This window comes from Brachycentrus maculatus, unplaced genomic scaffold (assembly GCF_059751285.1).
Source record: "Brachycentrus maculatus isolate JH-2025_06_01 unplaced genomic scaffold, ASM5975128v1 h1tg000478l, whole genome shotgun sequence".
Classification (NCBI taxonomy): domain Eukaryota; kingdom Metazoa; phylum Arthropoda; class Insecta; order Trichoptera; family Brachycentridae; genus Brachycentrus; species Brachycentrus maculatus.
In genome coordinates this window covers 322501-452500 of record NW_028281225.1, presented here as the reverse complement: position 1 = coordinate 452500, position 130000 = coordinate 322501, and the positions used below count along the sequence as shown (strand labels likewise).

Here is a 130000-nt window from a genome sequence, read left to right as displayed (position 1 = left end):
TATATTAAATATATAAAATCTTGAAATGCTCACATATAATATGTAGTATTTTCCTCTCTAAAACACTGTTCCCTTTGTAAGATTCATGCTAATATACGAGTAGTGCTGGAACCGGAAAGGCCTGTGAAAGGATAAAGACTTTTCCGGTTCGTCAAATTTTCCATTATTAGGGGTTGAATCAACCCATGAGCTATTTATAATTAAAATAACCCCTTTGTAATAAATTAATCCGATGATTTTTTTCCTAAGTAATCCTAAGTGAAGAAATTTCTCCATGTCCACTTCCGTGGTCGGCAAGCTCGGCTACCATATTGGGGGTTCCAGGTTAGATTCCCAGGAGGAGGTCAAATAAATACAAGTAATTTTTCAATGATTAAAGAAAACAGTTGTTTTTAACAACTTGAGTTTTATTATAGACTACATGTTTCAGAAGTTAAACTTCCATCATTCAGGTCTGTATAATAACTAAAATATAAAATATAAAATTGTTCTATAAATAAGGAGAGGGGAAAGTAAAGGGAAAGGGTTAGTCAAAGGGTGGAGTTTGAAAACAAAGGAAAAATAGAAAGCAACGGTGAAGAATTTTGAAACAATATTTTATTTAGTAAATTATTATTAGAATTTAGGTTTTTTTGGATTTCTAAATTTTCAAGATAATTCATAATTTGGCCTTTATATGGAACAAGGTGTAATAATTTTAATTTATGAGAGTGAAATGAGTGATTAGTATCTATTATGTGATTTGCAAATTCCGAAAAATAATTACTAACAAGACCGCTATGAAGTGTTTTCTTTAATCATTGTAACATGTCTTACCACAAAGTTAATGCCGAAACAATAAATAAAATAAAAGTAATTTTTCCATTCTAATATTTATTCAATATTACCCTGGTACCATGAAACGGAGAGTTGATCACTTTTCCTTCATGTGTTAACGATCAAGATAACACTGCGTTTATATGACACAGTGCCCTATGCACCATTGGGGTGCGGATAAGGGTTTGAAGAAGAAAAATAAGAAGAACATATTTTTTATAATTTAAAAGAAAAATTCTTTGCCTGAAGATATCGTCACAGAAAATATTTGAATTGTAATTTAAATAGATTTTCTAAGCTTATTACGATTAATCAGAGTTGAATTAAATTTAGAGGTTAATTTGAAAAGAAAATAAAGGATTTAGAATTTTTTTAAACTCAGGATTCAATCGGTCTCGGGATGTTGGTATAGGGAGGAAAATGGTGTACATAAAAGTAATGTCCCAACATTTCTTTCTCTCAACAAAGATTATTTGTTTGGCTCACATAACTTCCAGCTTAAAGCAGAGAGCTACCATTTGTCTACCACTATCGTCGCTTAATCTACAGGGTGGGATCAATAAAAATAAATCTTTGTGAATCAAGTAAGCTTTGAAATTTTGACACATTTAAATTCGCTTGTGTGTTTATCTTTGTATTTAAAACTGACAAGCAAGTAAACCATTACTTTGTGATGATGAATTTGTATTTAATTAATTGCAGAACTCACAAAATGTCATTGCTATTCCCATTTACAAAATTTTGTTAATTTTTAATACTCCTTTCATCATTGTTGGTTTTTCTCTAAAGTTTTTAATCATTTGCTTTAAAATTTGACATTCAAATACACACGTATTTTTATTAATGTGTATCAATCAAACCGTAAATATTAGTTTGTTTATTATTTCTAATTTCCTTAAGATATTTTGAAGAAAATTTTCCAAGAAATTGCTTAAATTTATTGACACAATGATCTACTCTGATATACCTACTCGTATGTGGATTTACTTTTTATGTTTAAAGTTACTATAATTCATGAGTTTCAAATGCCTGTGATGGGTGTTTTGACAATTTGATAATAAACATGTTTGTTTAACAGTTTTTTACCTCAATGGCAGCACCATCTGTTGTATGAAATAACTTGAAAAAAAGAAAAAAAAGAAGGAGTTTAGCGCTCTATCCTCTGTGCCTAGGGATACAGGTAAGAGTGGTAACGGGTATTTTTACGTCGGACAAAAAAACGTTTTTTTAACAGTTTTTTTTACCTCAATGGCAGGGCCATCTGTTGTATAAAGCAGCAATGAAAAAATAAAAAAATAAACTTGGATGCGTTTGGCATTTTACCTTCAGTGCCTAGCGCTATAGGGAAGGATGGTGTTGAATAGTTAAAAAGCTAACCAAATAAATAAAAACATATCGTATTCGTATCTAACATACTTTTCTTGAATGTTTTTCGCAGATCAAAGTATCTAACATACATTCATAAAAGTTTCCAAAAAAAAACAACTACTATTATGTCCCCGGCGAAGTAGCATATCGTAGTCGTACAGGAGAAAGTGACCAACTAACAAAACGTAAAATGTTCAGGAGGGGCATTTAAGTCACTTTTGCTTGGCAAGAAAATAAACATCAATGCAGTTAGTCGTTTTTAACAAATTAATATATTTTACTTCCAAGTTTAAAATCCTTTGGGATTTTTTTCAGGGCAATATTAAGCTAGTAAGATATCAAATAGTCAATGATCACGTTTTTGTAAAAAAAAACACTTGGTCACTTTCTCCTGTATGACTACGATATTTGAGAAAATGAGTCAAAATGGGTCGTCAGATTGACCCCGTATGCAAATATTCCTTGAAGGTTACAGTACAGATTTAACACGCAATCTCCCTGAGCCGACACTGTTCGAGATGTTCCCTCTTGGGAGCGAATCTAAAGGCTATATGAGCTTCGCAGCAGCATGGCTGTGTCGGGCAATTTGGGTCTAAATACCTATTTTGTGTATGCATTACGCCCAGCAATTTACGTTTTATCTGAAAAATAATCATGTCGGGCTGTTTGCGGACGTGAAAGAGTCCTATCTGGGGATTAATGAACTTTAAATAATTAAATGCGGCGTGCAAATGTCGGTTTTCAGGAAAACCTGAAATAAGACGAGACTGGTCGTCTTCATTCAGTCACGCGATGTTGTAGCGTCACTAATTTTAAGATTTCAATAAAAATATATCGTGGTTTGAAAAGATAAAATAGTTTTTTCAATAAAAACCTTCTTTTCTTCTCACCAATAGATGTCTCTAGTGAAGATCTAGTGATTCAAGACGTTTCTAAATTTGTCACCCAGACTTCCATATTCTTCTTCGTCTTTGATGAGATGTCAAAAAGTAATATGAAAAATATTTCGGTAAATGGAGTTTGGCATTTAAAAAAATTAAAAAATAATTACTAAAAAGAAAATGCTTAAAAAGATGGTCTGACGACGGAAATGCTGTAGAGGGTAGAAACTGGCTGCAAACAGCAAAGTTTAATGTTTTTTTTTAATAAAAAAAAAACTTAATTATACTTCTAGTCCGCTTTTAAAAATATTCCCATTGTGATTCGTTTGTCTTCTTTCTCTCTTTCAAATTTTTATTTTTTAAAAATGTCAGACCATAACAATTTCATTTTAATGACCTGATGATGGAATAATGGCTAAGAAACCGGTAATAACAAATTAGGTTTTTCTCAAGCGGTATTACACAAAGTGAGAAATTGATGATAAGGAGAGTGTTATGTAACCATACCACAATACTTTTAATACACAAAATATATATTTTTATTTTATTTAAATATAATTTAAGTTAGCCCACAAGTTGTCATTAGGAGTTGGCATATTCAACGTTAACGCAAAACAACATATTAGGAGTATTTTAAATCATATTTTTTAATCATATTTTCATAGTACGTGGAAGTTTTTGGTAAGGGAAGGGTAATTAACTATGAGTATTTCAATGTTTTAGAATTTAGTTCATAAACCCTGATGATGAAAAGGTTCTTGTCGAAACCGGTTGGATAAAGTGTACCAATAAAAAGTGGTTAAAACAAAGTTGTTTTATTTTATAAAGTTTATAAAATGTGTAACAATATATCTGCGAAAAACATTAAAGAAATAATTTAATTTCTCTGAATCATTATTGTTATTTTCTATTGTTATGATGTTATTTTATTTATTTACCTCAAGGTTTGGAATAAATAAAAATAATATAAAATATACATAAATTAAAATCCAGACGAACTGGATTATTAAAACGTGGGGTGGTATCATACATGATTAAAATGGTGAAGGACATTAGTCACATAAACCAAAGTAGGACATAAAATGCCGAACCTTCTAGAGGAACGGAAGGCCTGTTGACGACAGTCAATAGTCCGCCTTCTCCTGAGGAGTACAACGTGGTTTCCTCCCAGTAATGAGCAAATGCTGAAATGTTCCTGATTGGCCCACACTAGATTATCCCTCCTGTTCCCAACACAGATTCAAATAAAAACATATTTAATTAGTTAGAAGAAACAAAAATCCACTAAATGATCTATATACCTTGTACATAATAAGCAAGGTAAATAATTAATGCAATTCTCATCAACAAAAAAACAATTGTTTAAACGTAAATTTCCATGTGAAATAAATTTCCAAGTAATAGCTTAATAAAACGTATCCACATACCACTTTTTCAGCTCGCATATTAACGAAGCCTGATAAATGTTTTTTTTTTTGTAATTCACACAGCAATTGTGATAATAGTAGCGAGAATCGGACGCAGTAAGTAATGGAAAAATGCATTTAGAGAGAATACATTTTAACTTACACTGAATTTATGCAATGCAGCAGGTGCAGTTTTTACTAAGCTGAAAATGATTGCACGTTTAAAACGGCTATTTAAAGATTGTGTGAGGCTTATCTGTTTTAGAACTGATGCGTTAATGCTAAAAGCAAAATTAAAATAGTATGATAAAACAGTCTAATTAAGCGCGAAAAATTCACAAAAAACTTTTTTGATTGTATGTTATTTTTTGACATCTCAACAAAGATAAAGAATACTATGGAAGTTTGAGCATTTACGGGGCTCACGACCGTTAAAGGCTGGTAAGCGATCACTTTACACACGTGTAACATTCAACAAATCTACCCATGATTGACAACCACACTACTCAAATTCTTGGAAGTTCTATATATATGATCCAATTTTCGAAACATTGTACAAGAATAACTAGAAGTTGCACTTGTAACATCTGTTGGTGAGGCAAAGAAGCTTTTTTTATTGAGCAGAAACTCTTTTATTTGTATCTGAGGTCCTTAGTATTTTGGACACCGTTAAAATGTTCTTCATTAAACACTTTTTGAGGTTTATTTCATTACACACGACTAGTTTTGAAAACTACAGTTAAACAAGACTTTTTTTTTAATTATCAACATTTCATACCATAAACTTAATGCTGAATCAAAAAATAATACAGACATTTTTAAAGCAAAAAATTAAATAAAATAAAGGTTACCTTGATTATTGATTTCAATAGAATGTGCGGATCAATAGCGATTTTTGAATGGAAAAATAAGGAGGAATATTAAGCTGAGATAAGTATTTTTAATAAGAGGTGTGTAAAGATGATTTAAACTTGTGGAACCAATGAATAAAATATATTTACAGCGTAAATGTAATAGGAAACAAGAACAAAAGAAGACCGAAAAAAACTAAGAATGATAAAGTGTGTCAAAAACTTGAAAGCGTTCAAGTCAGGAGTCTTTATAATCGGCGTGTATGTATGAGATGTGTGAATGTACAAGAGAAGAGCTTTAAAAACATACAGAATGGTGTGGTGTAACATTCTCTCTGCCTACCCCTGCGGTAAAGCGGTTTGGCGTAAATTAAGTTAGTTATTGAAATTATTCCCAAAAATCGAGGGTTAAAAATATCACAGAAAGCTCGCTTAATTATTTCCCAAAACTTTTTGTGACAGCCCTAAACGTTCCAACCATTGATGGATTACTAAAATACCACCCGAGCTTTCAATCAGTTTCAGATACAAAGCAAAAAAAGTATCAACCTTGCTGTTGGCTAACTGCCGGAGTAAGCGGTTTTTATTTTTGAAAATGGCTTATTGGAAAAAGTTATCGTATAAAAGGGAAAATCCAAGCTTGAAACCAGAGTTATTTATTTGACAAGCATAAATAATGGAATACCAATGACAAAAATGTAAATGGAAGACAATGATAAATTTCTATATATGAATATAATATTATTATCTTAAAAATATAATACACATGCTTTTTTTATTATTCTTGTCTATTTTTCCCAACGCTTTTCCGTAACCAAATGTCCGCCTCCGTAGTGTAATGGTCAGCGCGCTCGACGACCACTCTGGAGGTCCCGGGTTTGATTCCCAGGGGGGGTCAAATAAATATAAGTGATTTTTTAACTCCAATATTTATTCAATATTACACTGGACTGGTACCCGAAGTGGAGGGCTGATCACCTTTCCTTCATGTGTAATCGATCGAGATAACACTGCGTTCATATGAAGCAGTGCCCTATGCACCATTGGGTGCGGTAAGGGTTTTATTAATTTATTATTATTTGTTGATACTATTTTTTCTTAAAATCTTTTGTGACACGTGTGTTTATGTATTCCATATAATTTTTAAACACCATATACAATATATCAAACATCGAAACATGTGACATAATAGATTTAAATAAAAAGTGTTTTTTATCAAGTAAAACAAAATTGTAAATCTATCGCTTTTATTAAGCATAGATTTTTCCATTGATCGCTGTATGCATTTGAGCTTTTTCGAATTTATAAAAACAAAATGAATGGCACCCTCTGTGACTTTTTATGCTTTCAGAGTAAATGATTTTACTATTTTCAAAACAAACTACACGCAAAACGTGTAAATTTAAGCAACTCATGTTTGAAGAAATTCAAACGCTAAGGGAGCATGAAAAAATGTGTTTTTATTTCACAGAATCTTGTTGTAACATAACTGGCTCTTGTTATCTAAGGAATCCAATGGCATGTAAAAATTTCATGTATCTCTAAGTTTGTGTATTTTTTGCTTGTTCTTAAAAACGCGGTGTCCTGAAATTTTCAGCCAAATAAATAGTTTTTTTTTACTTATTTATTTTTTTACAAAAATTTTAATAAAATTAGTATATAACCACTCACCGAGATTTTTACGTCTACCGGTTTCGAGACGTACCCGTCTCTTCGTCAGGACAATCACTAACACAGCATGCAAACAATACTACCCTTCACCACCATAGCACCATTTACACACTCAAAACTACACAAAATGTCTAACACATGCGATTTTTGGTCGACCCGAAGACCAACATGCACTATAGTTTTCAATACAGACATGCGTTACGAGCCGAGGTTAAACGTACATTAAAATTAGACCTATAATCGAATCAACTTGTAGGATGAAAGGAGTGGGCGGGGTTCGAATTGGATATTGACAAATCGTGTTTAACGGATGTCGAATCAAACAATGGACTATATGTAAAATTTATTTGGTTGTTAATTAGAGGAATATTATTTTTAAGTGCTTTGCTTATATAAAAAATCTCCATATTATTTAGTTTTAACCCTTTATTATTAGTGTTTAATATTTTTACTCCCGTGTCTTTTTTGAAGACGTGATTTGATTCTATGAGGTGATTGGCAAATTCGGAGAAGTTATTATTGTTTAGACATCGTATGTGTTCTTTTATTCTGGTATTAAAATTAAATAAGTTTTTTTTTTCAAATTTTGATAAATCAACATAGATGAAAAAGATTATGGAAGTCTATCTTATTAAAGTGTTTTATGATCCATCATAGCTTGGTTAAATAATCACCTTACAAGCGTGTAGCATTCATCGTTCTACCCATAATTGATAACCGTACTACTTAATTTTTTTTTTTTTTTTAATTATCTAACGTCCAAATGACTCTGAAATCTAGCTACGGCTTATGCAACACCATTTATCATGTCCCTACTCAGGCTTTAACTTTATAAGTTTCATAGCCTATGCCTACTTGTGAGTGGATTTACTCTTTATGTTTAAAGTTACTATAATTTCATGTAATTCATGAGTGAAAATTCTAGGCAAAAACACTCGCACACTACTTTAATTGTTGGTACTCATTCATGTATTATTAATTTGATGACACAGCACATTCACAACAGCCATAAGTTCACAACAACGCCATCTTTGTTAGATAAAAAAAAGTTCTGTTTAGCAAAGGCCCTTTTATTTGTAGGTACAATGATAAAGGATATTTAGGATAAAAAGCGTAATTATCCAGGATTCGGACCTCACATACTAATAAAAGAGTTTCTGCTCAATAAAAAGCTTCTTTTCATCTCACCAATAGATGTCTCTAGTGAAGTTCTAGTGATTCAAGAACAAGGTTTTTTTTCGGTTCACATAAATATAAAGAACTTCCAAGAATTTGAGTATTGTGGTTGTCAATAATGGGTAGAATTGGTGAATGTGACACGTGCCTAAAATGATCATTAAAATCAGCCTATGACGGTCGTCAGCCCTGTAAATGCCCAGATTTCCAAATTCTTCTTTATCTTTTATGAGATAACAAAAAATAATGTTGTTTAGGAGTTTCAAAAATTTGAGTTGTGTGGTTATCTATCATACCGTTATATAATTTATGTAAGTATTTAATTGATTTCTTTCTTCTTACACTTATTTGCGTGCAATGGTGTATAGGACACTGCTAAAAATTAAATGCTTTTTATGTTTATTAAGGCAGAGGGTATTACATTAAGTCGAGGGACTCATCATAAAAATCATGTTTTCTACACATGATCTGATGCAGTTTATCTACACATTTATCTAACATTTTTGAACTTTTGACACACCGCGTATTAAATCGTGGGCTGTAAACGTTTTTTGCTTTGTTTATACAGCGATGTTTGAATGTGGTAAGCATCAAAAGTCGAGAGGCGGTCATAAAATGCAGTAAAAAAGATTCCCAGCAAGATTAATCACCTAGAGAGGAGGAAAACAATGAAAGCGCTTAAATAACAGCGAAACAAGGTTTAAACGTTAACAAAAAAGTTGTATTATTGTCAAATTGCTGTTACTCCGATTTCATTTAAGATTTTAGGAAAAAATATTGTGTAAGGGTGGAATTATCAAATTTTGTGATAAGAAAATGTATTTTTTAATAAGATTTTTTTAATTATGTAAATAAGAAGCCCATCTCCATAGCGTGATTGTGTAGGTTGAAACCAGACTTGTCTAACGTGAATTTGATGCTAAATGGCTAACCATCTTACCGCTTATCCAAAGAGGTATGCAGAGAAAATAAAATGCTTCTGAATTCATGCATCTCCTCACATGTAAGTAAGATTCTTTCCGAATTATTTTAAATACTAGGAGACGCATGGAAACATGGTTTTCAATTTTTTATCCAGCTTTTAATTTAACCAATAATCTTTTTAACAACATTTTCTGTGTGTCCAAATTTTTGTGTTGTCAATATTAAAAAAATGAACAGTATTATATGTATTTAAACACTCAAAATTAGTCTTTTGTGTCTTATTATTTACTAAGAAATCATCTCTTGTTAAATATATCACTCACTCCTTTCAACAACGTCATATACAAAAAATCGACAATCTTCAATTGTGCGTGTTTTTGAAATGCCCATAAAATGTACTATATTCCAGCAAAAGTGGCATATTTTTACCTTAAAATTTACCCGCTATAGGGCAGAAAGTGTTGATTTTGCGTTTCGAAGAAAAGGTATTGTTTAATTATTTTTATAAATATACTAAATATTTTTCAAATGGAGATAAAACATTCAGGTTTTATCTAAAAGATCTGTTGCATATTAAAAAGTTCAATAAGTGGCTTGATATTTATTTTAAATACATTTCAATATATTTTAAAACTTTAAAAACGATCTCCTGAAAAATCAAGGTATTTTTATATATGACGTTGTTGAAAGGAGTGAGCGATATGTATTTTCATTCATAATTCTCACATTCATAACATATGTATAAATTCAGCATAAAACGAGGCGGATTTTCGTTGAACAAATATTAAATTATCATACAAATTAAAGGGTGTGTGAATTAAGGGTTGAGAAAGAGAAAAGTGGAATTGTTTTTGTAATGTGAACCGAAAATAGACTCGAGAAGCCAACCTCACGTTTTTGAATAAATTTAAACACACCCTTATTACAATATTCGGAATATCAAATCATCAAAATAAATATTTCACGTGAGTGTTAGCTTATCTGAAAAAACAACGAAAAACGTAGTACGTATTCATTATTTTTTAACGAAAAATTCTGGGAAGAGATAAAAATATTTAATGTAATTATAGTTCCTGCTTCAAATAAAATACAAGTACAAAAAAACATTTCTAAAAATAATATATAATAAATATAGGGAAAAAAATACTATGGTATTTCAACTTAAGACGAGCTTCCATAGCTTTTCCGCAGGGGTAGGCAAAGAGAATAGAATATGACACTATTCCATCTTTGCAAATGTTCTCCACTTCTTCTACATTCATGTACCCTCATAGATACCCGTCTATTATTCCAACCTCTGACTTGACCACTTTCAAGTACTTGATCTTCACAAGTTTTCCTAGATCTTTCTCTGCCTGCCCCCGCGGAGAAACCGCGTTATGGTTGTTTCATTTGAGTTAATGCAAATCTGAATCTTTAATATCAAAATTTATTTTCAAAAAAATTACCTCAAAAATGTATGTATGTTTAATATATGGATTAAAACACCTGTTTGATATTTTTATTTATAAAAAGAATTAACCATAATAAACACTAAGTTCATTAATCGAATGTTTTATATAAATTTTTATTTTTAATGTTAATTTCCACTGTCTTTTATTTGATAGTATTTATATTTTTAAGTTATAACCCACAAAGCCTCTACTTTTAGAGGCTTGTTTGCAGTTTGGATAGTAAGGATAGATAAGGTAGAAGTGAAAAATACATCACTTGCACCCAGACCAATTGAAAATAAATATTTTTTAAAATTGTTTTTCAATTGGTGGGAATCGAACCCGATACGCTAGCTTCGCCGTCAATCGTCTACTCAACTACGCCTCCATAATATCCTTAGATCACTCAGATCAGAAAAAAATCACTCGAACAATCTTTTTCTCGTATTATTTGAAATCAAATAATAGATCTTTTATTAAAAAGACAATCCCCACAAGACTTCGTTTAAAAATAAGATTTAAACACCCCTGACATAATGAAGATACAAGTTTTTTTAGGGGTTCTTTAAATATATACGTAAAAATTCTCTGTATATCAATTTATTATAACATTGGGGAATTGATACAGAGCTTTGGAGAGAAAGCTCAATATATCTTGTTGGAACAAATCAATCAAATGTCACTTGATGTCTTAGGTAAAGAGATTTATAGGATCCAAGAATTTTCGAGTCCTGGAAATTGGGTACCAAATTATTCCAGACACGATGTCAAGGGAGCTTACCGTGAAAAGATTAACATAATCTTCTTCTTCATCATTATTTTAAAATAAACTTATACTTGTATAATACCACTTATTTAGTTTAAATAGTTAAAATTCTGATAAAACATAAATTTGTTAAAAAACCCCGTTGTTTTTTTACCACTTGAGTTTATTTGACGACTAGTTTCGGAAGTTAAGCTTTCATCTTCAGGTCTGGATATAAGTTTGCATTTAGCTTAGTTTCCGAAACTAGTCATCAAATAAACTCAAATGGTAAAAAAACAAGAATTTTCTTTAATAATTTAATCGTGTCATGTGTTACCACAAAGTAAATATCATGGTGTATTTGATTACGCATTTTTATCGATTGTTGCGCTGTATGATCGATAATCCTGAAATTATCCAGAACATTGATCTGTATGTTCCCGATAGTTACCTAAGACAGCGTCGACAAAGATGGTTTCACATTCCTATACACAGAACCAACCTGCCGATGGTTATGCCTGTAGGAAGAGCTACCACTATGTTGAACAATATCTCATTGGATATTGATCTGTTAGATGTGTCTGAAGAAGTTTACCAGAGCGGGATTCTTCTACACCTTTAGAAATTGAATGGAATCGAATTGAAATGCCGAAACAATAAATAAAAAACATACGTCACCGTTATTATCTTTGTTCCCATTACAAAAGAAACCGCCCCGTAACCCACCCTACTTAATTTATCACCCCACCCATCTCTGTATTAACCTGATTTTTTACTCATTTGTTTTTGTAATCACCTGTCCATGAAAACAACTGAAGTTCTCGAAACTAGTCGTGTGTAAAAAAGTAAAACTCAACCACTTCTAAAATAGGTGTTATTTTTTTTTTAAATAATCAACATTTCATTTCACAAAGTTAATGTCGAAAAGATAAATAAAATAGATATAATTTTTCATTAACTTCCGACACATTTTGCCTTTTTTAACCATTCTGGCTTTAATAATTTCACTAATTGATTCGAAAACCAATTTTAGTAAAATCTTTCTATTTTTATTTTGCGTTTCACTTTAACTTAAAATGAAACTTGGCGGTGAAATAGATTGAAATAAACATAACTCAAGTGGAAAAAGTCAAGTGTTTTCATTCACAATTTCATCGTATCTTACCACCACAAAGTGAATGCCGAAACAATAAATAAAACGTAAGTTTTACTTAGTAAATATCATACAAGTTTTATTTAAGTACTGTCTGCAAGCAGCTACCGACTCATGAAGAAGAAGAAGAAAAGAATACCGTTTTTTAATTATATTTAGTAAATAATCATAAAAATAGAGTCTGTGTTCCTTCTGAATCGAAAAATGTGAATTTTTTTAAACTAGAAATAAAACAAACAAAATGGTACACTTCCATCAATAACGTTAAAAGCTCCGATGGTAAAAGCTCTCTTAGATTGGCCACCCTATAAAGGGAGGGCCAACTGATGTTGCCTACCTGAACAAGGGTAATTCGTTTTGTTAAAGATCCGAATATCGGTGTTTGAATAGAGAGTACTCAACATCACAAAGAGAAGAACACTTTCAGATGTGAAATTTCCTGAAAGCTGAAAATGTAGCATTTCAAGAGACAGAAGAGATACATATATATATACATATATATATATATATATATATATATATATATATATATATATATATATATATATATATATATATATATATATATATATATATATATATATATATATATATATATATATATATATATATATATATATATATATATATATATATATATATATATATATATATATATATATATATTATCTTATAAAGGTTGGGTGAGTATTATTTCTTTGAAATCGGGTCACAAATGTATGTATATATATATATATATATATACATACATTTGTGACCCGATTTCAAAGAAATAATACTCACCCAACCTTTAAAAGAGTCTGGGCAGATTCTCAATTTTAAGTCAGGAGATTAAATTACCAATTTGTCTTTTGTATCGTACATTCTTATCTTGAAAATTTTATCAAATCTTTTTTTAAGGATATCTTACTGACGTCTTTTCTTAACATTTCTTCTTAACAATGGACCTTTTTCAATACAAACTTATCAGCCCTTAAAAAATTATAAACAGTTGGATAAATTTTCACAAAAGGACAACGGAGGGTGCAGTAATGTATTTGATTACCTACAATATTTTTAGTGTGTGCAAATACAAAATTGGGTTTTCCCCTCTTATTAGATATTTTGACATTTTGACGAATAAAAGAATATGAATGTATGGGTTTTTACAGGTCATGGGCTTTTTAATTTATGTTGCGATGAGTGGAGAAATCCGAGATTCGAGAAAAGTATTTGGCCACACTCAAAATGTTGTGAATAGATGTCTCTAGTGAAGTTTTAGTAATTCAAGAACAAGGTTTCTAAATTGGTTCATATTTATAGAACTTCCAAGAATTTGAGTTCTGTGGTTGTCAATAATGGGTAGAATTGGTGAATGTTACACGTGTGTAAAGTGATCACTTAAACCAGCCTATGACGGTCGTCAGCCCCGTAAATGCCCAGACTTCCATATTCTTCTTCATCTTTGATGAGATGTCAAAAAATAATGTGAAAATAACTCCTGTAATTGAAGATAATCCAGATTTTTTGAACAAATATTTGGACGCACTCAAAATATTGTAAATAAAAACAACTGCACAAATTATGGGTTACATTAAAGAAATTGAAACTCATGTTTTAAGGCGTTTTCCAGTATGTAAAAATATTCGGGAGTTCAGATCTTGCATACAAATAAAAGGGTCTCTACTTAAAAAAAGCTTCTCTTAATCCAACGTTGATGGCTGTTGTGAACTGATATGTAATGTGTCATGAGATTTATCAAAAAATATTAATAAATGTATGTAGAAGTTCTGAAAATTTGAGTAGTGTGGTTGTCAATCATGGGTAGAATGGTGAATGTTCCATGTATGTAAAGTGGTCACATAAACCAACCCATGACAGGTCATAAGCCCTGTAAATACTTAGATTTCTTTTTTTTTCCATCTTTGTTAAAATGTCAAAATGTGAATCTATCGTGTTTAAATTAAAAAAACTCAAAAGTGCTATTAAACCTTATCTTAGTTTTTCCCTCTACCTCCTTTCCTAAAACTTATTATTTTGCCTTCCTTTTTATCATAAATTTATAATTTATGATTTTTTTATATTCAAGTACTATCTACCCTATGATTGCAACAGCTATATCGTAGTCATACAGGAGAATGTGACCAAATGCATTTTTTTACAAAATCGTGATCATTGACTATTTGATAAATTACTAGCTTAATATTACCCTGAAAAAATCCCAACGGATTTTAATCTTGGACGTATAATATTTTGACTTGTTAAAAATGTCTAACTGCATTGATGTTTATTTTCTTGCCAAGCAAAAGTGACCTAAATGGCCCTCCTGAACATTTTACGTTTTGTTAGTTGCTCACCTTCTCCTGTACGACTACGATATATGGTATCAAACGTTTCGACGAATATTACTAGTCTGTTTTTGGTTGGCTGGAAAAAAATGCTTTTTAGCAATAAGCCAGCAAATGCTTTATTTCTTTTCTGTGTATGAAGTTTAAATAAATAAATAAAAAAGTAGAATGTAAACAAAAAAATTGTAATATATTTTAAAATATTTTTATCAACCCTTATTCAAAGGGTGTGAAATTGAGTTGTAACCATATTGTTAAGTTCTTACCTAAGTTCCAAATCCTTTCTCTAAGGACTTACTTAAATAACTAGCAGAGAGGAATTAATCCTTTCACAAATAAGCCGATGGCGTCATATTACTAACGGTTATATTAATTTAGGGAAAATTTAACCTTAAATTGATTGATGAAATTTTTACCTTATTCATCGCTATTTTCTCAAAATATTTAAAAAAAATATAACTTCACAAAAATGATTTGTTAAAAATCCAATTTTTTGGGCATTTTAACTTAAATGAAGAAGAATACGGATATCTAGGCATTTACAGGGTTTACGACAATCGCAGGCTGGTTTAAGTGATCACTTTACCCATGTACTGGTTAGCTTGAGGTCCCGGGTTCGATTCAAAGGGAGGGGGGGTGAATATAAATATTCCTGATTTTACACTAATATTTATTTTATATTATCCTGGAATAGTCCCTGAAGCGCAGGAGTGCTTCACAATTTCCTTGCTTTATTATAAGCAACAATCATATAAGTCCGCCTCCATGGTGTAATGATCAGCGTGTTTAGCTACCGTGCTGGAGGTCCCGGGCTCGATTCCCAGGGGGGGGTGAAATTAAATATTAGTGATTTTACACTGTAATATTTATTTAACATTACCCTGGACTGGTTCCTGAAGCGCAATTATTTAATACATATTTATTAAAATTTAGGTTTTTTGGATTTCTACATTTTCTAAATAATTCATAATTTGGCCTTTTTTTGGTACAACGTGTAATAATTTTACAAATATTTTTATTGTTTTTGTCCTTTTTTACCTAATATACACACAAAAAAGAGAGAGAAAATTAAGAATATAAATTTTTTTACAATTTACATACAATTAACTCTCGATCATTTACCATTTTTTTTTATTTTGCTTTTGATCCATATTTTATTTTGACAAAATTATACTGCTGAATCAATTGTGTTATTTTTACCACTTCCATAAATTTCCAAATTTTTCCGGCATTTTGTATGTTTTGATTATGAACAAAGTTTATTTGCGTTGAGTATTCGCGGTTCTGTTGAGTGTAACAATTCATCTGAAAAATAATCTGTTGAAAACTGAGAAAAAAGGAAAACATTCTGGACTTTATTTATACAATGCTTTGTATAAACTTAAATATTTCACTGTTAATAAAAAATGGCTAAAATAAATCATGGAAAGTGTGGAATTTTAACAAAACTGTAATAGTAATTAAACTAGTTCCTGCCTCTACTGGAAAAAAAGAGAGAAACCACATATTTGTAAAATGTATAGCTCGGGTGGAAAATAAAAAAAAAGAAAACATAAATTTGTAAAATGTTTTGTCATTGTGGGTTTACAATTCTTTAGCAGCTGTCAAGAAGCACGTTGTCCGCCATGAGCGATTTTCAGTATATCATGTGATGCTGTTATGGTTCGACAGATGGCGCTGTCGTTTGAGGAAAAATAAACCATTTTTCAAATACCATGTTTGTCCCTAGCACAAATTCATAGTTATTTCAAAAATATTAAAATACAAGGTAGTTAAAATATAAAACTAAAAAAATATACAAAAACATATTTTTTTTAAAACATCTTCTTCTTTTTCTAGATCCTAAAGATCTGTTTGTGCCTCCGCTTGTAGCTCTTGGATGTTGACTCCCAGCTGTCTTTCCACCTTTTTCGAGGTCTGCCTGGGGGTCTGCGTCCTTCAGGGATTTCTTGAAGGGCGGTACGTGGAAGTCTGTCATCTGACATTCTGTTTACATGGTCATTCCAGTATCGCCTTCGTTGTCGTCCCCACCTCACGATATCCTCCGTCTTACACATGCTATTTAAAAACAATATTCGTGTTTATCCAATATATCGAATAAAGAAACTTTTTTTCAGAAAACACGTTATTTTTTCAGCTCAAATTTCAGACCTCGAGTTCTCGCAATTTTCATTCGCGAAATTGTTATTCAAATCAAATTCATAAATAATTTATATCAAAATACGCGATGGGCGAAATTTACTATGAATAAAGCAGCACCATTCATTAACTGACAGATTGTATATCGTACAGTTTTGGGACCGCATTAATCATAGTAAATATTTACATACATACGTACTCATTTTAATTGCAAATTTTTAAATATATAAATTAAAATAAATAATAATTAAACTTTGATAACAAACAAACTAATAGTAATTTAATACTTTTTTGTTCTTTGGTTGACCAGGATCTCTGCATCGTATTGACGCAATGTTATCTTGATTGTTACTTACATGAAGGACAATTGATCACTCCTGCGCTTTAGGGTCCAGTCCAGGGTAAAATAAAACAGATATTACAGTAAAAATCACTAATATTTATTTTCACTCCTCCCCCATCTGGGAATGGAACCCGGGACCTCTATGTAAACACGTTTACCATAACAATACGGAAGCGGACAAGAACTCACTAAAGAAATATAAAAAAAATTAGAAGATATCAAAATTCTTAAGAAAAATTTAAAGCCCATTATATGAAAATGTTTTTTAAAAAAATTAAGAGACTATTAGCCTATAAATCAAATAAAAAAAAAAAACCTTGAGTGTTAGTCTCTCTCCAAGCACAAGAGCTCAGTCTCTTTTTTGGAGAGGCACAGCGAAACTAAAATTATAAACTTTATAAAATAAAACCACATTGTTTTAATCACTTTTTATTGGTATATTTTTTTCAACCAGTTTCGACAAGAACCTTGTCATCCTCAGGGTTTATGTACTTATTCTAAAATACTGAAAATTAGAATTGGTACATAAACCTTGTGGATGACAAGGTTCTTGTCGAAACCGGTTGGAAAAAGTGTACCAATAAAAAGTGGTTAAAACAGAGTTGTTTTATTTTATAAAGTTTATAAAATGTGCCACAAAGGATCTGCGAAAACCATTAATGAACAAAAATTATAAGTTTGCCACATGTATAATTGTAAAGAAATTATATTGATAAATGTAACTATATGAAATAAAATATTTAAAAAAAAAATGTCAGTACAAAACATAAATCTATGTTTAATTATGTAATAACACTGGCCAACAATTTACAACTTTTATTTTGTAACTGGCATGAAAATAATAGATCTTTGTGCAATTTGCATAGCTAAATTCAAAAACGAAAGCAAAAAATATGTATCACTTCAGATTTTTTAGCTATGGATATTTTAAATTCTGATATTGACTAAAGTTTATCTTATTATTGATGTAAAAATATTTATAAACATATAATGCTTTCGTATTCTATATTAATATGTTAATATATTTCCACTGTTACTCCATAATTATCAATACTTTTTTTAAAATTCCTTAGACCTTAAAATAAAACATGTCTAGATACCAACCACTATTACGGTTTCCACGTATGGGGTCCACACAAACAATAATATGACTGTAACATCAAAACTTGACGTGATACAAGCTTGTCACCATATAGACTTTGAATAAGAACGATTACCTTCGCAGTCCAAATCAGTCATCAAAATTTCAGTTACAAAATCATTGTTGGCCAGTGAATTAGTTGAAAAAAAATTATTAGAGGATGGTAGATTGATAATAATAGCAGGTTAAAATTCTGAAAACTTAAGAAAGATTTTTAAAAAAATATTTAAGGTGTTTTACGAACTAATCGATTTTTCATCCCTATACCTTTATCTTTTAATTCCAAATACAAAAGAATGGAAAATATACAAAATGGTCCTTTCCCTAACAGACAAAACGTTTTGTTTACACGGAAGAGAGATACTATTATACGATAGAGCGCTTTTGAAATGAAAGACTGTAGCGACATCATGATGTCCTGATTCTTTTAAATTTTCGTTTATCTTTTAATTACTCAGAATTATTATACAGAACATTGCAGGTTCATTATTTCACTATTGTTTCAAAGTAAAAAGTTTTGCATGGTTAATTTACTTAGAATTCTATAACATTTTTGGATGTATTTAAATCCTTGATCACGAATCCGGGTTTCTCCACTTACTTTCAACGTGTCAACATTATTTACATTTTGAGAGTTATTTTTACATTTTGACACCTCAAATAGATTAGGAGTAACCAAAATTTGTTAAAAAGGATTTGTTCACACTCAATCGTGAATAAAATTACTGGTTAAATTATAAGCTTATTTATGTATATATATATATATATATATATATATATATATATATATATATATATATATATATATATATATATATATATATATATATACAACATTTTGAGTGTGTCCAAATACTTGTTCACAAAATCTGGATTATCTCCAATTACAGGAGTTATTTTCATATTATTTTTTGACATTTCATCAAAGATGAAGAAGAATATGGAAGTCTGGGCATTTACGGGGCTTACGACCGTCATAGGCTGGTTTGAGTGATCACTTTACACACGTGTAACATTCACCAATTCTACCCATTATTGACAACCACACTACTCAAATTCTTCGAAGTTCTATATATATGAACCAATTTAGAAACTTTGTTCTTGAATCACTAGAACTTTACTAGAGACATCTATTGGTGAGATGTAAAGAAGCTTTTTTATTAAGCAGAAACTCTTATATTAGTATGTGAGATCCGAATCCCGGATTATAATCACACACATGAGAAACGCCAGAAAATACCATTTTCATTTTTATTATTAAGCTTATAATTTGACCAGATAATTTATTTACAACATTTTGAGTGTGTCCAAATACTTGTTCACAAAATCTGGATTATCTCCAATTACAGGAGTTATTTTCATATTATTTTTTGACATTTCATCAAAGATGAAGAAGAATATGGAAGTCTGGGCATTTACGGGGCTTACACATATATATATATATATATATATATATATATATATATATATACATATATAGATTTTTTCATTCTTACTTTTCCTATTCATAAATGTGAAAAACTGTAATTGGTATTCATGATTTTATGTATTCTTTTTTTTTCATGTATTGAAACTGTTGTTTTTCCTTCTGATAAAATAAAATAAAATAAAATATATTAAATAGAATCATGGGTAGAATAATGAATGTTACACGTATGTAAAGTTATCAAGTTGGATTTATTTATTTAAAAAAACATTGTTGTATTTTGGTATAATACATAAAATTCAAGGTTACAATTCAAAAAGGGGAAAATTTTTAATTTGAATAATTAATTTCACGCTTTACGCTATCAGCAAAGATAATCAACCAAAAATTCTCTGTAATTTGATGGTTTTTACCAAATTCATGCTAATACCATGTATATTTCTCATTTAAAAACACCATCAAGATAAAAATGTGTTTACATTTGTATTAAATGACAATATTACTGTTTTCCCATTACGATATATGAATGTGTTCAGTTGTGCAAAACGAGGTAGACTCAATTTTATTTATTTTGAAAGAAATGGGACGTCAAAAATTTATGTTATTATTTACTGTTACGAGCCAAAAATAAAAATATCACACAAAGCCTTTGAGGAACAAAGAGAAAAGTCGTGAATTGAATTTGAAACTTTTTTTTTCAGTAAACGTTTTCAAACGATTTTCAAGGTTTATAAAAAATTGTGATTGATACTGACAAAATAAATGAACATGAACTAATAAAATTTAAATTGGCGGGATTGGAAGCCGGAACAATAGATTCGCAGTCGAGTGGCTATCTTATATGTAATATAATACATCATAGTACGAATAAACCAATATGTTATTTGTTATAAGTACAGTATGTTAGAAATGCCATGTTTATATTGTATATAAAATCTAACTTCTTCATAGACATTTATTTGTGAAACTACTGGATGTCAAAAAATATAAATATTTAATTAGTCTGATGATGTCGGTAACGAAGAAAGCTGGTCACTGGTCGAATAAAATAAAAACGGAAAAAAATTCAAGTTGTTTTTTCTAAAAATATAATTTTTCAATTCAATTTCAAAGATGACTTATTCAGTTTTACTTTGGAGTCTCGTATAAACACAGTGTGAGTTATGTGCAGCGTGTACAGAATTTTTGTCAAATACACATCGTCGCTAGTATCCCTACATGACTGGAATAGTTATCAGTCGTGATTTAAGGGCTTACTATCCACGACCTTATCTCTCCCTTATCTTACGAGCAGTGGGTGTATCAAAATCCATGGTGGAAAATTAAAAATCATGATAATTGTGAAATTCAAATAAAGTATTTTTCAATAAAATTATAAATTATAATATTTAAATAGCTTACAATGATTAAAGAAAACACTTCGTTTTTTACCACTTGAGTTTTATTATAGACTACATATTTCAGAAGTTAAACTTCCATCGTTCAAGTCTGTATAGTAACTAAAATATAAAATATAAAATTGTTCTATAAATAAGGAGAGGGGAAAGTAAGGGGAAGGGGTTAGTCAAGGGATGGAGTTTGAAAACAAAGGAAAAATGGAAAGCAATGGTGAAGGATTTTGAAACAATATATTATTTAATAAATTATTATTAGAATTCAGATTTTTTTGGATTTCTAAATTTTCAAGATAATTCATAATTTGACCTTTATATGGAACAAGGTGTAATAATTTTAATTTATGAGAGTGAATGAAATAGCTTCTCTACGAATATAAAAAAATAGGATATATTAACTATAAAAAATTAAACCTTTCATAAAAAACAACAGCAAACTATTGAATGATATTATTAAATAAAACATTTGTTTTTTTTACCGCTTTAGTTTATTTTTGTGATGACTAGTTTCAGAAGCTAAGCTTCCATCTTCACGTCTAAATTTAAACTGAAGATGAAAGCTTTGCTTTCGAAACTAGTTGTCACAAAAATAAACTCAAGTGGTAAATAAACAAGTTTTTTCTTTGAAATATTTAAATGTCTTACCACAAAGTAAATGCCGAAACAATTAAAAAAATAACCATTGCATGTTTTGCTTATACTTTATGACACATTTTTTTTAAACTATGCAAAGTAAAAAAAAATACCACGTTTGTTTTTACATTATTATTCCTACCTGTTACGACAGCCACCATATGTATATTTATATATATATATATATATATATATATATATATATATATATATATATATATATATATATATATATATATATATATATATATATATATATATATATATATATATATATATATATATATATATATATATATATATATATATATATATATATATATATATATATATATATATATATATATATATATATATATATATATATATATATATATATATATATATATATATATATATATATATATATATATATATATATATATATATATATATATATATATATATATATATATATATATATATATATATATATATTTATATACATATATTTATATATATATTCGGATTATCTCTGTCATTATCATGAAAAACACTCTAAACTTATCAATACCATTAATAAAATCACGCCAGAGTACGCTAAAACTGCGTAAATTTTAGAATTCCTTAAAAAAATCATATTACATTTAATAACGACCTCGGAATGTGAAACTGTCACAATAAATAAATAAATTGAATACAATCCGAATAAATAAATAAAATCAATATAAATAACAATGATAAATCAGGATTTACTACCAAGAATACCATTTCGGCGATTACTGAAGAAAAATCGTTTAGCTCAATTCACTTTCATCCATATTACTTTGCTGGCGGTAAAAATACCATACGAGCACTACGACACGTAAGTATGTGACCATAGATTCTTATAGAACTATGAAAAATACGTTAATATTAATATCGAAATCTTACCTATCGTGAAAACAGATATTTTATCGTATTCAAAGTCTAACAGTGGTTATTCGAAACACGCACACAATCTCGTATAAATGTCATACCATAAAAGTTTATTACCAAAAATGAAAAATGTATTTTTATTTACCAAACATGGACATACAACGGAGGCTCTTTTTAAGACGTTTTAAATTGTGATAGACGGATTATTTTAACAAAAAAATTTATCGCCATTTTTTTGTATTGATTTTATCACACACTGGATTATTCACATTACGGATGATACATTAATATATTAGTATTAAGTTTTGTACTGACATTTCTTGGTGGAGCTGAATTTTTTATAATTTTATCATTTAATAACATGTTTAACCTCGGCTCGTAATGCATGTCTGTGGTGAAAACTTTAGGGCATGTTGGTCTTCGGGTCGACCGAAAATCGCATGTGTTAAACATTTTGAGTAGTTTTAAGTGTGTGCTATGGTGGTGAAGGGTGGTATTGTTTGCATGCTGTAATAGCGATTGTCCTGACGATGAAAAGGGTACGTCTTGAAACCGGTAGACATAAAAATCTCAGTGAATGGTTAAATACTAATATTATTTACATTTTCGTACAAAAATAAATAAGTAAAAATAACAACCATTTACATTTAGACAAATATATTTCTTTCGACCAGTGACAGGGTTTCATCGCTACCGATATCATCAGACTGGTGATTTATATATGCATGATATGATTTTTTAGACCATTATTGAAACAGGCTATATCAATAAGATTCATTAACATTCGTAAACCTATCTTACCCATTAGAATGATATCATAGAATTTAAGGGTTAACGTGTGTGTAAATTACACCCTTTAAATAAACTTTAAAAAAACCCTCAATATTTTAAAAAACCTAAGTATTTTAATTTTTTAGAATTGAAAAAACCCTGATGATGACAAGGTTCTTGTTGAAACCGGTTGGTTAAAGTGTACTTACAATAAAATACAAAAAAAAGGATTAAAATAAAGTTGTTTAATTTTATAAAGTTTATAAAATGTGCCACAAAGTATCTGCGAAAACATTAAGGAAACTCTTTATTTTATTTGAAAAAAAAATTGTCCGCCTCCGTAGTGTAATAGTTGGCGTATTTAGCTACTACAAATTTAATTCTATTTAATTCACAATTAAAATTTGAGTTTCTGAATTATAATCGTGAATTAAATACAATTACACTAATAGCAAAAAGCAACGGATATAATAGCGCAATTTCAACTCATTTATCAGAAAAATTATATTAAATCATGGTTATCAATCCCTGCCTTGTTATATATAACATATATTATACAATTCATAGTTGCATTATAGAATATATAATTTTTTCTAGCGTCACACCAGTCTGATAATGTCAGTAACGACGAAATCCGGTTAATGGGTTCAACAAAATATATGTGGAAACACTACAAAGCTGTTATTTAATTATATTTATTTATTATATTTTATTATTTTATTATATAATGCAGTTCAACCGAGAAATGTCAGTACAAAACTCAAATACAATGAACGAGTATCTGATTTATAAATTACGTAAAGTTATCTTAATTATAAATAACTCAAAGGTTGATTCAACCCCTAATAATGGAAAATTTAACGAGCCGGAAAAGTCTTTATCCTTTCGTGGGCGTTTGCGGTTCCAACACTATATTAGCATGAATCTTACAAAGGGAACAGGGTTTTAGAGAGAAAAACATGATATAATAATATGTAAGTATTTTAAGATATTATATAAATGAAATAAGTGATTTTTCACTCTTATATTTATTCAAAATAACACTGGACTGAAAATAACCTGAAGTGGTGGGCTGATCACCTTTCCTTCATGTGTTAACGATCGAGATAACACTGTGTTTATATGATGCAGTGCCCTATGCACCATGGGGGTGCGGATAAGGGTTTGAAGAAGAAGATATAAACAATATATGTGTTATATTTTATTGAATTTTTATAGGAATTTTAAAAAATATTCGTGGATATTTTTTTATTGAAAAATTAAAGGTACCCTAAAAAAATATTATTTTATTATGTTAAATGCAGTTTCACCAATAAATGCCATAAAATTTTTAAATATTCATTTTATTTTAAATAACTTATTTATTACTAACTACCGATGATGAACGCTATACTCTGATGTAATTTTTTTAAATGACAACTCTATATATTTTTTAAAAAAACAATTCAATATATTATATTATTTATTGATTTGGCAATAACTTTGTGGAATGACATGGTTATTTTATTAAAATTAAACACTGGAAATACCACTTTAATGAATTTTATTTATATTTACGACTAGTTTCGAAAACGACAGATGTTTTCATCTTCTGGTACAAATTAAAACTAACGAACAAAAATATATTTAGGTGTAAATATAGGTTAATAAATATAGGGAGGGGGGTTGAGGAACAAGATTTTTGTTAAAGGTAGCGTAGACGTATTTTGAAATAGTATATAATTAATTAATGTTTTATCTGAATTTAAATTTTTACGTATTTCTATATTTTCTAAATTATTCATGACTTTACCTTTATTTGTGTCTGTCGTTTTCGAAACTAGTCGTTACTATAAATAAAACTCATTAAAGTGGTATATTCAAGTGTTTAATTTTAATAAAATTCAATATATTTACCAAACTTTGTAAAATAAAACTAAAGCTTTCTTTTAAAGCCATTTCTTTTTTGTTTTTTTTTTTATTTAACCTTTTTCTACAATCTCCTTGTCATCTTCAGAAAATAGATATGCACATATCGCTCACTCCTTTCAAGAACGTCATAAATCAAAAATCGACAATTTTCAGTTGTGCATGTTTTCGGAATGCCCATAAAATGTACTTTATCGCAGCAAAAGAGGCGTATTTTTTAGTTAATATTTACCCACTACAAGGCAAAAAGTGTTGTTTTTGCATTTTGAAGAAAAGGTATTGTTTTATTATTTTTTTAAATATACTTAATATTTTTTAAATGGAGAAAAAAACCTTCAGGTTTTACCTAAAAAGATCTGTTGCACAGTAAAAAGTTCAATAAGTGGCTTGATATTTATTTTTAATACATCATATTATATTTTTAAACTTTTAAAACGTTCTCCTGAAAAATAAAGTTTTTTGATTTATGACGTTCTTGAAAGGAGTAAGCGATATATATCCCTAAGGAAGACGTTGAAAACGGTTTTAAGAAAAGTATTAAAATTAAAACTGGCCTAAAACCTTGTTTGAATTTTATTGTGTAGAATTCTCAAAATGTGCCACAAAGTTTCACAAAAAAAAGAGTAATTTATGAGAATTTGAAATAATATATATATACAACAATAAGCATGATACGTGATCCTTGAGTGAGGATAACTGGAATGCGGACGATGATAAATATTTATGGAAAACCGACATCAAATTTTGTAAAAAAAAAAAAACTAAAAAACATGTATGTGTTTCAAATGCGACCGTTACAAATCCCATCACGTCAGAACTGGACGCGTCGAGGCCTCTAGGGGTTATCAAACAAAGGCTCTGCGTCAACATTTCAACCCCTATGTTGTATCATTAAGGTCATCATCTCCCTAAATACGACGGATGCCGTCTTTTATTTCTTTAGACAGCGCAAAATACTTTCAATGCGGGTATCCATTTATGTTTGCGGACGAGCTCAAGAGATGGGATCTCGTGTGGCTTATTTTATCGATATATTGAATTCTCGATAGTGAGATGTTGTGAAAATGAGCTATTAGAGTACGTTTAACACTTTCATATATTGATTTGGCAGTCGTTTTCTGGAAATATTTATCCATGTATAATTTAAGTTTTACTTGGTAAATACCACTAATTAAAAACTAACTAACTAACTAACCATCACGCCGCTTCACGTAGGCAGAGAGAATAGAGCGCCACACCACTCTGTTTTTGCAAACATTCTTCGCCTCTTCCACGTTCATGCATTTCTTCATACATACCCGCCGATTGTTACGACTCCTAACCTGACCACTTTCAAGTATTTGGCATACCTGATCGTGCCATGTTTTTCTCGGTCTTCCTCTGCTTCTTTTCCCACAAACATTCGCCTCATTAATTTGTTTTATCGTTCTTTTCTCACACATTCGTCCTACATGTCCAAACTATCTCAACACACCTTTCTTAATTTTATCGAAAATGCTTATCTCAGCTTTGCGTTCCTTCCTTATTTCACTATTCGCACATCTATCATACATCATTTTGTCGCACATTCTTCTGAGAGATCGCATTTCAACTGCATTTACCACTAATTAATACGTATTTAATACATTCCGAGTCAGAAAACCATTTCTCTCAACAGTATTTAAGTGGTTTTACACAAAGTTGTACGATAAATAATAAGAAGCGAGTTTTATTACTATACACTTACCACCAAATACCATGGTATTAACGATGCTTTTAACATACAAAAAAACTTTAAATTAACGTTATACATTTTTCTTCGTTAGTTTTTAAGTGGTATAACACAAGAAAGTCCGCCTCCGTAGTGTAATGGTCAGCAGGTCCCGGGTTCGATTCCCAAGGGGGGTAAAATAAATATGAGTGATTTTTTCACTGTAATATTTATTCAATATTACCATGGACTGGTACCTGAAGCGGAGGGCTGATCATCTTTCCTTCATGTGTAAACGATCAAGATAACACTGCGTTTATATGACACAGTGCCCTACGCACCATTGGGGTGCGGATAAGGGTTCAAAAAATAACACAAAGTGAAAAATGATTAATAAGAAGATTAAAATGCACTAGTTTGTTATAAACAGTTAATATTCAAACGCGTAGATGGAAGCATCTGTAGTTTCCGAAACTAGTCGTAACAATTTAACACTCAAGTGGTAAAAAACATGTTTTTTTTTATTTATAACTAAATCATGTCTTACCTTAAAAAGAATCCCTAAACAATAATAACCATAATAAGTAAATTATTGGTATAAATACGTGAAGTGATCACTTGGGCTACTCAAATGACAGGTCGTAAGCCCTGAAATGCTCATACTTCCATTTTCTTTCGTATAAAAACGATAGATGCTTCGTCGGAAGATGCCTTTAATTTAACATACATTTATTTTTCATCTTTATGGCGAATAATGCAATGTCTAAAAAAATGCATCATTAAAAAAATCTGAGAAATCGGTTCATCTAAAGGCAGATTTCATTATATATTTTTTTCATATTATGCCCCATCAACTTCTTAGTCTCTTAGTTTTCTCCTGGTCTAGTAGGTACGATAGAAGTATTAAAACAAAGCCATTAGTAAGTTAAAATAATAAAAATAATCAATTTGAATAATTTATACACCGCCAATTTGGTAAAATTCTACCTCAAGGGCGCTTTACTATAATTAATTTGGGGAAAAAAAGAAAGTGGGAATGATTAACCAAACAAATTGGTTTTTAGTTTTTTTCTAAAATCATCTCACTTCACTATTTCTAACTACTGGTAGAAGATCATTCCACGCCATCGGTCCCGCAACAGCCAAATTAAGTGCACTGGTAAGATAACTGCTATGTGTTAATGATCAAGATGACACTGTGTTTATATATGATGCAGTGCTTATGCACCATTGAGTGCGAATAAGGGTTAGACGAAGAAAAATTAATTGATTTATTTAACTTTATAAAATAAAACAACACAAATTATTTACGGATTGATTTTGTCAAAGACTTTTTCACAAATCTGGATTTTCTTTACATAGGAGTTTTTTTAATTAAAATAACTAGTAGTAATAAAAATACTAAAAATAACCCAAAGCAGTTACGAGAACACTGGGAATCAATCCTTAGACCTCCACCATGGTACACAAAGGATCTAACTACTACACTGTGAAATCGGACAAACAAGTAATAAATAAAAATAATAATTATAAAAGGAAAGTTTTCTTATTTTACTTTCTCTCAGTCTGAAACTAAGTTCAGTTTGTAGGATTTATAAATTCGTTGAATGTCTTACAGTTGTTCTTAGTTTTCCTACAGCAGATTTATATTATAATGTTTTAATCTGAAGGAAGAAATACGGCACTTGATAAATTAACGGCCTTAGTTATATAGCTAAAGGAACTAGCATACATATTTACAAAAACGAAAAACTTTTTACAGTGAATTGCCAAATGATGGTTTATAAGCCAAATTTTATGTTACTTTTTTGTATATAAGCGTTTATTGAACCCTGAAAGCTTTTTCGAGAAAAACAATGCAATAAAAAATAATAATGTCTTATGAAGTATGTACAAAAATACTTTTTTGACATCTTAGCATAGATGAAGAAAAAATGTAAGTCTAGGTAATTATATTATTTTCTTTCTCACAAGCTTTGGTAAGGTGATCACTTTACAAACGTGCATCATTCACCATTCTTCCCATGATTGACAACCACGCTACTTAATTTTTTGTAACTCGTACATATATAATTAATCCCATGACGCTGTACATATCAGTGCACAACAGCCATCTATGGTAGTTTGAGGATTTTTCAAAAAATTAGATAAGCTTTAATTTGAATCGCTGATTATTTTTACATACTGGTAACTCCTGAAAACATGACTTGAATTGTGTATGTAGCTTATAAATTGACCAATTATTTTTATTTTTTAAAAATACTTCTCCTAAGTGAGAAAAACTTCAAAAAGTAGAGAAATCTAGATTTGTGAAAAAGTGTTTGGACACAATCAGTTATAATTTTCTTTGCCACCAATATTTTTTATTAAAGCCTTCCACAGTCCGCTGTGGCACATCACTGTACATATAGCTATAAATTTCGGCTAAATTTTAATTCAACACTTAAGTAAGTTTATTCATTAAACTACTACTTAAACAACTGCAATCTACCCCTTTGCGTAGTTAAAACTTATTTCTGTAAATCTCGACCGTAAACAAGGGTGACTATTTGCAGTCTTTACAGCTCCTAAGAATTAAACCGCCCTGTAACGTTGTTTATTTGCTGAAAAACTATACATAGGGGACACTTTAGTCCGACTAATTGGTTCTCATATTACAAGTCGACTGACATAGGGGAGAAAAATAATTATCGTGTCTTCCATATATGAGAATATCTTCTAAATTATGGACCTAAGTTTCGCTTTGACGGTATTACATTTAAAATACCAAATGACGCTATTACATTTAAGTGATATGTTTAGCGTTACCATGCGTAAAATGTAAGGGATTTGTACACATTGCAGTGTCGAGATTATACAAGCTTGCGTGAATACGGGTATGCAAACCCGAATATCCTGGTCATTAATGCTGTTTTTTTTTTATCGCACGTACTATTACCTGTTATTTGATTTATGAACTCTTTCACTTAGGTTTGATTAGGTGAGGTTGTCAAAAAGACAAAAACAAAAGAAAAAAAGAAAAAAAAGAAAAATGTAAAATTCAAAGCAACATTAACAATAAAACAAAAAAAAAACAGAAAAAGACAACATAAAATAAAAAAAAAAACAAAAACAAAAACAAAAACAAAAAATTAAGAAAAACAAAAACGAAAAAAAAAGTGCAAACAAAAGAGAAAACAAAAATTTGCTCAGAATTACTAAAAATAAAAACTATTTAATTTTTTGTAAAATAATTTTATCTCTGAACATGAGCACTAAGCCTTATTAAAAAGCTATGTTGTTACACACATATTATATTTCTCTCGACATAAATAACATGTCACTAACACCAACCAAAAAACTTAAACCTACCTACCGAAATAACAAAATTTAAATTATTAAAATAACTTTCGCCCAAAATCATTATCAGCAATAACAAAAAATACTAGCGTTTTTGCATAGAGTTTTTACTCTAGAATTATTGTGCGTAGAATTATAACTAGTAACGTTGAAAAATAATGTAAACCTCACTCACAGGCTACAAAACTTAAGCCTAAGTAAGATCACGATAAGCGGTATTACATAAGTCGTAAATAAATTTCAAAGTCAATTGGACATTAGATAATCCCACTGGGCATGTTTTTGATAAATCTGTACAAAATAAAATAAAGTAGGTACTTTTTATTTTATTGTTTTTTATCAAAACACAAAGATAATATTCATGAAATATTTCAGAACTGTTACCAAAATGTATAATTTAACGTAAAATGTATTTGAGGAAAGATATTTTGGGAATACTGTAATAATTTAATAAGCTTAACATACAAATTCATTCAATTTTAGTAGAAAATTTGTTGAATAAACAGGTAATTTGCTTTTGGGATAATCTTAATTATTTATCACATCGAGGGAATATACTGGCAAAAACGTTATCTCAAAAACCCCTGTTTGAATAATCTCTGTCATTTAAAGCTTTTAGGATGAATAAAATACCCGTTTTTAGAATTAAATTAGGATATTCTTTTAAAACCACATATGTATGACATTTTAAACTGTTTTGTATATTTTGCCAGTTTATAGAACGTTGGAAAATTTATAATATGCATCATTAAGTCAAAATTGCATATTTTTGAGTTAACGTTTTTGCCACTACACTAACGATATTATTGTTCGAGAAATTACAGGCGTACCATATTTTTGTGTATTCGGGAAAAATAGTGATTTATACAATTTTCGGAACCATCTGGGATTTTTTCGGATTCGACTTTCATATTTAAAATGAAAAATAATAGAAATAATAGTTTCTATACAGACCTGAATGATGGAAGTTTAACTTCTGAAACATGTAGTCTTTAATAAAACTCAAGTGGTAAAAAACAAGTGTTTTCTTCAATCATTGTAATGAAATATAAACGTGCAGAAAGAAGAAGGAGAACTTTAAAATTTGGGGTTATGTAGTTAAAAATTATCTTATTATTATGGTGAAGGTTACACAATACATAAAAAAATATCATTTAAACAAGACAAATTGTTAGAGAAATATGAGTACCATATTTTTGTGTATTCAGTGAAGGGTTATTTTCTGAGAGATAATGATATGAATTTAAGTTTTACTTGGTGAATACCAATGTTTCTTAAAATAAATTCCAATTTAAATTATTATTATTGTCCGCCTCCGTAGTGTAATGGTCAGCACGCTCGGCTACCGTTCTGGAGGTCCCGGGTTCGATTCACAAGGGGAATCAATATTACCCTGGACTGGTACCTGAAGCGGAGGGCTGATCTCCTTTCCTTCATGTGTAAACGATCAAGATAACACTATATGACACAGTGCCCTATGCACCATTGGGGTGCGGATAAGGGTTTTATTATTATATTTATTATTAAATTATTAAATTAAATTTCGTTTTAAAACTCTACACGTGCTTAAAAACGTGTCAAAGTTGATTTTAAGAAATAATGGTATTTAACAAGTAAAACTTAAATTAAAAATAGATAAATATTACCAAAAAGTGACTGACGAATCAATTTATGAAAAATGATAATTTAAAAAAAAATGATACGAGAATAAAAATGATTACTTTGAATTTAGACATATTTTCTTTTTAAAAAAATAATGAAAATGGGTAAGAAAGTAGAAAAAACCTTTGAAATTTCGGTAACGTTGTTGTTATTTATGGATAAAATGTTAAATGTAACACAGTTTTTAAAGTAATTACTTATCAAAGCCAATGACAAGTTGATTGGGGATCATTTATATTATTTACTATAGTATCAGTGCCCTATGCACCATTGGGTAAAAATATGGAACAGGGGGTAAGAAAACATTATGTTTTAACGTCTTTTCGAAAATATAAGATATTTTTGTTCCATTAGGGGTGGAAAAATAGGGATGAAATATGAATACGTCCATATTTGATCGAAGGAGCTGTCATAATTTTGACAATGTTATATATTCCCATAATGTATGAAAAATTACCTAAGTAAAAAGCATTACTTCAGCAATATTTGTGAGTTTTTCTAAATATTTTTACACACACTGGCTTTTTATTTTTTTAAGTTTTTAAAATTTTGCAAATCTTTGAAAAACATTCAAGAAATTTATGAAATTCTTCCGTAAATCACATTCGAAAGTATTCTCATATAAATTTTAAAAAGCTTAAAGCTTTCTAATGAATTTTGAAATATTTTTTTTCACTAATAATTAACAAGATTTTGAGTGTGTCCAAATACTTGTTCACAAATTTGGATTATCTCCAATTATAGGAGTTATTTTTATATAATTTTTTTGACATCTCATCAAAGATGAAGAAGAATATGGACGGTCCTGTAAATGCCCAGACTTCCATATTCTATTTCATCTTTATTGAGATGTCAAAAAATAATATGAATAATTCACAAATTCTTGTAATAAGTCCTTCAATTGTTTTATTTATATACTTATCGTGAGTTCAATAATATATGACCCAAACTACCAAGTTGAACCATGTAGAATGTCTCATTTCAAATGTTTTTTTCACAAATTCTTTTACCGTCGAAAATTTAAACAATAAACCATCTGAAGTTGGTACTTGTTGAGCGAAAAGAAAAGGGTTTCTGCAATTTATAGAGACTTATAAAAAGAGTGACGCAGACTTAAAGAAAACAAAGTTGAAAAAGAAAAGAAATGCTGAGAATGTATAAGATAGTATCCTTCGACATGTTACATAAAAAAAAAAACATTATTCCGTAAGGATATAGCATTATCGGACTAAAGACAAGGGTAGATACCCCTATATTGGGTATATTTTCCTAACATTTAAAATGGGGGTAAAGGATACAAGTTTTTTTAATGAATTACTCAAAAAGACTCTATCTTAAAGACTTGTCTGCTAGTAGGATAGTAAAGATAAGAAATAACACACCAAAATAATAACAATAAATAAATAAAAACAAGAAATAGCTTCTACCCCCTTTTTATCCTTCAACGTCCTTAGGAAACAACTCTAAAAATAAGTTTTACTTAGTAAATACCACTATTTCTTATAATCTATATACCCGCCGATTGTTGCGACTCCTAACCTGACCACTTTCAAGAATTTGGCATACCTGATCGTTTTTCTCGGTCTTCCTCTGCTTCTTTTCCCACTAACATTCGCCTCATAAATTTGTTTTACCGTTCTTTCCTCACTCATTCGTTCTACGTGTCCAAACCATCTCAACACACCTTATGTAACAACTTATGTAACCATCTCAACACGGGTATGTATGAGGAGATGCATGAACGTGGAAGAGGCGAAGAATGTTTGCAAGGACAGAGTGGTGTGGCGCTCTATTCTCTCTGCCTACCCCTGCGGGGAAGCGGCGTGATGGTTAGTTAGTTAGTTAGTTTTTTTCTTATAATCTATTCTGACACACGTTTCGATGCATTCTGCATCATTTCCAAACACCGTACGAAAGGCAAATTCTAAATTTTAGAGTTGAATCCTTGGGACGTTGAAGGTTGAAGAGGGGGTAGTAGCTGTCTCTTATTTTTATTTTTATTTCTTATCAGTGGGAGCATAGACAATAGGGGGGAGGCTTTAGTGATTGTCATATAGTTAATTATGGGTTTATTATTTCTCACATTTTTACGAATTTCTATTGTTCCAAAAGGTTACAGTATATGACTTTTCGGAAAAAGATTGCCGAACCAATTAATGACTATCTAAAATTTAGACATAGCTTCTCATACGGTGTTTCAAAATTACGACGAAATGTATAGAAACACGTGTCACAATAGATTTTGAGAAATAATGGTATTTACCAAGTAAAACTTAAATTAAAAATCTTGAAATAACTAAAAATACTTAAGTCGTTAATAAAATCACAAAGACAACAAATTTCAACAACTTTTTGCACAAAAATAAACAATATTTGTGTCGTTAATAAAATCAAAAAGAAACAATTATTTTTTCAATTAATAAAAATTAATTAAGGTTCATACAGTTTTGTTTTGGTCTTCGATAAGCCTCTGACGTTAATTATACTGGAGAGAAAAGTGATGAAAGAACTATGGAAACCAATTGACATTATTCAATCAATCATTTTGAGCGATAATTGGATTCTACTTGTGGGTTTCCATACTCTAACTTTCTTTATGATATTCGTTAAATTAATTGTGAATGGGAAACATGCTTTGATAAAAGCTTAATTAAATAAATTAATATACATTTTGACATCTCAACAAAGATGAAGAAGAATATGGACTTCTTACCTCAAACCAAAATTTCAGAAGTTTATTAATGCTTCAATTGTTCAAAATATTCCACGTGCATTTCATTTGTGAATCTATGGTTGATAAAATAATATTTAATATTAGATGAAACCTCCTTAAAATTTATGTAATATTTTATTATGTACGCCTTTACTCGTTTGCGAGTGATTTTGGTTCTTGCAAATAAAATACAATGTATCGATAAAAAAAGGATGTAGAGGAGATTAAGAAAAAAATACTGAAATTGAAGAAAATGTAAAAAAAATCATCCGATTATTTTAATAACATTAGAATGTATGTAAGATTATTCCCGAATTATTTTACATACAAGGGGGCCTGAAAAAATATTTTTTTAAATAAAATAATATGACTTAGATTTTGACATCTTAGTAAAAATAAAAAGAATGTGTAGGTCTGAGTATTTACAGAGTTTATGGCCTGTCATAGATTGATTAAGTGATCACTTTACTCACGTAAAAAATATTGCATGATTATTTGCTATGCAATGTCTTAAAGGTGTTGAACATTTTGTGCAGTTTTAAGTTTGTAAATGGTGCTATGATCGTAAAGGGTGGTATTGTTTGCATGCTGTGGTAGTTATTGACCTGAAGAAGAGACGGGTACGTCTTGAAACCGGTAGACATAAAAATCACGGTGAGTGTTCATATACTAATATTAATATCATTTTTTTTTTAAAAAATAAGTAAAAATGACTAACCACAGATAAAAAAAATAAAATAAAAAATATAAAAACCCTTGTCCGCACCCCAATGGTACATAGGTCACTGCGTCATATGAACGAGTGTTATCTTGATCGTTTACGCATCAAGGAAAGGTGATCAGCCATCCACTTCAGGTAGCAGTCCAGGGTAATATTGAATAAGTATAACAGTGAAAAAATCACTTTTATTTATTTTACCCCTCTTGGGAATCGAACCCAGGACCTACAGAACGGTAGCCGAGCGTGCTGAGTAGTATTTTTGCTACTAATATTTTTGCTATCTAGATTTTGCTATCTTGTATTTTTATTATAATTCTTTTAAGAGCGCAACTCTTACATAAAGTAAGGTGGAAAATATGTTGAAATAATGAAATTGCCTTGAATTGACTTTAATGGGATAATATATTATTTGCTTCTTCTTATTCTTCTTTTCCTCCTATAGATCCTTTAGATTATTCCATTATCCGTCTCTTAAGACGTGGACTGACAGCTGTCACGCCATCGCTTTGCAGGTCTTCCAGGTGGTCTTCTACCATCTAGGTTATCTTGAAGACCAATTCGGGCCAGTTGCAATTTTCTTTCATTCTAGTGACATGGGCATTTCAGAATCGTCTTCGCTGTCTTCCTCATCTGACTATATCCTCCGTACTACAAATTTGACTTGTCCCATTATTAATTGAACCCAGGATACCTATCATGGTATTCAAATATGCGGACCACAATTTTTTTAAACAAAAAAGTGATTAATTATTCAATATTCTGAAATGATTGAAGGCTTTTTAGATACATTTTAGGCCTCAAATATAAGTGAACAGTATATTTATATACTAATGAAAATATGTAAATTTTTATGATAGGTGGAAAATGTGTTGCACGAAAACATCATTTTGCTTTTAACACGCTTATTTGTAAAATAAAACCCTCGCTCAATTATTTTTGTTATAAACGTATGAATTTGTGTATTATTTAGTAAAAAACACATTTTGCTGGTTTTCGGCTGTTTCAAACAAACATTCTAAAAGATATGAAAAGTCTGAAAGGACACAAATAGTTTCCTCTAATATTTTTTTTCTGTTCTTTTGATCTTTGTTTGCTCCCTTTAAAAGCATATGGCCACCACAAGACGTCTTAAGCTACCTTTTACATCCTTAATTTTTTTTGTGAAGAGAAATATTTGTGTTTTAAAATTCACATAAATATTTCCATTTCATACGATTTCTGGAGCCTAAGTGGCTCATTATTATTTATTTATTTATTTATTTATTTTAAAGGGAAAATAACAAATACATTTAGACATATAGAAAGTACAGGTTAGAGAAAAAAAAGAACAATGAGACTAAATGATTTAGAAATAATTTTCCACTAAAAGCACAAAAAGAATTATAATAATCAGAAAAACAAAAACATAAATCGATAAGTGTAGATAGATTAGAATAAGTAGAATAATAATTAGAAAAGTTTTTTTTTATTAGAAATAGGTATGACTATATATATACCTATATATATATATATATATATATATATATATATATATATATATATATATATATATATATATATATATATATATATATATATATATATATATATATATATATATATATATATATATATATATATATATATATATATATATATATATATATATATATATATATATATATATATATATATATATATATATATATATATTATATATATATATATATATATATATATATATATATATATATATATATATATATATATATATATATATATATATATATATATATATATATATATATATATATATATATATATTTATATATATGTATATATAAATATATATAATTTAATATATTAAAGTAAGTTGGGATCGAAAATTTGGCCTATATAAATATATATATATATATATATATATATATATATATATATATATATATATATATATATATATATATATATATATATATATATATATATATATATATATATATATAAATATATATAAATATATATATATATTTATATATACATATATATATGTTTATATATATATATATATATATATATATATATATATATATATATATATATATGAATATATATATATATATATTTATATATATTTAAATATATATATATATATATATATATATATATATATATATATATATATATATATATATATATAAATATATATATATATATATATATATATATATATATATATATATATATATATATATATTTATATATATATATATATATATATATATATATATATATATATATATATATATATATATATATTTATATATATATATATATATATATTTATATATATATATATATATATATATATATATATATATATATATATATATATATATATATATATATATATATATATATATACATATATATATATATATATATATATATATATGTATATATATATATATATATATATATATTTATATATATATATATATATATATATATATATATATATATATATATATATATAAACATATATATGTGTGTGTTGAATAATTGTCGTGAGTGTTATTTTCTCATCAGCTTAAATTAACTTTTATTCGAAATAAATATACGAATTTGTAAAGAAGAAAGTGATCGAAAGGTATGGAGTTGAAAAAAAAACATCAAAATATTTTTTTAAATATTTAAATGCACGGGGACATGTCTGGCTCCTCACGTGGTCAATCGCTTACTGAATTGGAGGTTTGCGAGTTCCCCCGTAAAATCTATTGTGACTAGTGTTTCAATGCCTTTCACATCATTTATATCATCATACGGTGTATGAAAATCATGCAGAATGCATCGAAACACGTTTCTCAATATATTTCATGAAATAGTGGTATTTGGTTTTAAAAAGCTATAGAAAGATAATGAGTTTAAAATCATTAAAAAAAAAAACAAATTCTTCATACATTCTTTAAAAAAATTCTGCTTGTGGCTCCTCGCGAGGCCGATCGCGTGCTGAATTCTATATTTGCGAATACCCCCTTAAGAATTTCACCACTGACTTATAAATAAACAATAAGCTGGCTGTACGATAGCATGTTAATGGTTCCTATAAAATGTTTAGTGATTCGACTTCCCGAGGGAATTTCTGGGGAAGCGTTGTGTTCGTGTTTAACTCGACTAACAATCGCATAATATTTGTTTTTATGTGTTCGCTTAAAACCTCTGATTGTCGATTTGCGACCCGCCATAGCCTTTTTCCATTAGCGATGTTCTTTGATCCTTTTTTTGTACAAATAAGGAAGTTTCTTATAGGAATTGATGCCATGTAGAATCTTTTTCCGCAAAAACATCATACGGGAAACTGCTTGTTTATATTTTTACCTATTATTATTTATGTTTTTTTCCTCAGTGTCTTACAAAAGTTGTTATTTTTTTAAAGTATAATATATATAAATATATATATATATAAATATATATATATATATATATATATATATATATATATATATATATATATATATATATATATATATATATATATATATATATATATATATATATATATATGTGTATATATATATGTGTATATATATATATATATATGTATATATATATATGTGTATAAATATATATATATATATATATATATATATATATATATATATATATATATATAAATATATATATATATATATATATATATATATATATATATATATATATATATATATATATATATATATATATATATATATATATATATATATATATATATATATATATATATTTTTATATATATATATATATATATATATATATATATATATATATATATATATATAAATATATATATATATATATATATATATATATATATTTTTATATATATATATATATATATATATATATATATATATATATATATATATATATATATATATATATATATATATATATATATATATAAATATATATATATATATATATATATATATATATATATATATATATATATATATATATATATATATATATATATATATATATATATATATATATATATATATATGTGTGTGTGTGTGTGTGTGTGTGTGTGTATGTGTATAAATATATATTATTGAAATTCGAAAGTTGTTTTACAACGTTTTGAAATTAGGCACAAGTGCCAATAACTGACTGCATAATCTGGTATTAATAGTTGTTACAGTATGTATAAATCCTTTAATTAATAAGTTGGGCGCAAACTTTGGGCACAAACTCTATTAACGAGGCGTTAAGTTGTGTTTTGAATAATGTTTCTCTCGATCTCAAATCTTCTTCTCAGCTGAATTCATTAGCCATTTCGAACAGGCAGTCAAAATGTTGTATTCGTCCAAACTTTGATTTTCCTCCATGGTGTATGCTAATTCACAAATTTGCTTGTAGTTTAGCGAAAGGTAAACTGTCAATGCACAATGGAATCTTTGTTTCATCTCATGAGTATGGAAGTGAAGCATGAAGTTGGCATAAGAAATAGACTGAATGCAGTCAAAATGCGATGTATAAAACGATATTTGATAGATGTTCGAACTGTTAAAATCGAGGCCATAACAAAATACATCTGGAGCCGATAAACACTACAAAATTTGGAATAAGGTCTTTTAAATATACTGCCTATACGCAAATTAACCAGCTGCCTGACATATATAGAATAGAACCCATACGGAGATCCAAAATAAATAACCTGAAAAAACACTTTTTGGAAAGATATTTTATATATGTAGTGATTAGTCAAATTTTCTTATTTTTTTTTACCTTATGTTTTTTTTATATTTTCTCATTTGTTATATTTTCACATTTTTTACATTTTGTCATTTGTTTATTTTAAATATGCTTCTTACCTTATGGTTTTCTCATTTATTTATTTTAAATATGCTTCTTATGCCTATTTTTTTTACCTTTTTATTGTTTTTATATTTTGCCATGTATATTGACTTTGATTATTTAAAAAAAAAATAATAATAGTTTCAAATAGAAATTACTCATCGGGAATATTATATATATGTCTTATGTTTGTAATACGTTTTGAAAACAAAAAGTAAAAATAAAAAAAATAAATTCTAGGCTGAGACAAGAATCATCGATAAAATTAAGAAAGATCTGTTGAGATGGTTTGGGCATGTGTATCGAATCAGTGAAGAAAGAATATGAATACTATATTTTTTACATAAATTGTATACATTTATTTAAAAGTAATTTTTTTAAACAAATTAAAAATAATTTTTTTCTAGAGACCCACCAAGCCACCTTGTGTGTCTTGTCGGTGGAGTTCTTTTAACATACTTTTTATTGTTTTTATCCATTTTAACTTTATAATCACACAAAAAAAGAGAGAGAAAAATGAATAAAAACTTTTTTTACAATTTTCATTTACCCATTCCTTTATTTTACCTTTGATCCATATTTTATGTTAACCTCTAACCTTCGTCGGCAACAAATTAAAAATGTTTGGAACGATATATTGAAGTGTGCAATTAGATATATCCAAAATATTGAAAAAAGTAGTCTGCTGCCAAAGTTTTTTTGCAAAAAATATGAAATAGGTTTAATTTTAATTATGTAGTATAAAGAAAAAACAAAAATGACGAAGTCTGCTTATCTTAAGTTTTTATTCCACCCAGTATTGATAAAATTTTACCATATTTAAACAGTCTTTACAATGTGCACAGTCATTAGCCGTTTTAAATTTAAATAATTATTTTTAACGTTGTGTATATTATCCAGCATAATGTCAAGGTTTTCAAAAATTCCCCATAAAATACAGTCACGCGAATTTAAACAATGGCGTGATTGCGGAATAGCATCATTTATATTCATTTATAGTCCCTTGTTAACTTGTTAAAATAAAAAGAAAGATTAATTTGTCGAGAGGCATAAAGGAGGTAAGTACCATCTGTGTTGTTGTGAGATTATGAAGAAAAACATGGTGGTAAGCTTCTAGATTCAGTTGAAATTTTGGTTATGAAAAAAAAATACAACCAAGTAGGTCAAATAATAAGTTCAATACATAAAAATGAAAATGATATTTTCTGGCGTTTCTCGTGTTTGTGATTATAATCCAGGATTCGGATCTTACATACTATAAAACAGTTTCTGCTCAATAAAAAGTTTCTTTTTATTTCATCAATATATGTTTCTAGTTATAGTGATTCAAGAACAATATTTCAAAATTGAATCATATATATATATATATATATATATATATATATATATATATATATATATATATATATATATATATATATATATATATATATATATATATATATATATATATATATATAAATATATATATATAAATATATATATATATATATATATATATATATATATATATATATATATATATATATATATATATATATATATATATATATATATATATATATATATATATATATATATATATATATATATATATATATATATATATATATATATATATATATATATATATATATATATATATATATATATATATATATATATATATATATATATATATATATAGAGCTTCCGAGAATTTAAGTAGTGTGGTTGTCAATCATGGGTAGAATGGGTGAATGTTACACGTGTGTAAAGTAATCAATTGAACCAGCCTCCTCTTCCTCTTCACCTCCTTACACTGAACTCAAATATGTAGATTTTTTCGAAAAAAAAACACTGGTATAATTACACTTAATGCGTTTTATTTCATTACACACGACTGGTTTAGAACAATACAGATATTTTCAACTGTAGATGAAAACATCTGTAGTTTTCGTAACTAGTTGTGTGTAATAAAATAAAACTCAATAAATAGTATTCTACAAGTATTTTTTTTTAAATCCACAAAAGTAATTCCGGAAAAACAATTAATTTAAAAAAGATTCAGTTCAATCAGGTTTTCAACTAGCAATCTCTCTCTTTTTTTCCTGATATTATTTTTTATTTCATTTTTCATTGATATTTATATTGTGAATAAACTATGATCGAAAAAATTATTAATGTATCTTTTCGATCGAAGTTTATCAATATTATTTTTTGACATCTCATCAAAGATGAAGAAGAATATGGAAGTCTGGACATTTACGTTAAATGCCCAGACTTCCATATTCTTCCTCATCTTTGACAAGATGTCAAAAAATAACATGAAAATAACTCCTGTAATTGGATATCATCCAGATATTGTGAACAAGTATTTCGACACACTCAAAATGTTGTAAACAGTTTATCCACTTATTTTTCCTCCATATAGCAAAATCATTGGAAAAAACTACCAAGTTGTTATTTTATTCTACTTTAAAGTTGTTATTTTATTCTTTAAAATAAAGTTCCACCAAGAAATGTCAGCACAAAACTTAAACCTAACAACTTAAGTTTTTTTAAACTAGTCTTGTGTAATAAAATAAAACTCAGTAAGTTATTTAGTAAAATATAAAATGGTGTATATTTACACGAACTTCAAATTTAAATAAACAAATTGACTGCTCCAAAAGTTGGAATATAAATAAGTTAGTAAATTAAGTACACAAATTTGGGCCTAGCGACAAAATCATCCCTTCGCCTTCCACCCTCCTTGTCGATACCCACCCTTAGCGTGTATTTAAAACAAATTATCATCCTGCTCGCCAAAGTTTCGCAAATTGATTCGGGACCTTTGTTGGGGTCAAGCAAGTGCGAAATTACTCCGAGGCACCGCCAACTGTTGGAATGAGCGAAGTTTGACAAGAAACTCGAGTTTCGATGTCGAAAACGCCGTTGTTATATTTAACTTTTTCTCCTTTGACAAGTTGGGTGATTTCGGTGATGGGGCAAATTTAAACGAAAAATATTTGTAGGCGCTCGCAGCAGGGTAATATAAGCGACATTTTTCACATTTTTTGTTTAAATAAAGTTCAACACTGACTTGGTTTTTTAATTATATTTTAAATGTTTGTTGACAAGTTGGGGAATTACGATGATCGGGAAAATTAAAACAAAATATATTTTTGTGTCTAGGTAGATTAAACTCTAAAAAATTTGTTTTGTAATGATAAGCGACTTTCAAAATTTGACTTGCTTTTTTTCAATTTTTTTAAAAAATATTTCTAGTCGAGTGCATCTGTGTATGTGTGAATAATGGGTTTTTGCATATTTATATATATACATGCATAGTTGAAAATGTTGTATGTCGTAGTCATACAGGGGAAAGTGACTACGTGCATTGTTTTACAAAAACGTGATCATTGACTATTTGATATCTTACTAGATTAATATTGCCCTGAAAAATATCCCAAAAGATTTTAAACTTAGAAGTGTAATATATTGATTTGGTAAAAATGACTAACTGCATTGCAAAGTTTTTTTTTGACTAGCAAAAGTGACTCAAATGGCCCTGCTGAACATTTTACGTTTTGTTAGTTGGTCACTTTCTCCTGTACGACATCGATATAATAAAAGAGATTCAAGACTTTTGTGATAATAGTATTTCATTGTTCAATAATAGGAAAAATAATGAAAGTTACATAAGTGTATTAATGTTCACTTCAGATGACAATTAGTTTTTTTTTTTAAATTTAGTTTTTCGTTATAATAATTTATATAGGCATGGAATAATTCACATAAATGGGGTGAAATACGTTAAAATTATAACAGATGGCGCCACAATCAGCCATATTTAAATGTACTTACTCGCATTTGAAAGGAATCTTCCAGCATTACCTACATAATAGTTTTAAAAAAAAACAATTTTGATGTTATAATAGGAAGAATGGTGAACGTTACACAAGTGTATAAAACGATAATTTTGACCCCAAAATATCCCCTGAGTTGCTCAGATTTCCATCTTCTTCCAGGTGAAAAAAAAAGATTTTTCTTAAATTCAAACATTTTGTAATTTTTGGTTTTTATTATATAATATCATTATTTTGGAATTAATTGAGAACATCTCTACGTAAAATTAGATTTTATTTATGATGAGATTTTAAAAATGAATGTCATCTTATTTTCCTCCCTCTAAATCTCCCCTTATATTTTCTTTTATGAAATGATTCCCCGAGGGCTATAACATAATAAACTTAATGAACCAACATTTTTAAATAATTTTGCAAAGATTTTCATTAAATATCCTTGAAAATTCTATATTGTCATACTGGCTGGCATGACTCCGTAAATGTTTGAATAAATTATATTTATATCGGTAGAAATAAAAACAAATATATAAATATATATATATATATATATATATATATATATATATATATATATATATATATATATATATATATATATATACATATGACGTCGTAAAAATCTATTGTGACACGTGTTTTGATGCTTTCCACCTCATTTTTATGTGCCGTATGTAGAAATGGGAATGCATTGAAACACGTCTCACGACATATTTTAAGAAAAAAGTTGCATTTATTGAGTAAACTTTAATGAAAATGGGTTGATTTTACTTCAATGTTACTGCCGAATTAATTACTGAAAATGTACTTTATTTGGATGTTACAAGTATGAGTTATCTTCAAAGTAGTCACCTCCCTGATGTAAACACTTACCTCAATAGTGTTTCAACTTTTGAAAATAGTCCTGGAATGCTTATTCTGTGATGACTTTAAGCTCATTTGAGAAGAACAGCGATCAAGTGTTTGGCAAAAAATTCACATGTTCTGAAATCTGAAAGAAAGCTGATGAAACGACAATACTCCAGCCTTTTTAGGTTTCAGAACTCGTGAGTTTTTGATCACATTCTGGATCATTGTTCTTTTCTACCTATCCTACTCACCTTATCTCACTTTTTCTGAATTTTTCTTATTCCCCAAACTCAAAAAACCTTTGAAATGAAGAATATTTGAGACGATTCCAGATATTAAAGCAAATGCGACGAAGGACATCACAAATGAAGCGATCCATGACTGTTCCCAAAAGTGAAAACACCGTTGGAATAAGTGGAAGTCAATAATTTGAAGAGGACCCAGACAAGTTACTATTTAATAATTTACATTTTGTTTTACGACGTCAGACTACGTATTAATTGAACAGCCCTCGTATATAAATATAAGTAAACCAACTAGTCATTCTGCATTCCCCTAACCAAAGCTTTGTATAGCAAGTCACCCGCAAGGTTGTAATACGAACATTTTATTTCCGATCACAAAATGTAATCGTAAAAGGATTTATATTTTTTATTGAAACGAGCCATTTTCCCAGGAGTAACAACTCGATTCCACCTGAAATGACTTGTTCATTACAAGAGAAAAAACAGATTTTCACGTCGGAATTGATTTTCCAGACACTCATTATCGATGAAGGGGGTTTCAAAATTGGTTCCAAAAGCGATGTAATATCGTAATGTAGGGTTGGAATTGTGGCTATTAATATTATTTTATTTTTCTTAATTTAAATGGTTAATTATTTCAATTTCAATTTATTTATTTATAGTAAATACACACATTACAAACTTAAATTTACAAATTTAAACCGTATACATTAACAAAAATAGAAAATTAGCAAGAATACTATTGCTAAAGGTGTAGAAGAATCCCGCTTCGAAAAACTCCTTCCAACAAATGGAAGAGATCAATATCCAATGAGATATTGTTCAACATAGCGGTAGCTCTTCCTACAGGCATAACCATCGGCAGGTTGGTCTTGTGTATAGGAATGTGAAACAATCTATGCCGACGCTGTCTTAGGTAACTATCGGGAACATACAGACCAATGCATCGGATAATTTCAGGATTATCGATCATACCGCACAATAGTCGATAAAAATGCGTAATAATGCACACTAACTCACACTTTCAAATTTATTGATAAACTACCCACATGTCGAAAAAATACGAGACCATTGCCTTAAGTTACAAAAATTAATGCAAATTAAATTTTCAATTATGGGTAGAATGGTGAACGTTATATGAGGGTATAAAAATATCACTTTAGCCAGCCAAATGCCAGGTCTTAAGCCCTGGAATACTCAGACTTACATCTACTTTCATGTAAAAACGATTGATAATTTTCATTTCTTTGTTCACTAAATGCCACAATACCCAAAATGGTCCCTCAAAATGTGTTGAAGAAAAAAAACTGGTAAAATAATAAGCTTTATATAAAATTAAAATCGTGCTATTATGTGTTTCCTAGAATGTAAAAATAATCCATGGCTCGGTTCCTGCAAACAAATAAAAGGGTCTCTGCTTAATAAAAGCTTTCCTCAATCTAACATAGATGCCTGTTTTGAATTCAATATATACTGTGTTATAAAATTGATCGATATATTTAGGAGTTCCGAAAATTTGAGTACCTGGTTTGGTTGTCAGTCATGTGAATGTTGCACGGATGTAAAGTGATAAATACAGTATCCACCCAATGACAGACCATAAGCCTTGGTCTGTCCAGACTTCTATATTCCTCATATTATTTTTTGACATCACTTCAAAGATTAAGAAGAATATGGAAGTCTGGGTATTTACGGGGCTGACGACCGTCATAGGCTGAATTGAGTGATCACTTTACACACTGTAACGTTCACCTATTCCACCTATTATAGACAACCACACAATTTAAATTCTTGGAAGTTCTATTTATTTATTTCATAAATACATAGATACATATTAATTTCATATATACATTTACTATATGTATTACGGCTATTAAGGCATGGCCTGTGTTGAGCCGAATTCTACTAACAACAAGTTTTTTTTATATATTTTTTATTTTTTTATACTACTATTTATATGAACCAATTTCGAAACGTTGTTCTTGAATCATTAGAACTTCACTAGAGACATCTATTGGTGAGATGAAAAGAAGTTTTTTACTGAACAGAAACTCTTTTAATATTTCTATATTCTTTTTCATCTATGTTAAGATATCGAAATATAAAATAATTACATTTTCAGCATAGTTCTGAAGTCACCTTCGCAAACAAAAATAGCCTCCAGAAGCCTTCGCAGAACTTCGTACTGCTAGTAGTTAAATAATCTCTTTATATAAGTTTCAGCAATTTACCACAAGCCCTTTCTCTAGTCAGCATACCCTCTTTCGTTTATTTTACCCTCTCAAATTTTGCGCCTGAATCGTCGTTTTTACTTGGCTAATGAAAAAATTGAAGGAAATTGTAATTCACAACATTTTGAGTGTGTCCAAATACTTGCTCACAAATCTGGATTATCTACAATAATAGGAGTTATTTATTATATTATTCTTTGACATATCATCAAATATGAAGAAGAATATCATAATTGAATATTCTTTTCAGCTCACCAATAGGACCTCACACACTAATAAAAGAGTTTCTGCTGGATAAAAAGCTTCTTTTCATCTCATCAAAAGAAGTCTCTAGTGAAGTTCTAGTGATTTAAGAACAATGTTTTAAAATTGGTTCCTATATATAGAACTTCCAAGAATTTGAGTGGTGTGGTTGTCAATAATGGGTAGAATTGGTAAATGTTACACTTGTGTAAAGTGATCACTTAAATCAGCCTATGACGGTCGTCAACGCCGTAAATGCCCAGTCATCCATATCTTCTTCATCTTTGATGAGATATCAAAGAATCATATGTAATTTATTCATTTATTTGTCGTTATTCCAAACGTTCAAAATTGGGCAAGCCCTTAGGTTCATATGGCTTTACATTAAATAATACAAAATAGAAAAATAAAATAAGAACACAACATAAAAGATAAAAATAAATAACCGTTAGCTTAAAATATACTCCTATACACCAAATCGATGATGGAATATATATGTCACTTTCTAACTATAAAACAATGATAATTACAATATTTCAGGCTTATGCACAACGCCTCGTTTTACACGTTCATCCCTGTTTAGATAAATACTTTTCGAACTTGTCGGGTTGTAGTCACTCTACCACAATTTGATACCTATTTCTAATAATTAGCTGCTAAGGTTCACAGAAATAATATGAAATTAAAATATTTGTGTGAATAATAAAAACACAAATCGCTCACTCCTTTAAGAACGTTATAAATAAAAATACTTGATTTTTCAGGAGAATGTCTTTAAAGTTTAAAAATATAACACAATGTTTAAAAATAAATATCAAGCCACTAATTGAACTTTTTACTGTGCAACGCATTTTTTTAGGTAAAACCTGAAGGTTTTTTCTCCATTTGAAAAATATTTAGTATATTTAAAAAAATAATTAAACAATACATTTTCTTCAAAATGCAAAAACATCATTTTCCGCCCTGTAGTGGGTAAATATTAAGTTAAAAATATGCCTCTTTTGCTGGGATATAGAACATTTTCTGGGAATTCCGAAAACATGCACAACTGAAAATTGACGATTTTTGTTTTATGACGTTCTTGAAAGGAGTGAGCGAAATATTTATCTTTTTTTAATAAAATAAAAAAATAATTAAAAATACTTTCAACATATTGTACAATTTGTACGGTGTTGTTTAATATAGCTTATTCTTTAATGAAGAGCTGTATTTCAGTATCGACTCCATATATACGTCATCATCCCTATTCCCTTTGATCTACCCTTAACAATAATTGACCTAATAACAGGGAGTCCAGAACTACCCAAGTCTTATCTTTCTTCATCCCTTAGGGGACAGCGGGGGTAGTTAGACAGGACGTGAAACAATTTGAAGTTCGGAACAGCGAAATGAAGAGTTGATAAAGTATATAGGTCATGCAACGTGGGAAGATAGGGTTGGTATATTAGATTCCAACCCTTAGTTTCAAGCTAGGGGAGGACACTGCTAGTTGACTGGGATTACCAGGAAATTACGTACAAGTCTGACTAACTGAGGAATCATACCATAAATTCCCATAGGAGTGTGGAGGAAATTTGGTGACATTTTTTCAGCTAAATAAATTAATTATATACATTGGATCATATGTTCTTTGCTTGTAACTTACATGCATTTTCATTGCGGTGGCAAGCGAAATACAGTAGAACCTCTCATAACAAGTAATTTAAATAACGGTAAAAAAGGTAATAAAGTTGCTCCCTTAACGAGCAAAATTTCGCATGACGAGTTACAGAGAGAGGACAAGTTCCTTTTTCACGAGATTCACTTGTGAGCCGGGACTTCCGAGCCAGTCAAAAAAAAACGTATTGCTTAACGAGTAAGATTATGGAACAAATTATGCTCGTTATGAGAGGTTCTACTCTATATAATACATAAATTATGATAAGTGAAAGTCACTATGAATCGATCACATTATCACACTTATGATAGCTAAGGGTCTACCTTGGGGTTGGTCGTGCAGTACGATGTGATTGAGTCTGAATGGATTGTTCTCACAAGCTGAAATACATATATATATATATATATATATATATATATATATATATATATATATATATATATATATATATATATATATATATATATATATATATATATATATATATATATATATATATATATAAATATATATATTTATATATATATATATATATATAAATATATATATATATATATATATATATATATATATATATATATATATATATATATATATATATATATATATATATATATATATATATATATATATATATAAATATATATATTTATATATATATATATATATATAATATATATATATATATATATATATATATATATATATATATATATATATATATATATATATATATATATATATATATATATATATATATATATATATATATATATATATATATATATATATATATATATATATATATATATATATATATATATATATATATGAAATACATTATTTTATTTGTTTGGGAATTAAACAGCTTGTACATAAAAAAAAAAATAATTTCATTCATTGATTCGGAAGTCACTTTGTGGTAAAATCGTTCCATTTTTAATTTAAGTTTTACTTTGTAAATACTATTTCTTAAAATATACTATGACACGTGTTTTGATGGATTTTGCATCATTACGGTGTTTGAAATGATGCGGAATGCATTGAAATACGTGACACAGTAGATTTGAAGAAAAAGTGGTATTTACTAACGAAAACATGAATTAAAATATAAAAATATATTGAAAATGATATTAACCACACACACAGTCATACACACAAGCGTATGTGTATGTGTGTGTGTGAGGGTAGGAGTGAAAGGGTAAGGGTATGGTATAAAAGGAATATGCAGAAAAGAATAGGAGAGGAAAGTAATTATATACTTTAAATAAGCACATATTCGGAGTATTTTTAAAAATTATTTATTACCTTAAGTTCTAACCAAGTAGCAATTATAACATTTGTATAGTTGCGCAATCTTTCTTTGTGATCAAAATCATCTTCAAATACTAGCCCGTCTGGGATCGCGTGTTTTTATTTATATCTTTTGACTGACAGTTTGCGTGATCCGGGGTTTAAAAAATGGTGCAAAAAATAAACAAAACGATAATTCAAACAGAATCAGATAGGGTTATTACATCCCTGAAGACGTAAGGCAGGTTTACATTGTACACTGATCTGTAGGTTGAATTCAAAATGACGGTACGAGCCACCGAGCATCGATTCCATACAAATCTAACGTTTTTACACATGAACTTCCAAAAGCCAACTAGTCGGCTTTTCGCTGCCAACCGTAAACGACCATACACCGATTAACCGGTTTTCCTACCCTACGTACGGAAAATTGTCCGCCTCAGTAGTGTAATGGTCAGCACGCTCGGCTACCGTTCTGGAGGTCCCGGGTTCGATTCCCAAGGGGGGTAAAATAAATATAAGTGATTTTTTCACTGTCATATTTATTCAATATTATCCTGGACTGGTACCTGAAGCGGAGGGCTGATAACCTTTCCTTCATGTGTAAACGATCAAGATAACACTGCGTTTATATGACGCAGTGCCCTATGTACCATTGGGGTGCGGATAACGGTTTTGTTATTTATTATTTTTATTGGCGTAAAAATTTAAAGTATTTTTTGAGCGTGTTGACTATAACACTACGGAGGCAGACAAAGGCAGTTAAAATAAATGTAAGGTTTAAGTTTTCTTCTCTGTGTTGATAAAACGTTAATTTCCGTTCAGATTCGATCCCTGATATAACAAAGCTATGACGTGTGACATTTTTTTGTATTTTATTATATAATTTTTTGTACTTGTATTTATATTATATTTGTGAAATGCAAGTTATTTAAAAAAGAGACTTAATTCAGAGATTTACTGAAATAAATTAATTTTAATAATACTTCGGTATTAGTGTCACTTACCTTGACTAATGTCAGGCAGTGTCAAATATTTCAGTTGATTCGTGGCAGTATTTCACCTGTTATTATACCCACCACGACATGTTATAGAGTGCGTGATGTGTGTGCGACCCTTAATTAAATATAGAGTATACAAGATAGTCTTATTTACATTAAACATCAAAACTCAATGCGTAAGGGTGAAAACGGAATAAAAACCATTGAGCTTCCTCGTATTTTTTTGAAGTTTTCATGGAATACTGAATGAAATTGAATAATAAACTGATAATATTCTAAAATTAATAGATATTTTATCATTTTTGACAAACATGAAGGAGAATATGGAATTCTGGGCATTTACAGGGCTTTCGGCCGTCATAGGGTGGTTCAAGTAATCACTGTACGCACGTGTAACATTCACTAATTCTACCCATGATTGACAACCACACTACCCAAATTCTTGAAAGTTCTAAAATATCATCCAATTTCAAAACATTTTACTTGAATCACAAGAAATTTAACTAGAGACATATTGGTGAGAAGAAAAGGCTTTTTATTGAGCAGAAACTTTCATATTTGTATGCGAGGTCCAAATCCTGGATTATAATAATCACATACATGAGAAACGCCAGAAAATATCCTTATCACTTTATTATTTATAAATATAAAAAATTAAATTAAAATTGAATTCTCAAATTTAACTAACTAACTAACCATCACGCCGCTTCCCCGCAGGGGTAGGTAAAGAGAGTAGAACGCCACACCACTTGTCTTTGCAAACATTCTTCGCCTCTTCCATGTTCATGCATCTCCTCATACATACCCGCCGATTGTTTCGACTCCTTACCTGACCGATTAGAATTGTAAATAGAATTCTCAAGTGGTAAAAAAACAAATAAGTTTGAGCACGTCTTACCATATGAATGCCAAGCAATAAATTAAAAGTGTTACTTGTTATTTTTTGTTTGGCATGGTAAGTACCGGTATTTCTTTCAAAATTTCTAGCATAAATATATTTTTTTAAAATCTAAATCTGTTTTTTACCATACTGCGAGCTATTTCTGCCGGAAGTAACTAAACGTTCTACGTGCACTTCCTCAAACATACATCTGCGAGTTGGGAATTGGTTAGTCAATGGTTGCCCGGATTATATAAGCTTATGAGTCCTTGTGCTTTCTGCGCCCGAGAGATTTCTACAAAATTAACTAATTAACCAAAATACCATCTCACCAAATGTCGAGATGTGCCGTAACGTATACTCGTACAACGAATAATTTCGTAATAATCGTATGAGATCCGTAAATGGCGGTAATTAAAATAAACTATACCGGTAATTTGGTAAATAAATTTATCCTAACGGTTGTTAATTAAATACACCATTTTCCAAACGCGCTTTTCAAAGCTTTCAGAATAAAATATCTCTCACAACATTTTGAGTTTGTCCAAATAATTGTTCATAAATCTGGGTTTTCTTGACTAAGGATTGATTCTAACTTTATTTTGACATCGCAACATGGAGGAAAAAAAATATAAAGTCTTATGAACTGTCATAGGCTGGTTAAGTGATCATTTTACACACTCATTTCCTCATACGACATTTTTAATGTGTCCAAATACTTGTTATTTTATTAAAATTAAACACTTGAATATACTACTTTAATGAGTTTTATTTATATATACGACTAGTTTCGAAAACGATAGATGTTTTCATCTTCTGGTACAAATTAAAACTAACGAACAAAAATATATTTAGGGGTATATATATATAGGTTAATAAATAAAGGGAGGGGGGTTAAGGAACAAGATTTTTTGTAAAAGGAAACATTGATAAGAATGGTGACGTATTTTGAAGCAGTATATTATTAATTTATGTTTATTCTGAATTTAAATGCTTGTGTATTTCTAAATTTTCTAAATTATTCATGACTTGACCTTTATTTGTAACAAAGTGTAATAATTTAAGTGTATGAGAGTCAAATGAGTGGTTGGTATAGTTTGTAGTGGTCTTCCTTTGCATCGAATACCAACCGCAATCACATATATGGTAAGGTAAAACCATTTTAACTTAAATTTTACTTTTAGTCAGGCTATTTTTTTTTTGACTCGGTTAGTTTACTCGCCACAATTTATTTTATTTTATTATTTGTTATAAAATTATTGGTCACCCTAAAACAAAAATGACGTACAACTGCTTTCGAGTGACGTGTGCATTTGACACTTGTCTCAATAAATCTGTCAAAACCAGGGTATTATGTTGTACGAATATCGGTAAAGTGGAACACTGGTATTTTTTTATATAAAGAAACGTGTGTACGGTCGCTATAAAAGAGACTTAAAAATAAGAGAGAATTTTTTTTTTAATCTTAAGCTCTGATTAAATGGAAAAGAAATTAAATATTATTCACACCTTTACAATATAAAAAAAATATTTGTGGTTTTATTATTAACAGAAATATTTCAATTTTATACTTTTTCTGGAAGCCTAAGCGGCTCATTATTATAAATAGGTATCAAATTGTGTTAGAGCATGTTCGAACATCTGAAAAACTCTGATATCGTGACAGAGTTCTCGACACTAACCACGGGACCACAACCCGATACATTTTGAGTGTCCAAATACTTGTTCACAAATCTGGATTATCTCCTATTCGGAGATTATCCAATTATAATCCAGGATTAGGGCCTCACATACAAATGAAAGAATCCCTGCTCAAAAAAAATTATTTCATCTCACCATGGATGTCTCTAGTAAAATTCAAGTGTTTCAAGCAATTTTCAGTTTAAACAATATATATAGAGGTTTCGGACTTCACATACAAATATAAGAGTTTCTGCTCAATAAAAAGCTTTTTCATCTAACCAATATATGTCTCTAGTGAAATTTCTTGGGATTAAAGTACAATGTTTCGAAATTGAATAATATATTTAGAACTTTCAAGAATTTGAGTACTGTGGTTGTCAACCATGGGTAGAATTGGCAAATGTTACACGTGTGTAAAGTGATCACATAAAACAGCCTAAGCCCCGTAAATTCCCAGATTTCCATATTCTTCTTCATCTATATATGTTGAGATGTCAAATAATAATATTAAAAATAATCCTATAATTGGAGATAATCCAGATTTATGGTATTGTTGAAGTTTTTGGCATCGTAAGGGAAGAGTAAATATCTATAAGAGTATTTCAATGAGTTAGAATTAGTATATATACCCTAATGATGACAAGGTTCTTGTTGAAACCGGTTGGAAAAAGTGTACCAATAAAAAGTGGTTAAAATATATTTGTGTTTATGTTTATAAAGTTAAAATAAATAATTAGTTAGTATCGGCTTAAGGAAATGTCGACAAGTTTCAATTAGCTATCTCCAGGCGTCTGTATTGTACCTACAATACATTGTTTGGCTTTCAATATGACCGAGTGAAAAGCACGGATTTCTGAACGAGAGTTCTAATTGGTTTTATTCACAAATTCAAAGCGGTTCTCAAAATGGTATAGAAAGTTGGGAGACTCTAATGGATGTTATTGGGTGAAGTTCATCAATGCATTAGTGTTGCCAGTTCGTGTTGGGAAAGTTTGCCGTGTACTGATGTTTGCAATTTTTGACAGGTGGAGATAATACTACACTTTCCCCGAATAAAAAATATATTTTTTAAGGTAAATTATAAAAAAATCAACATATTTTATATACTTCTATACTACATGCCTTTGTAAACATCCTTGAGATAGTATTTTTTTTACAAAAAATAAGTTTTTAAATTATCTAAAATTATACCAAATTACAAAGTCGCAACAAACTGCCTTTCAACAATTCGTCATCAATAGGGAAATGTTTCTCAAATACTTGGAACTTTCGAGAATTTGAGTAGTGTGGTTATCAATAATGGGTAGAATTGGTTAACGTTACACGTGTATAAAGTGATCACGTAAACCAGCCTATGACGGTCGTTAGCCCCGTAAATGCCCATATTCTTCTTCATCCTTGATGAGATGTCAAAAAATAAATAATAATAAAAATAAATTGGAATTAATTACTTGCCTATAGAACCCAAATATCTTGTTTTTAAATTCACAAATAACTAGTCAACTTACAAACTACGTTATGTTAAAAAAAATACAAATTACAAAATATTAACGTCCACAATAAACATAATCTGCTAAAATTAGTGAAGTTAAGAATAAAATGGAATAGAAAAGTCAATACTCTTGCAAAACTTCATATGCCGATCGACAGTTCATTTTCTAAAATACCTAAAAGCTGAAAACGGTAGAAGATTTAATATTTTACCGGCTGCTGCAACTGGCTAAAACACATACTTCTAAATTGTCAAATTTAAAAAAATGTTTTGGACTTAAAATTACATTTACCAAATCCAGCTTTCGAGAAGCCATTTTAAATTACAACTTAAAAGTAATGACACACTCTAAAGAGTGAGTCATACTTGTTCACAAAATCTAGATTATCTCCAATTATCTGGTCAAATTATAAGCTTAAATAATTATAATGAAAATGATATTTTCTGGCGTTTCTATGTGTGTGATTATCATCCAGGATTCGGACCTCACATACTAATAAAAAGAGTTTCTACTAATTAAAAAGTTTCTTTTCATCTCACCAATAGGTGTCTCTAGTAAAGCTCTAGTGATTCAAGAACAATATTTCAAAATTGGTTTAAATATATAGAACTTCCAAGAATTTGAGTTGTGTGGTTGTCAATAATGGATAGAATTGGTGAATGTTAGAATCGTCAGCCCCGTAAATGCCCAGACTTCCATATTTTTCTTAAAAATAATGTCAAATACAACTTTGCACGATGTCAAAAAATAATATACCTTTTTAATTAATTAATCATTCAAATTGAGTGGTCTGCGACTTGAGGCCTCGCGTGTATACGGTTTGTACGTTTATAATTTATAGTCAATGGCATAAATTACGTCAGAAACAAGTGCTCCGGTGCCTCCTATCCCATGTGTTCTGCTTTTCATTATTATACACTGTAATATGTGTGTATACATCATCCTATTGACGTAAAACGTTTCAGATTTTGTACGAAAACAAACGTTAAACTTATACAAAATTTGCAATATTCCATTATACGAGTAATAAAATACCCGATCACAAATGTATATGTATATAATGAATATCATTACTGTCAGTATCAAAATTTCTAGTGACGATTTGGTAAAGTTCATATTTTCATTTGGAGATGGGAGCATCTGAAGTTCTGGAAACTAGTCGTGTCTATATTAAATGTCGTGAAACTAGTCCTGTCATAAATATATATATATATATATATATATATATATATATATATATATATATATATATATATATATATATATATATATATATATATATATATATATATATATATATATATATATATATATATATATATATATATATATATATATATATATATATATATATATATATATATATATATATATATATATATATATATATATATATATATATATATATATATATATATACATATATATATACATATATATATATATATATATATATATATATATATATATATATATATATATATATATATATATATATATATATATATATATATATATATATATATATATATATATATATATATATATATATATATATATATATACATATATTAATATATATATATATATATATATATATATATATATATATATATATATATATATATATATATATATATACATATATTAATATATATATATATATATATATATATATATATATATATATATATATATATATATATATATATATATATATATATATATATATATATATATATATAATCGTATTTGTAATATTTAGGAAAAAGAAAGTAAAACACTATCCTTATCATCCATTGTTTGTGTGATACCACTTTTATAAAGACTTATTCGTTTCCATTGGTTTCGGAAAATTAGTCCATCATCAAGTCATTAAAATAAAATTATTACGATTTAATATTTGTATAAAAAGTAAATTATTGATGGTAAGGAGAGTGTTTTATTTCCATACCACAAATTTATCAATGCTTTTAATATACAAAGAATAAAAAGTAAGTACTTATAAAAAATATATATTTACGTTAAAACATTGTATGAGATACAATGTTTTTGTTTATTTTCATAAAATATTCTGCAAGCTTTTAAAATAAGCCGATTTATGTTCATATTTCAGGATCACAAAGTCAATACATTTCGTCCTTTCATTTTTCTTTTGATATGAAAAGTACATGAATAGTATAAAAAAGCCTTTTCTTAAAGCCCTTTGAATATATTCATCTCGCAGATGGTTTTATTAATGAAGATTTCGAATAAATGACATGGAAAATCTCTCAAAATCTGAAGACTTTTTTAGCGCTGAAAAATTCTCATTAACGCACTAATTGGGCGCTTGGCTGAAAAAATAAGAATAATTTTTATGGGGTTTCAGAGGCACTGTCCACGTTCGTTTTACAAAGCAGTAATCTTCCTTTAAAACAAAGCCAATATTATTTATTTCAGAAATTTTGGAATCAACTCCATTTTTTACAACATTTTCATTGTGTCAAAATACTTGTTCACAAAATCTGGATTATCTTCAATTACAGGAGTTATTTTCATATTATTCTTTGACATCTCACCAAAGATGATTATAATCCAGGATTCAGACCTCACATACCAATAAAAGAGTTTGCAATAAAAAAATTGGTTCATATATATAGAACTTCCAAGAATTTAAGTAGTGTGGTTGATAATAATGGGTAGAATTGGTGAATGTTATACGTGTGTAAAGTGATCACTTAAACCAACCAGCCTATGACGGTCGTCAGCCCCGTAAATGCCCAGACTTCCATATTCTTCTTCATCTTTGATGAGATCTTGAAAAATAATGCACTCCATTATTATTTTTTTGTAAATTTTACAGAGCAGTTACATAAAAACATTTATATTAATGAGTAGGTAAAAAAAACAGGTTTTTGTATTATTTCATTTACAAATTTTCACATATTTAATTTAATATAAATACATGAAAAGGGGAAGGAGCGAGGAAAAATGGGAAAATGGAGAGATCATAGCTCTTGTCCAAGACTATGTGAAAATTGGGACACACCACGACATTAATATCGACTTACTATGTACGCAATCTCAGTGCTGACAATGTCGAGTAGAACAAATGAAATTAATGTGGAAAAAATACGAAGTTTTTATTTTAAAATTCTTAACTGGTTCTGAACTGATTCGGAACAGATTTTATTTATAAAATGCTGTTCCACAAGGAAATGTCAGTATAAAACATTTTTTTTATATTTAAAATGTAACAGTTTATTTGATCGTGCTTACTGAGGCTAAATCTCACAAACCATTTTTTATAAACCTTTGAGACTTAGAGACGCTGAAAGGCTCGGTTACTTGAGTGAATAATGTTTTAGAAATAACTAAGTTTGATACATTTTATTCAGTTTTGGGTATTAAAAATAAAAGGCTTTTTTTCTTTGTCATATTGCTTTAATTAATTAACTCCTAATTCTAAAATACAAAGCCTTAAATAATTCACTTAAATTTATTTTTTAATTGTTATTTGAAACTTAATGCCAAATTGCCAGTATTAACAATTGGGCAAAAATATTGAAAAATAAATAAATAAATAAAATGTCAAAAAAATAATATGATAACTCATATAATTGGAGATTATCCAGATTTTTATTCGAGTATTTGGATACACTTAAAATGTTGTATTTAAATAAATTAATTAATAAAATAAATAAGGGTTGGCAAAAGATTAAGGAAATTACTATTTGACCTATTTATCGATCGATTTAGAAGGATTTCATTATATTTCTAAAATAACCTCAGCAATTGGTTAAGGTATTTAATTATAACCTGTCGTCTCGAATAGAGGAAAATCGGAAGAAAGCCGTATCGGCTAAAAAATAATTCAATAAACGGGTAATCGCTATATAAGCTGAGAGATATCCCTCAGGATAAGAAGAATTTGACCTACGTAAATCCATGAGAAACCTCAAGATAAAAATTGAATATCCGGTATCCGAGCTATTGAAAATGTCCATTTAAAACCCGAAATGAACCTCTTTTCAGATATCGAATTGGTTTATGACTTTTTTGTATCCGCTGTAAGAAGTCTATTTTTCAGGAATAAGGCAGGTATTTTCAGTAAAGATGAAGCTTTAAAATACCCTTTTTTTAGTGAAATATTTTTTATCTAATTTTTTTTAATTAAAGTAAAAAAATCATACTTGTGAGTTTCTCGACTAAATAATTATCTAATCAATATACATATGTTAAATCATTTTTTATAATAAATTATATCTGTGTGTGTATATCGCTCACTCCTTTCAAAAACGTCATAAATAAAAAAATCTTGATTTTTCAGGAGAACGTTTTGAATGTTTAAAAATATAACATAATGTATTAAAAATAAACATCAAGCCACTTACTGAACTTTTAACTGTGCAACAGATCTTTTTAGGTAAAACCTGAAGGCTTTTTCTCCATTTGAAAAATATTTAGTATATTAAAAAAAAATTAAACAATACCATTTCTTCAAAATGCAAAAACAACACTTTCTGCCCTGTAACGGGTAAATATTAAGTTAAAAATATGCCTCTTTTGCTCGGATATAGTACATTTTCTGGGCATTCCGAAAACATGCACAACTAAAAATTGACAATTTTTGATTTATGACGTTCTTGAAAGGAGTGAGCAACTTGTGAGTTTTTCAACTAAATAATCATCTAATGGATAAACATATGTTAAATTATTTTTTAAAGTAAATTATATCTGTGTGTGTATATATGTTAAAATAGATAAAAATATATTTTTTAAAACGTACGTAAAAGTAACACCACCGATAAGACACACAAGGCGGCTTAGTGAGCATTTTTCTAGTATATTATGTATATATTATTGTTATGTTCCTCTCACATCATGGTCTATCACTTCGTTTTTCCCAAAAAAGCACACTTACCACTCCTCGCCATAACACAGTATTTTTCAGTAATTCGTTCACTGTCAAAGCGGCCAGACTATGGAATGAATAACCTATCCTTGTAATAAATGCACCTTCTCTAATAACATTTGAGACATTACTATCTATCATTAGAATCCTAACTGTCCATCAAACCTCCTCCCTTAGTTTTTCCCTCTATTTCCTTCCCTATACTCCTTTTTTCCTTTGCCTTCCTTATTATCATCAATTGGTATTTTATGTTTTTTTGTTAATGTTTAAGTACTATCTACCCTCTGATTGCAAACAGCTATATATTGGGATCAAACGTTTTGATCAATATCACTAGTCTGTTTTTGGTCGGTTGGAAAATATTACTTTCTAGCTATAAGCCCGCCAATGTACTTATTTATTTTCTGTACATGAAGTTTAAATAAATAAATGCTATAATTTATATTTTAAGCACTAATTTTGTGATTTTCCATTTTATAATTAAAATGTTACTTCGTTTTAAAATCACTATAAAGTGATTTTACTATAGTGATTTTAAAACAAAGTTACATATTAATTATGTAATAAATACTTATAATTTAATAAATTTATTTGATATGTCATACAGCCCTGTAACTCACAGTTTTCAATGCAGAGCAATCAAGCTGTCTTTGTATCTCGTTTCTAAATTGAATTCCTTTCGAAAATATCAAATATGGAAATGAAAAAAATAAAGAATGCGTTATTTCATATTCCAATTCGAATCGATGCCAACATATACACCGTGCACGTAGCTCGCTTTGATGCGAATAAAAAATATAAATGTTTGGCGTTCGATCTTGTTACGTTGTCATCGACCATATTTAAATGCGTACTCTACGCTTTGATTCAAAGCACAGTAACGAGCGAGAAAATATTAAAAACAAGCAAAAAAAATATTTTTGTTACCGTGGTCGTGTTGCGGAACAATTGGACTGAATTTTATTGGCTTGTGCAATGTGTATACAACATTGCTGTCTACATTTATGTATTTATTTAAGCATATGAAATACTCAATTCACATACACAATATTCCTGATTTTGGTCCTACATATAATTAAGGTTGACAAGACTGAAAAATAGATAAGAAAGAAGAAAAAAAAACACAAGGAAAAATGTTAAATATAAAGCAATAAAAGGTACAGCAAATAGGCATTCATACATAAATTTGCCTAATAAATTTGTTTTACGATATCGATATATCGATAATTGTAATATCAGCATTGCATTATTTATTTATATCACATTGAAACATCTATCATATATCGCTCACTCCTTTCAAGGACGTCATAAATCAAAAATCGTAAATTTTCAGTTGTGCATGGTTTTTGGAATGCCCAGAAAATGTAATATATCCCAGCAAAAGTGGCATATTTTTAACTTAATATTTACCCGCTACAGGGCAGAATGTGTTTTTTTTGCATTTTGAAGAAAAGGTATTGTTTAATTTTTTTTTAAATAAACTAAATATTTTCAAATGGAGAAAAAACCTTCAGGTTTTACCCAAAAAGATCCGTTGCACAGTAAAAAGTTCAATAAGTGGCTTGATATTTATTTTTAATACATTGTATTATATTTTTAAACTTTATAAACGTTCTCCTGAAAAATCAAGTTTTTTTTTTATTTATGACGTTCTTGAAAGGAGTGGGCGATATGGTTTTACCGTACCGAGAGATCGCATTTTGAGACTGCACAGACTGCATTCAATCTAATTTTATCAATTTTTTACAACTCCATGCTTTACTGCCATACATTCACAGTAAAGAAGTTTTCATGCTTTCCATACATACTATACTTTAGTGAAAGCTAAGTTGACAAGTTAAGGTGGTCTCAATAATTTCATTCACTGATCATAAGAGTGTAATAAGGTACTAGAAAACGAGAAAAGATCCCAAAATATCCCGACAGATTGGCCGTCAATGTAAGTTGCGACGTTTTGTGAAATGCTTGTGCTGCAAACACGCTTCGACAGAGTTTCTGCGAGACACCAGTAATGTCTCCATTTGACTTGCTAATATTATATCTCCAATGTGTTTAACGGAACGTGCAAATTCTAAGGGAGAATATCTCCCAATTTCAATGTGCGACCCTAATTTGAAAACATGCGAACTTTTTTTCACGATGAATGAAGAACCCACCCACGTAGCGAGAAAATCCCTCGTTAAAAGTACAAAAAAGCTCCGATAATATAACCAAATTCTCTGAAAAAAAAACAAGATGTTTGAAGTGTTAATATAACTTTGTTAACAAGGAGGGTGATGGCTGATATGATGTGGTTACAAAAAATTTAAATTAAATGACGATTTTAGGCATTTAAAATTTTGAAAAAAAAATTGTATTTTAGTGTGAAAATAAAATTCTTAAATGTTAAACTAACAACCTAACTACCACGCAGGAGTAGGCAGAGATCATTGAACGCCACATACGAATGATGCGATTTATTTCAATCCTATCCACCTCCATAAACCATTTATGAATAGCTTTTTTATATTTATATTATTTAAGCTTATCATTCGACCAAATACTTTATTTACAACATTATGAGTGTGTCCAAATACTTGTTCACAAAATCTGGATTATCTCCAAATACAGGAGTTATTTTCATATTATTTATTGACATCTCGTCAAAAAGGAAGAAGAATATGGAAGTCTGGACATTTACAGGGCTGACGACCGTCAAAGGCTGGTTTACGTGATCCAGATTTTGTGAACAAGTATTTGGACACACTTAAAATGTTGCAAATTTTATATTTTGTTTAATTTTTTAAATGATTTAACGGATTGTAAAAGAACAACAGTTGTTTTTACCACTTGAGTTTATTTTATTCTAACGACTAGTTTCGGAAGCTATGCCTTCATCTTCAGGTCTAAATATAATTTTAGTGTTTTTCTTTTACAATTTCATCGTGTCTTACTTACCACAAAGTGAATACCGTAACAATAAATGAAATGATAGTTATACTTATGTACTATACATGACAGTATTTCTTTAAATTACTTTTAAATGAAAACCTGTAATTGGAATAAGAGTGTGGCGTTCCATCCTTTCTGTCTACCCCTGCAGGGAAACGGTTTGATGGCCGTAGTTGTAGTAGTAGTACATTTTTTAAATATTTTTGTCGTATATTGTTATTTTTTGGGAATATTCTGTTGGTTTTCCAATAAATAAATAAATTAATTTAGGGATAATGAAAGTATGTTGTATAACTCTTTGCATAGTAATTAAAGTTCAGTTGAATAAAAAAGGTTTGTGTAATGTTTTGTTTGATAGATTTCTGTAATCAATTAATGTAAACACGACTAGTTTCGAGAAAAAAAGTGTAAATATGAACTGAAAATATGAACTGTTTTTTGCAAGTGTTTGATTTTAATTCATTTTGAAAACATGGTGTAATTGAACAAAGTATAGCAAAAGTTAAATTATTCAGTATTGTTTGAATTACACTAACAGGTTGGTATTTCTAAAAATCAAAAGGGTTTAATCGATACGCATTATTTTAATTACCACACTGATGTATGAAAAGCTTTCAACATCCCTTTATAAATCACATCAGCTTAAGCCAATAAAAGCTTTAATATAATTTCGCCAATGTCTAATGGGTCTGGCACAGAAAAATTCGTCGATTGTTCACGTAATAATTATTTATATCCATCGGATCCATTATGGCTGTAATTCCCAAGCAAAATTTATGGCGATGGATTGACGATAAAATGAGCAATAATGACCTATCTTAACAGGTTTCATAAAAATGTGAATGGAAAACCAATTTTCTCGATAATTCGCGGGGCGGAAGATGGCAACAGTAAATTCGTGGGTAGATATGAAATGAAGGGTAGTAAAATGTACATATATATATATATATATATATATATATATATATATATATATATATATATATATATATATATATATATATATATATATATATATATATATATATATATATACAAGGGGTAAGCAGAAGAAAAAATAGAACGCCACACCACTCTGTCCTTGCAAACAATCTTTGCCTCTTCAACGTGCAAGCATCTCATACATATTCGACGATTATTCCGACTCCTACCCTGACCTCTTTCAATTTTCGTTAATACTTGTTCATGCATAGTTTTCCTTGGTCTTCCTTCGCTTCTAATACCAACCAGATTCGCCTCGTAAATTAAATAACAATTTATCAATGTCTTGTGTCATAATTTTAAAACGATTTATGAAAAAAACATCTCGCACATTCGACCTCTAGAATACAAAGAAATTTCTTCAAAGGAATTTGCCGTTAAGGAATGGATAATCGCTAGAGCCATGATTTAGTGCGTCTTTCTAAACTAGGTTAGGGATGATTTTCGGGAGGCTATTTAAATATGATATAGGAGCATTCATTTCAATAAATTTTTGTCATGACTTAAAGTATATCTCTTAACATAGAGAACAGCGACGAAGAAGAAGCGAAAATAATGTGAAATTAAAATATTTGTGAATATCTATTATACACACATATATAAAGCAAAATGATGTCGCTCACTCCTTTCAACGACGTCATTTATCAAAAATCTTGATTTTTCAGGAGATCGTTTTTAAATTTTAAAAATATTATAAAATATATTGAAATTTTTAACTTACTTTTAACTGTGCAACAGATCTTTTTAGGTAAAACCTGAATGTTTTTGCTCCATTTGAAAAATATTTAGTTTATTTAAAAAAAAATTAAACAATACCTGTTTTTCAAAATGCAAAAACAACACTTTCTGCCCTGTAGCGGGTAAATATTAACTTAAAAATATGCCTGTTTTGCTGGGATTTAGAACATTTTCTGAGCATTCCGAAAATTGTCAATTTTTGATATATGACGTTGTTAAAAGGAGTGAGCGATGTATGAAAGATTTTTGAAAGATGAAATATGCAAGGCTGAGATAAGCATTAAGAAAAAACTTAAGAAATTTGTATTTGGAAACAGGAATACATGAAGAATACCAAGGAAAACTTTTAAAAGCATCGCCAACTATTTCAAATATTTAAAAGTAGTTACTTTATAGTCGGAATAATCGTCAGGTACGTAGAGGAGTTGCATAAATACAAAGATTGTTTACAAAGTCAGTATGATGTTCATCTCTCTGCCTGTCTTACTACAAAAAAAAAACAAATTTGTGAGGCGAATGCAGTTGAAAAGAAGCGAAGAGGAATACCTAGGAAAACTTTTAAACAGCATCGTCAAGTATAACTAACTAACTAACTAACCATCACGCCGCTTCCCCGCAGGAGTAGGCAGAGAGAATAGAGCGCCACACCACTCTGTCCTTGCAAACATTCTTCGCCTCTTCCACGTTCATGCATCTCCTCATACATACCCGCCGATTGTTACGACTCCTAACTTGACCACTTTTAAGTATTTGGCATACCTGATCGTGCTACGTTTTTCTTGGTCTTCCTCTGCTCCTTTTCCCAATAACATTCGCCTCGTAAATTTGTTTTACCGTTCTTTTCTCACTCATTCGTTCTACATGTCCAAACCATCTCAACACACCTTTTTTTAAATTTTAACGATAATGCTTATCTCAGCTTTGCATTCCTTCCTTATTTCACTATTCGCACATCTATCATACATCGTTTTGTACATTCTTCTGAGAGATCGCATTTCGACTGCATTCAGTCTACTTTCATCCTTCTTTTGCCAACTCCATGTTTCACTTCCATACATTAGAGTTGGAACCAGGACTCCGTTGTGCACTGCCAGTTTAGCTTCCGCTGATGGTTTTTTATTTGCTATAACTGATTTCAGTGCACCATTCACTTTGTTCCCAGCATTCACTCTCCTTTCTATGTCTTTCGTCAAGTATGATTTCAAATATATGAAAGTGGTCATTTGAGGTTTTCAAAGAGTGGTATTGTCTTCTCTCTGCATATCTTCACAGGGAAGCGGAATGATAGGTAGCTAGTAAGTTAGTAAAATGCATATTTATACACGTTTGATGTGTACATGAATAAAAGTTTTTTTTGCCAATCATCAAATAGAAAATAATCACTCACTTGATAAAAATAAAGGTCTTAATATTTTACACATATGCAATAGAGGATTTAAATTAGATTATTTAGAAATATTAGAAAGTAAAAAGGCAATTAATAATTATTTACAACTAATTAGTACACAAGTAAATGATTTTTCTATAAGTCCGTTATTAAATATGTTTCCAATCACTCATCATCCCTGATCCCTTTTGACTGTGGCTGCCAATCAACAAAAAAATAAAGCCACTTGAGATCTACCCAAGCTCCTTTGCATAACCGTCAAAATATATTGAATTTTGTTTAGTAGATAGTGTTTTAGTATTAATCAGTCGTGATAAAGAAGCGGTTAGCTTCGAAACCGGTAGACATTATAATTAAGTTATGATAAAATATTTATAGTGATTTTAAAATAAAGTTACATTTCAATTATTAATGTTTATTTCTAACTGTAATGAACATCTATTGTGCGTAACCATTAAGAATACCAGAAGTGAACAAATTTTTCAACATTGTCCGTTGATCGTTGCTTCTCGTTGGTAGAGACAAGTTGGAAAGAGAATTAATTTAATTCCAGGTGTAATTATTTTATTGTAAAACCTTTCTACTGTCAATTGTTATTGTATCTTTTGTATCTTCTTCTTCTTCTTCTTCTTATTATAGGCCTTGCGGCCTGTTTTTAAGACGGATTAGCCTCCTGCGACGTCGATTCCCAGCTATCGGCCCATCTCTTTGGTGGTCTGCCCTGGAGTCGTCTACCATGAGGTTGGCCGTACAATGCGATGTAAGGGAGTCTGGATGGTTCCATTCTCCTCACATGCGCATACCATTGTCTTCTTCGTTGCCTTCCCTACCTAACGACATCTTCGATCTCGCATATTTCCCTGATCTTGGCATTTCTCAATCTATCTCGAAGACTCTTGCCTGTTATGCTTCTCAGAGTCTTCATTTCTGACACTCAACGCAACGGTGTCTGCTCTACTTTCGATTCCATACGTCATGATGTGTCGGACTCAAGTTTTGTATATCTTGATCTTGCTGCCGATCTTCATCTCAGGGTTTTTCCATATAGCATTTTCAGGCATCCTGAGATGGCTGCAGCTTATATATAGTAATTAAAGAAAATATATTGTATTAACATGTAAGTATTTCGGCTCAACACAGGCTATGCCTAAAAAAATGTAGTAAATAATTTTTCTCTTTAAAAACATTTTTAAAAACGTTATGTATAAGAAACAAATCTTTCATCGGAATTCCACATTTCTTGCTGGTATTTCTTGTTGAATCATCACTTTCATCTCTTTGTTTCAGTCTGTATCTGTCACTGTGTCAGTTTTGACGCTGACGTTCATCTCGGTGGACCGCTGGTATGCGATCTGCTTTCCTCTGAAGTTCAAATCCACGACCGGGCGTGCCAAAACCGCCATCATTGTGATCTGGCTTCTATCGCTTGGCTTCAGTGAGTATTATAACTATTATTTTTAATAATCAACTAATTTTTTTATCTATTTATTTTTTGTTTTTTTTGTTAATTGAAACATTTATTTGTAAGTAAGTAAAACCCTTATCCACGCTCCAATGGTGCATAGGGCACTGCGTCATATAAACGCAGTGTTATCTTGATCTGTTGGGTAATATATCCAAAATAAAACAAGGTTTTGTTGGATTGAATTTTACATTCAATTATGTATATCTTAATACGTGACGCGTTTCATCTTCTTAGGACATTATCAAACACAAACATTCATTTCTAAATTGTTCAACAACCAAATAGTATGTGCGAATCCTAGTTCGTAAATCTGGGTTTCTTAACTTTTTCATATTATCGGTATCTCAACTCGACATGAAACATATATAGTTCCTCTTTATATGAAAGAAGAATGAAGTCTGATCAACCCAGGGCTTACAACCTAGCATTTGGCTGAAAAAATGATGTGGAATGCATCTAAACACGTGTCACAATGGATTTTAAGAAAAAGTTTTATTTAGTATAAACTTGATTTAAAAATGAATAGATATTACTACCAAGTGACTGCCAAATCAATAAATGAAAAAAAAAATTCTTATTAATAAATTAGCCTCCGTAGTGTAATGGTCAGCATGCTCGCCTACCGTTCTGGAGGTCCCGGGTTCGATTCCCAAGGGGGTTTAATAAATATAAGTGATTTTTTCACTCTAATATTTATTCAATATTACACTGGACTGGTACCTGAAGTGGAGGGCTGATCACCTTTCCTTCATGTGTAATCGATCGAGATAACACTGCGTTTATATGAAGCAGTGCCCTATGCACCATTGGGTGCGGTAAGGGATTTATTATTATTATTAAATTATATTTATTGCAGATATTCCGGAATTCGTGGTGCTGCAGATGAAGAAAAGCTCCGCTGTCAGATTCGACCTCGACTACTTCACTCAGTGTGCTCCCACGTGGTCCACTGAGAGTGATCTTACGTGGCACATTATCAAGGCTGTCATCCTATACACGTGAGTCCTATATCACTCTACATAAGATTACAGCTTGTACATGTGTGTCACAGGAAAACAGATTTTTAGGCAGAGTTGACTCTCAACATGTTGAGTGTGTCGAATTACTTGTTCTGAAATCTGGATTTACTAAACTCAGTTTTGTTATTTTTGCATTTTTGACGTTTACTTATTTGGGTTAGCAATAGCAACATATATAAAACAAAACATTAAAATGATAAACATTAAATATAGCCAATTAAAGTTAACCACAGAAACATAAAAAGATTAGTACAAAACAATTAGTGTAGATCTAGCGAATGAACGCGCATCTATGAGGGGGGAAATGTGCATGTGTGAAGTGTGTAAGAGAGTATGTGTGAGTGTGTGTTATTTTAAATCTAGTGGAGATGTACATAAGATAGATTAAAGATCCTCAGAGGACAATATGCTCACATTCCACTTTTCAACACAAATTTGCAGCAATTGTAATTTTCAACTTGGCTGAAACATGACTTATACTCATAAGCCATTCGAAACATAGGTGAACTCTGTGCATAATACCAACTTATATAAAGAAGAATATAGAAGATTTACATATTTTTGTCAATATATCATACCTCCATATTCTACGTTCTATAAAAAGGACATTGGTACTACAGTCTATTGACGAGTCACCAGTCCGGCTTCTCCTGAGGCGTTTTACGTGGTTTCCTCCCAGAATTGATCAAATGCTGAGAAGTTTCTTATTGGCTCACACTAGACCATCCCTCCTATTCCAAACACTGATTTTTAAAAAATCTTTTTTGTTATAAAAAACTTTAATCTACAAAATGGTTTGTAAGTCTTGTACATAATAAACCAGGTAAATTTTTAATGCAACATCTTTAAAAAAATGGTTTATTCTATATCTTCTTGATTTCTCTCTAATATAACTGCAGGTAGTTAGTTTTGGTAAGGTTAGGTTAAGCAAAAGCGAACTTTTAGTAACTTTTGAATTAAGAATTAACTTTCCTTACGTGAAGTCAACTCTGACTAGGAAATGTTGATTAAAATTTATCTCTTTTGTCCACTTTTAATCATGTTTTTTGAAAATACAAGTAAAAATCGACTTTATTTGGGGGATGAATCTACTTTTCCTGTAGTATATAAATATGATTGTTTTGTTTTACTTAGAGAATGCGCCATTTGATTTTTTGCCATGCTAAAATATAACAATTTAAGTTGAAAAATGAAACACGTTGATAAGACCATTTTTGAATTTATCAATTTAAACGCGACCACATAGTTCCGAGATCTTTCGATGTTGTTCACTATTTGTTTACATTCGATGTATTTAATATATTTGCATATAAAGAGCAGTGATATAATCTTCCAGCAGATCAAAGCAAACTTTGATAGTTACGCAAAAACGTTATGCGATAAAATTAATCGTCTTGGAACTGGCAGTCGTTGCCTATTCAAAGTTTACTTGTTTATTCAAGTAAAAACTGTTATATCTTATAACGGATAATTGACTGCAGTTAAAAGCTTTTTTTAAACCAGCTTTAACGTTTGTCGACATCCGTTCGGTAACTTGGAATCGTTAAGGAAAGGTGTTTAACAAGGCATTAAAATGCTTTCCGAACACTCCTCAATTCCGAGCGAGTCAAGGATTGGCTCAGTGTAAACAGAGCTGATGTAATTTCACCAAAATTTTGATAGGCATACCTGCGATCAAACTTCAAACAGCAGCTGTTCTTCTCTATTTATAAGGATGTTCTGATGTGTTTTCACGTAAATTTAACATGTCGTGATTTTGCGACATTATACAGGGTGTCCCATAATCCAACGTATTCCTTTTAAAGGGTGTAAGGCCATCTTATGGCTTATGAAAATATCACCTCAGTAAAAGTGCCTTAGATTCCGAGATATTTCCACTTTTATGAATTTTCCGAAAATCTACCCCTTAGATCAGTTTTTTGAGTGTCACTTCTTCAAACTTTCATATTTTAGGATTCTAATTGATCTTTCACAACGAAAAACAATATTATTTAATTTAACATAAACACTTTTCACTTTACTAAATCAAAGCAATTGTTTACAACGGAACTCCTATTAAATTAAATAATTATAAAATCAGCTAATTCGCATTCAAAAAGCAATATCTTTTTTTCTAATGTAAAAGATAGTAAATGCTTAAAACATTTTATGGCAGTAAAACATTTTACAATAACATGCCAGGTTAGCGTCATATTTTTTTTTCAGGGTGAAGAGTCAAAGTTAACGAAAGATTTATTTTAGAATCATTGACCGGGCATTAATATTTTATTTTCCGCCAAGGCAAGCCAGTATTGACAATATTAATTTTCATGTATTTTTTTCTAACTTAGTAGACTCAAAAAATCTGTGTTAACTTAGTAGACTGAAAAAATCAATAAATAGTTACTTTAAGTTTAAATGATAAAAATACATATTTTTTTAATTAACCACTAGAATGAGTTTTATTTATTTATACGACTAGTTTCGAAAACTTGCAGATGTTTTCATATTCTGGTACAAATTAAAACTAAAAATACCACTTTAAATTCATTAAAGTGGTAAAATCAAGTGTTTAATTAAAAAAAATAACATGTCATTCCACAAAGTTTATGTTGAATCAATAAATAATTAAAAATTATTTTTCAGTGATCTTATCAACAGTTTTATATATTTTCATCTGTGGTCTTAAAGCATACAAATTGGTATTTGATTTTATATTATGGACATTTCTATCAAAATGATTTTTTTCATTATGACCTTTTCACTTTTCGTCATACTTACCCCAAACGATCGCAATCACTCCCTTTCATTTTTTCCCCAATGATCTATTACTGGCATTTTTTCTTAGACCTTTTTCACTCTGACGAATGAATTTAATAGAAGAATCTTCATCGCATGCTTTATAAATAGGTTTCAATCGATCAAATCAATTGGTTTCCAATAATAGATAATGAACATTGAAGGCTTTGATTCCCAATCCCTTTTTATACAGGAGTATAAAATAAAAGACGTATTTTAAGGGGATATTGGCAAACAAAGAATTCATTCCACCGCAGACCACCGGAGAAGTCACATCGCTCACTCCTTTCAACAACGTCATATATAAAAAATCGCCAATTTTTAGTTGTGCGTGTTTTCGCAATACCCAAAAAATGTACCTTATCCCAGCAAAAAATATCCCAGCATATTTTAGCTTAAAATTTACCCGCTACATGGCAGAAAGTTCTGTTTTTGCATTTTGAAGAAAAGGTATTGTTTAATTATTTGTTTAAATATAGTTAATATTTTATTTTTCAGATGGAGAAAAAACCTGCAGATTTTTTTTAAAATATGATGAAAATTGTATTCATAATTGAAAGTTGTATCTGAAAACATCAAATTTGAAGTGAAAACATGTTATTTCGTTAAGCAAAATATTTGGTTGTCGAAATATCTACTAGCAAATTTTACATATTTTCTGCTATCGAAATAAAACAATTTTTTAATGCTCCTATATTAAGACTGCGTATTTATGTTTTTTGTATGGAAAAGGACAAAAAATCATAATTCCCACACTCTTCACAACTAGTTTTTCAGCAAATTTGTTAAAATTACTATTTGCAAAACACGAGCCAATCATTATATTTCAGGAATTTATATTTGATACTTTTAATAAATTTTCTAATTGGAATTTATCTTCGATATCCCTTAACGCGAATAATGACAGAATTGAAAACATTAAACAACTAAATATCAAGTATTTCTGATATCTATGAAAAGTACACGCTGACAAAAAAGTAACATTTCCTGAAAATAAAAATTATATATTTTTTATATCTCTTCAAACACCCTATGCAATTATTTTTGCCATCTCATCAAAGATGAAGAAAAATATGGAAGTCTGGGCATTTACGGGGCTGACGACCGTCATAGGCTGGTTTAAGTAATCACTTTACACATGTGTAACATTCACCAATTCTACCCATTATTGACAACCACATCACTCAAATTCTTGGAAGTTCTATATATATATATATATATATATATATATATATATATATATATATATATATATATGAACCAATTTAGAAACCTTGTTCTTGAATCACTAGAACTTCACTAGAGACATCTATTGGTGAGATGCAAAGAAGCTTTTTATTATATTTCTTCCATATTCTTCTTCATCTTTGATGAGATGTCAAAAATAATATGAAAATAACTCCTGTAATTGGAGATAATGCAGATTTTGTGAACAAATATTTGGACACACTCAAAATGTTGTACCCTATGCAATGTTTTAAAATGATGCTGAATGCATCAAAACAGGTGTCAGAATATTTTTTTATAAGAAGTGGGGTAAAATTAACAACACTTTGAGTGTGTCCAAATACTTATTACGGAGTTATAATTTATATTTTTCACATCTCAACATAGACGAAGAAGAATATGAAAGTCTGTGCATTTACAGGGGTTATGACCTGTATTAGGCTAGTGAGATTTTTTTTTAAATGTCTTTTCAATAAATGATTTCCTCATTCCAAAATAGATGGCTATTGTATATTCACATAAACTGGGGTGACGAGATTGATCAATTTATCTAGGAATTACAAAAATTTGAGTACTGTGGTTGTCTGTTATGGGTGGAATGGTGAATGTGATCACTTAACCAGATTATGACTGTTCGAAAGCCCTTTAAATTCCGAGACTTCCATATTCTTCTTCATCTATGTTGAAATGTCAAAAATATATTTTATTTTTAATGTCGTATATTTTTTTCCCTTTTTGGTTCGTTCTTTTCCACTTCTCATCCAAATCTAATAGAGCATATGGATATATCAATATAATGTTGAAAGTCTCTTTTTGTAGGCATGGTAATTCAGCTGATATCTGAAGTCAGCCCTTAATAATAATCTTTGCACAGATATTTGTCAAAATTTAAAGTATATTCAGTGTTAAAATTTTTTAAATCTTATCAGGGCTATTTTTTTTTAAGTCTAGTAATCATAAAACCCAAAACACATATAAAAAGCCAAGCTAATGGTTCACAACGGCGGGCTGGTACCGACACTAATGTATGGAAATGAAACATGGAACTGGCAAAGGAAGGATGAAAGCAGAGTCAACGCTGTTGAAATGCGCTCCCTCAGACGAATGTGTTTAAAATCATTGTATGACAGAATTAAAAACGAAAATATAAGAAAAAAATTGTAAGGCTGAACAAGGAATAATTGAAAAGATTAGGAAGAGTTCTTTAAGGTGGTATGGACATGTGAAGCTAATAGATAACGAGAGAATGACTAAAAAATATATGTGGCGAATAGATCGGTAAAACAGAACGAGGACGGCCGAAAAAGACTTGGCACTATCAGAGCAATCAGAAACTAAAATCTGGTGGTGTCAAAAGTCTGCATAATCGGAGGGCATGTATGACTAGATGTATGGATGTGAAGGAGGCGAGGAGTGTATCTCAGGACAGAAGAGTGTGGCGTTCCATCCTTTCTCTCTACCTCTGCGGAGAAACGGCGTTATGGTAGTAGTAGTAGTAGTAGTTGTAAGTATTTTAGTATGTTGTTAAATTTAAAAATATTTATATATATATATAAATATATATATATAAATAAATATATATATATATATATATATATATATATATATATATATATATATATATATATATATATATATATATATATATATATATATATATATATATATATATATATATATATATATATATATATATATATATATATATATATATATATATATATATATATATATATATAAATATATATGGTATACATATTTTATCATTTCTCAAACGCCTTTAAGAAACACCCTGTTCAACGGAGAATATTGGAATGAATTCAATTCTCATTAAACAGCGTGAGATTAACGAATTTGAAATAATATTTTGTCGGTATTACCAAGAAATAATAGAGACTCTCTCATTTTATATTTATCAAAATGGATATACTCGCAGTGAATTTGAAATCGAATTCTGAAGGAAAAAAGCCATGAAAAATATTAATGTTTTTAATTGTACCCACATATAAAAATTTCATTTTATACTTTGCGCATAGGCTTTTGCCAGTGGTCGTTAAAATAATTAGAGCCAAATATTCACAGTACAACGATTGAGATTTTTTTGAGAACTTAATTTATTAAACGCAAACCTTTATAGATTCTAGTAAAAGATGGTAATGTCTGAGACATTACTGCGACATCAAACGCCCTTGAGGTATTATTTTACGAAAATGGCGCTGGATAAATTATCCAATTTTTTTATTTTTATTACTTACTATCTATCATTAGAATCCTAACTGTCCATCAAACATCATCCCTTAGCAACTTCTACACCTCCTTCCCTAAACTCCATTTTTCCTTTGCCTTCCTTTTTATCATCAAATTGTTATTTTTATAAATATTTAATCAAATAAAAAAGTATGATTAAAATGTAACTTTGTTTTAAAATCACTATAAATATCTTATAATTAAGTTATAATAAGATATTTTTAATGATTTTAAAACAAAGTTACATTTAAATTATAAAATGGAAAATCACAAAGTAAGTGCTTTAACATTAAATTATAAATAAAAAAGTAGTTGATAGTTTATAAATTAATACAGCAGTTAGTTGCAATTTAGGTTTTTTAAAATTATTTTTTGACATCTCATCAAAGATAAAAATGAATATGAAAGTCTGGGCATTTACGGGGCTGACGACCGTCATAGGCTGGTTTAAGGGATCACTCTACACACGTGTAACATTCACCAATTCTACCCATTATTGACAACCACACTACTCAAATTCTTGAAAGTTCTATATATATGAACCAATTTTGAAACATTATTCTTGAATCACTTGAACTTCACTAGAGACATCTATGGGTGAGATGAAAATAATGTTTTTTTATGTTCAAGCACTATCTACTCTCTGATCGCAAACAACTGTATAAGGTATCAAACGTTTTGACCAACATCACTGGTTTGTTTTTGGTTAATTCTTCTTCTTCATGAGCCCTCTGTCTTCCACTCTGGATATAGGCCTCTTTGCCTTCTTTCCATTTCATCCAGTCGATTGCTGCTTGCAGCCAGTTTCCCCACAGCGACCATGTCGTTGGACCATCTCTTTTGGGGTCTTTCGACATCTCTTTTGCTCTCCCAAGGTCTCCACAGTAAAATTCTTGGGGTCCATCTTATGGGATCCTGTCTAGCAATATGTCCTGCCCATCGCCTTTTGAGTTTTGCTACGCGATCCATGATAACCTCCACTTTAGTTCTTTTCCTGTAATATATATTAACGTATATTTGTATATATAAATATCTCGTTAGTTGTATTTCGTATTCGATGCCAATGGTTATTTTTAATTTAGAAAGCTTTTCTTTTAATAAATACGGCAAAATGGCGGCTGTTTCTATAATCGGTTGTTTTTGAGTGGCAGTTCTTTTATATCCAATGAATCATTGACTGCGAGAAAAACATCATTTTTTCTGTGAAAGGCTATAAAAAACACATCATAACATCCGTATTTTTTATTGAGTTAATGTTGTTTCTTATAGAGAAACCATGGTAGTCTCAAAAGTTTCATGGTTATCTTAAGAACTTTTTTTTTTTATTTCCTACTTCCAAATACAAATATCATTGGTTTTTATTGGCGATTTGTCCTATGCGAGCTAATTTATCACCTCATTATGAAAACTTTTTTTATGAATACACTTTTTAAACTCGATGTTTTTGTTTCGAATAATCTTCAGTTTTTTTTTATTACTTACTTAACTTAGTTGATATCTTTAATTATTTAAAGAATTAATTATTAAATTATTAATTATTTTAATTATTTAAGTGTTTTCTTTAATTATTGTAACATGTCTTACCACAAAGTTAATGCCGAAACAATAAATAAAATAGTTGATATCTCATTAAGGGAGTAATCTCAAATATATAATTCAGCCAAACGCATTGTTCAGTATAAAAGTAAAATTCTTGTATAAGACCACTTGAGTTAACTATCACAAACTCGACTAGTTTAGAGAACTAGAAATGTTCTCTTTTTAATACAATATATTTCTGCCTATAGATGAAAACTCAAAAAGTGGTATTATCCAAAAGTTTTAATAATTAGTTTTATTATTTACGCCATTATATTATTGCATAAAGATAATTTCAAATAAGTAAATTTAACTTAACAAACTAACTCACCATCAAATCGCTTCCCGCAGAGGTAGGCAGAGGCAATAGAATGCCAAACTAATCAGTCTTTATTAATCAATCTTCGCTTCTTCCACATTCGGTTACATGAAAAATAAATTTAAAAAAAACACACATAGCACATATATCTTCTTATATTATGTTTAATTAAGCAATGCTTATGAATAAACAGTATTTTATCAAATGTCAAGAAGCACTCTAAGTGCCATGAGCAATGCTTAATATTGTGCGTGTATCTGTAACGTGCAACTGATGGCACTGCTATTGCATTATACACTCACACACTCACTCTCTCTCACACACACACACACACACACACACACACACACACACACACGCACAAACACACAATAAATTTACAATCCGAAAATTCCCACTTTTTTCTTTTATGGCTAAAATATACTAATTTACTCTGTATCAAACCCAATATTTAAATTTACATTTTAAAAATAAAGGATATTTTTTCCAACCAGGTTGCCACTCCTGCTGATGACCATAGCATACTGCCAAATAGTCAGGGTCCTGTGGAAGTCCAACAACATCCCCGGCCACTGTGAATCACAGAAGTATACTTCCGCCAGCCCTCCGAAATGTGAGTACAGTCTTCATCATTATTTCATAAAATCAGTATTCAACTGACTCAGTAATTTACATTGCTCTCTTTGGCTAGGATGAACCCGCTTTAAATAGTGTCTTTTTTTAAAAGAATAACCCGCAAAGCCTCTTTTTAAGAGGCTCGTCTTCAGGTGGGATAGTAAGGATAGGGAAGGAAACGTGAAAAATACATCACAAACCAATTGAATTGAAAATAATTATTTCTTGAATTCATTTTGCAATTGGCAAAGTTTACATAAATTAACTCAAATAATCAACTGATGCAAGCGTTTAGTTTTTTATATTCCAAGCAATTCTGACAGAACTTTAAATATTTTGGGAATCAAATACATCGATAAACTTTCTACTGATACAAAAAAAATTAAGACATTAAAATGAAAAAAATTAAAGAAATGACGTAAGCACGTTAATCCAGAAAAATACTTTTAATAAAAAAAATATCACCCACAAACATATATAATAAATAAAAAGTGTAAGTCCGCAGCCAAGCACAAGAGCTTTTTATTGAAGTCTCTTTATTGCAGAGAATAGCGTAACATTTTTTATTTTATTTTAAGATTGTCAAATTAAATAAATTCTACAAAATTAATTTAAAAAAATCTTGTAACTATATTAAATCATAAATAAACAAAAATCTTCGAAAATAAATATTAAACTTTTCATGTTATTCCGCAAACTCAATACCAAATCAATCAGTAGTAAACCCTTATCCGCACCCCAATGGTGCATAGGGCACTGCTTCACATGAACACAGTGTTATCTTGATCGTTTACACACGAAGGAAAGGTGATCAGTCCTCCGCTTCAGGTACCAGTCCAGGGTAATATTGAATAAATATTACAGTGAAAAAATCACTTATATTTATTTGACCCCCCTGGGAATCGAACCCGGGACCTCCAGAACGGTAGCCGAGCGTGCTGACCATTACACTACAGAGGCGGCCAAATCAATAGACTCATATAAAATTATTCATACATCTTCTGAATTCTCGTTATAATGGAATATTCATATGAAAATAAAGACCACACGCTTTTTAAATCAATCGCAGTTTTGTTTTCCCGTATTATTCAAAATCAATACGCCGCAGGCGGATATCAATATTGCCATTAAGTGAGACGTCTTTTATCATATTAGATTGAATAAACGTTATATAAAAGTTCCAACAAGGCTTAACGTACGAAAATAAACGTATATACAGTCGTGGAACATAATACACGCCCAAATTTTAAAAAAATGGTTGTATTTACCAAGCAAAACTTAAAGTTAAAATAGTATTTTTACATTGATCGCTTTGAGTTCATTACTTTATCTGATACGAAAACCTCAAACTTTTATATAAAGAACTAACTAACTAACTAACCGCTTTCCCGCAGAGGTAGGCAGAGAGAATAGAACGCCACACTACTCTGTCTTTGCAAACATTCTTCGCCTCTTCCACGTTCATGCATCTCCTCATACATACCCGCCGATTGTTTCGACTCCTAACCTGACCACTTTCAAGTATTTGGCATACCTGATCGGGCGATGTTTTTCTCAGTCTTCCTCTGCTCCTTTTTCCAATTACATTCCCCTCATAAATTTGTTTTGTTCTTTCCCCACTCATGGATTCATTATACATGTCCAAACCATCTCAACACACCTTTCTTAATTTTATCGAAAATACTTGTCTCTGATTTGCATTCCTTCCTTATTTCACTTTTTGAGCATCTATCAACATATACAACATTTTATCGCACTATTCGCACATCTATCATCCATCGTCTTGTCGCACATTCTTCTGAGAGAACACGTTTCGACTGAATTCAGTCTACTTTCATCCTTCTTTTGCCGACTCCGTCATTAACTTCCATACATTAGGGTCGAAACCAGGACTCCGTTGTGTACTACCAGTTAAGCTTTAGCTTTCGCTGATAGGTTTTAAATACAAAGCAATTTTATTAATGAACTAACAGGAGAATATGAATTGTCTACCTCAGTAGTGATTTGTTTTATTTTTAAATTTCAATTGCATATATTATAAACACTGCTTATTTTATAAATCCACTTAGATCATTAAGTGGATTTTTGTTTCTTTTAGCTGAAAACAATGTTTTATTTTAATCTGTGTTGGGAACAGGATGGATAATCTAGTGTGGGCCAATCAGGAACTTGTCAGCATTTGCTCATTGCTGGGAGGAAACCACGTAAAACTCCTCAGAAGAAGCCTCGGATCCATATCAATTCATAAGAAACTCTCACGAAAAGTGGTTTCATATATGGTAACATTAGTGAAGGACATTGGTACCATAAACCAAGCTAGGATGCAAAATGCCGAATTCTCTTCTAGTGGAACGGAAGGCCTGTTGACGACAGTCAAACAGCAGGGATAATCTAATGTGGGCCAATCAGGAACTCATCAGCATTTGCTAATTGCTGGGAGTAATCGCGTTAAACTCCTCAAGAGAAGCCAGACTGTTGACTGTTGTCAACAGACCTTCCGTTCCACTAGAAGAGGATTCGGCATTTTGCATACTAGCTTGGTTTATGGTACCAATGTTCTTCACTAATGTTACCATATCGCTCACTCCTTTCAAGAACGTCATAAATCAAAAAACTTGATTTTTCAGAAGAACGTTTTTAAAGTTTATAAATATAATACAATGTTTTCAAAATAAATATCTAGCCACTTATTGAACTTTTGACTGTGCAACATATCTTTTTAGGTAAAACCTGAAGGTTTTTTCTCCATTTGAAAAATATTAAGTATATTTCAAAAAATAATTGAACAATACCCTTTCCTTCAAAATGCAAAAACAACACTTTCTGCCTTGTAGCGGGTAAATATTAAGATAAAAATATGCCTATTTTGCTGGGATTTAGTACATTTTCTGGGCATTCCGAAAACACGCACAGCTGAAATTTGACGATTTTTGATTTATGACGTTCTTGAAAGGAGTGAGCGATATATGAAACCACTTTTCGTGAGAGTTTCTTATGAATTGATATGGATCCGATATCGGATAGATCCTCACCCAGGCTCCTGCAACGCTCCTCCAGCTGTTGTCTTTGAAAGGTGAAATGGCAACAGGTGAGGGACATCTTGAGGTGTCTCATCATCACACGTTCAGCTGTTGATTCTTACTTTATAACAGTGTAGTAACATCCTTAATACAAAAGAGTAAAATTTAGTAGGCTTTTGTTAGTCTATTCTACAGTTCGGGATTATTGGCTGGGGTGGTAATATTTTATTTTAAATTTATTTGCATTTCACAATATATTATAATAAATAATAATAATAAAACCCTTATCCGCACCCAAATGGTGCATAGGGCACTGCGTCATATAACGCAGTGTTATCTTGATCGTTTTTACACATGAAGGAAAGGTGATCAGCCCTCCGCTTCAGGTACCAGTCCAGGGTAATATTGAATAGATAATACAGTGGAATCTCTTATATTTATTTGAACCCCCCTGGGAATCGAACCCGGGACCTACAGAACGGTAGCCGAGCGTGCTCACCATTACACTCCGGAGGCAGACAAATTATAATTATTATAATTAAAAAAAAAATAAAAAATATTTATATATAGCCTGTGTGTGAGTATACATTTTATTTTTAGTTGTGATAGTGATTCTAACACAAAATAAACAATATATGAAAACGAAAAAAGTTAGCAAATATGTACTACAGTATTTGAGTTATACATTTAAAAGAATAAGGTATAATACTTACATCTGTTTTTTTTTAAATAAACAATTTAAGCCAATTTTTAAATCAAAACAAACTTAAGTGATTAATTAATTTCCTCTGTGGAAGTCAGTTTTAGAACTTGAATATCTTCATTAGTTATGAATTCAATGATGTCATTTTGACCATGATTGTAGCTATGGATTGAATGAATTGTAGCTATGGATTGTAGCTAGCTATTTGAGTTGAGGATTTCTCACTGTTATCTTCTTGGAGGTTTTTTTATTTGCGTTACTAGAGATTCCAATTTGAAAGAAAAATACGAAATTAAAGATTGATTTAATGATATTAACATAAGACCATAAGTTTTTTTTGAGAAATTGTATGGATTCGTAGAGATTTATTTATACAAAGAAATACCCGAAAGAAAAATTAAATGCATATTTATTTTACACGCGAGTTAATATTTAATGTTATATGTAAGTTATATGCAATAATTAAAGAAAACACTTCGTTTTTTACCACTTGAGTTTTATTATAGACTACATGTTTCAGAAAAACATGTTATTATACAGACCTGAATGATGGAAGTTTAACTTCTGAAACATGTAGTCTATAATAAAACTCAAGTGGTGAAAAACTAAGTGTTTCTTTAATTATTGTAACATGTCTTACCACAAAGTTAATGCATAAACAATAAATAAAATTATATGCACATATAAATTAGTAATTCGTCCGTCTCCAAATATAACGGATAGCACGCTCATCTACCGTACTGGTGGTCCCGGGTTCGATTTCTAGGGTGGGGGATCAAATAAATAAATGATTTTTTACACTAATATTTATTTAATATTACTCTGGCCTGGTACCTACAGCGGAGCGCTGATCACCTTTCCTTCATGTGTTTACGATTAAAAAACTCTGTGTTTATATTATGCAGTGCCCTATGCACCATCGGGTGCGGATAAGGGTATATTACATTACCATTTATATTTAAAAAAAAAGATATATTTTTTTATTATTTACAAAAACACTTCAATTTCATTCTATTTTAGTCAGCCTAAGCGGCTCATTATTAGAAAAAGGTATCAAATTGTGTTCAGTAGGTTCAAACCGAGAAACTCTGGCTTAAGATACCGTGACACTAACCACGGGACCACAACCCGGGTTTGAAGAAGAAGAAGAAGCAGTTCTCGTATTTACACGTGTAGCTTCTCGCGCAATCGGTCACGTACTGAATTTGTATATTTGAGAGAACACCCTTAAGGGTAGTTTATTCTCAATTTTCTGAGGAAAATTTGATAACCCTGGGTTATACAAGTCACATAGTCGAATATTTATGACTATCTTGATGATCCGTGGCATTAAATTTGACCTTTAGGCCGTATCTTTCACAGGGGAAACGCGATAGTTAAACTTTTACGCCGTTTTATCATAGCCTCTAGCCGAACTCAGATCAGACGTAAAATTGAATGTCGTAATACTTGATGGTCCTAAACTGACAACCCAGGTTTGCGATTATCTCCTCTAAGATCTAATTTATTTATCATTGAGTTTTACAAAGATATCCGAGAATAACTCCCTATTTGTCGCATTTAACCAAGAATGAAATTTTTATTTTTTGACATCTCATCAAAGATGAAGAAGAATATGGAAGTCTGGGCATTTACGGGGTTGACGACCGTCATAGGCTGGCTTAAGTAATCACTTTACACACGTGTAACATTCACCAATTCTTACTATTATTGACATCCGCACTACTCAAATTGTTGGAAGTTTTCTTGGAAGATCACTTTACACACGTGTAACTTCATCTTTGATGAGATGTAAAAAAATAATATGAAAATAACTCCTGTTATTGGAGATTATCCAGATTTTGTGAACAAGTATTTGGACACACTCAAAATGTTGTAAATCATATATCCATGACTTCCAAAAGTTTAAGTAGCGTGGTTGTCAATCATGGGTACAATGGTGAATCGATCACTTAACTGCAATCCATATTGCATTAAGAAAGCTTTTATTTAACAGAGACCCTTTTAGACAGCCTTCAATATTCTTCTTCATAATATTTAAGATGTCAAAAATTATAAAATATAAAATAAAATAAAAGTGGAGAAACCCAGATTTGTGAAGAAAGATTTGAACACACTCAGAATATTGTTAAATATTAATATTTTGGATTGAATTTCCTTCAGAAAGATCTTCTTTAGTGAATCACTCTTGAAATTCAGTTCCCCTTTCAGCATTCCATTAAGAATGAACTCTACTTTAATTCAGGGTTGAAATTGATAAATGAAGGAACCCACCCCTAAAACCCTTAGTAATTGGACAAGACGTGATTTTAATGGACTTATTTCTTGAGTAATACAAAGTTGTAGTGCTGTATTTAACGTTTTTTGCTAATACAGACACTTCAAACCCCGTCAATACGAAACGTACGTCAGCATAGCGTCACATGAAGAGAGAACTAACTATCCTTAATGTCATACAAGATAATTTGGTTTTTATTTATTGATCAATAAAACCTCTCAAGTAGTAAGATATTAATGAAAATTTTGTGCGTAGCATTTTAAATGTGTTCAAATACTTGTTAAAAAATCTGAATTTTCTCCAATTTATGTGTGAAATGATCACTTAACCAAGCCTTTGACAGTAAGCCTTGTGAATGCTAATACTCTCATATTCTTCTTCATCTATGTTGAGATGTCAAAAATGATGTAATGAAAATAACTCATGATTGGAGATAATCCAGATTACAACATATTGAGTGCGTCAAAATACTTGTTCACAAATCTGAATTATCTCCGATTACAGGAGTTATTTTTCATATTATTTTTTGACGAATATAGGAGTCTGGGCATTTACGGGGCTGACGACTGTCATAGGTTGGTTTAAGTAATAATTTTACACACAAATTTATTTCAGCTCACCAATAGATATCTCTAATGAAGTTCTGGTGATTCAAGAACAAGGTTTCTTAATTGGTTCAAATATATAGAACTTCTAAGAATTTGAGTGGTGTGGTTGTCAATAATGGGTAGAATTGGTGAATGTAACACGTGTGTAAAGTGATCACTTAAACCAGCTATATTCTTCATCATCCTTGATGAGATGTCAAAAAATAATATAATTCAGATTTGTGAACAAGTATTTGGACATTCCAACCTGTCTTAAAAAAAAAGTTTATGAATCCTGCATACTGCCAGTGAGCATATGTGCACTAAAGACTATGGCTCTGACAGGGAGAAATGCAGAGAAGCTTAATTGATCACACACAGCAATCCATGAAAAAAATCCATGCTTAGTTTTAGCCGGAGGGATACAATAAAAAAATGAATATACCACGAAAAAACCGATGTAGAGGACATCATGGAAGTAGCAGCAATCTGCCTACTGCCATGGAAATGGCAGTAGGCAGATTGCAAGACAGGACCCCATATGATGGACCCCTAGAATTCAACGATGGAGTCCTTGGGAGAACAAAAGAGGTGTCGGAAGACCCCAAAAGAGATGGTCTGACAGCATAGTCACTGTGGGGGGTAGAAACTGGCTGCAAGCAGCAACCGACCGGAGGAAATGCAAAGAAGGGGAAGAGGTCTATATCCAGCAGTGGAGGTCAGAGAATCATAAAAAGAAGAAGATGATTTGGACATACTCAAAATGTTTTTCTCGCTAAATTTCGTTTTTATTTTGGTCTTCATCATTTATTTCTTAAAAACAGAAATATAATACATTATAATACGATTATATTAAATACCCACATTTAGGATTTCCTCAATTTCCTGTCCCCTCGGGATATATGAGGAATCTTATTAAATCCTTGAAAGAAAAATCTTATTATGAAAATCCGACTGAAATAGCTGTATTTATAATGTCGTTTATTTTTAATCTTATTCTCATTTATAAATTTCGACATTGTTTTTTGTAGAATAAAATAACAACTATGACAGGCGCCGTGGCGTAGTTGGGTAGACGCTCGACTGCGAAATTGGCGTCGCAGGTTGGATTTAAAATCACTTAAACCAGCTTTTGACGGTCGTAAGTCCTGTAAATGCCCAGACTACTATATTATTATTTATCTCAAAAAATTAAACAAATTTGGTTGTTGAATAATCAATAGATAGACCCTTTTGTACCAAGTGCACTCAAACAAATCGAGTGGGTTTGTGGTATAGTGGTTGCGCCTTTGAGTCAGAAACTCAGGGTTCGACCCCTTATCTGTCACGACTTCATTTCTGTTTTCTGAACCAAGTCGTCTCGGCCAGCGGTCGGCAAACTCATTAGTTTAACAGAACAAAATGTATACCGTACAACAAATGAGTTTTCATTTAGGAAATGCATATCGCTCACTCCTTTCAAGAACGTCATAAATCAAAAAACTTGCTTTTTCAGGAGAACGTTTTTAAAATTGAAAAATATAATACAATGTATTAAAAATAAATATGAAGCCACTTATTGAACTTTTTACTATGCAACAGATCTTTTAAGGTAAAATCTGAAGGTTTTTTCTCCATTTGAAAAATATTTATTATATTTTTTAAAAAAAATTAAACCATACCTTTTCATCAAAATGCAAAAACAACATTTTCTGCCCTGTAGCGGGTAAATATTTTGTTTAAAATATGCCCCTTTTGCTGGGATATAATACATTTTCTGGGCATTCCGAAAACATGCTCAACTCAAAATTCACGATTTTTGATTTATGACGTTCTTGAAAGGAGTGAGCGATATATCAAACAAAAAAACTATACGAGTAAGAGTAAAGTACGCTGGTTATTAATCAAATAATGTTACTATTGATATATAAAAAAAGATAAAGAAAAATATGGTTGTCTGGGTATTTACAGGGTTTACGACCTGTTATAGGCTGGTTAAACAGGTGTACAATTCATCATTTATCCAAACAACAACCACAATGCTCAAACTATGGATAAATAGTATACAACTACATACACATAGAATATATATAACTTATGAAATTCGAGGAGTGATGTTGTACCTAAATAACCGTCATGCTGCTTTCCCAAAGAGGTAGGCTGGAAGAATAGAACGCCACACCAATCTGTCATTGTAAACCATATTCGCGTCTTTTACATTCATGTATCTTCATATACCCGCTGATTGTTCCAGACCTTACTAATTTCAAGTGATTAAAATTCTTCAACATGTCATTTTTTTCTCTGCTTTTATCACCATCGGCATTCGTTAAATACATTACTATTTGCATATTTTATTTATTGTTTCGGCATTAACTTTGTGGGAAGACATGTTACAATGATTAAAGAAAACACTTGTTTTGTTACCACTTGAGTTTTATTATAGACTACATGTTTCAGAAGTTAAACTTCCATCATTCAGGTCTGTATAATAACTAAAATATTATTTTACAGACCTGAATGATGGAAGTTTAATTTCTGAAACATGTAGTCTATAATAAAACTCAAGTGGTAAAAAACAAATGTGTTTTCTTTAATCTAACTATTTGCATGTACTTATGTAAATATCAAATTGTTTAAATGGAAAACTGCAAAACTAAAAATTACTGTAAATTTTAAAGCGCCCTTAAGGCGATGTACACGAAAACTGTCATATGTTAAACAATTATATGGCTAATAACTAATGAGATTACCTTATGATTACCCAATATAAAAATACAATATATCCTGGGTATGCTGGCAAACGTTAACTCTTAAATCCCTGTTTGGCTAATCCCTGTTATTTAAAGCTTTTAGCCTGATTAATTGAACTTAAAGTTGTATTAACTTTTCAAACCACATTTATATGAGAATTCAGACTACTTTATTGTATTTTGCCAGTTTAAAGAACGTTGAAAACTTTATAATATGCATCATTAAGTCAAATTGCATATTTTTGAGTTGACGTCTTTTGCCAGTACACCCACGATATATAGATTTTAACTAATAGTGGTATTCACCAAGTACAAAAAAAAATAAAAATGATGATTTTAACTGGATGAGGAAAAGATAGACATATGAGGTAAAGACGAGCCTGGTATCTTTTTTCAGGGGAATTTTTTATGTCTGTCTTAACAAGGCATTTACTTTGTCTTCAGGGGTGACCAACAACCGGCGCAGCACCATGTCAGCTCACGCCAACTCCAGCACGGAAGCCCAAGTTCGCACTCGCAGGAAGGCCGCCAAGATGCTGGTCGCTGTGGTCATCATGTTCGCCGTCTGCTACTTCCCTGTACATCTCTTCAGCGTCCTCAGGTATTATATTACTTAATGATTCGGCATCAATACAATAATTATAATAAATAAATATATAAATGTGATTTTCCATTTTTTAATTAAAATGTGATTGTTTTAAAACCACTATAAATATTATTATAACTTAATTATAATGTCTACTCGTTTCGAAGCTAACCGCTTTTTTATCAAGACTGATTTATACTAAAACACTTAACAAAATCCAAAATATTTTGATGGTTAGGCAAAGGAGCTTGGGTAGATCTTAAGTGGCTTTTATTTTTTTGTGTTGATTGGCAGACACAGTCACAAGGGATCAGGGATGATAAGTGATTGGAAGCATATTTCATAACGGACTTTTAGCAAAATCATTTACTTGTGTATTTATTAGTTGTAAGTTTTAAATTTATGGAGCGAATGTAGTTGGAAAAAGAAGCAGAGGACGACCGAGGAAAACTTGGCACAATCAGGTATGTCAAATACTTGAAAGCGGCCGGGTCAGGAGTCGTAATAATCGTCGGGTATGTATGAGGAGATGCATGAATGTAGAAGAGGCAAAGAATGTTTGCAAAGACAGAGTGGTGTGGCGTTCGATTCTCTCTGCCTACCCCTGCGGGGAAGCGGCGTGATGGTTAGTTAGTTAGTTAGTTAAATTTTTTATAATTGCCTTTTTAATTTAATAATAATGATTTTAAAACAAAATTACATTTTAATTATAAACTATAATTAGTTGTAAAGAATGTTGGTAGTAGTATAACCGAGAATTCTAAACCACATTAGTTCATTTAATAAATATATTTTTAAAATAAAACACTTAAATAAAACGTTTAAAATAAAACTACAGATGTTTTCATCAACATGTTTGTATTTTCAAACATCTGTAGTTCTGGAACCAAGTGATGTTTCCATTAATTAACACAAAAGGTGGTTAGGTAGACGTGTTATATTTGTATTTTAAATTCTTCAGGTATCTTTATAAACTTCTAAAAGAATCTATGAAAGTCTGAGCATTCCTGGACTTACAAAATGGCATTTGGCTGGCTTAAGCGATCACTTTATACACTTGTGTAACGTTCACCATTCTGCCCATTATTGAACAATCCATATTGCATCAATTCTTGAAATCTGTATTTTATTAAGTTTCAGACTGAGGTTATTGTTTAGAACATTGTTCTGTAAAGTGTGTGCCGCGGCACACTTCGCTCACTCCTTTCAAGAACGTCATAAATAAAAAAACTTGATTTTTCAGGAGAGCGTTTTTAAAGTTTAAAATATAATACAATGCATTAAAAATATATATCAAGCCACTTATTGAACTTTTTACTGTGCAATAGATCTTTTTAGGTAAAACCTGAAGGTTTTTTCTCCATTTGAAAAATATTTAGTATGTTTTAAAAAATAATTAAACAATACCTTTTCTTCAAAATGCAAAAACAACACTTTCTGCCCTATAGCGGGTTAATATTAAGTTAAAAATATGCCACTCTTGCTGGGATATAGTACATTTTCTGGGCATTCCGAAAACATGCACAGCTGAAAATTGTCGATTTTTGATTTATGACGTTCTTGAAAGGAGTGAGCGACTTGTGTACCGTGGTGATTAGTTGGTGTGCGGCGGAAGAGGTCTAGTTTTGTGAAAATAACACGACTGCCCCAAATTTTAGTTGCCTGTGCTCAGTGAAGTAGGTTCACATTTCGCATTAAACATAATATACTAAATATGTTACTATAATACACCCCACCCATACCTCGCTTTACGGCCCAGATACGTACTTTTGACGCCAAACGAAAAGCCGTACAAGGAATCACTTATTCTAACACAAATTCATACAAATTCAATGGGATTGGTTCCAAATTTATTATATATGTAATATTTATCATTCAAAATACATTTAATAGTTTTATTTCATTTAAATCAAAAATACATACATAACAAACACATACATTTGTACGTAAAATAATAACAGACTCCAAACACCAACAATAATCTAAAAAATGAAAATGAAAAAAACTTCATGTTACATAAAATATGTGTATGTATATGTACATGCATTTTTTTAATGGCTTTAATCTGTAGAAGATGAAGAAATGGTAATTTACAGATCACTATCATCATCATTTTTCGCTGGTAAGGATGGGCCTGGCTTGTCCAACGTTGTTTGTCTCGCCTTCTTGTCTATTTAGTTTTTCAGTGATTTATAACAACTAATGGCTTAATGGAGTTAATTCATCAAAAATGTGTTTTTTTCGCCGTTATAGCGAAACATTTTAAGCTGTAAATCGAAAACGTGCCTTAATTGAAGAAGGGCGGTAATAGAGAAATGCCGTATAAAGAGCGGCCGTATAGCGAGGTATGGGTGAATGGTAAATATGCAATATAAAATAATAATTTACCATGTTTTGTATATTGTAAAATAACCATAATAATAATAATAATAATAAAACCCTTATCCGCACCCCAATGGTGCATAGGGCACTGTGTCATATAAACGCTGTGTTATCTTGATCGTTTACACATGAAAGAAGGGTGATCAGCCCTCCACTTCAGGTACCAGTCCATGGTAATATTGAATAAATATTACAGTGAAAATAATAAATGTATTCACGATAATTTTAAAATATGAAATTTTTTAATTTGGTAGGTGTACCTTGAATAGAAAAAAGTTTGCGAATATATTTCTCGTTTACACGAATCAACTGTGCAATTCTTCCAAGAAGCAATCAACATTATCCATCTTAAGGGATGCCTACCCTTTTTAACGTCATAATTGGCGAATAAGACCCGGATCTGGATAAGCCTCTAGCTCCCATTACTGTAGCATCATGTCGCGGCCCAAGGCACGAGCGGCCCTGCTCCTGTCAGTCTAATCCCTTCAAAGGACTATTCGATTGGGTGCCCGCCCTTATGGAGTCTGGTTTGTTGTCTAACCCTCAGCCGCATGACGTAACGATGGAGTAAACAACCTTTGGCCACGACAGCAAAATTGACATATGTGAGACAGGTAAAATAAAACCCTCGAGAAAAAGACTTATAATTTATTATTTTTTTTTATTTTTTATTATTTTTTTCTTTCAATTTCTTATTTTTTTCTTATTTTTAATTTCATTGTTTAAATAAAATGTTGTAAAACATATATGGCTGACTAAGTATTGCACCCACCACTTAGTCAAGCTGGAATAAAGAGTTTAAAAAAAAAATAAAAAAATTATGTGTGCAATCTAAATGATTTGCTGATGAATATTGATAAATCCTTGTCCAACTAAAAATATCATTTTTTCAGGTCAGTTTTTCAGTTAGGTTTTTGAAAGAGATGAATGTATAAAGAGATGTATGTTTATTTTTGTTTAGAAGTGAAGAATTTTTGCAAATGAAAATAGTGTGGCATTCTATTTTCTCTGTTTTGGGGAAGCGGCGTGAAAGATAGTTAGTAATTTAAAAAAAAAACACAAGTTTACGGGATTTTCAGCGAAAAAAAAAGTATGAATAAATCATTTTCTTTCATTGATTTTTTCATTGCGTCAACATAGATTTTCAAATTTTAAACTATATTATAAAAAAAAATTATAAAATTACTTACTTCATTCATTGATTCATCATTTTGTGGTAATATCAATCCATTTTTTATTTGTATTTACCTTGGTAAATACTACTATTTCTCAATCTACTGTGACATGTATTTCGATGCATTTCGCATAAATTTTCATTGAAAATAATGTGAAATGCATATAAACATGTATATCATATCAGCAACAATTAATAAAATAATCAACAATAAATAATAAAATAAATATTTATAATAAAACAATAAATAATAAACAAAAAATAATAAAATAAGTAAATAATAATAAACTAATAACAATAAATAATAATAAACAATAAATAATAAAAAATAATCTACAATAAATAAAATATGTATCACAATAGTTATTAAGAAAAATGAGTGAATTTATGAATGTTGCACCTGTGTAAATTGATCACTTAAACCAACCTATGACAGTCGTAAGCCCCGTAAATGCCCATACATCCATATTCTTCTTCATCTATGTTGAGATGTCAAAAAAACAATATGTAAAACAAAACATTAAAATTAATTATTCAATTGCGAGTAAGGCTTTAAGGTAGATGTAATTCAACACATGCTTGCCTTTGTACTTTAACTGTACCTTCTTAATGTGACCTTGCCTTATGACGTCAACCGTTAAGACGAAAAGGTTATTCTAGCCAAACAAATCTGTTACATTAGTCCGATGGTTTCGGTTTCCTACTTAGAAGTATCTTGCCACGTTTGTGTGGTCTGCTTCTGGCGATATTGTTTAAACTTCCGTCAGCTTTAACTAACGGTTGGTGTGTATCAAACTAAGCCAAAACTGAACTTATTATCGTACTGCTTCTCTACAGGGGTAGACAGAGAAGAAGCGCACTAGCCCTCTTCCACATTTAAACATCTCCTCATATATCACCCACTCCTTTTTTATGAAAACTTGACTTTTCAGGAGATTTTTTTTTTAAGTTTAAAAATATAATGAAATGTGCAAGAGATCTTTTTAGGTAAAACTTGAATGTTTTTCCCCCATTTGAAAAATATTTAGTACATAAATCAAAAAACTTGATTTTTATAGGAGAACGTTTTTAAAGTTTAAAAATATAAAACAATGTTTTAAAAATAAATATCAAGCCACTTATTGAACTTTATACTGTGCAACAGATCTTTTTAGGTAAAACCTGATGGTTTTTTCTCCATTTGAAAATTGTTTAGTATATTTCAAAAAACCTTTTCTTCAAAATGCAAAAACAACACTTTTTGCCCTATAGCGGATAAATATTAATTTTAAAATATGCCACTTTTGCTGGGATATAGTATATTTTCTGGGCATTCCGAAAACATGCACTACTGAAAATTGAGGATTTTTGATATATGACGTTGTTGAAAGGAGTGAGCGATATGTATACTATCCGATTATTCAGACCACGAGCTGATATGACCACGCTCAAGTATTTGACCCACTTGATCATGGCATATTTTCTTCGATCTTCTTCTGCTCTTATTTCCATCTTTATTCACCTCACAAATATGTTTTAGCGTTTTTTCCCATATGCCCAAACCATCTCAATACACCTTTCTTTATTTTATCGTACTTGAATTCCCCTATTTCACTATTAGAACATCCATCATATATCGTGCTGTCGCCCATTCAGCCTATTTTCATCTTTTTTGCCAGCTCCATGCTTCACGTGTGTAAAGTGATCACCTAACCAGACTTACATATTCTTAAACTTTATAAAATATAACAACTTTGTTTTAACCACTTTTTTATTAAAAGTACACTTTAACCTACCGGTTTCGACAAGAATCTTGTCATCGTTAGGGTTTTTTAAATTCCAAAACATTAAGAACATTAAAATATTCATAGTAATACTACAAAACTACATTTCCTTACCAAAAACTTCCACACACTCCACTTCCACGAGTGTGTGGAAGTTTTTGGTAAAGGATTGTAATTTACTATTTGTATCATAATGTTTTTAATGTTTTAAAATTTAATAAACCCTGATGATGACAAGGTTCTTGTCGAAACCGGTAAGTTAAAGTGTACTTAAAATAAAAAAAAGTGGTTGAAACAAAGTTATTTAATTTTATAAGGTTTATAAAATGTGCCACAAAGTATCTGCGAAAAACATTCAAGAAATTATATATTCTTATTCATCTATGTTAAGACGTCAAAAAAAACTGCATCCACGTAAATATATCTCTCAAATCGCGTTAGAATTTTCGACAATTTCTTATTTTATTTTTAAAATAAACAATTATTCTGACACAATATGTTGAGCAGCTCTTTCATATTTGTGGTGATACTCAAAAGCAAGGTTTATAAGGTGACGTCTAGGTTGTTAGTCCCTGAAATACAGAGGTCCTTTTTTGTAGCACTGAAAATTCTGTACAGTACAGCTGAATATTTAAATTTGCGGTCTAATAATTTGAAGAAAATGTCATCCTTTGTCGGCAGCAGACATCTGTTTTTTTGCAATATTTTGGGTATGTTGCAATTGTCACTGAACAAAAATTGAGACTCTCAAAATATAGTGAATTTCACAACTGGTACAAACTTGTTTGTGGTCTCAATCTTGTGGATTGGTTTGCACCATCAAATGACTACTCCCTCGCTATTCAGGTATATTATGCGCCACCCTCTTCAGCTCCTCGTGCGTTGAAATGAAAAATGTAGTCTAGTTTATTAATTTATATATTTATTTTATTTAAAATATAGTTATAAATTACAATTATTAGTTAGAAGAAAACAAAACCCAAGGATGAATGTATTTAAAGATGATGAAATTATAGAAAAAGTTAATGAAATGAAATATTCGGGTGTAATATTGGATTCAATATTGATCCTGCGCTGGGTCCCTTTACTGGGAGGTGTTGTCATGTGTTATGTGAAAGCAATAGTTAAATTCATATATATATACATAATATATCAGCAATCGTCAATTTTTAGTTGTGCACTTTTTCGAAATGCCCAGAAAATGTACTATATCCCAGCAAAAGCGGCATATTTTTAACTTAATATTTACCCGCTACAGGGCAGAAAGTGTTGTTTTTGCATTTTGAAGAAAAGGTTTTGTTTAATTATTTTTTTAAATATGCTTAATATTTTTCAAATGGAGAAAAAACCTTCAGGTTTTACCTTAAAAGATCTGTTGCACAGTAGAAAATTCAATAAGTGAATCGATATTTATTATTAATACATTTTATTTTATTCTTAAACTTTAAAACGATCTCCTGAAAAAGATTTTTTTATACATGACCTTGTTGAGGTATACTTCTGTTAAGAAGAAGAAGAAGACCTTGTTGAATGTTTTGTTTCGTTGTTGAAAACAAATTGTTGTAGCATACGAGTATAGTTGTTTGACTGTCATACGTTGTGATTTTTTCATATATTTTCTCTGTAGAAAGACTGGTACAGAGAAGGACGTCTCAGAATTTTTAGTTTATTTTCAAAATAACTTGAGGAAATATTAAACAAAAATGGCACTATTTTTAGTTTCAATATTTATTGTTTATTTATTTTGTAATAATAAAGCTTATAACGTAAAAATATTTTTAAATCGTAAGACAATTATGAAGGCATTTAAATAATTCCATATATATGTTATGAATACATTGTTGTATATTTAGAGAGAAAAGAGAAGAAACGGTAGGTGTGTGTGTGTGTGAAAATACCATTAGGGTAATTGTATGGTATAAATTGGAATATGCAAAAAGGAAAAAGAAAATTTATTATTTTTACTAAACAATGCATAACTCGTACCACCCCAACCAATAATCCCATACTGTATCATCAGGGTTGATTAAATTTAAAAAGTTTCTATAACTCCTGAAAATAAATCCTGAAAACGCCTTCAGGAAAATCTTTGGATCTATTTTCAGCTATTTTTTCTTCACGCTAAATATATTTTAAGACTTCTTGAAGCTCGTTCATCCTGTTTAACCTACTTCAAGCACATTCTTAATAGAAAGCGTTCCTCGTAGAATATGAAAATTATTGCAGTTTCCCAAACTCAACTGGCTCTGCTGCTGAATCTTAAAAATATTCATTTACCATTTAATATGTTTGTATTTTTATTTTATTATTTTTTATATTTATTTCTTTGGGGCAACAACAGCAACATATGTAAAATACAGTATTGAAAGATATACATAAAAAATCCAATTATATTTAACCACAGAAACATAAAGATTAGTAAAATTTATTTAGTGTAGATCTAGCAAATGAACATGTATTTATGAGAAAAAATGTGCATGTGTAAGAGGGTGTGTGTGTGTGTGCGATGTTGATTCTAGTAGGGACATACATACAATGCAGAGAAGCAAAGTATATCCATATATCGTAGAAAATTTATATTTTATATTCTCAATATTATTTTATATTCTCAAATACAGTAAACCCCCCTATAACGTTGAGATAGGTACCGCGTTATCGGAGGAAATTTTTGTATGGGGTAAATGTTTTTTTTTATTTTACACTTTCAATTTTAATTAATTTTAGATAACGTGAAACCTATCTCAATCTTTTAAGGGGGTTACTGTGTTTAAATGATTTACTTTAGGGATAAAATAATAAGTTAAAATAATAAAATAGGTCTGATACTAAAAAACAAGAAATGTTTATTTTATCAAATTTTGTACTGACATTTTTTTGTGGATCTGCACTTTATTTAATCAAATAACAACTTAATTGTTTTTTTCACATATAATTTATGTGACCAATGATCGGGTTTCGATGTTAACAACATTCTAGTCTGATGATGTCGATTACGACAAAATGAATTAAAACTGCGAAATAAAAATAAACGAAGTTTGTAACTCAAACCCCAAAAGTGACATGTCATTTCGTACATTCACCTTATCAAAAGGACGAATTAAAAATAGAGATTCCATCAGCAAAGTATTTAGTGTCTCTCAAACTTTTATTAGTTTATATCAACATGACAAGTCAACATGACAATTTGATTTCAAGTTATTTTAAAATCTTTCCTTTATCAAAACATAAATAAATTCATCTTTTCATATCAATTTAACGTTTTAACCAAAAAATTGTGAACATATCGTTCACTCCTTTTAACAACGTCATAAATAAATTTAAAAAATATTTTTCAGGAGATCGTTTTTAAAGTTTAATAATATAATCAAATACATTAAAAATAAATATCAAGCCACTTTTTGAACTTTTTACTGTGCAACAGATCTTTTTAGGTAAAACCTGAAGAGTTTTTCTCCATTTGAAAAATATTTAATAATAATAAATAATAAAACCCTTATCCGCACCCCAATGGTGCATAGGGCACTGCGTCATATAAACACAGTGTTATCTTGATCGTTTTACACATGAAGGAAAGGTGATCAGCCCTCCGCTTCAGGTACCAGTCCAGGGTAATATTGAATAAATATTACAGTAAAAAAAACACTTATATTTATTTGACCCCCCCCCTGGGAATCGAACCCGGGACCTCCAGAACGGTAGGCGAGCATGCTGACCATTACACTACGGAGGCGGACAAAATATTTAGTACATTTAAAAAAACAATTAAACAATACTTTTTCTTCAAAATGCAAAAACAAAACGTTTTGCCCTGTATTGGGTAAATATTAAGTTTAAAATATGCTGCTTTTGCTGGGATATAGTACATTTTCTGGGCATTCCGAAAACATGCACAACTGAAAATTGACGATTTTTGATATTTGACGTTGTTGAAAGGAGCGATATGGTATTTACTAACTGCTGCATTTGTTCAGAATCGAATTATGGTAAAAAAAAAAATAAGTATAAGTGTCTCAAGTGAAAAAAAAAACAGATTTGTGAATAAGTATTTGGACATGCTAAAAATGTTGTGCAAATATATAAATAGGATACAAAAGCTTCCTTCCTATAGTGTTAATCATACATATGTGAAACTTGTATATTAAGTTCATAAACATTGCTCTTCTAAATAGTTTTTAAGTTCAAGAAATTTGACCCTCAAAGAAATCTTAGTTAGACTATGGATTTTTGCTAATGAGACACTTGTTCAGTCTTTATTCGGCCTATTATAATCATAAATATTCTATTTTCTATATTAAAAGCATTGTTAACATAGTGATATGGTAATATAACACTCTCCATATCATTCATTGTTAACTTTGTATATTACACAAAGTACACTTGTACACTTTTAAGTGGTATTACGTTTATTATTTTTTGACATCTCATCAAAGATGAAGAAGAATATGGAAGTCTAGGCATTTACGGGGCTTACGACCGTCATAGGCTGGTTTGAGTGATCACTTTACACACGTGTAACATTCACCAATTCTACCCATTATTGACAACCACACTACTCAAATTCTTGGAAGTTCTATATATATGAACCAATTTAGAAACCTTGTTCATGAATCACTAAAACTTCACTAGAGACATCTATTGGTGAGATGTAAAGAAGCTTTTTATTAAGCAGAAACTCTTATATTAGTATGTGAGATTCGAATCCCGGATTATAATCACACATGAGAAACGCCAGAAAATACCATTTTCATTTTTATTATTAAGCTTATAATTTGACCAGATAATTTATTTACAACATTTTGAGTGTGTCCAAATACTTGTTCACAAAATCTGGATTATCTCCAATTACAGGAGTTATTTTCATATTATTTTTTGACATCTCATCAAAGATGAAGAAGAATATGGAAGTCTAGGCATTTACTAATAAAAATGAAAATGGTATTTTCTGGCGTTTCTCATGTGTGTGATTATAATCCGGGATTCGGATCTCACATACTAATATAAGAGTTTCTGCTTAATAAAAAGCTTCTTTACATCTCACCAATAGATGTCTCTAGTGAAGTTTTAGTGATTCATGAACAAGGTTTCTAAATCGGTTCATATATATAGAACTTCCAAGAATTTGAGTAGTGTGGTTGTCAATAATGGGTAGAATTGGTGAATGTTACACGTGTGTAAAGTGATCACTCAAACCAGCCTATGACGGTCGTAAGCCCCGTAAATGCCTAGACTTCCATATTCTTCTTCATCTTTGATGAGATGTCAAAAAATAATATGAAAATAACTCCTGTAATTGGAGATAATCCAGATTTTGTGAACAAGTATTTGGACACACTCAAAATGTTGTATTACGTTTACACAAAGTGAACGATGAATGTTAAGGAAACATGTTTGATTTATTGTGTCATGTTTGCCGGGATTAAATGTCATCGTTTCGGACTGCGAAGACATGATTGTGAATTACAATTTAGTCCCTTTGCTGGACCACCGTACAAAGGATTTAGTATAATCCTGTCTGTCCATTTGGTATTTCAATATTTATCTTCATGTAGCTCCTGCTATCCTGGTACATCTCGGAAATTACAAGACTTGAATTAGAGACGCTGACATTTCAATTAGTTTGTCAGTAAGGGGAATATAATATTTGGTGAATTATCTTTCATCTCCGTAGTGTAATGGTAACAGTGTTAAGCTAACGTGCTTGAGACCCTGGGTTCGATTTTCGGAAGGGTAAAAATTAATTTCGATAATTTTTACTGCAATTATTTATTTAATATTATCCTCGACTGGCATATTAATTTAATTGCAAATAAATAACAATCTGAGAGAGAATACTGAAACTATTCGATGTGTAGTGCCTTTCGCACCATTGGGTGTAGATAAGGATTTAAGGTTGAAGACTTTATCGATTTGAAGCAAGAACATAATTTTCGTATCAAAATATTAGATTTTTTTTTTAATTTTGGTGTTAGCTTTGTGAAATAATATGATAATTTTAAAATAAAAGTAAATCACTTATAAAATACCACTTTTTTGAGATATACCAAGTAAACATGACTAATTTTGAGAAAAAATAATAAAAACGGATGATTTTTCCATGAGCCATTTCCATAAAATCCGCCTCTAGGGCACTTAGAGAACTTTTGATGTATTTTGTATATCCAAACCATTTTTAACTTTGTGGTATGGCAATATAACACGAGAGTATTGAAGAGACTTATCATAAATCGTTTACTTTGTGTAATACCATTTAAAATACCGTTTTAAGTTGAATTTCACAAAGTGAACGATGAATGATAAGGAGAGTGGTAAATAAAGATGTTTTCATCAACAGGTTAAATTACATTATTTTTTTTGTAAATTATGTGTTAATGCCTACTTTGTACACTTAACTAAATAAATAAACAAGTATTTTTTTAAAGGAATAACCCGCAAAGCGTCTATTTTAGATGCTTGTCTGCAGGTAGGATAGTAAGGCTAGGGAAGGTAAATGTGAAAAAATACATCGCAAACACCCAGACCAATTGAAAATAAATATTTCTTGAATTCATTTTGCAATTGGCGGGATTTGAGCCCGCGACGCCAGTTTTGCAGTCAAGCGTCTACCCAACTACGCCATGGCGCCTGCCTATCTACAAGTATTTTGTTTTAAAATTTAAAATAGAATTATGCTAAAAGATTAATAAAATAACATTTGTAATTCTTGTTTTCCTGAAGTCTGGAAAAAATTAGAAGAGGCCTTCATCCAGCAGTGGAGAGACGGCTGACAAAGAAGAAAATGGAGAAGCTAATTTGGATGAATAAATTGTGAAATTAAAATAATATAATGTTCTAACATTTGTCATTACGTCCGCCTCCGTAGTGTAATGGTCAGCACGCTCGGCTACCGTTCTGGAGGTCCCAGGTTCGATTCCCAGGGGGGTCAAATAAATAATAGTGATTTTTTCACCGTAATATTTATTCCATATTACCCTGGACTGGTACCTGAAGCGGAGGGCTGATCACCTTTAATTCATGCGTAAACGATCGAGACAACACTACGTTTATATGACGCAGTGCCCTATGCACCATTGGGGTGCGGATAACGGTTTTATTATTATTATTATTAACATTTGTCAATCTTTTTGTTACAGATATGCGTTTGGTATGCAGCAGTCTGATGTCATAGCATTCCTAGCACTTGTAGCACATTGGCTGTGCTACGCAAACAGTGCCATAAATCCCCTAATTTACAATTTCATGAGTGGTAAGTAAAAACTTTGCCTCAAATTTAAATTTTACTTGGTTAAAACGCCCATTTCTTAAAAATCTATCGTGACACGTGTTTCAATGTATTAAGTGTCATTATCAAACACCGTTCTACTGTATTTAATAATAATTGAAAACGAAAAATGAATAATTTTTCAACTTATTTGACATTATAAATTATTACATGTAAATTCACAGTTAATTCGGAACACATTATGAAACATTTGAAACATTTATTTATTTTAAAAAAAACACATTTTACAAACATAAAAGTAGCACATATAATAATATTTCCGATGAATAAATCCATGACTTATTTTAGGATTACAGTTTAAAAGGTACCTACAGAAAAAAAAATATAAGAAACAAATTAAACAGGATACTAAAAAACAAACTAACTAACCATCACGCCGCTTCCCCGCAGGAGTAGGCAGAGAGAATAGAACGCCACACCACTCTGCCTTTGCAAACATTCTTCGCCTCTTCCACGTTCATGCATCTCCTCATACATACCCGCCGATTTTTACGACTCCTAGCCTGACCTCTTTCAAGTATTTGGCATACCTGATAGTGCCATGTTTTTCTCGGTCTTCTTCTGCTCCTGTTTCCACTTACATTCGCCTCATAAATAAAACAGGATACGTAAAAAAACAAAGAGTGGAGATTTAGTAAAACAATTAAATAATAATATTTTTTTAAAACACAGTCAGAACAGAAGTAATAAATGAACGTGACAAAAACACAAATGAAAGTATTTTTTTTTAAATAAACAAAACTAACTCATTTAAAAAAATAATGCTGTCTTGAATTTTGGATCTTCTGTATGAGTATAAAAGGTGTCTCAATCTATCGTTCTTTTATATGACAGTCCAGTTTATAAGAAGTCATTTAAGTATCTCGAAGCTGTACTTTTCTTTAGATGCAATTATTTTTCACCCTTAAATAGTTTGAGAATGGCTGTTTTCTTTAAATGGTTTCTACTTTTGGGACGAATAAAATATGAAAAAAAATCAATTTAATAATACATAAATATACACACATTTTAATTTCCTCTAATTTTAATCATTAATGCACTCCGATTACCCCATATAAACAGGGTAATTAATTAGTAAACTATAGTTTTCAGTGAAATTATAGTAATAAAGTTGAAAGTTTATTCACGATAGCGTAGATGAGTGTTCTTTATGAGCGTTTCACTGTCCATGCATATTAAAATTTAATGAATTCGTTAGCTTGGCATTAATAATGAGTCACTATGAAAATTAACGCGATATCCGTACTAAAATTCAAAAGGAAAATTAAATTCACATTCGAGTATTTAAACGGCGCTATACGCTTTGGCCGGTCACCGTATTATTTAAATTTTATTCAAATTATTCGTACATCTCGTAAAACTTTTGTTTACGCATTAGTAACGCCGCTCTCCGCACAAAATGTCGTAACTGAAAATTTTGTTAATTTAAGCTTTATTCAGGTATTTTATCCGTATAAATAGTTTTCTTTTAGAAATGGTAGTTACATTTATAACTCACTTTGCGTATTTTGTATAAGGTTTATATCGCCGGAATTGCTGGAACTTTTAGAGTTTCCAGTAGAATCACCAGGGCAATTGACACTTTAGCGCTTCCAACGAGTAGAACAAACTCTAAACAAAGTTCTTTTATATCGTTCATCAAAATTGGTATATTATATATTTATTTTTTCGAACCCTTATCCGCACCCCAATGGTGCATAGGGCACTGCATTATATAAACGAAGTGTTATCTTGATCGTTAACACATGAAGGAAAGGTGATCAGCCCTCCTCTTCCGGTACTAGTCCATGTATATATATATATATATATATATATATATATATATATATATATATATATATATATATATATATATATATATATATATATATATATATATATATATATATATATATATATATATATATATATATATATACATGGACTAGTACCGGAAGAGGAGGGCTGATCACCTTTCCTTCATGTGTTAACATGTTATATATATATAAATATATTTATATATATATATATATATATAAATATATATATATATATATATATATATATATATATATATATATATATATATATATATATATATATATATATATATATATATATATATATATATATATATATATATATATATATATATATATATATATATATATATATATATATATATATATATATATATATATATATATATATATATATATATATATATATATATATATTTATATATATATATTTATATATATATTTATGTATATATATATATATATATATATATATATATATATATATATATATATATATATATATATATATATATATATATATATATATATATATATATATATATATATATATATATATATATATATATATATATATATATATATATATATATATATATATATATATATATATATATATATATATATATATATATATATATATATATATATATATATATATATATATATATATATATATATATATATATATATATATATATATATATATATATATATATATATATATATATATATTTATATATATATATATATATATATATATATATATATATATATATATTTATATATATATATATATATATTTATATTTATATGTGTTTATATATATATAAATATATATATGTAAATATATATATATATATATATATATATATATATATATATATATATATATATATATATATATATATATATATATATATATATATATATTTATATATATATATATATATAAATATATATATATATATATATATATATATATATATATATATATATATATATATATATATATATATATATATATATATATATATATATATATAATATGTAAATATATATATATATATATATATATATATATATATATATATATATATAAATATATATATATATATACATATATATATATATATATATACATATATATATATATATATATATTATATATATATATATATATATATATATATATATATATATATATATATATATATATATATATATATATATATATATATATATATATATATATTCATATTTATATATAGAGAGTTCATTCAAACACTTCACTCGATCACTGTTTTTTCCCATCCATACTCACTTGTTCTCACCCCTTCTGACTTCTTCTTGTTCCCTAAACTCAAAGACATTTGAAAGAAAGAATATTTAAGAGATTTCACGAGATCAAACCAAATGCGACGAAGAAGCTTAAGGACATCACAAAAGAAGAAGTCCTGGTCTGTTTCCAAAAGTGGAAACACCATTGAGATAAGTGTGTGCGTCGGGAAGGTGAAAAGTTTGAACATGTAACTTCTCACTATATATTATTTTGAGAAATAAAAAGACTTTGTTTTTTGATCCACTCACATCTATGTTTGTTCATCATCACACAATGTTAGTAAATAAAAAAACAATGTCTTTTTATTTCTCAAAATAATATATCAATATGATCCACAAAGTAAATGTTTTCAATATTCAAAACATCTTAACATTTTACTTTATTCATTGACGGGCGCAATTCTGAACCACCCTCTATTTTTGCATTAGCTTACATACATAAAACAGGACAGATTCTTTCATAATAAACTTATCAAAAAATTCTGGATTTGTTCCAGAAAATAATCAGACTTTTACGCCTGATGAATCTCGATCTGTTTAAAGATTGTAAATACTTTATTTCTTGTCGTAAACAACTCGTGACCTTCTTACAGATTTCAACAATAAAGATTTTTCGCAAACCCTCTCATATTTCCCAAAAAAAAAATTAAAAAGGTCGTTGTGTGATAGTCGTTTCATTCAATGAAACGTTTGTCTTATAATTTCTGTTAGTTTATGTACCTATTAATTGTTATATAAAATACAGATTTTTTGAGTCTACTAAGTTGTATTTTATTGTAAAACAACAGATAATAATTATGAGATTTTAATCTTCATTGAATCTTCACATTCGTTTGAAAATGCCATAACTAGGCGAAACAATTGTCACAAGTTAATTTATGTGTTTTTTAAGAATAAAATACAAATTTTGATTAATGTTTTCGTAAGTAAATACCACTATTTCTTAAAATCTACTGTGACACGTGTTGAGACACCAATAATAAATGTTTGATAATTCTGATGTGAACAATCCAATGTCTGACAAGTATCAATAATAAAATATAAAAATAAATTATCTTACGAAAGCAAAATAAAATCCAAATGAACCAAGAGGAGTTATTTTTTCTATTCGGGGTTTTTGGATTATCCTCTTTGTTAAAATAATCCCGAGGGAGCATGTTTGCTTTGAATTATTTTACATATCATCCTGAAAATAACGTAAAAGTAAAATTTATATGAGCTTTTAAGCGAACACGTATCGACGTGTCCGGGAGAATCAGTGGGTTAAAAAAATATGAAAAAATACTTTTTGACCAAAATTTTAAAAAATGTATGTGGAGTGGTCTAAAATATAATTTATTTCAGGGTCCTGCGATTTACATTATTTTTCGACGAAATATCCTACTTTAATTATAAAAGAAAAGTTGATATACTTGTATATTTTTAAATGAAACACCAATAAAATACTATTTTTGAGTTCATTCATGTAAATATGACTAGTTTAGCAAACTACGGATGTTCTCGATAGCAGACAATACAAAATATTGATATATCAACATGGATGATATCTTCTTCACTTACTTTTTTCTCTGAAATACTTTTTTTAGTGACTGTTTGTTGCACGTGAGTAAAGTGATCACTTTAACAAGCCCTTGATAAGCCCGGATAATATGAAAATCGTCATATTTTACTTTATCTATGTTGAGAACCCAGAATTTGTGAACAAAGATTCGAACCCACTTATAATATTGTCAAAATTTTCATGTTTATAATGGTACAATTAAATGGGATTAAAAATGAAAATAAAACAACGTCTAACACTAATCGTGTTTACATGAATTTTCTCGTTAATCAATATAATCACGACTAGTTTTCACTTATTTTTTTGTTTATCAATATAATCGCGACTAGTTTTCACTTATTTTTTTGTTTATCAATATAATCGCGACTAGTTTTCACTTATTTTTTTGTTTATCAATATAATCACGACTAGTTTTCACTTATTTTTTTGTTTATCAATATAATCGCGACTAGTTTTCTCATTTTAAACTTTTTTTTTAATTACAATTATTCTTTTCAAACGATTAGTCTCTTTTAGTACATAACGCAAGTTTTCCGGGAACATGCCAAAAAGATTCCGATTCAAAAGCGCTTTTAGGGGGGACGCTCTATAATTTATGTGATATTGTCCTTAACCCGGAAGACTTTAGGGCGCCTCCTATACAAAGGGTTAATTAGAGTCAATAAATATGACGTAACACTCTTTAAAACAGGAGATTTATTTAAAACAACCAGCTGTATCTTTTCAAATTTCAATGTTTCTGGTTTAAATGTTTTAAAAATATGAAATGCATAATAACTTTTTATGTATTTTAAGTTTTTTACTGACATTTCTTGTTGGATATGTATTTAATATAATAAAATATAAAGTATATAGTTATTTCAATAAACATACCAGTGATTGGGTTTTTTTGGTATCGAGAAAACTCGGTTATTGGTCAAATAAAATAAATGTGGGAGCAACTATAAAAACTATTTTATGTATTAATTTTTAAAATCAAACACGTATTTTTTGAGTCTACTTAGTTGTTGACTACCAACTTAGTTGACTCAAAGAATCTGTGTTTGATTTAAAAATTATAAGTACATAAATTAAAATGGAGCTCTGCAAATTAAACGCCAAATCAATAAATAATTATAAAAACTATCACTGGTCAAATAAAATACATGAAGAAAAAACTGTATTTGTCTTCTACTAACTCTTATCCGCACCCAATGGTGCATAAGGCACTGAATTGTATTGATGCAGTGTTATCTTGATCCTCTCTTACATTAAGGCAAAGTGATCTCTCAGATTACATTAGAGTGTAATATACAATTAGAGTGTGAATTCACTAATATATATATATATATATATATATATATATATATATATATATATATATATATATATATATATATATATATATATATATATATATATATATATATATATATATATATATATATATATATATATATATATGTATATATATATATATATATATATATATATATATATATATATATATATATATATATATATATATATATATATATATATATATATATATATATATATGTTTTCACCCCCCCCTGTGTGATTCGAGCCCGGGACCTTCAGTACGGTAGCCGAGCGTGCTAACCATTACACGTCGGGGGCGGACAAAAATCTTTAGTTTTCCCTTTTCTTTGACCCTCTTTGGATCTAACGAGCGATAATTAATCGACTATATTAGAAGTGTGTCCTTCCTTTTTTTCTTTTCTATTTGACTGAGCCAAAGCAACGCGTGGCCGAGTACATCTAGTGTTTGAATATTTTTGATGTTTTCATGACCACTCAAGAATTTATTACATTTCTGAAGAAATTTGAGATGATCTGATAAAATTTTAATGAAATGGTTGGATACGAAATTCATAATAGGATGTTATTAATCCTTTAAATAAGGAATCTTCCTCTTTATTAGAGACTTCTTACGAAATTTAAAGGTCAAATTTAATAAAGTTTTCTGTTTCAGTGAATATTGAAAATTAATTATCCTGAAATATTTTGAACTCTCTCGACATTATCGACCCTTATTTTCTTCTCCAATTTAAAAACGAGATAATCAATTTAGGTATTGAATCAAAGTTTAACCTTTGAGTCATATTTTTTTTGAAAATAAGCTAGTTAGAATAAATCAGGAAATTTTTAAAACTGTTTGATATATACTGCATGTTACAGACAATTTTATTAGGTGAGCCTTCATTTTTAAACTTTTTTTAAAATATTATTTTATTATTAAATTGCAAAGCCAGGTCTTTTTTTAGTTTGTAAAACCGAACTGGCTGTAATCATTACTAGTTTCAAAAATTATAGATGTTCCTATTTATAGTTGAAAATACAAACTGATCGTGTTCACATTTCGCTCACTCCTTTCAACAACGTCATATATCAACGTTTTTAAAGCTTACCAAAAGCTTACCTTTCACGCACTCCTTACACCATATGAAAATACGATTTGAAAAAAATGATTTTAAAAACTCCTAAAAGTTTTTTTTTATGCATTGCGTAGCGAATACGTCAACTCCGAATGACGCATTTTGGTAAGGGAAAGGTAATTAACCATGAGTATTTCAATGTTTTAGAATTTAGTGCGTAAACCTTGATGATGACAAGATTCTTGTCGAAACCGGTTGAATAAAGTGTACCAATAAAAAGTGGTTAAATAAAGTTGTTTTATTTGATGAAATTAATAAAATGTGACACAAAGTATCTGCGAAAAAATATAATTAATTTTAAATGTATTCATTTTACAATTTTGCCCGAGAAATCGTTTTAGAAGAAAACTACTTTTTCAGAAACAGGCAATTATTTGCAATAAAGATCATTGCTAAATTACTTTATAATTATTTAAAAGTATTATATGTTTTCATGAATTCATGAAATAAATTATGCTTTTCAATGTTCCGCAGGCTTCCCGGGATTTTCAGGTTAGTTAAATTAGAAAAAGCACTCAATGTATTCACTTAATTTATTTTTTAATAAACCCCTTTCAATAATACAAAAATAATGCTTTTATTATATCGCGCCATGCGTACATGCACAAAAGATGCTTTTTATATATTTTTTTTAAATCAATGTTCAGTGGAATCTCGATGTAACAAACCTCCATATATAATAATCTATCCATATTATTTTTTGACGTCTCATCAAAATTGAAGAAGAATGTGGAAGTCTGGGCATTTACGGGGCTGACGACCGTCATAGTCTGTTTATAGTGATCACTTTACACACGTGTAACATTCACCAATTCTACCCATTATCGACAACCACACTGCTCAAATTCTTGGAAGTTCTGTATATATGAACCAATTTTGAAATATTGTTCTTGAATCTCTCCGGTTAACATTTATGTTTAAAAGATTTGTCTATCTTTAGATAAAATTTTATGAAATAGAGAATTTTCACATTTTTTTAGATTTTTTTCAGTATTAAAAAAAAACACGAGACGCAAATCGATAATGATGTCATCTTTATTTTTTTACTTATCCTCGCTCTCTGATTGGCCGATGTGGGTCAGAAGGCAAGTTCCATGAATATAGCGGAATTCGAAATACAACACTGTTTTAAAGTATTTTTTAGCAGGGTTTTCAAGTAAATATGTAAATACTTTAAACAATAGAACCCACAATTGGCATTCCGATAGAGTATTTATTTTAAAATCTTATAAAATTGGATCTGGCGGGTTTTGGAAGCAGGCGAGACACATACTCGTATAGTAATGATATGTAAAAAAAATTCATACATATTTCAATAACGTTTTTTATTTTTTTTATTTTTCACAGTTCACATTTTATCGTTTTAACGAGATTGAATTCCATAGATTTAGTTATACAGTGGTCCACAAACATCAGAGTGACCCTCAATATAACACGTTTTAAAGCCATCCAAACTTCAACACAACAAATCACTCAATAGACTCATTTATTTTAAAACCCCTTGAGATTTGTTATGTCAAGGTTCCAATGTTTAAACAGCATATGTGGTTTCAAAGTGAAAAAAAATAGTTAAGTATATTTTTTGTACATGCTAATATTTGTCTATTTTAACTTTTCACAAGCTTAAGGTACTACACTTAGGGAATGCTCCCTTCCACACCCGAATCATATTAAACTTCCCTTAGTTCTTCTCAGAGACAAAATTATATATATATATATATATATATATATATATATATATATATATATATATATATTCTTAGCACCCCACAGTGATATATCGAATAATCTGCATTTATACCAATTTCCTTAAAAGTTTAAAATACCCTCATCCCCCCTCACTTCAAACGTTACTTAATTACTCACCTTAGTATGAATATTTCACAGTTTTAGATTAAGTATTTGTCAATCTCTGAAGATGACAAGTTTCATGTCGAAACCGGTTGGAAACATAATGATTTTTCAGATTTATTATATGATATGATTAATTATGTGTTTATGTGATGTCTTATTTTGAAAATATGACAAAACATGAGCTATGTGACAAATCCTGATTGACATAATATATCAAATCTATTGTGTGTGTTGTATCGATGTATCTATTGTATTGCTTTTAGGGATCAATCTGATTAGTTTATTATATTATTAGATTAAAACCAATATTTTCAGCTTTTCCACTTTATTTTTATTTGACCAGCGACCGAGTTTCGTCGTTACCAACATCATCAGACTGGTGGGAGGCTATACAAATTGTTATGTTATACATAAAACAAGTCAGGAGTTGATAACCATGATTTGATATAATTTTATTGAGAAATTAATTTAATTTGAGTAAATTTAAGTATTGTATGATATTTAAAAAAAAATTATAAATATCATACAATACTTAAATTCACTCAAATTAAATGAATTTCTCAATAAAATTGTATCGAATCATGGTTATCAACTCCTGCCTTGTTTTATATATAACATAACAATTTGTATAGCCTCCCACCAGTCTGATGATGTCGGTAACGACGAAACCCGGTCGCTGGTCAAATAAAAATAAAGTGGAAAAGCTAAAAATATTGGTTTTAATCTAATAATATATTAAAAATGCAATTCCATCACGAAGTGTCAGTGGATAATATAAATGATTAGTTTAGTATTAACTAAACATATCAACTATAATTTTAAGACATATAAACTAAATATTCTATAAATCCTTGTTCATAATAGGCAAGGAGAATTTACCAAGGCAACTGATGATTATTTTTTTTCAAAACTGGTTGAAGAATAGTACTTAAAATAAATGTGGATGAAAAAGTTTCTACGAGTTCTAGTTTAATTTAATAAAGATTAACGATTTTTTTTTTAATAACAAAAAATAATAAATAAAAACTCTTACCCGCACCCCAATGGTGCATAGGGCACTGTGTCATATAAACGCAGTGTTATCTTGATTGTTTACATATGAAGGAAAGTTGATCAGCCCTCCGCATCAGGTACCAGTCCAGGGTAGTATTGAATAAATATAACAGTGAAAAAATCACTTATATTTATTTTACACCCCTCGGAAATCGAACCCGGGACCTCCAGAACGGTAGCCGAGCGTGCTGACCATTACACTACATAGGCTGACATTTTTTAATAAAGGAAATTTTATTCATATACATTAGCTTATATATTGGCATGTTTGAAATTTTCACTGCTTGAATATTGTGAACCTTTTTATATATAGTACGCAATCCTCACTTATCTGTATATTTTGTAAAACTTTAAAAACCTTTCTGTAATAAAAACCTCTCGCAAATAGTCGAAAATAATTAACAATGCATATAAATTATATACTCTCGAAACGTAATGGCCATTGTGGAAAATAATTGTAACGAATTTAGCCAAAAGTTTGTGAGGGGAAAATTGAAAACATTTTTTAAGGGTGTACGCTCAGCCGAGCGTCTATCGAGTGTTAAAAATACCGTTTTTTTTATACAAAATCGTCCCCAAACACATGATACTCGATAACTGCAAAATGGCCACATTCAATTTTATACCATAGATTCAGTTATATTCTGAAAAAGCTATTTTGGACCAGACTTTAAAAAAAAACTATTATTCACATTCACAATTTTTTACTACTACTACACACACACACATACATTTCATTCAAACCCTTATCCGCACCCCAATGGTGCATAGGGCACTGCATCATATAAACGCAGTGTTATCTTGATCATTAGCACATGAAGGAAAGGTGATCAGCCCTCAGATCAGTCCAGGGTAATATTGAATAAATATTAGAGTGAAAAGATCTCTTAAATTTATTCAACCCTCCCTGGGAATCGAACCCGGGACCTCCAGTACGGTAGCCGAGCGTGCTGACCATTACGCTACGGAGGCGGACACACACATACACATCAATAATGTTAATAAGAATTATCTCTCAATTGAAGGATGTAAAATTCGTTCAAATACTATTCGAATAATGAACTGCTTTATTTATAATTTAAAATACAAATATTAATATACATTTTACAATACAACTATTTATTATAAGAAGAACTTTAAATGAGCCTCATATGAGGCCTTCTAAAATTCCATAAAATACGTATTAAAAAAATATTGGCTTGTGACATGTACAATTATTTTTCTTTTAAAAACGAGTAAATTAACCTTCTATGAGGCCTTCTTAAATTCAAAAAAATATATTTAAAAAAAGAAATATTGGCTTCTGACATGAACGATTATTTTTCCTTTATAAACACGTATATAAGCTTCGTTTGATGCCTTCTAAAATTTCAATAAAAATAATTTCATAAAAAAAAGAATATTGGCTTCTGACGTGTACAATTATTTTTCCTTTATAAACGAGTATGAGACCTTCTAAAATTACAATAAAAAAATACCTTAATAATGAAATATTGGCTTCCGACATGTATGAGACGCTTTAGCTCACATGTTTGATAACATATAAAATAATATGTATTTTTTTACAAAAATGTTAATATTATTAGTATATAACCACTCACCGAGATTTTTATGTCTACCGATTTCGAGACGTACTCGTCTCTTCGTTAGGACAATCACCACCACAGCCTGCAAACATTACCACCCTTCACCACCATGGCACCATTTATGCATATAACACCATTTTTTTATATGCATAAATGGTGTTATGTGGATTGTCCTGACGAAGAGACGGGTACGTCTCGAAACCGGCAGACATAAAAATCTCGGTGAGTGGTTATTTAGTGATATTTTTAACATTTTTGTATAAAAAAAGTTAAGTAAAAATGACTTACCACAAAGTAAAAGCTTTAAATATTAATATTATTGAGAACACCTTTTTAAATATTTGTATTCATCAAAACTTGCATTGCATTTTAATTTCAGTACCTAAGTAACTAATACATACTCGTATAGTAATGATATTCTAAAAAAAAATACATTTTTCAATAACGAACCAACCACAAAGTTAATGCTTTAAATATGAATAATATTGAGAATAATACAATATGTATTATTTTTTGACATCTCATCAAAGATGAAGAAGAATATGGAAGTCTGGGCATTTACGGGGCTGACGACCGTCATAGGCTGGTTTAAGTGATCACTTTACACACGTGTAAAATTCACCAATTTTACCCATTATTGACATCCACACTACTCAAATTCTTGGAAGTTCTATATATATGAACCCATTAAGAAACCTTGTTCTTGAATCACTAGAGCTTCACTAGAGACATCTATTGGTGAGATGTAAAGAAGCTTTTTATCAAGCAGAAACTCTTATATTAGTATGTGAGGTCCGAATCCTGGATTATAATCACACACATGAGAAACGCCAGAAAATAACTTTTTTATTTTTCATTATTAAAGCTTATAATTTGACCAGATCACATCAATAGATGTCTCTAGTGAAGCTCTAGTGATTCAAGAACAAGGTTTCTTAACACCTAAAGCGCGATGGCCTCAAACAAAACGCGCCCAGCGGTGGTGGGTCTGATCTGACCCAGTACAGAAATCGCCTTTTAGGCGTTTTTCGTCGGGTTTTTATATTTTATATATTATTCAAAATAGCCTACATAGCAATAGAATAATGTGTCATAAGTTTTGTATGAGAATTTTCAAGTTTTTGATAGTTTTGAAATTAAATTATCCAAGCGCATAATTTTACATCCAAACGCGACAGCGCGCTGCGGCTCACTACCACAGACTAACTAATTTATATACTCGCTACTACCACGGAGCATGTCACACGCGCATGTAGCATGGTTGGCAATAAAGCAGTGATTGTAAACATTTTTATTTTTACTGAATTCAAATAATTTGTGTTTTTAATTTTATAACTATATTTTAAGTCAACATCATAACAGATAGAATTATTAACAAAATGCAACTAAGTAATTATCTTCAAATATAAAACGTGGCAGTTAGCTCCAAAAACCACAAAATGATTCTAGGATTTTGAGTTAATATTTCAAGATAAATTTTTGTCCATAATGCAATTAAAATTCATTTTAAATACAGTGAAAATATTTAAATTTTCATTGAAAAATATATACGGAATTGCTAAAAATGGTGTAAATATTCATTTAAAGTTCGCCATTTCTTACATAAACATTTTGCGGGTTTTAGAAATTATGAATACAATTTTGTACGAAACCAAATAAAACTAATTATTATAAAAATTTTATATACAAGTTCGTTAGACATAATAGGTATGATATTTATTTTTATTATTGACCAATAAATTATTACCAAAAACTAAGAGGACAATCGGTACTTTTCTTGTTGAAATCGATGTTTTTATCACTTACTGACATTTCTTATAAAACCACGTTTTCCGTTGCACTTTCAAATTCTGAATCTAAGGTTTTTGAATTCTAAATCACTGTCATCTGCACTATTCTCTCACTTTTCTTTCACTTTTAGAACTGTCCAAAAGTCGTTCAATCTCGTCATGAGATAATTATTTTTTTCCTGCCATTGTGGTAAAGTGTCGAAAAGATTTAAAAAAAATAAAACTAGAAATCGTTCAAATATAAAACAGTTTATTGTGAAGGTCTGCGTTTTGTAATATTAATATTTTTTAAATGTAGATTTACCTTATAGTCTATATATATGATATTTAATCCGTCATACAAGTAAACAAATAAATCAGTTAAAAACAAATATAAAAAAAAACAATAAACGGAAACAATCGCCAAAGATTGACAATGTATGCTTTTGTTTTTGGGATTTCAAAATCACGGCAGACGGCACACTAACACATTGATAGCGAACAACTGACCTTACTCAATATGATTTTTGATATTTTATTTGTTCTTTTTTTTAAATAACTCATTTGAATCTGGTCCAATAATTTTCGTTTGTATCTCAATTTGTAGGTAATTTTTTGAAGAACGATTACATTCAAGGAAAACGACGTAAACAAATTACCTATTACGTAATCAATAATTTTCCGCGATGGTGGGTCTGACCAGACCCACCATCGCAGAGGAGGTGTTAATTTGTTCATATATATAGAACTTCCAAGAATTTGAGTAGTGTGGATGTCAATAATGGGTAGAATTGGTGAATGTTACACGTGTGTAAAGTGGTCACTTAAACCAGCCTATGACGGTTGTCAGCCCCGTAAATGCCCAGACTTCCATATTCTTCTTCATCTTTGATGAGATGTCAAAAAACAATATGAAAATAACTCCTGTAATTCGAGATAATCCAGATTTTGTGAACAAGTATTTGGACACACTTAAAATGTTATATACAATATGTATGTCCATACACTTTTTCTCTTCAAAAAAATACGCCACGTCTCCCCGTTTTGGTTTATAAAGATTACTATTCTTATATATATTTTTTAGAACTCCACATCACTTTTTCTCTGGGCTCGTAAGCGTAGATTGCAGCAGTAAATGTGAAAGTTCCTTATTTGAATATCTTTCAAATGGTAGCGATTTCAATTCGCTATGCCCGTTCCCCGGCTGGATCCATACAACGGAATGTGAGCTCTATGCGGAACGCGCCATTATCAGCTTCAATAAACCCGATACATTTCATTTATTACTTTCGACGTTCGCTAACTAGGCACTGTAATCAGAATGGAAAAGATTGTATCGATTTGGTGGGATTTTCATTGAACACTGAAAATCTTGCTATATTCTTCTAAATTCCATAAAAGCTGCATGATGGTAAAATATGAAGACGAAAAAAAGCAATATTGGTATAAAAATATTGTTAAAAAACTAACCATCACGCCGCTTCTCCGCAGGGGTAGGCAGAGAGAATAGAACGCCACACTACTCTGTCCTTGCAAACATTCTTCGCCTCTTCCACGTTCATGCATCTCCTCATACATACCCGCGGATTGTTTCGACTCCTAACCTGACCACTTTCAAGTATTTGGCATACTTGATTGTGCCAAGTTTTTCTCGGTCTTCCTTTGCTTCTTTTTCCAATTACATTCGCCTCATAAATTTAAAATATTGTTAAAAATCACAATTAGTTGTATCTTAATCTTTGTTCCAAGTAAAAAGTGATCTAGGGTAGTTTTGAATAAATACTAGTGTAAAAATCGCTTATATTTATTTGACCCCCCTTGGGAATCGAACCCGGGACCCCTAGTATGGTAGCTGAGCGTGATGAGCATTACACAGACCATTACCTAGCGACGGACAAAAATCATCATAGTAATTTGTATTATTATCATATTTAACAATACCTTTGTTTGTTTTTATAACTTTAATATAACGATATCAAGTCAAGTGAGGTAAGGTTGTTCTCGCTTATTGATTCCTGCCAGGTACTAGCATTATTCATCTCATATAAAAAACGAGGGGAGTTATATTATTGAATCTGGATTTTCTATTCTTCTTCTCTGCTTTTGGAGCAGACGACCATCAATATCCAGCAACTTTGACGTGGCGTTGACAGTAATTGATACTTACATAATACAGGCGCGACAAAAAATATGTAGCAAGCTTTATTTTTCACCAAAATAATGTCCAACATCACTGATATTTTTATTTTATTTTATTGGAAGGAAGAACAACAGTTACAATATATGATAAATCAGAATACAAAAAAATCATGAGTGCCAATTACAGTTCTTCACAACTATGCACAAGAAAGATCTTTATATAAGAAGAGACATGAGACAAGGATGGGATAAAGAGAAAAGGAGATGGCAGTGATGGGAAAAGAAGAAAAGGAAAGGACAGGGAATAGAATTACCTTTTTAGGTTTATAAGATTTCGAACAATTTAGCTTTAAAGTTTGAAAGATTGGAGTAGAACATATCAAGGTGGGTACACCATTCATTGAATTTCCCACAACTTCGATAAATAAATAAAAAAATAATTAAATATAGATATGTTTTATTCTATACTTAATTTTATATATTGTCACATATGGCATCTCAACATATATTTTTTTCTACATAAAATGTTATATGGTTAAAAAAGTTATATTCATAATTTTAATTAATTTTCTACGCATTTTTATTTTTACAATCTTAAAATTAATAACGCAGTTCTCCCCAATAAAGAGACTAAGCTCTTGTGCTTGGAGAGGGACTTACACTTATTATTTATTGTTTATTTTTGTTGGAATATAATTTATTTTTATTTTAAAAAATGTGTTTTTTTGTTAGATAAATATGTTTATAAATATTTTTCGACATCTCATCAACGATGAAGAAGAATATGGATGTCTGGGCATTTATAGGGGTGACGACCGTCTTAGGCTGGTTTAAGTGATTACTTTACACACATGTAACATGATAAGATCTCAAAAAAATGAAAATAACTCCTGTAATTGGAGATAATCCAGATTTTGTGAACAAGTATTTGGACTCACTCAAAATGTTGTAAATGTTTAAAATTCATTTAATTTTTGTTTTCGCATTTAAATGTCATCATTTTTTACATCTGTGTTATCTTGATCGTTAACACATGAAGGAATGGTGATCAGCCCTCCGCATCAGGTACCTATCAAGGGTGATATTGAATAATAATTATAGTGAAAAAAATCGCTTAAATGAATATGGAAAAATAAAAATAAAATTGAATTCTAGGTATTAACAGGGTTCATGACCTGTCATAGGATGGTTAAGTGATCCCTTTCCACACTGTGACATTCACCATTCTACACATGATTGATAACCGCACTTCTCACAAACAAATTTTTAATTTGTTTTTAATTTGTTTTTTTAATTTGTTTTTTAATGTATACGCCTTAAATGTTTGTTTGTAATGTATATATTAATTATTGAATAAATTGAATTGAATTGAATTGAATTGAATTGAATTCTCAAAGTTTTAAAACTACACACATATCATAAATCTCATGACGCGTTTTGTGTGAGTTCACAGAACTAATCTATCTCTGAAGTTTTATAGGAAATCCAACATGTCATTTAAACCCAAGTAACAGCATAAATATCAAAATATAAAATTACATAATCTCCAATAAAATCTATCAAAATAGTTATGGAAGCCATTTCGTCATACTGCTTACCAAAAAAAAGTATTATTTCGCCAATATTTAAGTTTATACTACCAAAAACTGAAATACACATGCGAGATCACCCTGTATACGGTAGAAAGTAATTTCACTAATGCACAAATATGATCTGATGAGTAAACAAAATTTATGAATCAAAGTTAATGGATAAAATACATATTTTTCGCCGTACTATTTATCTATCAGCTTTGTAACTTAGAAACAGCGTTAGAACGATATAAGATGTTTTGTGTTTTCGTCAATATTTTCACAAAATTTACGCGTTTCAGTGAAAACATATTGTTGTAAACAATCTTTATGATAATAATAATGTTATTTTTTAACATCTCATTAAAGATGAAGACGAATATGGAGGTCTGGGCATTTACGGGGCTGACGACCGTCATAGGTTGGTTTAAGTGATCACTTTACACACGTGTAACATTCACCAATTCTACCCATTATTGACAACCACACTACTCAAATTCTTAGAAGTTCTATATATATGAACCAATTTAAAGAAGCTTTTTACCAAGCAGAAATTCTTATATTAGTATGTGAGGTCCGAATCCTGGATTAAAATCACACACATGAGGAACGCCAGAAAATACTATATAGTATTTGGACACACTCAAAATGTTGTAAATAATAATAATAGTTCGAATTGAAGATTAAAAGCATCGTTAACTTTGTGGTATGGTAATATTACACTCCCCTTATCATTCACAACGTTAACGATGAATGATAATGAGAGCTTTATAAAATATCATTCCAGCTAAATAAAGTGGTGAGCGAAATACTTACAGTATCTTTATATACGAAATACTTACAATATCAGATATATTTTCTTACAAAAATATGGTATATTAAGTAACGAAATTTAATAAAATGATAAACTTACTTACTAAACTTACTATTTTTTTGTAGGGATGTGGTCCCGTGGTTAGTGTCGCGGACTCAGAGTAAAATAAATAGGTACCAAACTCTTAAAGTCAGAGTTTGGTACCTATTTTTTTATTTTTTTATTTTTTTATTAGAAGGAAAAACAACAGTTTCAATATGTGATAAATCAGAATACAAAAAAAATCATGAATACCAATTACAGTTGTTCACATTTCGCTCACTCCTTTCAAGAACGTCATAAATCAAAAAAACTTGATTTTTTAGGAGAACGTTTTTAAAGTTTAAAAATATAATACAATGTTTTAAAAATAAATATCAAGCTACTGATTGATCTTTTTACTGTGCAACAGATCTTTTTAGGTAAAATCTGAAGGGTTTTTCTCCATTTGAAAAATATTAAGTTTATTTAAAATAATAATTAAACAATACTTTTTCTTCAAAATACAAAAAAACACTTTATGCCCTGTAGCGGGTAAATATTGAATTAAAAATATGCCCCTTTTGATGGGATATAGTACATTTTTTGGGCATTCCGAAAACATGCACAACTGAAAATTGACGATTTTTTATTTATGACGTTCTTGAAAGGAGTGAGCGATTTATGCATAGGAAAAGTCAATATATAAGAAGAGATATGAGATAAGGATGGGATAAAGAGAAAAGATGACAGTAATAGGAAAAGAAGAAAAGGAGAGGACTGGGAATAGAATTACCCTTTTAGGTTTATAAAATTTCTAATAAAATTTCTAATAATGAGCCGCTTAGGCACACAAAAATAGTATGAAATTGAAATATTTGTGTAAATAATAAAAACACAAATATTTATCTTTAAGATTTTTTTATTTTTAAACTGACCATTTGGCCGTTAAGGTAATAAATACTCTGTTTTTGTAAACATTCTTCGTTTCTTCCACATTTATATATCTCCGCAAGCTATTATTTCTACTCCTGATCAGACTCGCTTAAATATTTGAAATACTTGATTATACCAAGTTTTCCTCGGTTTCGTGATGGTCGTTTGACATATTCGTTTGAAAATGCCATAACTGGGCGAAACAATTGTCACAATATTAATTTTTATGTGGTTTTTAAATAATAAAATACAACTTAGTGGACTGAGAAAATTTGCGTTAGATTTAACAATTAATACATAAATTAAAATGGAGTTCTACAAATTAAACCACAAATCAATAAATAGTTATTATAACTTGTATTTCCAGGACGTGGTCAGGTTCGTAAGCACCATATTTTGTTAAATCTCTTACGAAACAAACTCATGAACTTTTCATTTATTTAGACACTCGTGTACGTATTTTTAACAAAGAATACATGGCACCTCGGTGCTTAATAAATTAAACATAATAATAAATAAAACCCTTACCGCACCCCAATGGTGCATAGGGCACTGCTTCATATAAACGCAGTGTTATCTCGATCGATTACACATGAAGGAAAGGTGATCAGCCCTCCACTTCAGGTACCAGTCCAGTGTAATATTGAATAAATATTAGAGTGAAAAAATTACTTATTATATTAAACCCCCCTAGGAATCGAACCCGGGACCTCCAGAACTGACCATGCTGACCATTACACTACGGAGGCGGACATAATAAATAGACATAATAAATCATGTGCTCAATATGTGCAACAAATGTTCAATGAATATTATTATTTTTAAATAATTCAAAATATATGACTAATCGTAGTCATACAGGAGAAAGTGACCAACTAACAAAACGTAAAATGTTCCGGGGGGTCATTTAAGTAACTTTTGCTTAGCAAGAAAATAAACATCAATGCAGTAAGTCATTTTTGACAAGTCAATATATTATACTTCCAAGTTTAAAATCCTTTGGGATTTTTTCAGGGCAATACAAAGCTAGTAAGATATCAAATAGTCAATGATCACGTTTTTGTAAAAAAAATGTACTTGGTCACTTTCTCCTGTATGACTACGATATATTCTAAAAAACAAGGATTTTACCTTTGGGATTTTTTCAGGGCAATATAAAGCTAGTAAGATATCAAATAGTCAATGATCACGTTTTTGTAAAAAAAAATGCACTTGGTCACTTTCTCCTGTATGACTACGATATATTCTAAAAAACAAGGATTTTACCTTTGGGATTTTTTCAGAGCAATATTAAGCTAGTAAGATATCAAATAGTCGATGATCACTTTCTCCTGTATGGCTACGAAATATTCATTTTTGCTTATTTGTTTATAAGTAATGTTTTTCTTTTTCCCAGGCAAGTTCAGGCAAGAGTTCCGGCGCTCGTTCTTCGAGTGCCGCTGCCTCGGGCTGGGCCCGGCGCGCGGCGCCCACTCCGCCTCTGCCGCCTGCGGCCGAGGCGCCTCCAGGGCCGGCACGCGCCGCAGCGACACGTGCAACAGCTACCGCCTCACGCACCTGTCCAACTGCGACCGCGACCGGACGCGCAACCCCGCTCGGAACCACACGTCCTTCGTGGAGAACAACAACCGGAAGCAAATCCGGTCGGACTCCGACAGCGAGAACCCCGCCACCAGGCTGACGGTCGACATGGACTCGGTGCAATGACGCCGGTTCGCCAGCACGCAGCAGCGACAGCAATACGGTGATTACGATCATTTCGCATATCCGAACGCACTCTCCGGTCAAGATTACCAGGACGACTCGAGTCAGTACCCCAACAGCTCCAAAAACCCGAAGTATCTCGCCAACAGCTCCAAAAACCCGATATACCTCGCCAACAGCTCCGCGCAGCACACCAATAACCCGAAGTATCACACCAACAACTCCGCGCAGTTCTCCAATAACCCAAATTATCTATCCAACAGCTCTGCGCAGCACTCCAAAAACCCGAAGTATCTCGCCAACAACTCCGCGCAATACTCCAATAGCCCGAAGTACATCACCAACAATTCCGCGCAGTACTCCAACAGCCCGAAGTATATCACCAACAGCTCCGCGCAGCATTTTGGTAGCATAAAATATCCTACCAACAACTCCATGGAGTACACCAATAATACGGGAGATTCAGTATTGTACTCGAGTAATACCCAGGACGTCGTGGTACTAATGAATGTGAATAATAAACGAAAGATCTTGGGAGAATCCAACAGCGCTCAGAAGCGTGGTGGTTTTTTTTCAAAAAAGAAAAAGTCTGTAAATTTTGAATAAGCTTAAGATTAAATTGCAATTATATTGGTAAGTAATTAAATATAGCTTCAATGAAGGGTAATTAATACATACCTTATAAGTGTTTAAATGTGACATTAAAAATGTAAGATATAATTATTAATTACATGTTTCATCATTTAAGGGATTACAAATATGTGTATACAAATAAAAATTTGAAAATAAATTTAAAAATTGCACTTAAGTTTTTTTGAATAAATATTATCTAATTATTTCAAGAATTGGATATATCTTAAGTATACAGTCTTGGATAAAACAAAACATCAAAAATCAAAAAAATTGCAAAAGAATATATTTATAAATTCCTTCAACTTGTTAAAGCATATTTTTTACGATTTTTTTAATTAATTATATTATTTAAACCTTTTTTTTCCAATAAAAATCAGACAGAAAGCTGTTAATGACTTCATTTTGAAGGGTTGTAAATAATAAAAACATATATTTTTTGTTTTTGTGAAAATTTTACTTTATAGGGATACATACAGTTCGTATATATGTATATATATATATGTTTATATATATATATATATATATATATATATATATATACATATATATTTATATATATTTATATAAATATATATATTTATATATATATATATATATATATATACATATTTATGTAAATATATATAAATATATATTATATAAATATATATATAAATATATATATATATATATATATATAAATATATTAATATATATATATATATATATATATATATATATATATATATATATATATATATATATATATATATATATATATATATATATATATATATATATACATATAAAAACATATATATATATATATATATATACATAAAAATATATATTTATATATATACATAAATTAACATAGTTGAATATAATGATTTAAATATGAAAATAAAACACTCATAAATCACTTAGTTTGATATAAATGATTAACATGACTAGTTTCGAGAACAAAATAGAAATATTCACATCAACGGGTTAAAATACTTCACCTATTGATGAAGACGTCTGTAGTTCTCAAGACTAGTCATGTTTACATTAAAAAAAAAACTCAAAAATTGTGTTTTACAAGTGTTTAATTTTTTTTATTTATTGGTTTACAAATTATGAACCTTAACTTGATTCCATTTTGTATTATATAAATAGTATTTTGAATGTGTTTGGTGGATTGTTATCCAGAGTTTTATTAGTTTATCAAAAAACCAGAGGGCGTTTTTATTAAATCCAGTATAACTGTAAAATGCGTCATCCAAATTAAAATAACCGTAAAATAATCATAAAATAATAATTAAAAAAAAATTGTTTTAAAGTATTTGAAATGTTTGTAATAAATTTCATATACATATATAAAGATAATTACAAATATAAAGATAATTTAGCTCTATCTACATTTCATGAAATAACAGCACTGAAATATGATGTAAAACGAGTAATTTTAATCAAATTGAACTTATATAAAATATTAAAAATTTGAGTGAAATGTTTTTTCAGTCACCAGAAAAATGTTATGCGCAAAAGTAAATTTATTAATGGATATAACTAGCCGATGACAGATCAGCCAATATACCTTTAACATTTAAAAAAAACTTTAATATTGGAATTTAATGTATAATTTGACAGCAAATATAAAGTAATTTCTTTTAAATTTTTAATTCAGGTTCTACTTTATACAACTATTTATTAAAATCTACTGCGACACCAGCTTCGATACCCAAATGCTAAACACATCGTAACACGTGTCCCAAAGATTTTTTTAAGTCGTAATTATCATCAAGTAATTTTATGATTAAAAGTGAACACTAAATGAACAAAATTGTTGTAAACCTCTCAAAAATATTTTCTATTATCTCATAAATTAACACACACACCTTAGAGATAAAACAAATATATTCAACATAATAAAATAATATAGTTAATTTTAAAAAAAAAAAATATTGTATGACAAGGTACACAATAGTTATATGATGTTGATTTGTATTATATATATATATATATATATATATATATATATATATATATATATATATATATATATATATATATATATGTATATATATATATTTATATATATATATATATATATATATATATATATATATATATATATATATATATATATATATATATATATATATATATTTATATATATTTATATATATATATATATATATATATATATATATATATATATATATATATATATATATATATATATATATATATATATATATATATATATATATATATATCATATATTTATATATATATTTCATATATGTATATATATTTTATAAAATTGTAAAAATGTACATAGTGAGAAACGTAAATGTATGTTTATTATAAATGTAACATTTAAGCAATTTGGGGAACATCGACGCTGAAAAAAAAATATTAATATATACATTTATAATAAAATAGTAATGGTTAAATATATTAAAATATTATATATTATCTATAACTTAAGATGTCATCTATATTATCTTATACCTATATAAAGAGTTTATTACCCATTTATGTAAAACACGCATTTATATATGTATAACAATTCTCACAGCAGTAACAAATGATTTTTGATATATTACAAATAATTTGACCAGTTACTTTTTTCACAAGATTATTCAGACTTTCATATTTATCTTCGTCCATGTTGAATTGTTAACGTTAATATGTTGACTTATTTACATAAACACATATGGTACGATAAACAGACATGGATATAAAAAATCCTAAATGTTATTTTATTATGCAAGCAACCCCAAATAACAACTTATAGAATCACCCAAAAACAGTGTGAAGTCACTTATGTTATGTTGTATGTTTTTTTATAATAAAATAGTGGTTAAAACAAAGTTGTTTAATTTTATAAAGTTTTTAAAATGTGCCACAAATTATCCTGCGATAAACATTCAAGTAAAGGTAATTATGTTTATGATGAAGAATATATAATAAAAAAAAATGAAGGACCTTTTTAACAAAGTACTTTGACAACATTTTTGAGTTTCGGAGCACTCTGAAATTTTAAAACAAATATTTAAAAATAATATATTGAAAATACGTTACACGAAAAAAGAAGACAAACATTTCAAATTAAGGTGCTTCTCTTGATTGGGAAATGAAGGCTTTTGACACTCAAAGAGATATTAAAATTTAAAATTTCAGGAATGATAAATTGAGGAAGGTTTTCTTTGACGTTTCCGACGGAAAAAAAAAGAATTATGCTTTAAGCTTCGATACGGTTTAAATTCGCAACGCAATTTTATAATTTTTAGAATTTCAGTATTAGCCGGAATTCCAGGAAAAGTCAGTAAACGTACTTTTCAATCGACTGCGTAAGAAGTCAGACCTATCTCATCCATATGTCATCTTTTAGAACACACATCCCTAACTCCTTTCAACAACTTTCAGTTTTCAGTTGTGCATGTTTTCGGAATGCCCAGAAAAATTCTTCCTCTTGTTTTTATAATCAACTCTCTAAAAAAAGGAAAATGCAACATAACAAATAACAATAATTTAATAATATTTTTTTATTTCAGCTTCACTAAGTGATGGATGCAATACTTAGGTAGCCAAATCGTTCACTCCTTTCAACAACGATATATATTAAAAATCGTCAATTTTCTGTTGTGCCTGTTTTCGGAATGCCCATAAAATGTACTACTATATCCCAGCAAAAGCGGCATATTTTTAACTTAATATTTGCCCGCTACAGGGCAGAATGTGTTGTTTTCGCATATTGAAGAAAAGGTTTTGTTTAATTATTTCTTTTAAATATACTAAATATTTTTGAAATGGAAAAAAAACCTTCAGATTTTACGTAAAAAGATCTGTTGCACAGTAAAAAGTTCAATAGGCGGCTTGATACATTTTTGAGACATTTTATTATATTTTAAAACTTTAATAACGATCTCCTGAAAATTCAAGTTTTTTTTTATAAATGACGTTTTTGAAAGGAGTGAGGGATATGTAATGGAATTAGATTTTTTTAACATTGTAAAAAAAAGTTTTTCAGCTCCTTATCTTTCAGTAACCCTTTTCTTCCCAAATCCATTTACTAATTTTTTCAACAAAAAAATGGTGTTTAAAAACTGGTATTTTGTTTCAGTAATAAACTGGTATACCAATTAAATATTTGTATGTTCCATCTTAAATTAACTTACAAATAAAAGATAAAAAACATAAAAATATATTATTCCCTACGATGCGGTATTTTTTTTTATTAAAAAAAGTCTTTGAAACAAAAAAAAATATTAAGTTTACGGGACAATTTTTTAAATGTAAGGGGACAAAATAAGAATTAATGTGATTAATTAAGCATATATTTCTGTTGTATATGTATTTCTAAATATTAAATGTAAATTATAAAATAAATAAATATCCACATCTAATTAAAGTATAATACATTTTATTTTATGAAATAAAATTATATACATTATAATTGTAAACCAAAATGTTAGAATATAAGAAAATGTTATAAATTAAGTGACTGTGAAATAAATAAATTACATTCTTCGTAAAATGCATTTCATTTTAGTGAATTTTCGTTTGTAGAAAATATTCGGTTTTTATCAACTGCTTTACTTATTTCAAATTTTGCAAGATTTTACCAGTTAAAATACGTGTAAAATTTCTTTGCCCGAATTTTGTTTTTCAACTAAAATCCTCAAACATTTTATCAATTCTCAATTTTTTTATGAGGCAAATATAGTTGGAAAGCAGAGGAAGACCGAGAAAAACTTGGCGCAATAAGGTTTGTCAAGTACTTGAAAGCGGCTGGGTCAAGAATCGAAATAATCGGCGTGTATGTATGAGGTGATGCATGAATGTGGAAGAGGCGAATAATGTTTACAAAGATAGGGTGGTATGGCGTTCCATTATTTCTGCCTACCCCTGTGGAGAAGCGGCGTGATGGTTAGTTAGTTAGTTAGTTATTTTCAATACTTTTCGTATAAAAAACCTCTCAAACACTGAAAAGCAGTGTTTCTCTATGTCCGCATTGAAACAGCTGAAAGTCCAGTCATATGAATATGCCATTCGTCATCGACAAAATACCAAGATATGTTTTCTCGGTTTTTCGAGCATGAATCGGGTTCAAACATTTATATTCCTTAACGACATTTATTAAATGTCGGTTTTCCGAGTAGATAGATTACGTTTTGGAGGAGGCAGTAAGGGCCAATATTCCTAAAATTAATTAATTTAAACGACATTCACTTAGAAGGATTCAACTTGATATTTGATTAATAATAATAGACTATGGAATTCTGCTGGGTAAACCCATGTTGATTTGATGTTGGTTTATTTCAACCCAAATTTCAACTGGTTGGAGATAAATATCTCCCTACAAATTTAATTAATAACTTTGCTTTCAATAGCCAATTAAAGCTTAGTAAAATAAGATTTATTTCTTAAAAGATGATCCTAAATTGCATTTTAAAACACACACTCACACACATACTGAACATGCACATACATACGGCCGAAAAAAGCTTGGCACAATCAGATCAATCAAAACCTAAAATCTGTTGGCGTCAAAATCAGCGTAATTGGAGGGCATGTATGACTAGATGTCTGGATATGAAGGAAGCTAGGAGTAGGTATATATCAGGACAGAAGAGTGGGCGTTCAATCCTCTCTGCCTACCACTGCAGGAAACGGCGTGATGGTAGCAGTAGTATATTTCACTTTGCCATGTTTTCCTCAGTTTTTCTGCGCTTCTATTACCAACCACATTCGCACATTAAATTTGTTTAACAATCCTTTTTTTAACTCATTCGATTCACATTCCCCAACCATCTCAACACACCTTTCTTCATTTTATAGATAATGCTTATCTCAGCCTTGCACTATTTCCTTCATTCACCATTCAAACATCTATCATACATCATTTATATATTTTATAGATTAAAAGAAATAATAGTCTTTGACTCCCCCATTTGCTAGTGTCGTTTAGAAGAAGAAAACCTAAACCATTTAGTTTTTTTTTTTACCTAATAAATGATCAAATGCCAACATTAAAAAAAAACTCATTCCCCTCCCTATAAATAATCCACTCACCCTAGCGACCAGGAACCCAACTATATACTGTTTTTTTTTTAATTGAACACAATCAATTTATAGTTTAATAATAAGTTTTAATAATTTATAACTAAATAGTATTATTTAATTAAATTGACATTGGCAAAAGCAATATATTCTATATGCAACGTCATTTTTTTTAAAGTACCTAATAATAAATAAATCCACATAATTTTTTTTAAATATTGTTGTGATTTATACAAAGTTAGAATATATTTTATACAAAGTTTAAACTATTCACAACACTGAGCGCAATTACACGTAACGCGTAAATAAGTTTTTCTTATTATTTTACTTGGAAAAATGCCAAAACTTAATATGTTACAGCATGAATTATATTCGCTGGATAATATTTATAATTCTTCCCTTACACTCTCATAAATTCAGTCATAATGGAGATTTTGGTAAACTCTCTAAGCGCGCATTGAAAAGCTTTATCTAAAATCCCACTAAAGACTTTAGATAGAGCTTTTCAGTTTGTGTACAAAATGAAGACCTAGCATCCAAAGTGATCTATCTTCATATTTTTACATTTAACAAAAAATTGTCTTTCGATTTATGCCATAATTTAAAACACTCTTTTTCGTCTTTCAAGTTCACGGTCAGTTGGTCACTATGGCGAAGGTCTCTCTATGTGGAACAAAATTTTCTGTTTGTTATAAGATATAGTTTCCTAGCAATAAACTCGCTTAAACACATTCAGATCAGAGATTAGAGGCATTTAAAATGTGGCTACATCTTAGAATGCTACGCATTCCATGGACCAAAATGGTCCGAAACGCAGAGCAAGAGCAGGGAGACAGTTGCTGACTGATATCAAGGTCCGGAAGGTGTCTTATCTGAGGCATGTGCTAAGAGGAGAGAATCACAAGCTATTGCACCTAATAATAAAAGGCTAAATAGAGGGTCGACGAGGTGTGGGCAGAAGACAGATTTCCTGGTTCTAGAATATACGAGATTGGATGGGGATCAGGACCTGTTTAGAGCTGCCTTAGACAAGGACAATTAATCTCAAGTGATGGTCGTCAGGAGGACTTGATATGACACCCACACATGAGGAATATACGTTTGTTCTGTATCTAAAGTTTAATCGATTTCTGATCGCTTTAATGAATAATGTGATTCAAAGTTGCATTTTTTGACGATAAGTCGATACCTTAAGGTCAAGCTAATAATTGCATTTAAAAGTATATTATTACATTGCTGTAGAATTGACTGTTCGTGATCTAGGACCTATGCACCTTTTCCAATATCAACGACGGTGAATCAACATATCGCTCACTCCTTTCATGAACGTCATAAATAAAAAATCGACAATTTTCAGTTGTGCATGTTTTCGAAATGCCCAGAAAATGTACTTTATCCCAGCAAAAGCCCGCCACAGGGCATAAAGTGTTGTTTTTGCATTTTGAAGAAAAGGTATTGTTTAATTATTTTTGTCAATATACTAAATAATTTTCAAATGGAGAAAAAACCTTCAGGTTTTACCTAAAAATATCTGTTTCACAGTAAAAAGTTCGATACGCGGCTTGATATTTATTTTTGATATATTGTATCATATTTTAGAACTTTAAAAACGTTCTCCTGAGAAATCAAGTTTTTTGATTTATGACGTTCTTGAAAGGAGTGAGCGATATGTTATTTATAAAAGTAACAATTTTGCATAATTAAATATAAACATCATATACTGTACTGCAAAAATCATTTCTATTTCAATACATGTATCATAATCTTCAGTGTGTTATTTTTTTTAATTACTTTTAATTATTTTCATTTGTATATCATAGTTGTATGGCAACATATGGTTCCAAAACTAACCTCACTTTTATTTTTTCACTTCACAATATGTAGTACATGTTTCTCGACACAAACTCAAAGAAATTCTAAAATTGTAACACAAGGCTCCATAACTGATGGGCGAAACAAGAATAAGAACGTCCTTACGACTTTTAATATGTCAAAATGTACGCACTCCGACTACGATGCTGTGTGAACTCTAAAAAATACAAACTCAAAAAAAGGACTCTAAAAAATACAACAAAAATAATTGTTCTAATTTCACTAATTGATTCCGCACTTTTAGGTAATATCTACCCATTTTTAATTTTTTTTTTACTTGGGAAAAACCAGTATTTAAATTAGAAAATTTCTTGGTTAATAAAACCACAAATTAACTGCTAAATAATGAAGTTAATAAGAGGAAGACCGAGAAAAACATGGCACGATCAGGTATGCCAAATACTTGAAAGTGGTCAGGTTAGGAGTC

General features: G+C 29.6%; 2 protein-coding genes across 2 annotated transcripts; both read left to right on the top strand.

Annotated features, from left to right (window-relative positions):
* Nucleotides 1-67987: 67987 nt before the first annotated feature.
* Nucleotides 67988-121038, top strand: LOC148302107 (orexin receptor type 2-like; the record flags this gene model as incomplete). Its single annotated transcript, XM_088272159.1, has 6 exons — nt 67988-68135; nt 69022-69163; nt 77828-77946; nt 87713-87869; nt 100304-100416; nt 120728-121038. Coding segments are annotated over 6 exons (990 nt in total), but the record flags the coding sequence as incomplete, so codon positions are not given.
* Nucleotides 121039-121041: 3 nt separating this feature from the next.
* On the top strand, nt 121042-122117 carry LOC148302106 (uncharacterized; the record flags this gene model as incomplete). Its single annotated transcript, XM_088272169.1, has 1 exon — nt 121042-122117. A coding segment is annotated over one exon (600 nt), but the record flags the coding sequence as incomplete, so codon positions are not given.
* Between the last annotated feature and the right edge of the window lie 7883 nt (nt 122118-130000).